Source organism: Pogona vitticeps, chromosome 6, assembly GCF_051106095.1.
Source record: "Pogona vitticeps strain Pit_001003342236 chromosome 6, PviZW2.1, whole genome shotgun sequence".
Taxonomy (NCBI): Eukaryota; Metazoa; Chordata; class Lepidosauria; order Squamata; family Agamidae; genus Pogona; species Pogona vitticeps.
In genome coordinates this window covers 114,850,697-114,975,108 of record NC_135788.1, presented here as the reverse complement: position 1 = coordinate 114,975,108, position 124,412 = coordinate 114,850,697, and the positions used below count along the sequence as shown (strand labels likewise).

The 124,412-nt window shown below is 43.8% G+C and overlaps 6 protein-coding genes across 14 annotated transcripts in view; 2 read left to right on the top strand and 4 right to left on the bottom strand.

Annotated features, from left to right (window-relative positions):
- Positions 1-17,607: 17,607 nt before the first annotated feature.
- On the bottom strand, positions 17,608-26,280 carry SDR39U1 (short chain dehydrogenase/reductase family 39U member 1). Of its 2 annotated transcripts, none has more exons than XM_020815495.3 (6): positions 26,141-26,280; positions 23,098-23,204; positions 20,892-20,974; positions 19,781-19,902; positions 19,067-19,210; positions 17,608-18,128 (listed from the first exon to the last, which is right to left on the bottom strand). In XM_020815495.3, exons 1-6 carry the CDS (start codon positions 26,223-26,225, stop codon positions 17,713-17,715), a joined length of 957 nt encoding a protein of 318 aa, XP_020671154.3. In that variant the 5' UTR covers positions 26,226-26,280; the 3' UTR covers positions 17,608-17,712. The 2 variants fall into 2 exon arrangements, with proteins under 2 accessions (XP_020671154.3, XP_072833058.2); XM_072976957.2 differs by lacking the exon at positions 26,141-26,280 and adding an exon at positions 23,743-24,694.
- A 591-nt stretch (positions 26,281-26,871) lies between these two features.
- EMC4 (ER membrane protein complex subunit 4) lies at positions 26,872-30,240 on the top strand. Of its 3 annotated transcripts, none has more exons than XM_020815493.3 (6): positions 26,872-27,010; positions 27,878-27,969; positions 28,105-28,219; positions 28,389-28,542; positions 29,424-29,584; positions 29,948-30,240. In XM_020815493.3, the coding sequence occupies exons 2-6, from the start codon at positions 27,884-27,886 to the stop codon at positions 29,981-29,983; spliced, it is 552 nt and encodes a 183-aa protein (XP_020671152.1). In that variant the 5' UTR covers positions 26,872-27,010; positions 27,878-27,883; the 3' UTR covers positions 29,984-30,240. The 3 variants fall into 3 exon arrangements, with proteins under 3 accessions (XP_020671152.1, XP_020671151.1, XP_072833059.1); XM_020815492.3 differs by having other exon boundaries at positions 26,924-27,062; XM_072976958.2 differs by lacking the exon at positions 27,878-27,969 and having other exon boundaries at positions 26,946-27,062.
- A 1,441-nt stretch (positions 30,241-31,681) lies between these two features.
- Positions 31,682-82,230, bottom strand: SLC12A6 (solute carrier family 12 member 6). 6 transcript variants are annotated; one of them, XM_072976954.2, is made up of 26 exons: positions 82,096-82,230; positions 80,068-81,152; positions 50,745-50,789; positions 46,993-47,087; positions 45,942-46,073; positions 44,857-45,003; positions 44,182-44,236; positions 43,567-43,697; positions 43,157-43,398; positions 42,634-42,851; positions 41,238-41,396; positions 40,813-40,911; positions 40,587-40,644; positions 39,925-40,099; positions 39,689-39,807; positions 39,477-39,575; positions 39,067-39,186; positions 38,329-38,433; positions 37,907-38,075; positions 35,840-36,035; positions 35,569-35,738; positions 35,340-35,471; positions 34,591-34,698; positions 34,307-34,491; positions 33,488-33,621; positions 31,682-33,376 (listed from the first exon to the last, which is right to left on the bottom strand). In XM_072976954.2, exons 2-26 carry the CDS (start codon positions 80,312-80,314, stop codon positions 33,285-33,287), a joined length of 3,432 nt encoding a protein of 1,143 aa, XP_072833055.2. In that variant the 5' UTR covers positions 80,315-81,152; positions 82,096-82,230; the 3' UTR covers positions 31,682-33,284. The 6 variants fall into 6 exon arrangements, with proteins under 6 accessions (XP_072833055.2, XP_072833053.2, XP_072833057.2 ...); XM_072976952.2 differs by having other exon boundaries at positions 34,307-34,698; XM_072976956.2 differs by lacking the exon at positions 50,745-50,789.
- Positions 82,231-85,476: 3,246 nt separating this feature from the next.
- Positions 85,477-88,721, bottom strand: NOP10 (NOP10 ribonucleoprotein). Its single transcript, XM_072976951.2, has 2 exons — positions 88,501-88,721; positions 85,477-85,912 (listed from the first exon to the last, which is right to left on the bottom strand). Exons 1-2 carry the CDS (start codon positions 88,552-88,554, stop codon positions 85,772-85,774), a joined length of 195 nt encoding a protein of 64 aa, XP_072833052.1. The 5' UTR covers positions 88,555-88,721; the 3' UTR covers positions 85,477-85,771.
- Positions 88,722-92,667: 3,946 nt separating this feature from the next.
- NUTM1 (NUT midline carcinoma family member 1) lies at positions 92,668-104,501 on the top strand. Its single transcript, XM_020815503.3, has 6 exons — positions 92,668-93,158; positions 95,106-95,234; positions 96,166-96,305; positions 98,545-98,840; positions 100,453-100,569; positions 100,987-104,501. The coding sequence occupies exons 1-6, from the start codon at positions 92,668-92,670 to the stop codon at positions 103,261-103,263; spliced, it is 3,450 nt and encodes a 1,149-aa protein (XP_020671162.3). The 3' UTR covers positions 103,264-104,501.
- LPCAT4 (lysophosphatidylcholine acyltransferase 4) overlaps positions 104,414-124,412 on the bottom strand; it is a 37,624-nt gene continuing 17,625 nt past the window's right edge. Inside the window, exons 2-14 of the mRNA XM_072976950.2 lie at positions 120,138-120,280; positions 118,701-118,921; positions 117,284-117,396; positions 116,741-116,801; positions 114,675-114,733; positions 114,126-114,160; positions 113,252-113,306; positions 112,349-112,431; positions 110,675-110,800; positions 109,884-110,025; positions 107,780-107,878; positions 105,966-106,125; positions 104,414-105,032 (exon numbers count right to left, since the gene is read on the bottom strand). Of these exons, the coding sequence (XP_072833051.2) occupies positions 104,872-105,032; positions 105,966-106,125; positions 107,780-107,878; positions 109,884-110,025; positions 110,675-110,800; positions 112,349-112,431; positions 113,252-113,306; positions 114,126-114,160; positions 114,675-114,733; positions 116,741-116,801; positions 117,284-117,396; positions 118,701-118,921; positions 120,138-120,280 (1,458 nt within the window). The 3' untranslated portion in view covers positions 104,414-104,871. The remainder of the gene's footprint in view (positions 105,033-105,965; positions 106,126-107,779; positions 107,879-109,883; positions 110,026-110,674; positions 110,801-112,348; positions 112,432-113,251; positions 113,307-114,125; positions 114,161-114,674; positions 114,734-116,740; positions 116,802-117,283; positions 117,397-118,700; positions 118,922-120,137; positions 120,281-124,412) is intronic.

Here is a 124,412-nt window from a genome sequence, read left to right as displayed (position 1 = left end):
ATCACGAAGGCTTTTGTGTTTTGGGTGACTACAGCTCCAGTATCCCACAACTCCAGAGGTCATGCTTTCTGAGGAATTCTGGAATTTGTACCCCAAAATTATGAATCAGTTTTGGGGTTGTGGGTTTTATTTGCCTTTGCCAGTGTAATGTACATATTTAATTTTTAATAACCAACCAAAAGACATTCCATGGTATTTTCAGAGACCCATCATGCCCAGAAGTGGTGATGACAATGATTCTTCATTGTTGTCAAAAAGTTTTGGGGAGAAGGACATTGGAATTTATGAAATACAAAACTTAAACCCAGTTTCATCCTTCTACTAGTCCTCAGTACGCTGGAATTGTAACAGGGTTATCATAAACACCACCAAAATAAAACCTCAATGAATTTTATTTATATAAATAAATTTACCTTGCCAAATTGTTGGCAAAAATAAATGTGTTTGGTGCATAAAGGTTAAGGAAGGACAAACATTTATTTTTGCCAACTATTTTTCAAGGTTGGCAACCAGGTTGTGCAAAATGCCTCTGCACATGTGCAGATTGCTTTAGGTGTGTATGCTGTCCCAGATTTTTTTTTTTAAAAAAAGTATTATTCAGTTGCTTTCTTGAACTGCAATGCTTGGTTATTCTCTCTTTTTAATAAGGTTGCTTTCAGACAGGACTTCCAGCATGTCATGGTGTTGCATCATTCACAGAATTTTTCAGAGGGCATAAATGACATCCTGTCCCTTTGGTTTCCTGTTTTTTTCTCTTCCCCCCCCCCCCCCCTGGTCGTCTTTTTCACTCTCGCTCACAGTCCATTAAAGAGGAAATGGTAGAACCCTCAGTCTAGAAATTACCTTGCGTTTCAGAAAGGAAAGGCTTTTGAGATATAAATGGGGTGTGATGGGCCAACAAGTTCCTCTTTTCATGGACAAAAGACCTTCCCCTTTGCAAAAGCACTTTGGTGGGTGTTTTAAATACTCATAATGGCTGGATAGCTTAGCGGGTTAGGAATCAGGAGGTTGGGGGTTCAATTCCCCCGCTGTGCCACTTGGGAGAACAGCCAGCCTGGGTGGCCTTGGGCAAGCTGCCCATTAGTCCCAGGTTAGTTAGGCATCCTTCAGTCTCGAGAGACTATGGTAACATGCTCTGTATGGACGGCTTAAAACAGCATCTCGTGTGGCTGAGGAGGCCAATTCGAGAGTTACAATCCCTTCCACACTGAAGACAAATGCAATCTGTCCCCTGTCCAGCTCCCTGATTTTGCTGCTTTCGGGACTGCTTCTTTGCCTCAGCCTGCTGGACAAGGGTCTCTTCAAATTGGGAGAGGCCGTGATGCACCGCCTGCCTCCAGGCTGAATGCTCAGAGGTCAAGGTTTCTCATCTGTTGAGGTCCATTCCTAAGGCCTTCAGATCCCACTTGCAGATGTCCTTCTATCGCAGCTGTGGTCTCCCTCTGGGGAAATTTCCCCGCACTAATTCTCCATAAAGGAGATCTTTTGGAATCCGACCACCAGCCAGTCTCACGACATGCCCAAGCTAACGTAGATGTCGCTCTTTCAGTAATGTATACATGCTAAAAATTCCAGCTCGTTCTAGGACTACTCTATTTGGAACTTTGTCCCGCCAGGTGATCCCAAAAATGCGCCTGAGACAACGCATATGCAACGGGTTCAGCTTCCTCTCCTGCCGTGCACAAAGGGTCCAGGACTCACTGCAGTACAGGAGTGTGCTCAGGACACAGGCTCTATAGACCTGGATCTTGGTATATGTCGTCAGCTTCTTATGTAAATTATGTTATGTGATGTGGTATGTTATATGTTTAATTTTTAAGTGTGTGTTGTAAGCCGCCTAGAGTGGTCACAACTGACTAGATAGGCGGGGTATAAATGAAATCAATAAATAAATATAAATAAATTATTGAGCCATACTGTCGTTGTGAGTCCAGAGAACATGGTAGCTGCTTTGCCAATGCATTTATCCAGCTTGACATCTAGAGAGAGTGTGTGTCAGAGATCATTGAGCCAAGGTACACAAATTCATGAACAACCTCCAATTCTTGTGTGTAGATGGTAATAGAGGGAAGCGAGTCCACGCCCTGGCCCATGACTTGTGTTTTCTTCAGGCTGATTGTTAGACCAAAGTCATTGCAGGCCTTGCTAAAACGATTCATGAGACCCAGAGCATCCCCAGAAAAAGAGAATGATGAACCACTTTTGAGTACTCTCTACCTTGAAAATCCTGGAAGGGGTCACTGTAAGTCCAAATTGACTTGATGGCCTGCAATTATTATTATTAAGAGTCACCGCTCCTCGTGGCATGTGCATTTCCCCCTTCCTGATGTCTGTTTCGAAACAACTTACAGCCAAAGAGTCTACACACCATCCAATGAGCTATGTTTATATTTTAAAAATCCCTTTTGGTTTACAGGTACATAAAGGACTTGCTACAGATTTGGAATAAGTCCATAGAGATGTCGGAGCCTGGCACGCAGAGAGGATTTTAAGTAGGTTTTTAAGAAAACACAAGCTAAGACCGGACATGCCACCGAACATGCGTGGAAGCAATGCAAAAAAAATTAAATTGGAAGAGCTATATAGCATAGTACGGTAGTTTAGTTAGCATGTCGGAGTGTGACTTCCAAATTGCAGTTTTCTCTGAGCCAGGAAATCCACCCAGTGATATTGAACCAGTCACTACCTTTTTCAGCCTGACCTACCTCAGAGGGTTCTTGAGGGGATAAAATAGGAAGTATGATAGCCGCTCATACCACCTTAAGCTCAGTGAAGGAAAGTTGGGTTATAAATGTAACCCATAAAATTAATAATAACTGTATATAAGGTAAGGCACTGCAGCTCGAGAAATTTGTAAAGAGTAGGGGCAGCTCTCCCTTTTTTTACTGTTTTCTCCAGGTTTCTTCCTGTTTTGGACCCGTGTAAAAACGCCCACGCCTCTCTTGCACATGTGCCTTTGCCCTAAAGACTTGGAGCAACCCAGGGAAATTCCAGATTTCGAAAGCCACCAGTCAGAGGTTGGGCTCCGGCTGCTAAGGGTGTGTGTTTTCCTTGTGAAACTGGGCTGTCGCCTTTTTTTTATAATGCTAGATTTCAAAAAAAGGGGGGGGACTGGTCTCTCTGTTCACCTCATCCTGTCTTTTTTGGGCATGCTGTCGCTGAGTCCCCCTTTTAAAAAATAAATAAAATTAAGGCATGCCATCAGCTGCAGAGTTTCTCCTGCTGGTAGAAAAATGTGCTCCATGTTTTTGTTTTTAATTATCCGACTCCAATCAACTTCTTACCTCGTGATAGGCTTAAGATTTTCCCTTCCCTTATTCTGCCAGGTACATATTCCAGAATACCTAAGCTGGTATTCATATTTGTAGTAGATTTTAAAGCCAAGGACTTGCTTTCAGGGAAGGGGCAAATATGATACTGTATGTACATGAAGCAAGGGCTTTGCCACCAAAAATGTGTGAGAACTGCTTTCAGCTACCAGGGCACTTAGTCCGGAAAGCAGAGCCAGCCCTACTGTTAGGCAAGCTGTTCTCTTAGGCAATAGATGCTGAATGACATGGAGGGGGTCGCAGGGGCCCTAAAGGTAGCCCTTCCCCATGGCTGAACCTCGGTGTCAGAGGATGGAGGATGTGAACCAGGCCATCTTCTTTGGACAAACTGGAGCAACGTCAGAGGAGGATCAGATGACTGGAAACGATGAGGAAAAGACTGAAGAAACTGGGGATGTTTAGCCTCGAGAAAAGAAGACTGAGGGGAGATAGGATAGCATTCTTCAAATACTTGAAAGGTAGTCATACAGAGGAGGGGCAGGATCTGTTCTTAATCATCCCAGAGGGCAGGACACGTAAGAAATAGGCTCAAGTTACAGGAAACCAGATTTCAGTTGAATATCAGGGAAAATGACCTGTTAGAGCAGTACAACAACGGAATCAATGACATCAGGAGGGGGTGAGCGCTCTGATGCTGGAGGCATTCAAGAGAAAGTTAGAAATCTGTTGGTCGCATATATTTTTATTTGGGTTCCTGCCTTGAGCAGGAGGTTGGACTGGATGGCCTTAGAGGCCCCTTCTGTTTCCAGTATCTGTGATTTCATGGACCCACTAAGTGTCCACAGGTCTGGAAGATGCCATCCACCACTACACAGTAGTGTACACTTTAGATATCACGGCTACATCTGAGGAGATCCTAGGGATTTCTATGTTTGTGAGACACCTAGAGTTTTCTATGGCTGTTCCAATGAGTGCACTAGAGCTGTCTAGCCATGAATTCCAATTTCCTTCACAAACTACAGCTCCCAGAATTCCATAGGATGGGGCCATGGCAGGTCAGATAATACATTCATCTCAATACCTGAGCCTCAATGGAATGCTATCTGCTATCATCCCTAATTCTGTTCCTTGTTTCTCAGTGTATTGATCCTTTACACCAGTGGTTCTTAACCTTTGTTACTCAGATGCTTTTGAACTGCAACTCCCAGAAACCCCAGTCAGCACAGCAGGTGGTGAAGGCTTTTGGGAGTTGCAGTCCAAAACTCCTGAGTAACCCAAAGTTAAGAACCAGTGCTTTACACCCCTTCGTCACCTTCGTCTTGGATCTCTGAGCACTCAGGAAGCTCACTCTGTGGCTTAAAAGTGAGTAAAGGCATGAGTCATATTGTCTAAGGCAGCGGTTCCCAACCCTCGGTCCCCAGGTGTTCTTGGACTAAAACTCCCAGAAACCCAAGTCAGCACAACTGATGGTGAAGGCTTCTGGGATTTGCAGTCCACCTGGGTTGCCCAAGGTTGGGGGCTAACTGGTTTAAGCCAACCTTTCGGTCCCTCCCATTACTCACCGGAGGCACCAGGCTGTACTTACCCATATTTTTCTGTGTATAAGATGCCCCCATGTATAAGGCACCCCGCCACTATTCCAAAATTAAGAAAAATAAGTGGGGCTTAGCAAGGGTAGGGGGAAAGGGATCAAAGCGCTGCAGGATTGCTTTGATCCCTGCTTGTTCTCTCCTCAGCTTACTTCCATGTATAAGACAACCCTCAATTTTTAGTCTAAAGATTTTAGACAAAAGTATAGTCTTATACACGGAAAAATACGGTATCAACTAGCACTAAAGACAGGAAGGGAAACACCAAGGAGGTATAGATGTAGTTCCTATACAACAGCATAACCAGCACACACACACACAAACGGAAGCATTGTGGCACCTTTCAGGCACATTTATTTCAGTGTGAATTCTTGTGGACGACGTTACAGTTCCCCTTCTTCTGATGCAGTATAAATGCAGTATAAATGCATTTTATATATTTTTAAACTTGTTTTAACTGATGTAAGCCGCCCCGAGTAGACGTTGTCTAGAGGGGCGGGGTAAAAATCGAATAAATAAATAAATAAATAAATTGAGCACAAGAAGAAGACTACAATCTTTGCAAGCAAATAAAGTCCTTGCCCAGCTGAGTAAAGGGCACTGAGATAATTTGAGATTCTGTGCTTAATAATCTTTCACGGGGTGTCAGGTTTCTAGACAGCCCAGACTATTTTTCTTTTTCAATTGTGAAGGACGTAGCAAGGATTTCTCTTTATGCCTCCCTACAGCACGCATTAGATCAGGCAAATAACGAAAACCCGATTCTTAAAAAGAGAAGGAACAAAAAAGGAGTATTTCAATGTGCCCATTTGTGTGGCAAACTCCCTCAGAGCATATAATCCTTCTCACTGCAGGAACAAAACGGGACTTACTTCTGCTGCTCTGATGAGAAATGTGTCAGCTTTTAAGTCAAATGTTGGAACAACCCCATTGAATCCTTGGGATTTACTTAAATGCTCACCCACCATTTAGGAATTGATTTGAGGAGGTCTACTCTACTTGGGACACACACCACTTTGTTGTAGGGGGGGGGAAATATAGATGTTTGAAATCAGAATAATAAAATGAATATCTGTAGCCAGGGCACCCCTCTGTAGCAGCCGCCCACACAACTGGAAAATGATGTTTAAAAGAAGGGGGAAGTAAAAGCGTGGTGAGCAAGATTTGCCCCACTGTCCATGACAAGATAATTGTTCCTGTCCTGGCCATTTCAGAACCATCTGCTTTCCTTTGGACGGTCATTTTGGGGTGGGGGCTTCAGCTTAAATCCAGTCATAACTGCACCTTTCTCAGTGAGCCAGGACTTAGAACTATGACCTTTGTAGGTCTTTTTGGACTACATGTCCCAGAACACTCCAATACGAGGAACAGTCATGGGCAAAGAGATTTTGGAAACTGGAGGGGGGGCGAACCCTCTTCTGAGTTTTGTACTGGACATGCTTGGTCCCCAACGGTCTGTTTTTAAAGTCTCCCACTCAGTAACTTTTAAAAAATATATTTATTCATTCATTTATTCAGGCAGGCGGGAACTACACTGGCCAAAAAAACCCCCAACAAAACCCAACCCGAACTAAATGAAAGACACTCATCTCAGAGGAAAACAGAGAGAACGAGAATACGGAACAATTGATTGAAATGGCTCATTTCAGGAATTCATTGTAATGCAGTGAGGTGTCATAACCGCATTTAGAATTCCAATTTCACATTTCCTTTGCATTAGAAAACTACACATTAGTATTCATTATTTCCACATTGAAAGTTTACTCCCCTCCAATTATGCAGACAATTGTAGTTGAGCAGATGCGCTGCTATGGGAAGTTATCAATTACATTTCACGCATGAAATACTATCCTTAGCTGGCAGAGAAGGAAGGTGGATCGATGGAGCGAGGGAGGGATTGATGGACGAACAGCAAAAAAAGAGAGAGAGATGAATGGATGAATGAAAGGAGGGAAGGGAAGGGAATAAAACAAAGCAAATATCATTTGTTTGTGATATTCCTAAGCAGAGTGAAGGATTATTAAGTGCATTAACTATTTGTAACAGCTGGATACCCAATGTGGTATAGTGCAGGGTCCCCAACCCTTGGTTTACGGACCATTCGTAGTTCGTGGCCTTGCCAGGACTGGGCTGCGGAGACAAATCTCCTCTCCCCCATGCGCAGACACATGCACATCCCTCCCATGCATGCACGGCGCCTCCCATGCATGCACGGCCCCTCCCACGTACGCATAGCCCCTCCTACGGCCCCTCCATGCACGCATAGATGCCACCCTGCATGCATGCTAAACCAGTCCATGGAGGCCAAAAAGGTTGGGGACCACCGGTGTAGTGGATAGAGTGATGGACTAGGACTCGGGAGGCCCGGGTTCAAATTCCTGCTCCACTGTGGAAACCTTTTGAGGGTGTGTAAAACCACCCCTTAAAGACCTCATTTGCCTGGAAAACCCCATTAGGGTTGCTGTAAGTCGATTTTGACTTGACAACACCTAACAACAACATTCACAACAGCAGTTCTAGGTGATGGCCCTGCCATCCTCAAGGTTTTGCTGTCCTAAATTAACATCGTGGCAAGAAAGCAAACTTTTGCCTGAGTTGAGGTCTAAAGAAGCTCACACTTCGTGCATCAGATCAAGTAGACGCCTAGATGACTAAAGTGTCAAGCCACAATCACACTGTTCGTCTTAAGATGTTGCAAGACCCTTCTGATTCTCACTTTTCTGAGCTGTTAATAGGTGATTATGGCTACCTCTCTTTCCCATATGGGAAAGACACTTTGCCCACGCATAGAGGCTTTCTCTGCGTCTTATCATGATACACTCACTTATTCCAGGGTCGAAACGTTGTCCTGGAAACAGGTGAAGGAAAGGACACTTTTTAAATTATCCACAAACTACCACCGAATCTTCTGCTGGAGGTTCTTTTTTGGTCACCCCCCAACTGCCTGCCCTCCATTTTCAACCCCAGCATCCTTACCGTGGAGGTCTGGTGACTCCTCAGAAGGTCTGCTCGCCCGTGTGACCAATTGAACCAGAGGTGGGGCGATCCACTGTCTCTTCTTTCTTCCCTTCCTGTGGGAAATTCCCGTCTTCATTCATGGTTCACCCTCCCAACTTCGCTCCAACCTGCATCCAACAGCTCTGGTGCCATCTAGTGACCATCTTTGTGAAAGAGCCTCCTGTCATGTCCACCACCTACAACTGGTCTGGTGTGGTTCTGGGGTTAAGGTAAGTCAGGGTGTTTTCCAAAGCACCATTTGGCATTTGTGGACACTGGAGTGGAAGGAAGGCAGGCAGTGGGCCTAAATGCTAGCCAGTGTGCTGGTGCGTCCAGAGGGTGACAGAAGACCCACCGAGTTAAGAACTACGTCATTCTGGCTCTGAAGAACAAGCCGAAGAATTGCATACAAGGCGTTTCAGATTGCAGCAACGCCTCTGGCTTTTCCCTCCTGAAGTCAACTCGTTTGTCTAGCTTTCCTGTCAAACAATTAATATCACCATCACCCCAAGTTTGACAATGCTTTAAAACTTGGGGGGGGCTGGAATCATGGGGCAGAACCAGACCAAAGATTCCCTTCACACTAATTCTAGGGCTGAGAAGGACTTCCACGGGGTGTATGTCAAGGATTCCGACCATGAACTGCAGATTCTCCCTCCCTTGGTTTAAAGAGTCAGAGAATAGCCAAGGGTCTGGTCATAGATATTTTTTATCACTGTGTGGGGTCAAGACTCTTTCTGTTTTCTAGCTCAGGTATCACAATTCAACAAACTATGGAAATAGTGTGATTTATAAAGCTCTTCCTAATTAGAAGTCTGCTCATCTTGGAGACCTCCTTTGCCTGTATATCAAGTCCTTTCAACCTGAGCAAGGTAGGAAACTGTCTTATACAGAGCCCATCTAGTTCAATATTTCCAGCCATAGACCCCAGGGTTTCACGCTGGATTCTACCCTACCTACGCCTACTTGGAATTCCCTGGAGATCTCTTGTGGTCTCCCATCCGACTTCTAACCAGCCTAAATCCTGTTTAGCAGCCAAGATCAGACAAGGTTGGATGTACTGAGGATGTATTGTGGTTCATGCTTCATGTATCCCATCAGGACTATGCCTGTGGACATCATCTATGCCAAGAAAAAGGGTCTTCCATACCACAGCCCTCAAGACTGCAAGAAGACCTCTTGGATGGAATGGTGGATGACCTCCTCTCAGCTTGATCCAGAATAAGCTTGGCCTTTGCAAAACCTCTCTAGATATATTCTTGAGAACGCTCTTCCATCTTGTTGTGAATTCTACCCAAACTCTGAAAGCTCGTGCATGACTAGGGACAGACCGAGGTGGTGGCTGTTACGTGGTATCAAGATATTTCCAACTTATGACAACCCAATGAATGAAGGACCTCCCAAATCTCCTATCATCAGTAGCCCTGCAAACCCAGGCCATGGCTTCATTTATTATTTGGCTTTCTTCTTTTCCTGTTGCCTTCAACTTTTCCTAGCATTATCATATGTTTAAAAGCATCTTGCCTTTTTATGTTGTGCCCAAAGTCACATAGCTTCAGTTGAGTCATTTTTGCTTCTAGGGGGAGTTCAAGCTTGATTTGATCTAGAACCCACTTTTTTTTGTCTTTCAGGCCTCCCAGGATATTTGCAAAAGTTAGATATAGGTATATGAACGTGGAGCTGAAGTTGGGAGTTCGAATTCTCCAGTGTGCCTCCTTGACAGGGGCTAGACTTGATTATCTATAGGGTCCCTACGAGCACTGCAGTTCCAAGATTCTGATGCTTATGCTTACATTCACGCCTATGCTAACACATATGCTTATCTTATGGCATTGTCTCCTAGAGATTCTAGTTACCCTCAAAATCTGTGGTTGAAGGACATCTCCCAAAACAGCTCCATAAATACTGAACAGGATACTGGCCTAAGCTTAAAGTTTAACAGATTTATACCAATGAACTTTTGTGGGTTACAATTCACATCTCCAGGCACGTCAGGAAGCATCTGAAGGTTGTCGTTGACGGAAGCTCACACTGAAATGAATCTGTGGCTGGAATCCTAAGTGGTGCTCATGTCAGGTCTGCGCAACTCACAGCCACTAAGTGCAGAGAAATGCTAAGGTGTTGAGATGCACCTCACTTGTCCAATCAGTTCATGATCAAGGGATGCAATAAGATGGATGCCGGAACCTTGTCAATTAGCTGCAGTGATCCAGAAAAAGTTACACAAATCGACTGGAAACATCAATACAAATTTGGAATGTTAGTTCTTAAGATACCACAAGCTTGGGTTATTTATTTAATTATTTTGCACATGCTGAAGCAGACTCACGCAGCAACCTGTTGGAAAACTGGCTAGCCTAAGCTATCGTCTTCGCCCTCCTTTAACCATATCTTGGATTTGTGCACTGATGCAGGTCTTCCAGGACCATGGACAGATCACGGGATTCGAGCGGATGGTTTTGGTAGCATCCCAAAGGCAAATGGCAACCATATCCTTCTTCTTCCTCCCACTCAGCCCTCCAGATGTGGTGTACTACAGAACCCATCATCTACTGCCAGCATTTCTATTTCAGAATCGGCTCATTTCCATCTAGGTGGGAAACATCCAGAGGGCCATGAACCACACCTGAATGGCTCTCCTCATCTTAAAACAGCTGGGGCTCCCAATTATGCTTGTGGCTCATAGCCTCCATCTTGCTCATACCTTCTGTAAATTGATTGGTTCATGTTTCTCAGTTGAATGAACATAAGAGAGCATGAGACAGAAAATGTTCGCATGCGGAAGGAAACTGGCAGATTTTCTCATCCAGAGAAAGGGCTTTCTTTCTTTCTTTCTTTCTTTCTTATCTATCTATCTATCTATCTATCTATCTATCTATCTATCTATCTATCTATCTATCTATCTATCTATCTATCTATCTATCTATCTATCTATCTATCTATCTATCTATCTATCTATCTATCTATCTATCTATCTATCTATCTATCTATTTCCTCTCTTTGAATTGTGGTTTAAAATCCCTATTAATTCAGCCATGTTTGTGGTGTTGAATTACGGTTGCCATATTTCTCTCTTGCTCTTTCCCATCTCTTCCTCCTGAATTTCTTTCCAGTTTTCTTTTTCTTTAGATATTCGAGGTTTATGTTCTTCTGGATCTTCCTGTTTATGCCTTGTAATTGGGGAGGGGTAGCTGCGGTTGGTTCTTAAATATTGTTGTTGTTGTTTAGTTGTTAAGTTGTATCCGACTCTTCGTGACCCCATGGACCAGAGCGCGCCAGGCCCTCGTGTCTTCCACTGCCTCCCAGAGTTGGGTCAAACTCGTGTTGGTTGCTTCAATGACACTGCCCAACCATCTCGTCCTCTGTCGTCCCCTTCTCCTCTTGCCCTCACGCTTTCCCAACATCAGGGTCTCTTCCAGGAAGTTGTTAGCCACCCAGAATAGCGCCTCGGCACCAGATGGGTGGGATATGAACGTAATCAATAAAGAAATAAAGAAATTTGCCCATTGCAGATAATCAATGATTTCCTTACATTCATTTATGGGAAGATTGACCAAATATCACAAATTGATCAATATGTTCAATGAGGAGGTGGTGGTAGGGAACCCTGGAGATTAATTCTGGTATGAGAGAAAGCAAAAATTAATTTGCCTCTTTTTCTGTCTCCGCTGAGAAATATTTAAATACAACAGATCTTTCCCACAAAAAATGTAACTCAATTTGCTTTTTTTTTTTTTTTGAGTCAGCCGGATTCTGGAGAATAGCAACTGTCCAAATGGATGAAAAATGAGTGCTGAAGCCCAAAATTCTTTTTAAAAATAATAATAATCTGTTACCTGTGGGGCTTTAATGGTGCTAGTGAGGTTTTCCATACCACAAAGGGGAAAGCAAACTCAACACTTTGTGAAAAGCATCGCCCATGCTGAAATCCATGTTGTTTTTCAACCTTGTTTCTGCCCTTGATGGATGTGTCACATCAGAACTTTTGGTATCACTGTAAGGCTGTGTGTACTGTATGAAACCGCACCACGCAAAAGAGAAATGGGCTAATTGCTGACGCTCTCAGAATTACAGCCCATTTATCATGCATTTTAACCTACAACTCTCATTTTTTTTTAACAACCAAAACATCTGGTGGGCATGTGGAATGCAACTGTTTCCTGCCTATTCTCTAGCAAAAGCCAAGATTTTTTTTTCCACCTGATCAACTCTGACACCTATTCCCTTTCCTTTTTTTCTAATTGTCATCTTTATTTACTTTTAACACCGACCTCTCTCTGCTATGGACCTTCACACACTCCTCCATCTGCACACAAGAGACTGTTTTAACATCACGGAGTCAGGGAAATCCATGGCCATTAAAAACACACACACAAAAACGGTTCCTGGGAACATAGAAGCATGTTCACAGATCTCTTTGACTATTAAAGCCAAATAAACAATAGTAAACTCTACTGTAAGCCATCAAGTCAACCATTTCCACAGCTATAAATGACTGAGTTGTTGGGTCAAGAAGAGATAACTATTTACAGTACCTCAAAAGTGTAGAGCAACTGTAGGTCACCGACTCAATGGGTACTCTTCCAGTTGCACAGTCCTAAGATGATGATTATGACGATGATTTCGGCAAGGGCGAGTATGGAGATGGGGTAATTTTTTGATTCCCATTATCTTTTGGGGTTACCCATGCTGGGGAACGAAAGAGAGAGAAATTCTCTCCAGTGTTTGACCAATCAATATTTCTCAGTGTTCAATAGATGTGGATGACCATTCCTGAAGAATTCTGAATCGTTTAAGCGACAAAAGGGAATCCAGGAGGGAACTGGGTGACACTCTGCCCACGCTGGTGTAGGCAGTTACATGTTTAAAGCATTTAGTTACAGCTATAGTTCTGATCTCCCTCCCAGATGGAGATAGTTACTCTACAAATACTCTTTTTAAGTTACTATAAAAGTTACTATATTTATAGCACTGGCCTGGCCTGGGTTTGGGGATGCAGCCTGTGAGTGGTCCGTGGATCTCAGACGTTTTGCTTACTCCTGAGTTAGAGGAAATATGCTTATATGTAGGGATGTTGTGAGAAAATAAGATTCCAAAATATGTATTTAAGGAGTGTTTGAGGATATGATGGCCACACTCTTTCTTTGCTAAGCCTGTTTTAGATTTTCTTTTCGTTCTTTGCTAAGGCTGCTTGTTTCAGATTTTTTCATTCTTTGCTAAGCCTGCTTGTTTTAGATTTTAGATTTTCTTCTGCTGAGGCAGGTAATATGTGTTTGGGGCAGGAAGGTTTTCACCCTTTACGTTTCTGCCCCCTGGGTCAAAGCCCGGATTGTCTTAATTATTGCTCTGGCCATTGTACCCCTCACTGGGCATCTTACCTCACAAGAATATGTTTCAGAGAACATTTCTCGAAATGCTTAATTTCCAAATTTTGTTGGGTCCCCTGCTCCGTTCTCCCTCCTGATCTGCTAGATTTCTATGGAAAGTACAGGTCATCTTTGCAGTCGCTTAAACCCACTACTTGCGCGGGAATTTTGAAAAAGGAGGCCAAGGATGGTGTGAGATCACGCCGGAAGCCCACAGGTTGCTCATCCTTGACCCAGCGTGACCACACGGCAGTTCTGCAATTCACAATGTGTGACACATGCAATAAAAAACCCATTTATTGATACCGAACACACATTAAGGCCTTACATCTCCTGTTGAAATCCCGTAAATTTCACACCTCTGCTGTCACCACGTCCTCGTAACTGCTAAATAAATATACTTTTAATGCTTGATGGAAGCTGATGAAGGAAATCCCGCAGCAATTTTTAAGAACTGAAGCAAAGTAATTGATGTACATCCGGTGATGTTCAAAGTGTGTTGATCATGCTTCGCAACCAATCAAGGGAGAGGACATCCTATATATGAGAGCCAGATAACTCCTTCTCCTGGGTGAGCTTTCTTCCTCTCTCTGTTCCTCCACACCACACTCGGCTTTCTTAAAACCACATATTTCTGAACCATGAAGAAGGTCAACGCCGTTGGGCTTCTCTCCCTCTGCTTCACGGCAGCCATCTTTGCCACAGGAGGGGGATCTCCCGTGAGGCTTTGTGGGAGAGAATATGTGAGAGCTGTCATCTCCATTTGTGGTGAAGTCCATGTCAGAAGGCAAGTTCTGATGGACTACCCTCCAGATCGTGAAGGTAAGCAGCTTCCCATAGATGCAATGGCTTTATTTATCCCTTCGCGATTTCACAACTGCTCTTCAAATTCTACCTGTCTATAACATTTCTTGTCTGCATCTATATAATAACAAAGTAATAATGAAGTACTAAACTATTAATTGACTTTAACCCCCCACCTACTAGCTTGCATGGAGTGGGTTCAGGGGTCCATTTTAACACCCTTCTCCCCAAAATTTTGAAGCATCAAATGGTTAGCTGTGGGTTCAGGGTTGTTTTTAGGGTCAAATTTGCATCCTGTGTCTTTTCTAAGCCCAGTGAGAATTCCAGCCTCATCCAGATCCCACCCAAAGGGACCAACCCAACGAAAAACCAAGTACATAATTTCTGCAGCCTGGCATCTGGTGCTCTAAAACACCTCATAGGACTTTAGTTAGAGACGGAGGTTTAATACATTGCACTGTCTGGAACGGAAAAGACACCCAGGGGGCGCAGGAATCAATAGATCTGTGCGGACAATTTTTGTCTGTGTAAAAAACCCAACACCCTTGTACATGACCGGTAGCTGAAACATACGAGACTTGTCTTTACAACTCAAAATGTGGCAATGTCACGAGAAGCTTGCCTTGTTAATTGGGTACAAATTATGTAACGAAACATGCTCCTGGGGGGACTCAAATATTCCATCCTCACCAGCCAAATACTCTTTCTGAATACTCCATTCCATCAAAAGTCCTTTCTGGTTAGCAAAACCTTCTTTCGGAATGCTGCATTCCATTACCCTTTTTCCTAATTTAGCTGACTGAATAGCTCAGTGGTTTACGTATCTGGCTGCAGAGTGAGAGGTTGGGAGTTCGATTCCCCACTGGGCCTCCTGACAATAGAGTCCCAAGGCGCCCCTAGAAAGGAATGGCAAACCACTTCTGAGTATTCTCTACCCAGAAAGGATCACCATGAGTCCAGACTGATTATAATTCTCCTAATTTACTGGTTCTCCCTTGCCCCAGGTTAGTTAGCATTCTACTCAACATGATCAAGCTTTTCCATGCGTTCCAGTGCTGTTTTCTGATATAACCTTTTTCTTGCTCACCTCAGGGTTTTTGCCTGAACACATTCCTCTTGTGTGTGAGTGGTGCCTTTTGGGCTACCTAAGGAGGACTCATACTCAAGGGAATGATGATTTATTACTTGACTACTCTACAGGTGGCGATCTGGTCCTCCAGATGTTACTAGACTACTGCTCCCCTGAGCCTTAGCAAACATAGCCAAGGGACAGAGGAACTGCATTTTAACAATATCCAGAGATGCACACTTTCCTCGTCTTCGTTAGACACATGTACTCCTAGTTAATACCTTTATTTAGCAGCTTGGATCTCATAGTGAATTGACTAAGACTGCATTTCAGGGTGATGGTGACAGGCCTAATGTGAAATGGGACAGGTGCAAGGGGACTTTTAAAAAGACCTCTTGAAATCATGGGATGCGACATTAGACCATGACAGAGTTAAGTCCCATAGATTTCAATGGGTCCCTTCTACAGCGGTCTCCAACACAGTAAATATCAAGAGCTAAGAGCATTGGGCAAATTCATGGAGATTAAGTCTCTCAAAAGCTACCATTTGCTAGACTTCCATACTACTTCATGATCAGATGCCCCATGTCTTTGGATACCGAGAGGACTTGAACGGGAGGCTGTCTGGTCTTCAGATCCTGCACGTTGGCTTCCCAAAAGCATCCAGATGGCCATTCCACTCTGGAGGGGTTGAAAGGAGCCTTTAAGGCCGTTCAAGAGAAAATTGGGCCACCGTCTGTCTGATCTGCTTTGATCTGGATTCTTGCCTTGAGCCCCTTCTAGACCCCCTCTAACTCTTATTATTCTACGATTCGAAGCCAGGAAGCTAGACTAGGTGGTCCTTTTGTGTGGTCTTAACGAATGCATGTATGTGTTTATTTACACTTATCCCACTCAACTAGCAGCTAGGCTACTACTCAGGGTGTCTATCAGAGTTATAAAAAATAATGATAAAAACAGTAAAGCAACAGTGAAAAAAGGGGTTCCAGGCAAAGCTACAGGAACCATAAAGAAAAAGGAACATTAATGGCAGGCTGGCGGCAGAAGGGATACTTAAAATTACATGATTCAGGGCAAACAACTGAAAAGCTTGGGAGAATCAGGTCTTCGGTTGCTTCCTAAAATCCAGGAGGGATGGGGGTCAGTCGTACCTTTGGTGGGAGGGAGTTCCAAAGTGAAGTGGCCACCACAGAAAAGGCCCAGTTTCAAGTGACCGATTTCCCTTGGGGGGGTGGCCACTTGGCACCTCCCAACATGAGAGAAGTAACTGGGCCAGGTAGATGTTTTAGGATGATGTACCTTATCCTCCTCTTCCTCTTCTTTTAAATGAAGCAGATCCAGAATACCACCTGGGTTTCCAAGAACTGGAAGAGGCCCGGAATTTTGAAGTTATTCCTGCTCCAGAGAAAGCCGAGCAAGCCTTACGAGGCACACAGCGACGATCCACAGATAGAAGACGTGATGTGTCGTCCCTGCCCACCACATGTTGCAGTATTGGTTGCAGAACAGCCGACATCCGTTCGCTATGCTAGTTAATATTAGCGTCAGATTTCTCTGTAGCCATTGGTGCGAAAACGGAAACACTCTTGTGTCTTCTGGAGCAAGTTTTCTGAACTATGCATGCTCTAACAGGTTGCTTGCCAAGTTAAGTCAATAAAAGCTTGAGCTGATTTAACAGGGCCATTTTAATCCTCCAAGGTTAGCGGAAGATCCAAAGTTATGTCAGAAGCTAAAGAGCTTACTCATCTGTTTGTTTTCCTGAAGGGATTTTGGGTTTGGTGCATCACCTGCCGCAGGTGGTAGAATTGAATCATAGAATCACTGAGCTGGGTGGGGCCTCTAAGGCCATCAAGTCCAACCCCCTGCTCAGCGCAGGAATACAAATCAAAGCAGATCTGAATGATGGTTCTCCAATTTTCTCTTGTCTGCCTCCAGCAGTGGTGGTGGAAGAGGCTAGTTAAAGATGGCCTTCCAACTCTGAGCAACAGATTAGAAGTATAAAGTTACTCTGCGAAAAGTTGTTCCAGTGGATGAGGCGCAGCCCTTACTTGACAAGCAGAAAGCTACGGGTTCAATGCTGGGCATTCATTCATTCATTCATTCATTCATTCATTCATTCATTCATTCATTCATTCAATTCATTCATTCATTCATCTTTTATACTGCCCATCTGGCTACCAAAGCCACTCTGGGTGGTCCACAGTGCGATAAAACAAGATAAAACCAAAAATCAAACATAATGATCCATATACAAAGACAACATCAAAATCACTAAAAACGAAAAAGGCAAAATGGCAAGACAGATTATAAAAGTGCTGAAAAGCCTCTGTGGTATGATGGTGTGATAGCTTGGAAAACCTGTCTGAAGACGCAGGTTTTCAAGGATCGCTTTTTAAAAAAATTATATCTACCGTTCCACACACACACAGGCCACCCACCACAAAAACTTCAACTATTTTTTTAAAATCTGAAAAACACCCCTTATGCCTAAAAACTCAATTTCAACGTTAAACTTAAGGGGATATGAGACACCTTTTATTGTAGGTGTCATTGTTAAGAACAGCTGGGATGGAGCAGTGGGTTGCGAGTTCAAATTCAGATTTTTTTCCTCCCTCAGCTCAGGCTAAAATATCGCGGAGAGCAGAGGGAAGATCAGGAAACACAAAGCGGTAATTAGTTTCCAAAGTCCGTTTGGGTTCCACACGCTGCCCTTCGAGCAACATGACGCTCCTCTCGGGGCCAAAGATGGCAGAGACAACAAAGCCCGGCAGGGGCAATACAGCAGGTCGCCGGAGGGCCGACCCCATCGCCTGGGCAAAATCCCCGCTCGTGGTGGTCACGGCCGATGGGGAAACGCCATTCAAGATGCCGGTGACGTCATCCCTCTCCAAGGCGTGTGCCACGATGCCAGCTAAATCTCCCACGTGGATCCAGGGGAAAGGCTGTCGGCCGGAAGCGATGGGGCCCCCCAGGCCGAGGCGAAAGGGCCAAAGCATCTGGGCAATGGCACCGCCATCTCTGCCCAGCACAACACCTGGGGACACAAAAAAGAAAGATTAGGAGGATGAGCGACACTATTGACACTGCCAGCACCAGCACCATTACTATTAGAGAACTAATATGGCTTAGTGAATAATGTGCCAGTCTATGACTTCGGAGATCTGGGTTAAAATCCTGGCTCAGACGCAAAAAAAAACAGCTGGGATGTTGGCACTGGTAAACAGGTTCTCAAACATCTCACGTACCTTAAAGATCTTGTTCCAGTTGGCATTAAGTGAGGTTGGATAATAACAACCACTCTGTGTACAGATTCTCTCTCACACACAAAAACTTACTATGGTATTCGTAAGATGGATTTGTTTCGTGGGTAAGAACCCACTTCTTCAGACACATGGGATGAAAAATGTATAAAGTGTTTCTGAGTAGTCAAAATATTTCCAGTGTGAACTCTGCAACACCCTTGTAAGGTAGGTCTCTGCTATTAACACTTTATCGCCACATGCAAGGAGTGGCAAGGGGAACGAGAAAGTTTATCACCAGAAACCGGATATTGTGGCAGATCAAAATTCGAACCAGGGATTTTCATGTTTCTAGGTTAGCCATTATGTTACACTAAGACAGACACTTGAGGACCATCATAGCTGCTTTAAAACAAGGTGCAGCCCTCCTGATACACCTTGTTGCTCCTGGAACTCTCCAAGACCTTTCTTTAAAACAAGGTGCAGCCCCGTCTGACACATCTTGTCACTCCTGGAACTCTCCAAAACCATCCTTAGTCATTATGTTACACTAGGACAGACACTTGAGGACCATCATAGCTGCTTTAAAACAATGTGCAGCCATCCTGATACACCTCGTTGCTCCTGGAACTCTCCATGTCACTCCTTTAAAACAAGGTGCAGACCCTCCCATCCCATCAGTGCTCAAAACCAATGCCTTGTTACACTGAAAAGGTTTGACTTTACACCTTACCAGATCTCACAACCACCTGTCGTGTGCGGTCCCCAGGGATTTTAGCGGCTGCCTCCCAACGGGTTACCAGGCGAGAGAAGAAATCAAAATCGCCACCGGGGCTGTCTTCTGTGTATCTGGTGGTGTGGCTGGGCTTGTAATAACCTGGGCAGAATATTGCACAGAGATTCATTCAATGGGGCCTTCCAACTGGACTCACTAGCCCATTCGTCTTAGACAAATTTCACCTTCTTAAAAAGCAGGTCTTAGAATCCATATTCTGGCAAGAAACACCGATACAGGCTCTCTGATCACCGTATTTTTTCCATGTATAAGACACCCCCATGTATAAGACACCCCCCTCCACTTTTCTAACCTAAAATTAAGAAATATAAATGGGGCTTAGCAAGTGGAGGGGAAAGCAGGGATCAAAGGCCTGCAGGATCGCTTTGATCCCTGCTTTCCCCTCCACTTATTTTTGTTCTTTCCTCAGCTTACTTCCATGTATAAGATGACCCTCAATTTTTAGTCTAAAGATTTTAGAGAAAAGTATAGTCTTATACACGGAAAAATAGGCTAACTTTGTGCAATCTATGAGGTTTTCCTGTGATCTGCTTCTGCTTCCACCTGCTTCTTTGACTTCACAGGCTACAAACCCTGCAGGCTCTCAAAGGTTCTGGGCCACCAAACTATTTAACTCCCAGTAAAATATTGAGGAAACACTCAGGTAAATACCTACGCCGGTGACTAGCACCCAGGCCCGGGGAGGATGCTCGGCTTCAGCAATGGCTTTTGCCAACGTCTTTGTAGTCTCGACTCGGCTGGCGACCACTTCCTGTCGAAAGGATTCATTCCACCTATGGAAGCAAAGGTAAATCACCAGGACATCACTCCACACTTTGTCCATCTCGTCGCATTGGTTATTTACATAGGCTTACGAGCAGCCTCCTAAATGTCTCCCAAGGAAGAATCCAAGGAAAGAAAGTTACTGCCGCCACTGGCGGTTTGCTTGCATGCTTCCTACGCTTCTTGCCTTTTTTGAACACAACACACGCCCCTCTTTTTGGAAGTCACTGGCTTAATCTCTTCATGAATTCTAGGAGGACATGAGACAACGCATTACCTCCACCTGCTCAGTGCACTTCGTGAAACAAGGACTCAGGAAAAATGCAAGCCTTGAAGCTGGAACACAGCTTAGAAATAATGCATTAAATTAATATACAGTGGTGCCTCGCAAGACGGGCTCTCCGTTTAAAGACGAATCCGCATTACGACGAGGTTTTTGCGATCGCAAAAGCAATCGCAAAATGTTTTGAATGGGGGAATTTCGCTGCGCGATGATCGGTTCCCTGTTTCGGGAACTGATTTTCGCTTCCCGACGATAAAAACAGCTGATCGTCGGGGTTTCAAAATGGCCACTGGGTGCTCAAAATGGCTCCCCGCTGTGTTTAGGAGCCATTTTTCGCTGCACAGGCACCTGAAAATGGCTGCCCCATGGAGGATCTTTGCTGGACGGTGAGTTCTTTGCCTATTGGAACACATTAACCAGGTTTTAATGCGTTTCAGTGGCTTTTTTATTTTCGCTTTACGACGTTTTCGTTCTACAGCGATTTCGCAGGAACGTAATGTGAGGCACCACTGTATATATTAATTGCCATTCCTTTCTTTTGGAGGCGCTTTGGAACTGTGCAGCTTGCTCAAGGCTACATGGGCTGGTTTTTCTCCCAAAATAAAAAATGGGGAATCAAACTCTCGACAATCAGGGCTGGAGAGGGTGCAGAACCTGTTAGCAAACTCCCATCAGATGATTCCCCAAGTGCCACTGCCCAGAAGCGGTGGAACTTACCTCTGGAAAGGGTTAAGGACATTTTCTCCGGAAAGGTTGACTGCACCTTCGCAGGGAGGGAGCCCCGTGCGGGAAAGCTCATCCTAGTGAAAAGGGACAGAGATGAAATCTGCCCAGCTCTGAAGGTTCATATATTCTCCTCCCTCAAAAAGTAAGTGTCCTAGCCCCAATCCACCATTTTCACCGATTTGCAACTCTGTGCTCATACACCTTCAATAAAAGCCGCCTAGAGTGGTCTTAATTGACCAGATAGGCGAGATATAAATAGAATGAATGAATGAATGAATGAATGAATAAATAAATAAATAAATAAATAAATGGATTTATTTCCTGCTTTTATTAGACATCAAATCAAGCCTGAGCTATCCCTGGAGGCAAAAATGTAGAAAGTGAGCCTGTTCTTCTTTGGGTGCATCAGGAGGTGGCAGGATTCTCTGGAAAAGACAACAATGCTGAGAAAGGTTGAAGGCAGTAGGAAAAGAGGAAGCTCAGATATGAGAACGATTGACTCCCTAAAGGAACCACAAGTTTGCGTTTGCAAGAGCTGATCAAGAATGTTGGGGACAGGACATTTTGGAGAGTACTCATTTGTAGGGTTGCCTTAAATCAGAGGTGACTTGACAGCATGTAACCACCACCACCACCAAAAGAACATTATTATATCTTCCTGCAAAGAATGCTTGGCAAGTTAAATTTATCTCAGCATTTACTTCTGTCCTACTATCGTAGGACCATTGAGAGTGTCCTAACCTATGGCATTCTGGCATGGTTTGGGAGTAGCTCTGTAGCGGACAAAAAAGCTCTACAGAGAACCATTAAAATTGCCCAGAATATCATCGGGCTCCAGCTACCAACCCTGGATGACATCTTCACATCCCGCTGTCTAAGGAAATCAAATAGCATCCTGAGAGACTCTTCCCATCCTGCTTATAACTTTTTTGAACTGTTACCATCTGGCAGAAGATATAGAACAATTAAGACTCGGACCACATGTTTTCTCAATAGTTTTTATCCCAGAGCTATAATTGCAATTAATAATGAGCTTAAAGACCACCAGTAGTGAATAATTAGTGGGACTGTGTTACTTGGCCTGCGGTGTAGATGTTTGTATTTTTAGTGGGGGATTTTTTAGTGGGTGGGGAGTTTTTGGGGAATTTTATGTGTGTGCATGTGTCTGGTCTCTGGGTGTCTGTGAATTTCGTTGTATGTGTATATACTTACAATGACAATAAATTATTATTATTATTATTATTATTATTATTATTATTATTATTATTATTATTATTATTATTATTATTATTATTATTATTATTATTATTATTATTATTATTATTATTATTATTAAAAGAGCTAAGATGACATACATGGTTCTTGTCTACATTTCTGCTCTCACAACAACCCAGTGGTAGGTTGTGCTGAGAGGTAAAAACTGGCCCTATATCCCTTGGTGAGCTTCACAAGTGAGTAAAAAATTTGAACTCGGCTCTCCTGAGTCCTCATTCAGCATCATCACTACTCTATTGTGCTGGCTCTCACGTTTACTGGCCCTGCCTGTTGAGCTTCCATGGCAAAATCAGTAGCTTTTCATGGAAGCCTTCATCTCACAATCTTCTTCTGTGCCTCTCACAGGTACTCTTACCACAAGGAAAACATTACAAACTTGATTGTGGTGACCCTCATTTGTATAACCTTAAAGCTATTCATCATATTTTGCTGTTGTTTAGTCATTTAGTCCTGTCCGACTCTTCATGACCCCACGGACCAGAGCACGCCAGGTCCTCCTGTCTTCCACTGCCTCCCAGAGTTTGGTCAAATTCATGTTGGTCGCTTCAGTGACACTGTCCAACCATGTCATCCTCTGTTGTCCCCTTCTCCTCTTGCCTTCACACTTTCCCAACATCAGGGGCTTTTCCAGGGAGTCTTCTCTTCTCATGAGATGGCCAAAGTATTGGAGCCTCAGCTTTAGGATCTGTCCTTCCAGTGAGCACTCAGGGTTGATTTCCTTCAGAACAGATAGATTTGTTCTCCTTGCAGTCCAGGGGACTCTCAAGAGTCTCCTCCAGCATCACAATTCAAAAGCATCAATTCTTTGGCGGTCAGCCGCCTTTATGGTCCAGCTCTTACTTCCATACATCACTACTGGAAGTGAGAGCTGGATCATATACTCCAATCAATTCAAAGTTCAAGGTAATCCTTCATTACATACCCAAGTGATCTTGTTTTTTCCAGGCCGGCGGGAGATAACAGTGACTTCATGCCCTCGGCTCTGCAGCAGTTGGGTTAAGGCTCGGCCAACAAACCCTGTCCCACCGCCTAGTTTAAGCCAGAATTGGAATAGAGAAAATGATTTAACACGATTTTTCTTTTTTCCCCCCAAGTAGGAAGAAGGCAAAAGAATGATGGAATCAACAAAGAAATGAATATTGTGACATTGGAAATTATAGTCAACACCCCTCCTGCAATAAATCAACAGATAGTTTATCATTTAGTGGTAATTTAACAAGGAAGTCAACACACAGGTCATGGGTCCAAATGCAGTTCCAAAACACCTAACCCTCTCCACCCCCCCCCAATTAAGATAAATAAATTAAAACATTTTGCTAAAATGGTTTCCTTGTGCTCTTTAGCAGCCATAGGGACATTTTTGCCACGTTTTTCCTTTGCATATCTGAGCTCTCCCAAACAACCTCAAAATTTAAATTTTTAAAAAAGTTTCCTGGCGATGCCAGAATTCTCAAGTATTAAAAAAGAAAGGGAACAGGGAAGAAAAAGAGATTGTAAAAAACCCTGTCTCCCCATCTTTCTCTATCTATAGTATTAAAGTTTGGACTAAAAGTCCTGGATCGATTACCTGGGAAATTCTGCAATTTAAGAAACAGCATTTTTCCTCTGGTGAGAACAGTGGGGGGTAGTCTTCTTAGGGCCAAAATTTTGTGATTTTCTGATTAGTAATAGCTCCTTCTGACCACTGAGTTAACCTGTGATCTTCATCTCAGCTATGTAGGGCGGGTGTCTATTTTCACAGCAATTAGTTTAGAGTTAGGCATCCTTTAGTCTTGAAAGACTATGGTAATAGTCACAAAAATTTCACAGCAATAACTTGTTTTAAACCATGTCAGGAATTTGTCTCCTTAAAGAAGTCATTCCACAAGGTGAAAGGAGCCAAACTCTAGTTCTCAGAATCCACCACCTTTGCAACCTAGACTGGGTGAGATCTAGTAGGTGTGTGAGTGGGCAACTTCTGTCCCTAGATTTCCAATGACTTGCTTATTTGAGCTTAAAACTCTTTAGCTGCAGGTCAAACCACAGAAGCCTTTGGGCTGCAAGGTCAGAAGACCAAGCAGTCGTAAGATTGAATCCACATGACGGAGTGAGCTCCCATCGCTTGTCCCAGCTCCTTGCCAACAGTTTGAAAGCATGTAAAAATGCGAATAAATAGGTACCACCACGGTGGGAAGGTTACAGCATTCCGTGTCTAGTCGCGCTGGCCACGTGACAACAGAAAGTGTCTTTGGACAAACGCTGGCTCTATGGCTTGTAGACGGGGATGAACACCACGTCCTACAGTCAGACACGACTGGACTAAATGTCAAGGGGAACCTTTACCTTTACCTAGCTTGGCCTTGAATGGATGATTGAGATCCATTAGCCTTACAAAAGACCTGTTTCTAGGGAGAAGAAAGTGGCACAAAAGGTTTGCTGATATGGAGTCACACAAGAGTCTGTGTTTTTTTTTTTTTACTCTTCTTGAAAGTGGATCCAAAGCTCGGTAGGACCGTCGTGTCAACCACCTCTATTCTCATGGTTAGCGACATGGGGCCTTCTGCTGCAAAACTAATTTCTAGTGACTCCTTCAAAGACTAACCATTTTTATCAGGCACGACATTTTGTGGACTGCAGCCTACATCTTCGGATGCATTTTAAGAATTATAGTACTGTAGGGAATGATAATCGGTTGGGCAAAGGAGGGACGTACTTCTAACCCGTAACAAGAGGCCTCTGATTTGCAAAAGACTTGTTCTGCAACGACTCCTTCCATAGTAAAGCATATGAAATTGCAGGTCGCTGCTACTTCTGGAAATGATATAGCTGGTCTTTTCTCCAAAAGCCTCAATGCTGCTTTTATATATTGTACTTTTCCCCTTTCACCAGCTCAGTGACCCAGTGAGATAGATCAGGCTAAGAATGCCTGCCCCAAATTCACCCATCCAGTTTTTTTTAATTTCCTTTATTTTTAGATAGTCATATATACTACACAAAAGTGATTTCTTATTCCTTTCCCTTTCATTTCCTACAGCAGAAGTGAAGCCTCTGGTTTCTCTTCAACCTTTTGCCTTTGATCCCATTCTGTTTGAAGGCTCGGGTGGGACCTGCAATGCAGATTTCAAAATCTCCCACCCAACTTTCCACCCCACTGCCCGGGGGGTGGTGGTTGTGGGCTGGGCTTGCCCACAGGCCACGTGCCTGTCTGAGAATGACCCTCCCTTGCATCTGGAAGGACACAAACGAGGGGAGGGGAATCCCAGAACCCCCTTTTTTCCCCATCAGTTAACCACTTCTCACCCAAACATAAGTGGTGTACTGATTTTTTTTTTCTGAACACGTGGTTTAGGTCTCTGGCTATGGAGCCAGAGGTTGGGAGTTCAAGTCCCCACTACGTCTCCTTGACAGGGGATGGCCTCGATAATCCATAGGGTCCCCTTCAGCTCTGCGGTTCAATCATCATCATAATCTAACTGCAGAAGCTGGTGGAGAGAGAGAGGATTTCTGCAGCCTCTGCTTCTCAAGGAGTGGAAAATTAGGCTGGAGCTGACAAAGCAAGCATGCCTTTTATGCACCTGCAACCCCCCGCGCCCAGGGTTAGAGGGTGTGGCTTACAGCTCTGCCTCAGGCAGCACAATGTGTTGGGTCGGCCCTGATCCTGCGTGACTCCTACATGGGGGAAGAAGGGTGGCAGGCTCCCTGCTGACTCGTGGCTGGTGCTCAGCCATCGACTGAGAGTCTAACCCCCGCAAAGTTAAAACCTCGTTCACACAGACGCGTGTTTCCCGCGACTCATCCATCACAGATCAAGCCTAAATTTGCAAATTCCAGGTCGCAGATTCCTTTACAGATAAACGCACCCCGATTCTCATTGCAAAACCACCATCACGAAACCCTTCGGGTTCAAGGGCACCTTCTTCCCCCCCCCCCGTTGCTTCACCGACCCCCTCCCTTCCTTAAGCAAACTCCTCTCTAACGCCACTCACCTACTAACACTCGCATGGCTAAGCAAGCTGAACGCGCGTGCGCAGGAAAGGGAGCAAGGTTTCCCCTCCTCCCTGTTAAAACCATGGAGAGGAAGAGATGGCGCTAGAGTGACTCTCCCGAAGCTTTGACTTCCTGTAAAGGCGCCATATTGGATTGTCTTAGCCAAACAACGGGGGCCGCTCTAGCCTTTGAATTACTATGGTGGCGGAGGAATGAGACATAGAGGTGTGTGTGAAATACTAGTCAATATACCCTCTTTCCCCGAAAATTAAGACAGAGTCTTATATTAATTTTTGCTCCCAAAATGTATTAGGGCTTATTTTCAGGTTAGGTCTTATTTTAGGGGAAACAGGGTATATACTGTATAATGTACATATTTATCTGTATATTATTCATATATATTTACATTATATAAATATAATAGATATACACATATTTGTGATCTTAATGCATATTTCCAAACAAACATATTTTAAATATATATTAATGTATATTATATAAATATCTAATGTTAATCTGTATTTATAATACATAGATCATTCTATTTTAAATGGAAATATATGTTAAAATCATAAATCCGTCTATGCCTGTTTATTATCTAGTGAAATCGTAAATATGTGTACATTTATATGTGTTTTGTATTTATTAATGGGCACGTATAATGTAAATACTGTAAAGCTATAGGGGCAAGGACCTTCGGATAAATAGCCTTCACTTCTAAGGTTAAGCAGGAAAGAAAACTCTGCTTCTTGCCGCTATGGTGTCTATGGATACATGACGTCACCGGAAAGAGGAAGTGGGGCTTAAGGCCAAGCCGGAAGTGGCTGTAGCAGGGTGGATGGAAAGAGGCTGGAGGCGGAATTAGAGAGGTGAGCAGAAGCAGAAGGTGGTGGAGGAAGCAGAAGCAGATTCTTTTTGGAGGTATGCCATGGACTCAAATAAGCATCTGCAAAATATATTGAATTATATTTGATAGGGCAGTTCCAAAATGGTTTTAAACTGTTCAGGGGTCTTTTATTTTTATCCCTTCAGGTGTGTATAAGGTTTTTTTTTTTTACCGGGGGAGTAGCTTTGCCCCTTCATCTCTCGAGCCACATTTATGCTTACTATTTATTTTATTCATTTTGTCGCTACCCTGATTTCTTCCCCAAAGAGGGACCGAAAAACATCTGAATAGGATTTATTAGCAGCATATATTATATCCTACTAATAAGATATAATTTATCAAGCCACCCTTCGCTGTGTAAAGTGTGGCACCTTTTTTTCCCTTTTATTTATTTATAATTTTTTGCTCTCAATGTGGGCACAATATTGTTCAGCAATACTGGGTGGGCCATTTCCTGGCATTTTGAATTTTGGATACAAAAGCACGGTGTCTCACATTCATAGACTGGAGGATGTTTGCAGAATTGAAGAACTATTAAAAGATTGAGAGTTTCTTCTCTCTGGGTTGGAGATAAGCAGTTAGTGGATACTGCTGAAACTCGGAGCGAGTAGCAACGCTGAACGTGGAGATGCTAGGTGATCCGAGTAACGCTGTTGGGAGTATTGATATTTTTATCAGTTTCTTTAGGTTATGTGAAGACACTGATTTATGAGAGGTAGAGACAATGATGCATTAAAGAAACTTTTGATTTCCAGGGAATCGGGGGAAATATTTGGAGATGAGCTCATATCTTTTGTACCTATTCGATATTCCCACAAAGGGTCTGTATTTAGCTTTTTTTTTTTTACAGGAAGAGATGAGCACCCCAGGGGGACTGGTGACCAATCGAGGGCGGCGTTTCAAATGGGCCATTGAATTGAGTGGGCCAGGCAGTGGAAGTCGGTACGTGCCTAGGGGGAGACCTTTATATAGGCAACTTCTGGAAGCAATGGTTTTGATCCTTGATTTGTGAGAAGGATGAGAGAGCTGCTTTCCAGATGTAGGCATTTGATGCTGTTGTTTCTCTTCTCTTGCCAGAGGCCGAAGTGACCGCAGCAGTGGTCAGGGTGACACTCTGTATCCCATAGGCTACTCAGACAAGCAGGTGCCAGACACCAGTGTCCAGGAAACGGATCGCATCTTGGTGGAAAAGGTAGTATAGTGCAGGGCTGGGAGGTGAGGCGAGGCTTGTTGGATTCCTTAAGTATGCTCTCTTGGCAACCAAAATGTACAACCTTGGTATGAGTTGTGAGAACATTGTGGTGGCCACAAATAGCTTCGTAAATCTAAAATTTGCCTCTTCGACTCTGTCTTTAACCTAGCGCTGCTGGGATATCGCCCTAGGTCCCTTGAAGCAAATCCCTATGAACTTGTTCATCATGTATATGGCAGGCAACACAATATCCATCTTCCCCACTATGATGGTCTGCATGATGGCCTGGAGACCTATTCAAGCACTGATGTCCATTTCTGCCAGTAAGTAGACCGTAATCCACTTCCACAGCAATCACCTTATTCTTGTGTGCTTTTTCTTAACCCTATCTTGTCTGCTTTCTGCTTCATGGGCTTAGACTTGCCCAAGGTCCCACCTGGGAAAGATTGTGTGTACTTTAGAAACCTGATGTTTCACTTCAAATGAAATCTAGAGTGTACGCGGTGTTGCTCAGACAGAGGTGCTGGTATCATTGTTCCAAATTGTAGGTGCTTAAGGGAAGGGTCCTTGGATATAATTGTTAGATACAAGAGCAAGATAGCATACTATACAGTTCCTAAACGGCCCAGCCCGAGAACAGTCATGTGAATGAAACGTGTATAACAAATGAACTAGAATATGTTATAGGAATGGACAGGGAAGAGCAATTTCTTGTGTTGAGTGAGTCTAAACCTCAGAAGTCCTGCTGGGCAGTGTTCCTGATGATGCTGCCAACTTGAGGTGATGATTGGGGAGATTACACTTGGGCATCCAGAACCAGAATCTCTGACTGCAGAGATGTGGTGAGATATAATGGAATGCCAAATCCATGTATGCCTCCCCTGATCAGACTTGGAGAACAGTGTGTCTTATACTTAGACCTGGCATTCATGAAAAATCAGATTTAACTAAAATCAGATTCTCCTTCTAATATTGATGGATCATGTATTAACTTATCTCAGTAACAGGGCTGCTCTTCTTGTGGAAGAAATTCATAGCACTCATGCCATACTGCTGCTTCTTCACCTGTGGAAAGCATGCTGTTGTACGTAGCCCAAAAAAGGCATCATCCCAAGGAGATATAAACAGCCCTTTGCCTCTAGGTGTCAGAGAGGATGTATCTCTGTTGTCTCTTCTGTCTCTTGACTTCTTGTTGATCCCACAGCCTTCAAGCTACTTGAGAGTTCAAGCCAAAAATTCCTTCAGGGTCTGGTGTATTTAATCGGCAACCTCTTAGGATTGGCATTGGCTGTTTACAAGTGCCAGTCAATGGGACTGCTGCCGACTCATGCTTCTGACTGGCTGGCTTTTATTGAACCGCCGGAGGTGAGTATGAAGAGTTCTGGGGTCTTAAAATTTTCAAGAGAGGTGTTGACTTTATTGGTGAATGGAGGCAAGATTACTCAAGAGGCAAGTCATAATGATCTAGGTCGTCAGTTCTGTATGAAGGCTAAGAATAAGGAAGGTGACACAAGACTTGCTTCCCGAGATCAAAGCTGAATTCCCTTCTGGACTTTAAAAAAATCAGTCCTAGAAGTTAAAATATTTTACAGGAGTATAATAACAAAGATATGTGTATTATTTTTTCCTGTTAATCTGTGATTGAGAACCTCCTACTAAAATAGTTTCATTATTAAGATCCTTGCTCACATTTGCTGATGGTACTTTCTGTCTTCTTTTCATGCCCAGCGCATGGAGTTCACTGGCGGGGGCCTCATATTATGATTCAACCCTCCTACCAGCAGCTGATCACTGCTTGAGAGGATTGGACTGCCGAATACTGATCTTTGTTCATGCCTCATGACTTCTTCACAAAGCTGCCAATTTGGAAAAGGATATTTTTGCGTGTGTGGAATAACAGATGGAAATGCAGACCCCCACAGAGGAGAAAAAGACTGATGTGCAGTGCAGGATGGAGCGAAAAAGCTCATCCTGCCAAGTTTTTCATCTTCCCCCCTTTAAATAAAAGTAGTAACAAATAAGTTTGTTTTCATAGATTTCCTGACACAAGGAGGTCAGCAGGCTGGTAAACCAGCTTTCATTTTCCTTTTTATATAACGTATATTTCATAATCCCTGGAGATACCAAGTTTTGCTCACAGGAGGTCCAGAGGATATCTAGTTACTTTTGAAAAACACACACATGAAGAGGTAGCAAGTGATCAGAAATCTGTGCTGGAGAACCACAGGTGGTAAGAACTGTCAGTAGTCAGTGCTGAGGTAAAAGAATAGATATTCTGACCAGATGTGAGGTAACACACAGTACTCCACCTATGCACTAAAATGGTTAGCCCCTTAAATTCCAGATACTGATTTCTGGAAGCGGCATGAATCATTTTAAGAGAAGTGCACCATTCTGTTCTTTTCCCGAGAAGTCTATAAATCTCTATAGGACTCCTCGGGGGAGTCAGGCATCTTTATCAGGTTCTGACTAACCGTCATAATAAAAAGCAGATTGCTGCTGTAATTCCCACTATGCGGGCAGAGCCATACAAGGGGATACTGACCATTCTCTTATCCTCCCACCTTCCCTTAACAACCAGATACCGCAATGTTTTTCGTTGGGTTGTAAAGAGTAAGCACTATGCAAAATGAAATACCAGTCTACATTTTCTTATTCACCTACAACATATCTTTGGTGTATGTTGGATCAGACCACTGAATTCAGTTTCTATTGGCAAATGTAGGAATGAAGACGTTTGAGGGGTTGTCAGTCTGTAACTTCCATCAGCCTGAGAGACTAGTGTTTGCAGCAAAGGAACATGAGAGTTGCCTTCCAGCTCAGGTTGCCCACTCCTGCCCTTTAAGTATGGAGCAGACTCTACTATGATTGAATTCTACATGATCAAAGAATGTGCTGAGACGACGACCTCTTGTTGTTTAGTCGTTAAGTCTTGTCCGACTCTTCATGACCCCATGGACCAGAGCACGCCAGGCCTTCCTGTCTTCCACTGCCTCCCAGAGTTGAGTCAAATTCATGTTGGTAGCTTCAATGAGACTGTCCAACCATCTCGTCCTTTGTCGTCCCCTTCTCCTCTTGCCCTCACATTTTCCCAACATCAGGGTCTTTTCCAGGGAGTCTTCTCATGAGATGGCCAAAGTACTGGAGCCTCAGCTTCAGGATCTGTCCTTCCAGTGAGCACTCAGGGTTGATTTCCTTCAGAATGGATAGGTTTGTTCTCTTTGCAGTCCAGGGGACTCTCGAGAGTCCTCCAGCACCACAATTCAAAAGCATCAATTCTTTGGCGGTCAGCCTTCTTTATGATCCAGCTCTCACTTCCACACATCGCTACTGGAAAAAACATAGCTTTGACTACGCGGACCTTTGTCGGCAAGGCGATGTGTCTGCTTTTTAAGATGCTGTCTAGGTTTGTCATCGTGTTCCTGAAACCATTGAGACTGCAGAACAGCTGAGACGCAAAACTATGTATAAAAAGTTTATTCTTTACATAATTCAGGAAGCCAAAAAAAAAATCACACCCCAAAACTTTCTATGTAAACAAGGCTACATCCCCAATAAATTAAAGACCCCCCTCAAATAAGAGATGTACAGTGGTGTGTGAAATTCCCTTTAGAAAGAAAGCTGGAGGAGAGGTTGGAGATGCATCTGCTTAAGGCTACCCCAAAGGAGTGGTCCCTGTATACGGTTCTTGAGCAAGGGATGTGAGGAGGAGATTTAGACATCCATCATTGAAACTGAATAGGACAAAACAGACACAGCACCTTTCCCCCCGTTTGTTTCTGTAGGGGTGGTAAGGACTCATTCCCAGCACTCATGAAAACAGCAGTTGTGGGTCTTCACCACTGAGAAAACTGTTCTAAAAAGAGGGTGAGCTTAAATGTTTTGGCATAGAAAGGGTTATAGTTTCTCTCATATTCAAGGGAAGGGGGTGTACGTACTCAGGAGCATGCAGACTTAACAAATGTCAGGAGATATTGCTGTTTCCACTCCTTTTGACATTTATCCTGTGCAACAGGAATGGGACCAGCAGCAGCCTGCTTCTGGCCAAAGAGTTCCTTTTTCTATTTGGGGAAGGGGATACCGTGTGACTCATGTGCAGTGAAGCAAAATCCCGTGCACCCCCCAACTGGGAAAGGAACTCCTTAATCAGCAATTGGCTGCTGCTGACATTCTCATTATGCAGACAGAATCACAACAGGATACTGGCTGTTCTCTTGTCCACCTTCCCTTGACAACCAGATACTGCAACCTATTCTGTTTTAATACTTGCATAAGACTGGAGAAATAAGTCTCTGGGCTTCCTTACCCAGGCAGGAGTGTGAGGGCCACAGGGAAAAGGGCTGGCTGGGAGGACAGTCACATAAATCCCTCCATCGGTACTGCCGCCTCCGTTAGGGGACAACCATTCTCTACCAACTTGCCTTGGCAAAAAGTGAATTTAGAGTTCGGAACCCCTCCAAGAAGCTATGGATGAAGAACTATAGAAGCACCTCCATCTTTCCAGATGCTCTCTCCCTCTGATTTCAAGGAGAAAGCTGAAAGGCCTTGGCACTAACCAGAAGAGAATGGCACCACAGACGGTAAAGCTCCAGTCCCCTTTTCTTATTTCCCTCAACAGACAAGGACATGCAACTGTCCTTCCAGCTGATGGTCCTGTCGCTCTCTTGTAATGGCTCCTGGAGAATGTTAGCAGCAACTAGAAGGCAGAAGCAGTGGGGGTGTCCCTGCTCTTGTGCTCCTTTTTACCCCCACCAGAATCGGTACTTGTCTCGAGGGCTTTTACGCTTGTGGAGGGAGAGACTGCATCACCTCCCGACCCACCTGTCTAAAAAGCTCATGTTGGTTCTTCTGGAAGGAGAGAAGAAAATGTTAACTCTCTGTCCTCAACAAGGAGAAAACTGCCCTGACTTCAGGCCCATGAGGCCACAGGGGGAAAAGGAAGCGAAGGAGGCGTGTCACCAAGAACTGCTCTTCTTGGGAGTTCAAGTGGCAGGTGGTCACAGGCAGGAAGCAGATGCCAATTGGACAGAAGCTAGTCCGTCAGAAGAAGGACCTTCCAGTGCCTCTAGGAGTAGATGGTGATGACCTCGCTGCCACCACCCCGCACAAGCAGCACACGCTCAAGCCCCTCGGTGAGCACCTCCAGGAATTCCATATCTGGAGGTGGGGGACAGTCAAGGAAGTAACCGTATGCAAGTGTCCAGACACCCCCTCCAATCCCTCTGATCACCTCCGCCCCCCGGAAGAGGTTTCTGCAGGAAAGGATACAATTCTCATCTCCCTCAGGATTTCGTGGCGGACCTGGCATATTAAGCAACACCAACTTGGCTTCATGGGACTTGTTGACAATGACCTCATTGAGTTTGACAGCTGTGTGCATGCGTCGCACATTGGACTGGTCCCTGGGGAGGAGAAGAGGTGGGTTATCACCAAGACCCAATGCATATATGAATGACGTTTTATAAAAGTAATTGCTCTGTGGATGAGACCAGAAGATGGCTGTGAACCCCTGGTTAGGTTCAGAGCCCCAACTAAGAACATCTGTTGAGCCAACCACTAAACTGGCACTTCATGCCCATCTCTAGATGAAACATCTGGGGAAATGGGGGAGATCACTAAAGGCACGTATGTTTTAGAGAAGAGAAAAGAGCACTTCCTGCAGAACAGAGAATAATGTGGCAGCTACAACAACGTGAGATGCGACATGGCAGCCCACAACAGCTATGGGCCAGTGGGAAGAGAGACGGGGGTTTTGCACTGATGGGGGAAAATTACAGGAAACCCTAATGAAACATGTCATTTGGAGGCACAATTGGAAAAATGGCCAAACTGTAAAGCATAATTTTTTCCCTTGCAATTCTTATGTTTGCTGGAGGGGAAAATTCTTGTTCTACCGTATAAAACCAGGTGTCACAGATATTCTTGCCACAGAATGTAAGTCAGGCTGGAAAACAGGACTTAGGACAGTCCCTCTCATGTAATTACCTGTAGTTTCTGAAAGTCGCAGAATGTAAAGCAGAGGTGTAAGTAAGTGGAAAGAAAAGGCCTGTGAAATTTGAAGGGTTCTGGGAATTGTTGGGTACTTACGGCCGCATATTGAGCAGATCCTGGAAACCTTCGAGTGACTTGGATTTCTGCCCACGGGATGCCACGTATTTATCCTTGGTCCATGTCATGTGCACCTTCTCCTGGTAGGTTTCAGTCTCTTCATCATCGTCTGAGCCGATACTTGTCAACCGCAGCATAGAGTTTCTGTCCTTCACAAGCTGAGCCTGCAAGAAAGGTATTCCATGCAGGTCCGTGAAGGAGAAATCAGAAAGTGCTGGTTTTTCAACCCCTTCCATCCCACCAGGTGTCTCAACCTCGTTCACCTCTCGGTCCCGTTCCGTCTTAGAAAGACGCATCTGCCGCAACATCTGGCAACGCTGCTCCATCATCAGTGTACGCTCATAGGTATAGGCAGAGATGTCACTGTCATGCTGCCGGGGCAAGAAAAAGGGGACTGGTGAGAGTGGTATCTTTTTCACAGCAGGGATATCGGCCTTTCCACCTCTAGCCATGCCCATGTTTCTCTCTCGTTTCACAAACAACAGGAAACGACATCTATAAACAGGGTTGGGAAAATGGAGTACAGTAGTTTATAAAGCTCAATCTAGGGGGTTCCTTAGAAGGCAGGCAACATCATCATCATAGAATTGCAGAGCTGGAAGGGCCCCTATGTGCCCAGCCCTTGTCAAAGAGGTACAGTAGGGACCAAACTCCCAACCTCTGGCACTGCAGCCAGATGCCCAAACCACTGAGCTCTCCAGCAGTTCATACATATACAAAGAAGCAAGAGGCTAATTCTTATGGCTGGACAAGAGGAAACCAGCTCACAAGTTGTGTGTTACCTGCTGGTGAATGCTGAAGAAACAAGGGGTCTTCAAGAGCTGTGGGTGGGACCTGGCATTCAACATGTTGAAAAGTCCTTGACTTGTTTTATAATCATCAAGGATGCTACCTATCACTGTCTGATCACCCATCTAAGCTGGGCCAGGGGAAAAACAATAAACCAACCCCTATATTCCCAGCTTCTCCCTGTTTCTTCACCCTCCCCCTACCACTGTTTTCTGTGTCTCACCATCTCCACTACTTCCACCTCTGCCTCAATACGGAGGTGATAGAGGAAGGTTGCCAGGTCCTTCTTCATCTGAATGCTGTTGTCCTCCAGCTGGGCAACTGTGAAGATGCGGATTTTGCATTTACGCCACACCTTGGAAGTGGGAAGAGGAACAGTCAGCAACCCCCCCTCCAGCCTGCTTATATCTTCCCCACTGATTCACCTCCCCAGCAATGCCTCCAGCCAGCACCTTGTGCTGCTTGAGAAGGAAAGGCAGCAGCATCAGCATCCCGCCGTCATGAACAATCCACCAGACATCAATGTTCCCCTCGGTGAAGGGCTCCGCATTGCTGGGGAAGAAGGCCACATTCTTGGCCACGAGGAGGGCCAGGTGAGCAGCTGTGGTCACTCGGACGGTGCCTAGAAGGCAGAGGCCAAAGGTCATGCAAAGTGGTTCACCTTGCTGTGCCGAACCTTCCCCTCCATCTCTTCCCAGCAAAACACCCTGGAAAATAACATACCGATGAAGGTCTTCCAAGAACGGGAGTCCTCGCTCTGGCGCCAGGCACTAGGCCAACCCATCACCACCGTGTTGTGCTTCATGCCCCCCAGCCCACAGGACTGAATGAGGTGGGAGGTGCCCTCTCGGACCTTGGCAGCCACCACGATCTGGCAGAAGCCTTTGACTCGCTCTGCTTCCATCAAGTGTCTGATTGTCTGGGGGAAAAAGCATACAGAAGGGCCACTAGAAGGCGCTGGTGGACACAGAGCGTCTCAGCACCGCAGCCAGAGAAAATTCTGGCAAGGTGGAGAGTCCTTATAACTTTGGCCAGTGGACCTGAACATATTGTGGGGATAAAGCATCATTAGGGAAGCAACCTTTAAAAAAAAACCTTCTTAGCAATTACGGTGTAAGCCCCAATAAGAGGACTGAGGTTCAGCTCCAGAAAATGTGAGACATTTGAATACCTTCATTTAAAGAACGGCAGCTAGCCTTTTAGCTCCAAACCAGGGTGGATAAAAATCAATTTGATTTAAATCACGATTTAAATGACGATTTTAGATTTTTTAAAACCCATTTTTTATTTTAATCATCAAAAAAATCTGGTTTTTTAAAAAAATTTAAACTGTGATTTAAATTACTTTAAATCAAATCTGCCCTACTCCAAACCCTTCGTACTTGAAAAAGAGACTGTGACACAGGCTGAATCTGGCAGGTTGGTTAATCTTAAGGTAAATTTCACATATTCTCCCAAACAGGTTTAGATATGGCCAGACCATATTCACAGATAGGACAGAAGAACATGTCTTAAGCCTTGTTTAGTAAACATTTACTGACTGATTCATCTCTCATGTTAACTCTTAACAATGCATTTTAGTAAGAGAAAGTGAGTGAGTTGGTTGTTGGAGGTTTTCCGGGCTGTTTGGCTGTCTTCTGGAACATGGCCAAACAGCCCGAAACACCTACAACAACCATCACATCCCGGCTGAGAAAGCCTTTGAGAATACTAGTAAGTGAGTGTCTGTCTGTATGGACAGTTAGATGTTCTACCCCAGAATATCACCAGCCAGCACTAAGCCTGGTCATATATATATCTTAGCTGCAGAGCTATTTTGCATGCAAGAAGTTCAACCCCAAATATCTCCAACTTAAAGGATTTTAGGTAGCCAAGAAAGAACCTAATTCTTATATACTGAGGACAGCTTTTCTCAGTTAAACCTGGGCTACATGCTCTGGCATAAGGAAGGCTCTCACATTCCTGGCACCTAACAGGTTAATGGAAAGCTTTATTTTATGCCTCAATACCCAAATATGATTTTTGTGCATTTGAGAACAGAAAGCATAGAACTGTAGCACTAAAATGGATCCCAAAGTCACAAAGTCCAATCTCTGGCCAAAGGAGGAAACTCACACTACTTAAAAGCACCCCTGCAAAGTGGCCATCTAACTTCTGTTTGCACCCTTCCAGTGAAGGACGTTCTTCATCACACTGCTCTTATAGTACAGTCTTCCTAATATTTCTCTGAAATCTTCTTTCTCACTCTTTGAACCCAGTACAGTCAACCCTCGACTTACGAATGGCCCTACATACGGACTTTTCGATTTACAAAAAGCTCCGTTGGCAAAAATTGGCATCGACTTGCGAACGGAGCTTGACTACAAACGAGGTCGAGGTTCCGTTCGCAAGTCAATGCCATTTTTTTGCCAACGGAGCTGTTCGTAAATGGCTCCCTGCAAAAAGGCAGGGAGAAAGGGCTAGAAATTTGAATTTCCAGCCCTTTCCCCCTGCTTTTTTGCCTTTTGAAATGCTGGAACGGATTAATTCCGTTCCCATGCATTTCAATGGGAAATGGTACTTCGACTTACTTTTCGACGTATGAACATTGATCCAATATGGATTAAGTTCGTAAGTCGAGGTACCACTGTACTTCTTAGGGCACTGCCCTCTGGAACTCCAGGAAACAATGTGGCTCCCTCTTCCATGTGACAACTCTTCAAATATTTGAAGGGGGCTAAGAAGAAGATCCCTTCTTACTACACCAAGGATGCCTAGTTAGCTGTAAAGAGGTGTAAACATGGGGTTCACCTGCTCGGCAGCCAGTGCCTCACTGTAGCACTCCAAGAAATTGCCCACCATGACAGAGCCCACGATGGTGAGGCCCTTGCCGGCTTTCAGCTGGGAGGCGAAGGTGAGCAGACGTGGATGCTTCACGTGCAGGTCCTCGTCCAGCTTCAGAAGCACCAGCAGCTGCGGCCTGGGAGAAAAGGATATCCAAGATACACATACAGGGAGTGAAGTAGCAGGTGGTTTAAGGCAATCGTACGTCATTCACATACACTTATGGAGCATATTCATGTACACGCATGGAGCATTTTATAGCACAACACACACACATGAAATGAGAGATACACAATATGGGCATCACGTGTATGCACACAGTCCGTCTCATGCACGCACAGCCCCAGCGAGGCAGTGAAGTCAAGAAGCAGCAAAAGATGCTTCCTTACCTCCAGTTCTTGGTGTGGGGTGGCCCTTCCTCAAGGCGCAGCAGGGCGAAGCGGGCTGCGCTCAGGGACAGGCCACGGATGCCATCCCCCCACTCCTTTTCAGCCCTGGGGGAGAGGGAAAGGGAGAGAGAGAGACAGAGAGAGAGGCACTGTTCAGCCACAGAAGGTGCTTGGCAGGACCAGTCCTCAAAATGTTCCCCACCTTCCAGAATTCAGGCAGGGGCGATTGCACCAAGACAATGATGAAAAATCCAGATGGCTATGTAATAACACAGGATCAGTTTTTTATATACAGATGGAGATGAAAAACAAACATTACGCTTCCTGCTCTCTTCTTTTTCTTCTTCAGAGAGATGGAGCCAAAGAATTTGAGCTTAAAACCTCTGTCTCCAACCACCACTGCAGTTTTCAGGAGGAAAATGTTTCTCTTTTGGGATGACAGAGGGTAGAAACCCTGACCTTTTTATGTTCTGTAACTGAAGACAGCAGTTCCAGGATTTGTGACTCTACCTAGACTTCCATACAGGGTCTAAAACTGATCCTCAAAAGCCCAGAGCAAACCCTTGCGCAACCATCTCCATCAGAATAGGAAAAGGTTGAATGGGACACGAGGACTCCAGAGGGCAGGTGAATGAATGTAGCTGCAAGGGATGTTCCTTGCTATTTCTTCACTGAGGGACAGGAGACTGCCTTAAAGGGGTTTGGCCCCCAGAGCCCCAGGAAGTGAGAGTCACTCACCCATGGTACTCAATGTATTTGTAGATCATTCCAGCTATCACCATGGCAACAATGGCATAATACCAGGAGGAGATGAACATGAGCGCCACGCAGATACTCATGCCCATGAAAGAGAGTGCCCTGTGAGGAGAGAAGGAGAAGACGCAGAGCCATTAGCTACAAATGAACTTGTTATTGAGATGGGAGACAAGAGCTTCCGGGTGCTGCTTTCCATTCCAGAGAAGCATGGAATCCTGCTCAAACGTCTTGAGTCTTGAGTTTCCTCCTGACACTCCCAACTGGAGCCCCTCTTTTGCTCTGCTAGATACGGAACGTGCAGGCACCAATTCCCTCCCTTTCTCCCCCCTGTCTTTACAACAGCCAACGGTGAACTTCTGTCTCGCAGGCCCCAGGTCTGGTGTCACTCTTACCAGTGGTAGTACCGGAAGCGTGGCCTCCAGTTCGGAGTACGCAGTAGGGTTTGTAAGGCGCAGGCCAGGTTGACAAAGAGGTAACACATCAGGAAGAACCTAAGAGAGAGAGCAAGAAGTGGGTTCATCTTCTGTGGCTGCAGGGGGGCCGTGCCCTAAGTCTATGCCTTCTAGAAATCCCAGCCCAAGAGAAGAAGAGCCGGGACACTTACATAGAGAGGATGGGGGCTACCATGTCCAAAGAGGCAATGAGGATCCCTAGTTCTGTAATGCCAGCTGTCAAGAGCAAGGCCCAGGTGGGCTCACCGTTGGCTTTGCCATGACCGAACACCTGGGGTGTATAAAGAAGAAAGAGAACAGGCACATCAACCTCAGAAGTCCACTACTGGAAAGGAAAATATGCTTTCACCGAGTTGCCAAGACACTAAGCTGGAGTTGTCACTCTTACCCGCAGGAAGGGTATAATGTTGTCTTTAGCGATAGCTTGGAGCAGCCGAGGGGCCCCGGTGAGGCTCTGCAGCCCGGCTCCGCAGGTTGAGAAGAAGGAACCGATGACAATGACCCAAGGAGAGGGCCAAGACAGCGTCCCCACCACGAGGTTCCCCCGCACGGTGTCGCCAAACCTATCCAATGGGAGGAAAGAATGGAAAGGTTACATTGCCTGCCTGAGCGCCAATGGTGAGAAGTTGGAAGGATCCAACAGAAACAAAACCTTTCATTTGGCAAAAGTCTAAATAAAGGGGGTGATCCAGACTGTAGGTTGCTTTTAATTCCCAGTGATTTCAGTTGGAATAACTGCAATTCATCTATGGTGTAATCCTATACATGTCTATTTGGAAGCAATTCCAGTTGGGTTACTCCAGGATAAATGGGGTCAGGACTCTAGTCTGGATCAAGTCTGGAACATGAGAGAGAGCGACCTAATGACAGGTATCAACTTTTTTTAAAAAGGATGCTTCAGAAATGTATACGAGGGAGTTCAAATTCTGTTCCCAGAGGAACTCAAGTTTTTAGCTAACACATCTAAAAGGTGGATCCGGAATATAATTATACAGCTGGTTTATATTTGAGGACTCTGGAACCAATGGAAGCCAGTTAATGGTCACTTACTTGTCTCTGAGTACAACACCTTCTACGCAAGCTCCAAAAAGCACCACATTGCTAAGATCTGGAGCATCAAAGAGTCAAGGAGTCCTACGTTACACAGTACGGTGAGAGGCAGTGGATGGTACAAGAAACTGGCCAAGCTTCTGTCACACTCACGGGTAGCCTCCACCCTTCTTCCTGCCCTTGCTTACTGACTATGTCACCTTGACTCATTTACCAAGAAGGATACACACAAATGAAGTGGTGAGAATGGCCAAGATGGTACCAATGGGAATAGATTTCTGGGCATCCTTCAGGTCTCCAGAACGATTTGATCCAGCCATAATTCCTGTGAAGAGAAAAGGCACAGAACCAGTACAGAGAAGGATCCACACGCAGGAGACACCATTTTACCTCAAAATAGGCCACTGAAGGGAAACAGCAATAAACCTACACCCACCAAGCCCCAGTCTCATCTATAGCTTTTTTTGACCATCCAGGATTAAGCCCCATTCCAGGCAAAAAGACTGTAATTGGCTGAAAGCTGGAAAGATCCACAGAAGATCCACAGAAGAGGTGGCTTTTAGGACTGGCCTCCCAAAGTCAGTATCAACTATCTCTGCTTCAGCTCTGGAGAGGGACCTGAATCATGCTCAGTAGCAACACGGGACTTACCAGTGACGGAGGGAAAAAAGATGCCAACAAGGAGGGTAAAAGAAGTGGTAATATCAGTCAGCACATACTGCTGATTTATGGCTCCTCCTGCATCAACTGAATGCAAAGACGGCTTCTCAATGATCTCGCCTTTCACCAGATAGTTGCTCCAAAGATTCTCTGAAAATTATTAAGAATATGTTTGAAATTCTTATCAATGTGGTGCTTTTCTTCCCTTTCCTATTGTCTCTTCTATCTTGTTCTATGTTTTTGTTATGTAAAAATTGTTTTATATATATATATATATATATATATATATATAGAGAGAGAGAGAGAGAGAGAGAGAGAGAGAGAGAGAGAGGGAGAGAGAGAGAGAGAGAGAGAGAGAGAGAGAGAGAGAGAGAGAGCATTATTTTATGTTGTTATCCACCTAGAGTGGTCCTCAGATAGGTGGGATATAAATAAAATAAAATAAAATAAATAAATAAATAAATAAATTTAACTTTCCTCCCAAGATCATAGAATCATGGAGCTGGAAGGGGCCAATAAGGCCATTCAGTCCAACCCCTGCTCAGTGTAGAAACCCAAATCAAAGCACATCTGACAGATGATTGTCCAATTTTCTCTCGAATGCCTCTAGAGTTGGAATGTTCCCCACCTCCGAAGGTGATTGGTTCCAATGTCGCATTGCTCTAACAACTAAGACACCTTTCCTGATATTCAGGAATACATGCTCTTTCCAATGAAAAAAGATCTTCATTGGAAAATCTGGCTTCCTGTGTTCCTGTTCCTCGTAGCTTGAGCCCATTATTATGTGTCTGGGGCTCTGGGGTGATTGAGAACAGATCCTGCCCTTCCTCTGTATGATTACCTTTCAAGTATTTGAAAACTGTTATCATATCACCCCCAGCCTTCTTTTCTCGAGGCTAAACATGCCCAGTTCTTTCAGTCTTTACTCAAAGAAGCTTGGTTTCCAGTCCCCTGATCATCCCTTTTTGGCCTCAGGGCAACAAGATCTTAGAACACTGCACCAACCTCATTCCATCAACCCTATCCTCATATTATATCCTTTGAGGAAGGTTAGTTTTATGAGACTCCGGTCGGTCCGACTATGCGTAGCTGACCTTCCAGACTGATAGATTGCAAACTTGCTTATTGAAGGAGTATGTTCTAGCCCACAGGGCTGCACGAGGCCTGAGATCATGCACGCTAGCCCTCCCCCAGCAAGGGAAAAGAAATCTATAAGAGGATTGCTGAGACAGGGATGAAGAGAAAGCTCCCTCGGACAATCCTGACACACATTGCTCTTTCCCTGGCTCAGAGAAGCAAACAGTAGCATACTGTATTCCTCCTTGGCCGACCAATATGCAAGAACAAGGACTCTGTCCACAGGGATGGGAAAAAAAGGCTTTCCTACCAGCAATAATGCCACTCGCCAGCCCTGGGATACCCTGGATAACAGTGACGTTGTTCTGTTGAAAATAGTCATCGCAAGAGCCGTTGGGGTGCTTGTTGCTGCTGCTGCAGAAGTGGTGCCAGAGGCGGGTGTGGACAGTGATGTTGTTACGCTCCTCAGTCTTGGCACACCGGTCAATGTGGTGCTGGGAAAGGGAGCGGTTCCCCAGCATGCACACGCTGAGCGAAGGAGAGACACAAAGAGGTGAGCAAAACTGGCGGCAAAGGTGCCAGCCCCCCAGAAACCTGTCACCCGGCTGGACAGCTCCAGCTCCCCATTACCCACAAACCGTTCAGATTGTCCAAAGGGTAGGCAGGTGGGGTTGTTCTCTTGCAACAGGGTCAGCAGGAATCCCTAGCCTTTTCATAGCACAGAGAAGCCCAAGCACCGGGGCCTTTCCGCACGTCCTCTGGGGAGCACAAGGACTCTGTGCCCGATTTTAGAAAGAAGCTGATTAGCTGTCTCCGAGCACTGAGTAACCTACGGGAAATTGGGAGGTGCAAAGGACGACTTGATGGCACCCGCGTAGATGGCCAGGATGGAGACGATGACACAGGCGAGGAAGAGGGAGGCAAATTTGTTCACGTAACGCACACCCACAAACACCACCAGCACCATCAGCACCAGGAAGGCAGAGCCATACACCCGCATGTTGTTCAGCATGGCTGCTGGCTCCTTCAGGGGATCCTCGCTACGGAAGATGGCTGCCTCGGGGGCAATGTACAGCTGAGAGAGGAGAAAAAAGAAGACACCCATCACTTTAGGAGGGGCAGCAACTGCAGGAGGCATCAAGGCAATCTCATGCTTCTCAGAGGACTGCGGGATGCTTACTCTGCTTTCGCAAAGTCTTGCTGGACAACATTTCATGGATATTCTGAGGTGTGTAATACTTACCAGGAAGATTTCAATGGCTCCTAAAATATACATTGCAGCAGCAAAGGTGGTGCCCAGGTAAAAGCAGAGTCCCACAGCTCCTCCAAACTCAGGGCCCAGAGCTCGTGATATCATGAAGTATGAACCCCCAGCTACAGAGAGAAGACAAAGACACAGACTGGCAATGGAGACAGTGGCTGAGTCAGGGTGGGGACTTTAATCTTATCATTTTTACTTCCAACACACCCAGAAGAATCTGTTTGTTTCTAGAACTGATTATCTATCTTTCATCAAGGTGGTTTACAATAACACACTCAACTTTAACTAAACAAACCAGTAGAAAAGGACAAAAGGCACCGAGTTAAAGATTATTTGAAAGGATTTCAAATGCCACCCTTGAGTCATTTGTTTTGAGAACAGGATGGATTGGGCCTGACATCTGGAAGATGACAGCAATGTTAGGAAGTGAGCATGCAGAGGGAAACAGTGGCCTATGTTTGGGCATCAGGAGATCTTTCCCTGGTAGGCATTTGCCTAATATCAGAGAGGGACACACTCAACAGGGCTCCTGGAAACAATCACATTTGGTGGGCAGTGCGTATGGCAGAAGATGGCTCTTTAAAATCAGGTACTCACCAGGCACAACTCCGTTGGTGGCAATGGCACTCATGGAGATGGCTGTTAGCATCGTCTGAAGAGGAGAAGAGGAAGTGACAGCAGGGCATTTAGACGGCAAACATACAAGCACAGAATCTGGACTGCTTTTCTCACTAAGTGGAAACATCAGCCTTAATATTGTACCAAACTTATTGCTGTATAACAGTTCTTGGATTACTTTCCGCAGTTTCTCCTAAAAGGGAGTCAAGTTGCCAATGCATTCTCATTAGGTGTCCTAATTGATATTACAAAAGCAATTAAGATCAGCTGCCACGATGGAAGTGCTCCTTTCCGTGATTAGATTGAGCAAAAGGGAAAGGCAATATTTGGGGAAAAAATTAAGTAATAGTAATTAATAATACACGAACAATTTAGTCTAAGAAAATGCAGCAATGTTAAGGAATGAGCCATCATTGATTTCATGGCACAACATGATATCCTCAAGAAGGATGCCTTATGGTCTAATGTTAGCACTTCAGCTATAGCCTGTTATTTAATTTATTTAAATCATCACCACTGTCATCATGATTATTGTTAGTTCTTTCCTTCCTAGTCCCCTGAATTGGGGGCTCCTCCCTTGCCATACTTCTTCTGCAGGGCATCAAAGACCACAATGCAAGGACATGCTACAGGTGACAAGAGAAAGGAACTCACACAGCAGCAGCAGATGAATACGATGGCAAAGGCTTGCAATATCCCAGCTGTACCCACCACCCAGGTGAGTCTCAAGAACAGAATCACTCCAAAGATGTTCTGCAGGCAGGGCAGGTAGACCCCCATGAATGTGCCCATCTGTGGAGTCTAGGAGAGAGAAAGAGAACCATTTCAAAACCAACTTTGCCCATTTTACTGTGTTGATTTTGCTTTTCATCCTACAGCCTTACCTACCGTATTTTTCCCTGTATAAGACTATACTTTTGCCTAAAATCTTTAGACTAAAAATTGGGGGTCATCTTATAAATGGAAGTAAGCTGAGGAGAGAACAAAAACAAGTGGAGGGGAAAGCAGAGATCAAAGTGATCCTGCAGCGCTTTGATCCCTTTCCCCCTACATTTGCTAAGCCCCACTTATTTTTCTTAATTTTGGATTAGAAACGTGGGGGTGTCTTATACACGGAAAGATACAATACTTTTTCCGAAACACAAACTTGCAACTTCCCTGCTCTCTGGACCTTCAGATCTCCTCCCTTGGAACCCCTCCTGTTTTATTTCTAGGGACACCAATGCCAAACAAACTGAGCTCAGAACTGTAATCAGTGTTATTAAATATGTGCATTAAATTATGTCCATTTAGAATACACTAAATCTAGATGATATTCAGAAACCTACAACCCTGACCTGAGATTTGGGGGGAGAGTGGGAATCCGAGGTGCCAAGGCAATTATAGGTCCCTGAATGTCATCCTGCAGCCCAGGAATCTGAACATGTTGCATAGTTCTGAGGAGACAGACACCAAGGATTCCAGTCTGTCTTCATTCTCCAACCCCCTGGCTATTCATATTGTGTTCACTGACTGGCCAAAATCCAGGCCAAGTGAAAAGACATTTTAACATTTCGAGAAGAAGCCCAGCACGTGATTCACTATAAGAAGGGAATCCTATAACTGTAGGATAGCTGAAGGAAAGCACCAACTCCTCTGAGGCCTGATCTCCAACTTTTCTGCTCCCTCGGTTTAAGGCTTTTACTACCTCAAACTGCCCACATTCTTCATGGCCGATAAGCAGCCATTCTGCTCCACACCTTTGTGGGCTTCTTCTTGCCTGGAGGGACATTCTCAGCCTCCTCATGTTCGCGTGCTCCCTGCATCAGGTTGGTGTAATTGGCCATGCGGTTGAGCAGGGAGGACACCTTGGGTCGGGTGTCCATCTCCTCCTGCAGAGTGGGGAAAAAAAGGACAGCAGCAGAGGTGAACGCAGCTCGCTGTGAACAACTTCATGAACAGAAATTCTGCCGGATTCATTTAGGCTGCAGTAACATGTCAAAGGTAAGGCGGGTTCGAATAAGAAGGAAGAAACACAGTAGGTCAAATAAGGTGTGAGTGCAGTAAAAAAAAGTTACAAGGCTCTCACTGTCACAACCTGCATGAATGCCATTAAAAATGAGAGAAATTTGCAACCAGAAGTGCTTCTTTGGCTTCAATCTAATTATAAGGAGGAAATGATAGTTTCAACTCAGTGATTTGGAAACCTGGTTACAGAGGGAGAGGTTGGGAGCTCCATTCCCCCCCCCCCCCCGGTGCCTTCCAGGAGAAAAAGCCAGCCTGTGTGGCACTGAACAAGTTGCAGTTTCACAGCACCCCTGGAAGAAGGGAACAGTAAAACACACCTGAGTATCCCATACCTAGAAAACCCTGAAAAGGGTCAGCCTAAGTTGGAACCAACTTGATCACTCATCATCGTTGTCGTCATTAAAGATGCAGGGCACTGAAATCTATTAATTTTTTTTAGCAAAAAAAAAATCCTGCTGAATTTTTATTCCTCTTCCCTTCTAAAAAAAATCACTGAAATGTGCTTTTACACTATCAGGTCTGCCTTTGTAGTGGTGACAGTTATTCTCCGAGAGGAAAAGGGGAAAAAAATTCATATGATACATAGGTTAATGTATCACATCTATTTCATGCCCCTGCACTTTTTTTGTGCATTTAGCTTTAGACAGAAGAAATGAGAAAGCAATCACACTAGAATATTATGATGGCATAAGGACAGGTGGCAACCTACACAGCCAGGGTTAGAGAAGGAGGGAGAATGGGAGGCAGAGAGAGCAATTCCAGACAACAGGAAGATGACCTTACCTCAAAGAGTGCCAAATTTTTGTCAAAGAATTCATCGCCATCTTCGTAGTTAATGTTGTTGAGATAGGCATGAGGATCTTTCTTGTGCCCAGGATCTACAACAAGAGAGAGAGGCTGCTCAGGGGAAGAAGAGTCGACCACATCTAGCAAGAAGAATCCACTGGCCACTACTAGAGATGGGGGTATTCATATACCAATATCCTCGCACAGGCGGCATTAACGACAGTCCAGCCCCATGGGGCCAGACAGTCCACTCACCAATCCACCATGGACGGCGGGATTCTACAAATGGCTCCTCAGTGCACAATCCGCTCGCCACTCTTCGACCTTGCAGTAAGGCTTGTCCTCCTGCCAGGAGTCGCAAGTGGATTGTGCACTGCCGAGCCATTTGTAGCATCGTGCCGTCTGTGGCGGATCGGTGAGTGGACCGTCCGGTCCCATGGGGCTGGACTCTCGTTAGCGCCACCTGTGCAGGGATATTTGTATACGAATACCTCCATCTCTAGTCACTACCCCTGTATCTGCACCTTTGGAGTTGTGAACATCTGTTTGTATTTTTAAAATCTAGAATTTAAGAAGGATAATCAAGCTTGGTTGCTTTTTATTTGGTCACAGTTCTTTCTCAATTTGGTTTTAATCTAACATTTTCAGTAATCACAAAGGTTAGAAACTAGACATACTAACCCTAAGGATAAGATTTGTAAAAGAAAAACACCCCAACATTCTTTATTGAATTTTTTACGGAAAGCAACAAGTCGGTTGAGCTTGACAAAATCATAAATAATCCCTTCTTGCACTCCAAATTACTAATTCCCCCTTTAACCCCATCACATCCCATTCAGAGATCCGTAAAGAGAACCTCAGATATCTGGCACCCAGTTTTCAAACCAAAAACATCTTTCTGTCTGTTTGTCTTTCTTAAGTTTTTATACTGCCTCATGAGTGCAAAGCACTATTCCGGGCAGTTAACAATCAATGGATGCAACAACAAAACAATATAAGGGATGATTCTGTGTGAATTAACATTGTCTCCCATCTTTACTCATACCCAGAAGATGCAGATGCACAAAGAGATTCTGGGTAGGGCTGGGTGTTCTTTTAAATGCAGGTAACTTAGAAAAAGGCTTGGCCCCAACCAAACAAAGACAGCATTTTCTCCGTGCCCTACCCAAAAACCTTGAGGCATCAAATCTGGCCACATGCCTGGGCTGGATTAACACCCCACCCTGTTCCCCCTCAACATCGAGATCAGGCTTGTCCAACCTGCGGCCCGAGGGCCACATGCGGCCCAGGTCGGCTCATAATGCGACCCAGTGCAATTTTTTATTTTTAAAGAAATTCCAAAGTTTTAAGTTACATTGCCGGCACTTGCGGCTAGAATGCAGCTAGGGCACGTCACAATGGTAGGGGGGGAGAGAGGGAAGGAAGGAAGGAAGGAGCGGGAGGGGAGGGGGGCTGCGTGACTGCATTGTGCCGTCCCCGTCAATAGGTGGACTCCCTCCCGGCCCCATAAAGCCACCAGAGTCGAAGCTGGCAGCCTCTGCTGTCTGAGATCGCAGCTGCCAGTAAGCGCGCTTGGAGCGGGGCTGCGGAGGATGGCTAGGGCTGCCCCCCCCATGTGGCCCAAACCAAATTTATGTCCAGCCCAAACCAAATTTTCATCTTCTAATGTGGCCCAGGGAAAGTGAAAGTTTGGACACCCCTGATCTAGATGCTAGAACAAAAGGGATGATGTCACTTGAGAGACGCGGCTCCCCATGCATGAGAAAGACAGTACTGTATGTATGTATAGGCCAGTTGTGTATAGCAAACAGACAAATGAAAGTTATTTTAGAATGCCAGGGAGATACAAAACCCTATGTTCAACCATCCTAAATTCTGCTACCAGAAGACAGTATATTGTACAAATCAGGTGAGGCTTCTCTGGATTCCTAATCTCCCTGGTATACAGAAAGCAAAGAATTTGACTATGTCTAGAGAACACTCTCACTGCAACATATTCAAGATAACCATCTTGCTACAACTTGCACAATCAGTTATCCTAGGCTGACATAGAGGAAAGTCCTTATCTCTGGAAAGATCATGGGCTCTCCTTCAACTCACTCAGGTGGTTTGGTTCACTTTCCCAAATGGGTGAAATCCAAGGACTGTCACTGTGGAATGGTGAGAAGAATTATCACTGAATTCAAATGCTACCAAAAGCCAACATGAGCACAGTCCTTCCAGGAAGGTGTGCCTATCCAAAAGCAGACTTTTAAACAGCCTGCAAGTTTTCCTAGAAAGCAAAACTTGTGCTCTGCACTATGTATGGCTTATAAAATAAAGGCCTGCCAAATATTCTTCCCTACTCACTGCCTTTGGGGGGGGCAACATCCTCTCCATGCTGGTCTTACTTTATATACAGAATGATTATGACCTTTAAATTTTTTCCATCCTTTTATATACAGTCGTGCCCCGCTTAACGATTACCCCGTATAACGGCGAATCCGCTTCACGACAATGTTTTTGCGATCGCAAAATAATGTTTTAATGGGTTTTTTTGCTTTGCGATGATCGGTTCCCTGCTTAGGGAACTGATTCTTCGCATTACGACAATCAAAACAGCTGATCGTCGGGTTTTCAAAATGGCTGCCGGCTGTTCAAAATGGCTCCCCGCTGTTTTTAGGAGGCATTTTTTGCAAGATAGTCGCCCGAAATGGCCGCCGTATGGAGGCTCTTCGCTGGACGAGCAGGTATTCAGCCCATTGGAACACATTGAACGGTTTTCAATGCATTTCAATGGGCTTTTTTATTTCACTTTACAATGTTTTCGCTCTACAGTGATTTCGCTAGAACGAGTTAACATCGTCAAACGAGGCACCACTGTATATAAAAAAGCTTTTTTGGTACTGTACTATGGTTGTTGTAGATTTTTCAGGCTGTTTGGCTGTGTTTTGGAGGTTTTTCTTCCTAACGTTTTGCCAGTCTCTGTGGCCGGCATCTTCAAAGGACAGGAGCTAGAACTCTGTCTGTGTTCTGGTGCGACACAGAGTTCTAACTCCTGTCCTCTGAAGATGCCGGCCACAGAGACTGGCAAAACGTTAGGAAGAAAAACCACCAGAACACAGCCAAACAGCCTGAAAAACTTACAACAACCATCGGATCCCAGCCGTGAAAGCCTTCGAAAATACTTACTGTATCTGCTATGTTCAGTACAGTACTAGCCTAGGGTCAGATATGTCCTAGGAAGCCACACTACTTTTTGAAGTGGTCAATATGCTTTTTCTTAAAGAATGTGGGGACAAAGCAACAACCTGCAGCCACTAAAATGGGAGCATCTCCTGTCAATTTCTGAACTTCTCACTGATGCTGTCTCAATTTCCACCCCCATAATATTCCCCCCAAAGCTGTAGCAAACACAGAGGAGTAAAGAGTAAAGGGATACAATGAAAAAATTATGCCTTTGACAGGGGATGTTGCACACAATTTCCTGTATTAGGAAATCACACAGAAACAATATTATTATTTTTCCCCTGCCTAATGATGTACTGTAGCTCCAGGTAATGGGCTGCTTGAGCGTCTTTACTGGTCTTCTGCCAGTCCCACCCTAGGGCAGACCCATCAGATCAGCTGCTGAAAAGTATGTCAACAAGTGGCTCTATTTTGGCAGGGACAAGCAACTGGATTTAGGTCAGACAGCGCTTCAACAACCGAGAACACAGATATACACACACTTCCAAAAACACACACACGAACCCTTTGCAATACTGTACCTAAGAGCTGATACTGTTCCCCTGTGATGGAAGTTTGACTCACATCTGAAAAACGAAACAGATGGGAAAGAAAATGAACTGCAAAATAAAGGAAGAATGGGGGAATAAAGTGATCTCCCTCCTACCTCCCCGTGATTAAAAAAAAAGTTACGTTCCTCCCCATCAATTGCTACTGACAAGGGAAAAAGACTGCAGAGGTTTCAAAACCAAAATGGGCTGTGATTAAAGGGGGGGGGAGAGTAAAAATATTCAAAGATCTTTCAAACATCATTCTTTCTTTCCTTCCCAAATATAGTTGAAAATACTGCATAATTCAAAGGGATACTGTGTTTTTTTTGGGGGGGGGTGTCAGATGGTTCAGGCTGTAAAGCAGTGATTCCCAAACTTGGGTCCCCAGATGTTCTGGACTAAAACTCCCAGAAGCCTTTACCACTAGCACTGTTGCCTAGGATTTGTGAGATTTGCAGTCCCAGAACATCTGGGGACCCGAGGTTGGGAACCACTGCTATAAAGCAGAAGCTCAGGGTATGCAAACCTTTTAGCATTTGTGTGGGGTGGGGGAAACCAGTAAGGTCAGCAGCATCTCGCCTCCTCCCTAACCCTTTAGGGATGCTGATTCATCTTTTCTTTGTGAACCAGGTTTTTTTTTTCATGAGGACTTGTGTTCATTTTCTCCAGATCAAACTGACTACCCATTCTAAGACAAAAGGCGCCTTGGTGTGCCAGTTTATAAGTAAGCATGTGGGTGGGGAGGTAGAACTGGAGATTTGAAGTCCTTCCAAATTGTATAAATTAAGAGTGGGAAGAAAAACATTAAGATTTCTTATTTCTATTTGGATATAAAGCAAGCTTTGGCTATATAGGAAGAGAAGCACAGAACACCTAGGCTTCATTAATATGTGGTACACCACTCCCACAGTCCCTGACCATTGGCTCATCCTGCTTGGAGAGGATCAGGACTGTAATCCAATATGGACTGAAGGTTTATAAGAAATGAGTACAGTACAGGGTTGAAATTTCATTTCTGAAAGAAGGAAGAATTGGCAAATCAGTATAAGAGAGGGCACTTCCATCTATGTGCTCAGAGTACTTTACAGATGGCAGCATAAATAACAGACAAATCCAGAGTGGATAAAAATAAATATTTTAAAATTTAAATCATAAAAAAAAATATTTTTATTTGAATCATCAAAGACATTCAATTTTTTAAAATGTAAATTGTGATTTAAATTAATTTGACTTAAATCAAATCCACTCTGGACAAATCTATAGACGATTCCTAAAGAAGAATCAGTTCTGGAATTTACTCCCTAAGACAGTCATTCAGTCTCATTCACGGCTAGGTTTCAAGGATATGGCGTAGAGTATTTCTTTCAAAAAGTCTTCTGGGAATCTAAGCGTGCTCCTAATACAGTGGGGTCTCGACGTACAAACTTAATCCGTATTGGAAGGCAGTTTGTAAGTCGAAAAGTTCGTAGGTCGAATCTGCATTTCCCATAGGAATGCATTGAAAACCATTTAATCCGTATCTGCTCGTTTCCGTCCATAGAAACTAATGGGAAGCTGCTATTCCGCTTTCTGCCACTAGAGGGGGATATGTTTTTTTGTTTTTTTCTTAGGTCAAGAAAAGTTCAGGAAAGGAGGGGGGAGGCAGGGAACAGTTTTAAAAGCACTTTTGAAATCTTTTTTTTTCAACGAAGCCAATTTTAAAGCATGTTTTAAAGCATGTTGTGTTAATTGACCCAGGCTTTGCAAGCCAGAATGCCTCTCTCACTTTTCCCCCCCTTTTCGGTTCGTCCCATGTGTTTTTTTCGGTTTGTAACTCGAATCTAAGTGTGCAAGTCGAGTCAATATTTTTCTTTCAGAGTGGTTTGTAAGTCGAAATGTTTGTAACTAGAGCCGTTTGTAAGTCGAGGGTTGACTGTAAGTGTATTTCATCACTGCTGACACCTTGATTTCATTACAGAGATGGTTTGACTTTTACTATTTTGAGATTTTTATTTGCCCACTGTTAACAAAATTAAATTTATACTTGATTCTTACAATGGTTTTGTGTGTTGGTGGAGCTAGTATAGTCTAAAAGAAGAGGTGCAGATATTAACATCTATCTATCTATTGAGGAGGAGAGAGAGGAATTTTGTTTTCTTCAAAAGGCAAAAATACAGTCATGTGCCCGTTCCACATCGTTGGAGCCTAGAAATTCAGAAGTCTGCTGATGATATAACCCCTGTTCCTGGGGCAGCCACAGGTAGTGAGAAGAGTGGGGGTGCTGACTGAAGCCCATTGGTCTATCTGGAGCCCAGCAAGATGAATCAAATACATCACAGCCTACGATGTCTGCAAGTGAAAATATGGGAAATACCAGAACAGACAACGGATTTTCAAGAGAACTATGGAAGTGAAGGCCTGTTGGTGATGGATCAAGCACAAATAAAACATTTCCATTCACCAACCCATGAATGTCAACCCTGTTAGCTATCTTTGGCAAAATTTGGCTTCCAGCAATGGAAATATTTTTTTTTGTCTGTTGAGTCTGCACTCGGTGACCAAGACAAAGAGAATTGTCCCTTTTCATTGTTGGCAAAAGAGCATTCAAACGGCCAGGGATAAACAGAGATTATGTGGATGCTGAAAGGATTTAAGCATTTCCGACTAGGAGGTTTGTGTTTGTCCACTATCTCGGTGTGACTTGGACTTCATTTTTTTCTCCCCTACCATATCAGCAGAAGGATGATTAGCAAATTCTTCTTTATGGCAGCATTTCTGGGGGCCACAGAAAAGGTTTGGGCTATGATCTGTCATGTTGCCGGTATAAAAATGTGTCATTAAATCTAGGAGATCTGCAGGCTTCTTGTTACAATTCAGGATTCTATTCCAGGATTCAGAGTGAAAGGCCTGAAGCAGTTACACTTAGCAGTTTTCTGCTGTCAGCTCTCCAAACGGTCTCATCGCCAAACAGCACGGACTACACAGATGTGCCCTTGAATAAATCTGAAACACTTGTTTTTCCATGCAAATGTTTCACGGTGCGCTGCCAAGCAAGATGCCCTCAGAACATGTTTATGCACAGAATTACAGCATTAATCTGTAACGGCAACAGGATTGCTAGATTCAGGGGCTAAGAGTTTTTCAAGGTACATCCAAGGTAAGGGAGTGAACTGAAAATCACCTACACTTGTTCGTGTTCCCAAATTATTGCTCTTTCCCTAGAAAGTATGTGCAGAAGGTATTTTTGATTGTCATTTTCACCTACACAGCAGGTAGTGTGCATCTCTTAGCTATTTTTTTCTCTGATCCTTCCATAGTAGGATCAGAGAAGGGGCAGGATCTTTTCTCAATCATCCCCGGATGCTGAACACATAATATTGGGCTCAAGCTACAGGAAATCAGATTTAGGCTGAATATCAGAGAAAACATCTTAACAGTTGGAGCAGAATGAAAATGGAATCAATGACCTCGGGAAGTGGTGAACGCTCCAACACTCGAGGCATTTAAGGGAAAATTGGAGAACCATCTGTCAGATCTGCTTTGATTTGGGTTCTTGCTTTGGACTCGATGGCTTTACAGGCCCTTCCAACTCAATCAGTCTATGATCTGATGTGACCTTCTGCAGAAAAGTAGAATCAGACACACACAAAATGGCAGGGATACAGTAGCAGGATGCCAAAGTCTAGGCCTTGGATATCAATGTTGCTAGGTCACAGTTAGCTCTGAAATTAAATTATCCAGGCTGCTCTGTAATACGAAGTCTTTGCCTACCCCTCACTACCCAACCCATATCCATAAAATGCATGTAATTCCAGCTCTCTCTCAAATGCAGCATCTGTTCTTGGCAAAAGCAAGATGTATCCTTTAATTCTTAGAGCTATTGACAAAACTTGAATATTATTTTCGTGGGCACAGCAAATATCCGGTAATGCAGCTGGCAGCTCTGTAGCACTGCTGCTCTCAGCGTCCCAGTGGATTCTTCATTTCCTACATGAAACGGTGGACAATGTGAGTATGCTTAATGGCAAAGAGGAAATTCAGCAGTGCTACTACACAAGGAAAACTGTCTTTAGCATAGATTACTTTCTTGTTAAGGTGGCCATTAGGAAAAGGAAGAGAATTGAAGCGCACAAGGTTTTCTCGTATCTTATTTTCTTCTCTTACCTATAATAAAGAAATCCTTAGCTTACAAATCCATTTGCTCTAGCCAACCAGACCTGTTCTTTATAACCTAGGAAGAAGTCCACATGCCAGTGACACTTCTAGGTTTCCATCCTCCATAGTCTAGAGCAGAACACAGGCGTCTTGCTTTATGCTGAGCTCAAATTCTTATTCTCAGATGAAAATAAAGCAACGGATAAATCAATTATCTCCTAGCTGCCATTTCCTGTTTCTGGAATGGGAATAATAGTGTATTACATTGTTTGGTCATTGAAAGGGGAAAAATGAAGTAAAATGTTTTGTCATGACAAAACTGAGGCTTTCATACTTTGGACACATCATGAGAAGACAAGACTTGCTGGAAAAAATATAACTTATTGTATTTGAAATATGCTGTCGGAGGAGAGCTCTGTGAACACCCTAAAACATCATAAAGATGAACAAGGGGGTCCTAAATCAAATCATGTCTGAACACTCTCTAAAGCAAAATTGAGAAAACTGTGGCTGTAGTACTTTGGCATATCATGGGAAGGCAAGATTTGCTGGAAAAAACAATAATGCTAGGAAAAGTTGAAGGCAGCAGGAAAAGAGGAAGACCAAATATGAGATGGACTGCCTGCCTAAAGGAACCTACAGTCTTGAAATAGTAAGACCTGAGCAGGGCACCAAGACATTCTGGAGGTCACTCATTTACACAACTGCCATAAATAGGAGGCAATTTGAAGAGAACACAAATTATTTCTATAATTTAGTTGTTAGTATCTAAATAACCAAAAAAAAGGCAAGTTGTCTTTACATCACCACTCCATCCTTTTATTGTAACATGCTTTTCTCTCATCATCCTGAATAGTATGTAAGGTGGCTGAAGCCATGGCCAACAACAGGAGACTTTCCCGAGGAAAATACTGTATAAAGTGATTTCAATCATGAAAACAGCAGTAACAAAGAACAAAGTCCTGAGGAAAAAAAACATTAGTTTAACAAATCCAAGGTCTTGGTGGAACTAATATCAGGGTAACGATTCACCGTGCAGATAGCAAAGCCTGGGTGAGAATAGGATGGCTGAGATAACAACAAAGAATAGATATAACCCCAGATACAGCTATTCTTAACTGGAGCCCAGAGATTTATAGTTCCACTCCACATGAAAACAGTACTTTGCAGCTGATATAACCATAGATATCAAGCAGCTGCTTTGAAGGAGCAAGAAACAGTGAGGATGCAAAATACATTGAAGTATCCTAAAAGAAGCTATGACTAGTCAACACTCCGGAACAGCAGATTGTCACTCTGCAATATTCTTGGTATGGTTCATAACAAATTTCAAAAGAGCAAATATTGGTGAGCAGATAGGCATTATAGTGTAGAGAAGAATATAAGAAATGTACGGTGTCTGCTGTCAAATATTACATCACTCTAGGAGAACAAAGTGTTTCACAGATATTATATTTAACAAATACCCCAGACTGTCAGAAAGACGAACAAGCGGGTCTTAGATCAAATCAAGTCTGAACGATCGCTGGAGGCAAAAATGCTGAAACTGAGGCTCTCCTACTTTGGATATATCAGGAGAAGGCAAGATTGTCTGGAAAAGACAATAATGCTGCTTAAGGTGGGAGGCAGCAGGAAAAGAGGAAGACCAAATATGAGAGGGACTGACTCCCTAAAGGAAGCCACAGGCTTGAGTTTGCAAGAGCTGAGAAGGCTGCTGAGGACAGGCTTTTTGGAGATCACTCATTCATGGGGTTGCTGTAAGTCAATTCTTCCCTAGCTTTGGGCACCTTTCCTCTTCCAGGGTGGCCTGTCACAACAGCAAGGGTCCAATTCCCTTCCAAGACCAGGAAGCTTAGCTCAAGAGACCTGCCTCTGCCCCAGAGCTCTTAACTAGTTGATTAAATAGATGTTTCAATTCAGCAGTCAGGCCCCTACAAAAGGTTAAGCCAAAGAATTCGGGTAAAGAGACTGCCAATGGGTTATTCTAGGGCAGGTAGAAGGGATGGGAATGAAAGTGAAGGAAACGTTGGGAGTGCCAATGCACACAGGGACCATGGCGAGACACAATCTGGTATTATAACAGTCAGAAACAAAATAAAACAAACAAACAGCCCTCAATAAACAAAAAAGAGGAGGCGGAAGGTTGCTTCCTGTGACTCAAGTAATTGAGATTTCTTCACCAGTGAAACCATCCAGAGTGGAGGGAAGAGCAGGGGAAAAGGAAAGGTGTTATCATTTCAGGAAAGAAAAATCTTACCTGACACCACAGTCTCATTGGGTTTCCAGATCTGCCCTGTACTGGCTCTTTTCTGCTCGCCTTCCTCCACTTCTCCATTTTCATCATCTTCTACCTTGGTCACTGTGAACTGAGGCATGTTCCTGGCAAAACTTTCTTCCAGGCCAGGAAACAAAGAACTGAAAGCGGTGGAGGATCAGGTGACAGGCAGCCCCAGGGAATGGGAGGGAGAGGGTGTGAGCGTGTGTAGAATGTAGGAGAGACACGCCTCCACTGGTTGTATGTGTGCCTGCTTGCATCCAAGTGCATGCATGCCAGCAAGTATATTTACCACACTGGCACTAAGAGGATTATCTCCTTGGAGCAAACTGCTGTCTTTAGCTCATCAAGACAAGAACAGAGCATGACAGCCTCAACAGGCGACCACCTTTAAGTAGGAGCAGCAGCGTAGCAGCCACGTAGAAACCATTCCACTATTAAGAGCTGTGACGCGCCCTGCTTGCAGGTAAAAGGGCTGTTAACAAACGTTCACCATCACCCTAAGGGCGCTTGGAAAGAAAAGTGCTATAAAAGTGGGAGAAGCTATAGAGACCATGTATTTGAGACCAGAAAGCAGCATATTAAAGAAGGCAAATTATGTACGTATAATTAAGATTTATATGTTCCAAGACTTCTATTCAGAGCACGTTACCATAGTCTCTTGAGACTGAAGGATGCCTACAAGAGTTATAATACTAAGAACTGGAATGATAAAGACACGGTCCTACTAGCAACACCAGTGAAGCAAGAAATGTGTTCTTAAAACAAGTTCAACAAAGGAAACCAAACCATTGTCAGAGACCAGTCCAATTTCTCCAAACCCATACATAATCTGACTCATGCACAGGACTACATGGTAACAATTGACTGCAGAGGGTCATCTACCTGCTAGGCAATTTTTGAAGCAGCACTAAGGAAACAATATGACAGTCAAAGCAAGACTTGGAATCTTATCCTGATTTATTTGCATTTTTTTGAAGAAAATAAAAACTATTTTCAGGTGGTATGGGAACCTAAACTGTCACAATAAGAAAAAGAGCATATTTGGTTACATAGAACCAAAGATGAAGAGAAAGCTGAGGCACAAAGGTTCTAGGTATAAGCTCCAGTTTTGATAAGAGTGGCAAGGAGTGGAATGAGAAATATTAATAAAAATAATAATATTAGAACTACAGAACTGGAAGGGTCCTTATGGATTATTGAGTCCACACCCTGTTGAGGAGGCACAGTAGAGGAATCAAACTCCCAACCTCTGACTGCAGCCAGAGACCTAAACTACTGAACTATCCAGCAGTTCAATATGAGTAAGATAATAGACAAGGTTACTGTGTCTGAAATAGGTTTTCTTTTTTATTTGTTAAGTGAACCCAATCTCTTTTCAAATACTTCCTCATGTCTTCAGCAAAATACTTTAGCTGAATCCACCCAACACTCACTTGTATCTGTATCTTTGCAACCTGTTATACATATATTTCTAATACTGAACTCAGTTCACTTGGGCAGAGATCACACTGCTTTTAATATATTTGCATTGCAATTAGCAGTACAAATGCCCATTCGGTAAAAAAACAAAAACAAAACAGCAGTACCCCAACTGGTCAACAGGAGTACAGGCAGTGGGCCACATCTAGAAAATTCCAGTTGTTTTTAATTCGCTTGCCAGCATTCGCACCCATGCTATTTATACCCTCACAATGCTGAGATTAAGACCAACGCGATAATCAACTTAAAAGGCAGCTAAACTAAGAACTTAAGGCCAACCCTGCAAACACCACCCAGCCCAAGCACTGCACGTGTTGGGTCCATGACACTGAAACTATCTGCAATCACGCATGTTTCCCAAATGGATCTAGACAGGCACACGCCCAACTAAAGCAGAGGCAAAGTCTGGAGTAAAGCCAGCTGGGGGGAGGCAAAGCACAACCTTCATTGTAATCTATGCCTCCTGTCTGTACTTGTGCAGCCACTGATCAATGACATCGGGCAGAGAGAACTACCAACGCCAGATGAGCTCCAAAATCCTTAAACTGCCTAATACTGCTGGTTCTTCTAAGTTTGGAGATTTTTGTTGAACAAGTAGCATTTTAAACTTGATCATAATGAAACAGTAAAGAATAAATATCTTGTTTGATGTTAACCTATAAATCAGAACGTCGTTTTCACTGCCTCCAGTGACTTAAATATACACCTTAATATTATTACTTCACAAGTGTCCCTTAGTGATAACTATCCAAAATTCACAGAATATACTAAAGGACAATAAAAGATGTGGAGAAAAAGGTCAAACAGGAAAGAATGTGTGATTACTTCAGTTATACTTAATTAGGCCTTCAAACAGGCCCCATTTCCATGCTGATCACAGGAACTACAGGGTCATACCAAAGGCTTCACAGAAAAGAAGGCAGATGGCACACAGATGTTCTGACGGGCTGTTCCGATCATTATTTATTTATTTATTTAAAATATTCTTACCCCATCTTTCTCCTTGAAAAAACCCAAGGCAGCTATAGTTATGTAAGTCCCACTGATTTAATGGGTCTACTATAGTTACGTAAATCCCACTGATTTAGTGGTAGACTAACAATTGGATTTAGACCAATATGTTCTGAGAACAGGCATGAATTTCATTTTGAGATTGCTGGAATCTTTTAGTCTTGGTTCAGTTTTGAACCTTTATCGGATACCAGAGGTTATATTATAGTAGGAAAAGAGCCAGGAATACTAAATTACATAACAAAGCATACTATATTGAGTCAAGGCTTGATAATGATCAATTTCAGAATCAGTTTCAGTTGCCAAAGTTGGCTCAAAGCCTAAAAGCTCTGTTACCCTGCATTTACCCAAGCCCAGTCCAGAGTGCCTGCAAAGCACACAGAGAACTCTTCTGTTACTACCAGATTATATCAGCACCACATATCTTGGGCATGTCGAGAGTGGCATCTCTTCTTATAAAAGTAAACAACAGTCAAAGACCAACATAGTAACCTCAAAAAAGCTAGAGGAAAATTTTAGCTTCCAAGAGCCCAAAGGGTTCAGAGGTCAAACACTGAGCTTACTAGGGAGTGCTGGTTTACAAACTGTACTTAACGTTATTACTACTGTACTCAATGTTATTACTACTCAGGAATCATGAGGCTTTCATAGCCTGTTGGTATTTTCTTTGGTCGTTCTTTTAGAAATCACTTTATATGCCCTTCTACTGTAATCTGACTAAATTCTCATGGGCTATTTCAGTCACCACTGTTCCAGTTTTCCCCAACTGATCTTTGCCCCAGCTCTATAAGCACTGGTCTGAGCTAATGCCCTGGAGGGAAAGGAAAGGAGACCGAGGTCAACACGCCACATGCTGAGTGAATAGAGAATATAGACCTCAGTAAATATTGTCAACACGTAGGTTTCAGTCAAATGAACCCCATAACTTCATGTTATTGACTTGAATTGAAAGAGTCCAGCTGGATATTTAAAACTTGCATCCAAAAAAAAAGTGCTGATATGCTTTTCTAAGTGCTTATTTTTTGTTTTGTAAATATTTTCTTCAATTGCAGCATTTCTTAAAACAAAAGGCCTATCACAAAAATATATCTTTGCTGCAGCGTGAATGTTGGCATGGAAGTTTCTCTCTGACTCATTGCCTTTTGTACAGTACTTATCTGCACAATCAGACTGTAAATCTTTAAGAAGAGACCCTGGGGTGTTTTCAGTCATACTAGAATGTGCGGAACACAAAAATTCCACTTAGCTTTTACTCATCTCATCTTATTCTTAATATTATGACCAGAGCCCTAGCAGTGTGCTTGCATATGGTTTGTGTAACTTGCAGTTGCTAATTGCAGCTAAGGCTGTATGAGCCTGGCCAGGCATTAAGATCATCGGGGAGGCCTTTCTCTCAGGCCCACTACCTTCACAGGTGTGCTTGGTGAAGACACAGGGGAGGGCCTTCTCTGTCGCTGCTCCCAGACTTTGAAAAACTCCCTCCCACAGGAAGTGCTACTCCTGTCCTCTGAAGATGCCGGCCACACAGACTGGCGAAACGTTAGGAAGAACACCTTCAGAACAAGGCCAAAGAGCCCAGAAAACCCATAACAACCAATATTTTCTTTAATGACTGGTGGTCTGAAAGAGGTTTTAAATGGACGGTTGTGTTATTTTAAATGTGTTTTAATACTGATCTTAGCTACCATTTAAATATAGTACTCTTTTTAAATATTTGTATACTTATTGTTTTAGCTTTTAAATACTGTTTTAGTGATGTAAGCCACCTTGGGTCCTTTTGGGGAGAAAGGCAGCAAACAAACAAACAAACAAATGATGAAGAGCAAAAATGCATGCTTTATCACAACATCTATTTATCTGACTCATTTCCAGGACAGGATTTCAGCTTTAAAGGGGAAGTCAAACAGATGTTGAACAACATACTGTAGTACTGTCATCTGTTCTGCTGTCAATGACACAGCAACACAAGTGCTGCAGATGATAATATTGCAAGCACTCGTTCCATTTTTTAACTTTTTTGCTGAGTTATACTATTTTTTTTAAAAAATGTATGAAATAATTTATATTGCACTGCATTTAAATAACCTGTCTCTGTTCTGTTTTTATTCCTATATGTAAAATAAGGCAGAAAGTAGAGCAAGATGTTCATTTTTACTAAAATAGTTCTTTGCATCTGTGATCATTTTTAAATCTGGACATCTGACAGTATACCACTAATCACCTACTGAAAATTAAGGGTCACTAAGACCAACTAAACTATCTCCTAGGCAAATGTATAATTAGGATTGTGGTTTAATCAACCCATCATATTTATCAGTAAATCAATGTTACATTTCAATAATGTATATAGTTCATTTCCATCTTGCCTTACATAACCTTCCTAATTCTTTTCTTCATCTGCATGAAGACCTAACCGAGCAGCAATTTCAAGGTCTCAACATTCTGTGGGAAGTTTGAGGTACTACAGATACTGACCAGATACTGATTAGGGATAAACATCCTAAATGGCAGTACCAGCTATTGTATTTCAGAGTCCAACACATCTGAAACTTGAAAATATTCAGAATTCATTGAATAATTCCAGATTCAGACAGTTCCAGATACATCCAAATCTGAATTTGATATTTCTGAGTGTGTATATGAGGAAGACAAGAACACAGGCAAGACAAAAACAAATTCACGCTTCTGAACATTTTGACATGGGGGGGGGGGTAGAAGCACATGCTGCTGGGGATGAGTAACTAGCCCCAGGAGGAGGAGGGCAGAAGGAAGTGTGTTGTCACTTACGAGTGGGCAAATCTGCAGAGATGGGGGAGGGAAGCACGCAGTACCCGTGGAATGTGTGGGTGCAGCACCGAACTGGGCCAAAGTGCGATTTATGACCATTTCTAGTGCTAATTAATATATAATATATTCAAGGGATAACATGCTTACAGACAGCTGTGAATCCTGTCTTACAGACAGCTGTCTTACAGACAGCTGTGAATCCTGTTTACAAGTATCCATGCACCAGTTACCTTCAAGATGGACTACTCCAATCTATATTACATGCGGCAGCCCAAATGATGTTGGGACAATGAGGTCAGAATGAGTAACATGGATCTTACAGCAAATGCATTGGCTGAGAGTCTTGTTTTGGGCCAATTTCAAGGGGCTAATGTTAAATTTAAAGTCCTAAATGGCATGGCACTATGCTGTCAAAAGACTGACTATATGATCCTATCTTAGCATTCAGATGTTCCTGGGAGGCCCTATTCATACACACACTGGAAATGTCTCTCAGGTTGTCTGGCACAAGACACAGCTTTCTTGATGGCCTTCCCAAAACCTTCCTAACACAAATTCTAGATTGGCCTATTTATCCTTGTCTTCTGTTTATGACCTCAAATGTGATTTAAACACCTGTTTCTTCAATGTTATATTCTTCTATAATGTACTGTACTTTATTTGCCTGGTTTTGTGTGCATAATTGTAAATTAGAACCACTTTCAAATATTCTGAATGAGAATCTGATTTTACCAAAGTGTCTATGATCTCATTTAATATTTTATACACCCAGTATATAATAACATGGCCCTGACAAGTGGCCTAGATATAGTTCAGTAAATGCTCTGTAAGCCCTTTGTATAGGTGGATATTCTTCCTCCTTGTACAGTTAATTTAAATCTGTATCTTCCTGTTTATGAATGACTACCCTGTTTCCCCCAAAATAAGACAGGTTCTTATATTAATTTTTGCTCCAAAAATACATTAGGGCTTATTTTTAGGGCATGTTTTATTTTTGTCATGTATAACCATCTACATTTATTCAAATGCAGTAATGTCATCTTCTGGTTGCTGCACAATGGTGGAGAGCGGAGTTTCACCTAACTAGGGCTTATTTTCAGGTTAGGTCTTATTTTAGGGGAAACAGGGTAGAAGAAGTACCCAACTTCACGAGTAAAATATAATCTTTTCAGGGTTTTCCAGGAAGAGGATAGACAGAAGTGATTTACCAGTTCCTTCTTCTGGGGGTGCCCTTGGACTATGCAACTTGCCCAAACCCACAAAGGCTGGCACTTCTCCAGAGGACACAGAGGAGAATCAAACTCCCAACCTCTCGTTCCGTAGCCAGATACCTTAACCATTATAAAATGTCCCTTTATCCCTATCCTAGGGTTCCTTCTCTTCTTGATGATGAATATTTGCTCTCAAATTGCATCAGACTTAAGATGACGCTAACAGGGTTTTCAAGATATGTGAAATAAGGAGAAAGTTTACTAGTGCTGGCCTCCATGGCCAAGTGAAGATTTAACTTCATAACAATCGAGCGCTAGTCCCTCATTCTACCTACTACACCACACTGGCTCTCATCTTAGGGTTTTTATTTCCCACAAGTCCAAGTGGGAAATAAGGCTTCTCCCTCCCTTACCAGATAGCAGGCCTTCTCTCTTTTCAGTTTTTTGAAGACTTTGTCACTCACAGAGGAAAACACAACTGCTGCCTAGAGGCACTCTGGGTTAATGAACATTTCAAGCTCTTCTCATTAGGCAATTAGGGAAGCCTGCCATCCAGTGACTGAACCTGTTACTGCAGGGCAGATTTTAATTAGACATATTTTAATTAGTTAGAAATAATTTATTTTAACAGTGCAAAGAAATAGAGGAAAAGAATAGAAAGGGAAAAAAACAGAGATCTGTTCAAGAAAATTGGAGATATTAAAGGAACATTTTGTGCAAAGATGGACAAAAATGACAGGGACCTCACAGAAGCAGAAGACATCAAGAAGAGGTGGCAAGAATACACAGAGGAATTATACCAGAAAGATCTGGATGTCCCGGACAACCCAGATATTGAGGTTGCTCACCTTGAGCCAGACATCCTGGAGAGTGAAGTCAAGTGGGCCTTAGAAAGCATGGCTAACAACAAGGGCAGTGGAGATGTTGACATTCCAGTTGAACTATTTAAAATCTTAAAAGATGACACTGTTAAGGTGCTACATTCAATATGCCAGCAAGTTTTGAAAACTCAGCAGTGGCCAGAGGTTTGGAAAAAAATCAGTCTACATCCGAATCCCAAAGAAGGACAGGGCCAAAGAATGCTCCAACTACCGTACAATAGCACTCATTTCACACACTAGCAAGGTTATGCTCAAAATCCTCCAAGGTAGGCTTCAGCAGTATGTGGACCGAGAACTCCCAGAAGCACAAGATGGATTTCGAAGGGGCAGAGCAACTACAGACCAAATTGCTAATATGTGCTGAATTATGAAGAAAGCCAGAGAGTTCCAGAAAAACGTCTACTCCTGCTTCATTGCCTACGCAAAAGGCTTTGACTGTGTGGACCACAACAAACTATGGCAAGTTCTTAAAGAAATGGGAGTGCCTGACAACCTTATCTGTGTCCTGAGAAATCTGTATGTGGGACAGGAAGCAACAGAACTGGATATGGAACAACTGATTGGTTCAAAATTGGGAAAGGAGGACGACAAGGCTGTATATTGTCTCCATGCTTATTTAACTTATATGCAGAATACCTCATTAGAAAGGCTGGACTGGAGGAATCTCAAGCCAGAATTAAGATTGCCAGAAGAAATATCAACAACCTCTGATGGCAGAAAGTGAGGCGGAATTAAAGAACCTCTTAATGAGGCTGAAAGAGGAGAGTGCAAAAAACGGTCTGAAGCTCAACATTAAAAAAAATGGAGATCATGGCCACTGGATCCATCACCTCCTGGCAAATAGAAGAAGATATGGAGGCAGTGACAGATTTTACTTTCTTGGGCTCCATGATCACTTCAGATGGTGACAGCAGCCATGAAATTAAAAGACACTTGCTTCTTGGGAGGAAAGCAAGGACAAACCTAGATAGCATCTTAAAAAGCAGAGACATCACCTTGCCAACAAAGGTCTGCATAGTCAAAGCTATGGTTTTTCCAGTAGCGATGTATGGAAGTGAGAGCTGGATCATAAAGAAGGCTGACCGCCGAAGAATTGATGCTTTTGAATTGTGGTGCTGGAGGAGGCTCTTGAGAGTCCCCTGGACTGCAAAGAGAACAAACCTATCCATTCTGAAGGAAATCAACCCTGAGTGCTCACTGGAAGGACAGATCCTGAAGCTGAGTCTCCAATACTTTGACCATCTCATGAGAAGAGAAGATTCCCTGGAAAAGACCTTGATGTTGGGAAAGTGTGAAGGCAAGAGGAGAAGGGGAGAGACAGAGGACGAGATGTTTAGACAGTGTCATTGAAGTGACCAACATGAATTTGACCCAACTCTGGAAGGCAGTGGAAGACAGGAGGGCCTGGTGTGCTCTGGTCCATGGGGTCACGAAGAGTCGGACACGACTTAACAACTAAACAACAAACAACAACAATTTATTTTAAAGCAGTATAACTTGGTGGTATGTACTCCTACAGTCTTTTTAGTATACACGTCAAGTTTCAGGTGTCTAGGTTTCACATTACTTGAGCTGTGGAAGAGACAGACCAAAACAGTGGCCCACATTCTTTTATTAAATACTATCACTGTTCTGTGTATGAAGAAACAGCTCTTTGTCTTGCCTACTTAGTTCAGTTCCAAATCTTTAGAGAAAGCACTGGAGAACTACAAAGACCGATTGTCAACAGATGAACTTTTTGTTCTTTTTAACCCCCCCAAAATTCATAACAGATAGCAACAGATTTTCCAGCATTTCTGATCACCTTCCTGGATTAAGTGGAAAGATAGCCATTAAATTATATGGGGCGAGTTTGGATTTTATTACCCAAATACCCAGCCCGCTTAAATGCATCTAAATCTCAAAGCCCCCAAACTAACTGTCAGAGCCAGCGCAGAACATCACTTACTAGAAAAGAAATCCACTTATTAATGGCCTCTCTTACCCTAATAGCATCAGAAGCAGCACTGCACATATATCATGACAGATGTATCAGATATAAAGCTAATTAAAATACACATCAGAACAGATGTGTCAGAAGTAAAGCTATTTAAAATTTTCAATACTGCCTATGGCGAGCCAAAGGTATTCTGCGGAACACAACCATTTTCAGGGCCAAGAAACCATAAATGCAATGAAAACAGAATTAAAGGAAATCCATCACTGAACTGACTTTAGGTAAAGGTAAAGGCCCCCCCTTGACAAACGTCTGTGTCCGACTCTAGGGCGCAGTGCTCATCCCCGTTTCCAAGCTGTAGAACCAGTGTTTGTCCAAAGACAGTTTCCGTGGTCATGTGGCCAGCAAGACTAGACACGCAACACTTTACCTTCCCACCGTGGTGGTACCTATTTATCTACTTGCATTTGCATGCTTTCAAACTGCTAGGTTGGCAGGAGCTAGGACAAGCAACGGGACCTCACTCCACCACATGGATTCACTCTTATGACGGCTGGTCTTCTGACCTTGCAGCACAGAGGCTTCTGTGCTTTAACCTGCAGCGCCACCACGTCCCTGACTTTAGCCTGCCATTTAAATCACTTTATACATTTTAAGGCAAACTTGGAAAAAGTCCTTGTTCCTTGCACTGCACAAGTGAGACACAAAAACACTAGGAAGTGGATTTTGACCATGGATCCTTTTTAAAGCATGACATTTTATCAAAGCCACTACAGGAAGAAAAAAAGCAGGCAGGATTTGAAGCAGAACTGGGGCCCCTTCAGACAGTAGTAGGCCTACATTTGAGGGGGCCCTGAAGCATGAACTGTTATGGGGGCCCCTTCACAACCAGCAGCGAGGTCTGGGTAACCACTGTTGTCTTCTTCACTGGAGTTGTTCCATGACAGACCACCACAATTTTTTTTTAAAAAAATGTGGACTAAGGTTGGGCCTCTCTAGGCTTAGGAGGCACTGAAGCTTAAGCTTCATTAATTTAACAGTGATCTGCCCTTGCCTCCAGCTACTTCTGGATTCCAAATCCCAGCACAGCCAATTAATTACAGGGGCTGCAACAACATCTAAAGGGCCTGAGACTCCCTAAACTGGCTTTAAAGCATTCTTCTTCCTCCCTTTAGTGACTGCACTAAAATATCCTGCTAAATCATGGTTTTCACAGAATGTGCATAAACTGTCTCTAGCACCCTCTCTTTGGAGAAAAATTAGCAACAGGAGGCGCTCAGAAGCCTTCACTACCACTTTCATAGTTGATCACAGTTTGCTGTGTTATTCTGTTCCGCCTGCACTTGATTTCAACAAGTCAGTGTTATATCCATGTTCTGAAGTTGTTTTGCTTGTAATTAATCATATTTAGTGTCAATGATGCTTTGTCACACTGCAGATGTCATGACAAACCACACTTAATCAAAAAGAGAAGCAACTTCTTCTGAATGCCTCCTCCCAGCCACAGCTTAAGGTCTTTGTGGCTCCGTCCTGTTCACACACACTGTATGACACTACAGTAGTGTGACATACGAAGATGACCACTGTCTTTATTTGCCTGAGATTTACACCAGGCTCTGGAAAAAAATGTAGTGGGTGGTAAGGATAAGAAGGGAAACTGTTGGGAAGGTAATTACATCAAGTTGAAAAGAAATTTTATATGCGGGAGGGGAAGGAAATAGTAATACTTATAGGGTGTTGAATTTAGTCCTGTTATTCTTTTGGGAGTAGCAGGAAATCAAAAGAAGACTGAGAGTCAGAAGGGGAGTGATGAAGGAAAGAAAAGATCATCAAGTGTAACGATGTGTCACTGGAGACAAAAACCAATATCATCCAAACTATCATATTTCCGATAAAGGATACTCTGACACTCATCCAGCAGATCTTTCCAGAAGACATCAAGACCCTTTTCCAACATTGCCTAACAACCAGCTGTTTTCAGTGGGATAACAAGTTCTATGAACAGACAGATGCAGTGGCCATGGGGAGCAAACTTCTACACAGAACATTTCGAAAAACAGGCCCTGGCTCCAGCACCCTTCGCACCCACAGTCTGGTTCTGATATGTGGATGACATCTTCGCAATTTGGAACCATGGTGAAGAAAAACTCGAAGAATTTCTAAACCATCTCAACAGCATCCACCCAAATATACAATTCACCATGGAAAAAGAAACATAGGGCCAACTCCCTTTCTTAGATGTCATGGTCATACACAAAACTGACCTCCTATTGGGACACAAGGTCTACAGAAAACCCACCCACACAGACTGGTTCTTACATAAAAACCCCAACCACCACCCACGACAAAAAAGAGGCATAATCAAAACACTGGTAGACCATGTAAATCAGAACTGTGAAGCTCAATTGCTCAGCACCAAACTCAATCATCTGAATTGGGCCCTACAGGCAAATGGCTACTCCAAGAATGAAATCAAAAGAGCCATAAAACCAAGAAAAGAACACCAAACTGAAGAGAGAAAAACAGCCATCCACAAATAAAGTATTTCTGCCATGCATCAAAGGGTCACAGACCGCATGGGGAAACCTCTGAAAAAACACAACCTACAAACAGTATTCAAGCCCACCACAAAAATACAACAAATGTTACGGTCAGCAAAGGACAAAAGGGACCTCCTCACCACTGTGAGAGTATACTGGATACCTTGCAGTTGCGGCCATGTATATATTGGAACCACAAAATGCAGCATCCACACCAGAACCAAAGAACACGAGAGACACTACAGACTAAAACAACGGGAAAAATCAGCAGCAGCTGAACATGCCCTAAAACAAGCTGGACATGAAATTCTATTTCAAATTACAGAACTACTGGACAACACCAGCAAACATTATGTTAGACTGCACAGGGAAGCCACTGAAATCCACAAACACCAGCAGAGCTTCAAGAAAAAAGAAGAAAGTTTAAAACTCAACAAAGCCTGACTCCCAGCACTGAAAAATACAGCATGCAAAAGATCAACGAACTACCCAGCCACAAGGACTGGTGATCACTGCACACAAAAGACCAGCTAACAACACCCAACAATCAGTGACAAATAATCACTCCCCCTTATCACAACAAAAAACATGCTGATCACCATAATCACCCAATCTCCTGAAAAGGACAAAAGCTGATCCCACAGCTATAAATACTCAACTGTCCAAGTAAACTGCACCAGAGTACAGACAGAGTTTTGACTCCTGTCCTCTGAAGATGCCAGCGACAGAGACTGGCAAAACGTTAGGAAGAAAAACCTTAAGAACACGGCCAAACAACCTGGAAAACCCACAACAGCCATATCATATTTCCAATCGCCATCTATGAGTGTGAAAGATGGACAGTAAATAAAGGTGACAGGGGTGGGGTGGATTATTTATTTGAAAGGTGCAGAAAGAATGCTTTGTGGATACCCTGGACTGACAGAAAGATGAACAAGTGGGTTCTAGAGGAAATCATGCCTGAACCATCTCTGGAGGAAAAAATGTTGAACTGAGGCTGTCCTACTTCGGGCTCATTATGAAAAGACAGGATTCTCTAGAAAAGACAATACGGCTCAGAAAGCAGCAAAAAGAATAGAAAATCAAATATGAGGAACTATGTTGCTACCTTAATACAATTAACTAACATCATCATGTTCATATTTAACAACAGACAACTATATATTTAAGTAGTAGTGGGAAAATATTCTCAAGGTCAATAATTCCTAATCCTGGCCAGCATAGCTAGCAATGAAGGCTTCTAAGAGTTTTAGACAAAGCCCATCCAGGGCGCCAAGGTTGGGAACCAATGCTCAAGGTCACTGATGCTGAATGGGTTAATCCACAAAGTATTCTGAATACTTCAATTTCTGTGAGAAATAGGAAGAAGAGATTTTCCACTCACCTCATTCATAAGAGGTAGTGCTAAGGAGCCCTAGGAACACTCAAAGCTATATCTCATGCTAGGAACCTGGGTGTAAGAATACAGCTGAAAAACAAAAGAGAAGCTTTCCCTTTTCTAGGGTTCTACTAAGGATATGAAATAAGCTAGGCTAGAAAAGCAAAAGAACTCTTTGTTACAGGATCAAAACTAGGGACAGAAAAACAAAAATGAGGGAGGGAAGCAAGATTATTATCTGGTGTAAACAACAAGGGAACAGAGGAAGCACAGCAGACCAGACAGCTATTGTCTGAGAATAATCAGGTCACAGACAAAAGTGCATTGAACATGTTAACATGGCAATTAAGCTGAATCTCTAGAATGTCTGTGTTCATATTTAAGAAAATAGGTTATTAATATTCCTAACCAATCCTGTCTCCCATGCAGGCACATTACTGAAAAACACCCCCCTTCATTCTTCCCAATATTTCTACTTTTAAAAAAAGACCAAAACAAAAAACCCATGTTTCCTCTCCAGAAGTCAACAACAATGTGACTTCTCAAAACACAAACCTTATGTAGATAAAATAAATAATGTATATACTGTATAGGAGTAAAGTGACAGTGAATAGTGCAGAATAACAGAAACATCTCTATGGCACCTACCTAGAAATATCAGTTATCATCATCACAGAACTACAGAGCTGGAAGAGACCCTATGGATCACAGAGTTCAGCCCCTGTCAAGGAAGCGCAGTGGGGAGTCAAACTCCCAACCTCTGGCTCTACAGCCAGAGACCTAAACCACTGAGCTATCCAATAATTCATATCTAACATTTAATAGTGTGTGCACCTTTGGTCATGTTTGTAGGCATAAAAATTAGGAGTTAAAGTAAATAAAACAAGTTCTAGATTCAGATTGGCTGGGTGGAAATAATGTCTTTAAGTTCTGAAAATGAAGACTTGTTTTTCTTCCTGTGGTGAAACCATGCTTGTGCATGTATGTAATACAGTCAAGGAAAGGCTGTATATGTAAGGAAATTGTTGAAGTGTCAAGATATATATATGAATCAAAATATATGGAAATAGACGGGGGAAGGCTATACAGTATCCTTTACAAAGAAATCAGCTTCCATTCACACTCACATTCATGTCTGAGATCACCCAACTGCTATCATTACACAGATGAATTTTATTCGTATTACAAGGACAAAACAGCACAGAGGAGTTTCCCGCTGGAATAAAGCAGCCAGCATCTCCCAGGAGATAAACTAGGCAAGGCAGCTGGGACATAGACTCCCCCAGGCACTGGCTGGCTGGCTATACGAATCTATCTCCCCCGATATCTACGCATGCAGAGATGGAGTGAGCAAGGAGGGAGAGAGGGTGGCAGGCTTCATTATACAACATGAGAGGGATGCCAACAACAGCTACCAGAGAAACATGATGAAAATCTCAGGCAGCTGTGCTGGCCTCTGAAGAAAAATCCTAAAGGCTTAACAGAGAAACACAGGCCTTGTGGAGCAGCCTAGGCTTACAGTGTAGGTCTGCATATGGCAACATATTCCAAAAGGAAGAGAGGTGGGAGGGCAGTGTAAATGTCTCATGTAAACCAATGCCTAGGAATACAAGTGCGTGGGGAGAAAATAGCAATTAGGAAGAAATTTCTTCAGATATAAAATGCCAGCAGAGAAAATAGCAAATGTTCTGTCTTAAAGTGGAAATGTGAGATTCTAAGATGCTGATGAGCTGAGAGGAAGAACAAGAGCACATCAAAGCTCTTCTGTTGGGCAATAATTGAGCAAGCTAGTAAAAAAGGAAAAAATATCTGCCATGTTTCACAATTAGTGGCACTTGAAAACTGTTTGAAGGTCAAACATTTACTTGGGAGAACAATTCAGTAATGGGGAAATTGCAGGCTGGTATCATTAGAAGGCCTGGTCACACTAATTCACACACAAGTAACTTTTTTGGTTAGGCTACTCCAGTGCATGTTATGTGGGGCTACTGTTGCAGCTAGCTCAGAGACAGTTCAGAGTAGGGTAGCTTGAAGAAACTGTGCCCTGCTATGGGCAGGAATATCTCTGAGTTTCTGGATCGGCTACAGGACAGTTCAAGAAACTGCCAACTGCCCTTGAATGAATTTGTGTAGTCCTAAAAATAAGGTTTGCCCTGGCATTTTGAAATTTAAAAAGCTGATTTTTTAAAAGATATACAGTATTTAAAAAAAATTCTTGGCACCAGTTGCAAGTTGAGGAAAAACAAAGCTAACAGTATAATAGCAAAAGAAGTAGCAACAAAGCAGAGAAAGTAGACAGCTGACACTTGAATGAAAGCAAAACGGCCTCTGGGGAAAGTTCTTAGCGACCTCATTGCACTCTATATCTTTCATATGAGCACTTGTTTCATATTCAGAAATGGCAAATGGGAGGCGCTACATCACATGCTAGGCTGCCTGCTTTCTAGAATTCTCTTCCTTTTTACTTTTATGTAGTGCTACATTGAACCTTCCTTACATTTCGAACTGAGCCAAGTCTATGAAAGAGGAATGGATGAATGACTCCCTTGTGGGAGCTTCGACTGGATAGGTCAAAGTAGTGTTAGGAACTTTCTCCCCCCACCTTCCACTCTCTGTTATTTATTTATTTTAATGCCTGCTACTGGTCTTTATTTACAAAACCATTTTTTTCTTGCTGTGGATACTTGTATACCAGTGGTGCCTCGCATAATGATTTTAATTGGTTCAAAAAAAAAAACGTTATGTGAAACATCGTTATGTGAAACACCATTTCCCATAGGAATGCATTGGAAACCGGTTAATCCGTTCCAATAGGTACGGATTGCCGTCCTTAAGCGAAAAAACCCATAGGAAACATCGTTAAACGATACAATGTTTCCTCCATTGGAATGTATTGAAGCTGACTCAATGCATTTCAATGACTTTGCGAAGTCAATTTTTGCAAATTTAAGTGTGTCATAAAAGCGTCAAAAATGGTTTTAAATGCTTGGATTAGCTTCTGCACCCTCTAAAACGGATGCAAAAGTTAATTTGGCTTTGATCTGACTTTTCGTTAATTTATGGTGAATTTTTTCCCCAACTTTTGACAGCTGTCAAAATCTGACAGCTCCATTGGTTCCTATGGGGGAAGAAAAAATTCACAAAAAATTAATGAAGACTCAGCAACTGTTCTAAATGCTTGGATTTGTTAGAGGACCCCCTAAGATTTTGACAGCTCCATTGGTTCCTATGGGCCGAAAAAAAAATTCACCATAAATTACCGAAAAGTCAGATCAACGCCAAATCAGGTTTGCACACATCACTAGTTGCATACCCTTACCCATGATGTGACTGGTGAAAGTACTTCATTGATGTTAGAGTACTGGACCAGATGGATTTAAAAATTGTTTTATTAGAAAAGATATACTGTATCCTTGAACTATAGTCAAAAAGAAATACACAGAAAGAAAAAAATAGGGTAGCTTTTATTACTACAATATATTTATTCAAGAACATTTTATAGCATTTTTCATATTTAGAAAAAAAACAAAGTTTTTTGTTTGGCTTGGTTTTGCAATAAATAGTTATGGAAAAGTAAGATACTTCATTACAGTTACCCGAAGTATCCAATAAAATTAGCAGTAAAAAAAATGTCTGGTCAGATAAATGAATCTTCAGTTGGTGGCAGAAACACTGTAGGTAGGGAGTTCATCAGATCTCAAATAGCAGTTCATTTTACATGGTTGGTGTGATATCAGAGAAGGCAGATGCTCTGCACTAGTTTGTGATATGGTAGGCAGAACCTCCTGCTCAGAGTGTAAGGACCAGAGTGATCTACAGGGAGAAAGCACTATTCCAAGGATTCTTGAGGAAGAAACAGCATTGGATGACTCAATGATAAGTAATAGCTGCTCTTTAGAAAAAACATGTACAATCTATGACCTGTCACATTGAATACAACTCTCCAGTTATACACTGTAACTTACCGGAATGAATAATCCTCTTTTTTGTATTGTAAGAATTATGCAAATAAGGGAGGGGTATCAAAAATATAATGATTGTGTGTCATCAAGTCAATTCTGATTCATAGCAATCTTTTCTAGGGTTTTCTAAGAAGCATATACCCAAGTGATTTATCAGTCCCTTCTTCCAGGGGGAGCCCTCAGATTGAGTGGCTTGCCCATGGCCATTCCCATGGCTATTTCCAGCAGGCACAGTGGAGAATCAAACTCCTAATCTTTGGCTCCACAGCCAGATACCTAAACCACTAAGTTATCCAGCCTGCTAATAATTGTATGCCATCAAATAATGTCTCACTTATGGTGATACCTTCTAGAGTTTTCTAGGTACAGAATACTCAGGAGTGGTTTACTATTCTCGACCTAGAGCATCTTGGGACAGTGCAGCTGTCCCAAGACAACATAGGCTGGCTCTTCTGGGGTTCCCACTGGGTAATTCAACTCTCAACCTGTGGTTCCACAGCCAGAAACTTAACTCACTGAGCTATCCAGCTGGCTGTCAAATATTGTTTCCTACAAAATGGGGCAGCAGGCTACATCTGACTTGGCATTTAACAAGTTGTACAGGTCCAGTTTACAACAGGGTAGGTAAAAATCAATGATTTTTAAAAGCCAAATTGATTTAAATCACAATTTAATTTTTTTAAAAATAAATTTTTTAAAATTTAAATCATCAAAAATTCTGATCCATCCTGGCTCACACTAATGGCCTAAAACTCCATCAACCATGGGAAAGGACCCATATGTGCATTTGAGAAACAAGAGATGCAAGAGACAAATTAAGTTTCTAGAAAATCAAAGGACAGTTGAAATGCAAAACTCTTTGCTATTTTGATCTCATGATTCTAAGTCTAGCAAGACATTTGATATCAATGACTCACATTTCAAGACCAGTTACACTTCTTTGGTTCTGGTAAAGCCCTGAAAAGCCTGAAAACAAGCAAGCTAGAGAAGGAGGAACGTACTATACAAATGCCATGGGGTAACCTGACAGGGTATGGGAAGCGGAAAGGACCACTGCTTTAGAGAAAAGAAATGAAAATAGGAACAGAAAAAGATACTGTATTCTGGGATACTGAAAAAGAAGCAGATTGTGCTGAATATGAAACAGTTATACTGTAGAATCAGAATAACGGAGGAAGCCCTTCCTGATATTCAGCCAAAATCTGGCCTCCTGTAATTTCTTTGTTTATTTTTGTATACAGTTTCACACAGTTACAAAGACTCTTTTGTCTGAAAACAATGTAGAGACTTGGAGCACCGTTTCTAATCAAGGGCATGAGTGGGATACATCTTGAGACTTCCAGTAAAACCACTGCAAGGAAGATGTGTGGGCAACGATACTGATTTCCTTTCTGCCTCTATCATCAGAGGCACTAATTAGGAGAAACTACAAGTACTGTAAACCACATGACAAACCAGAATGCTTCTGATTCTGGAAGTCACAGGATCAACAACAATCTTGTACTTCTTAAGGCTGACTTGTTTTTTCAAATTCTTGCTGAAAAATAATCACTAAACTGCATTTTTGGATGCTTCCAGATTGATTCCTCTTTGCCTCTTGGTTAGCGCACCAGCCTAGCTTATTCTGCTATATCCTTCAATCACATACCCTTGAAATGTCATATGTTTTATAGGCTGGAGTCCTACTGGTGTTCTCATAAGATTTGTGCAATTCACTGTTGCTCCTTGCAGCTAGCTGACAGGATGCTGGGCAGCATTTCAGTCATGCAATCTGGCACATAACCGAGATATGCTCCAGCACCTCATTAATTAGCTGCAATCAGTAACATAAAATTTGCAACAAGTAACACAAACAGCAACAGATTTGGGCTAGGGTGTAATATAGTAAAGAAAGGATATGAATGCACCTTGAGATGACTACTTTGTCTAATTGCTTTTCACAATGCGAGACTGATTTATTAGTTGTTGTGGGTTTTTTGGGCTCTTTCAGATCTTTCAGATCCCGGCTGTGAAAGATTTCAAGAATACATTGATTTATTAGTGTCTGCTTGCTGTTAGAGGAAAATGAGCAACAACAGTACAATATAAGACAATAAAGCGGCAATTTATAAAACATCATGAAGGATACATGAAAGAAAAATACAGTATATAACTTTCTCTAGCGTGAACTCTTGTAAGAAATCTTAAAAACAAATGATCCCACTTCCATGTTTCAGTGCACTCACCCCCTTGATCGCACCCTCCACTCACATAAGAGAAACTCAAAGCACAGTTCATTCATGCACAAATATTAGATGCAACATTCTTTAGGACAGAAGAGAAGGGGTCAGAATAGAAGTTCTCTGAAGGAGTAACTTTTTCTACTCTTTGAAGTACAAATACGTTTTTGTTAGAATTGAATATATACAATGTCAAAAAGAAGCTATGAAAAGCAGTTCTTATTTAATTATAGAGTGGGATACAATCAGTCAGTTGTTTCCAAGCGCAGACCACAAATGTTCTGGGACTATAACTCCCAGAAACCCTGTGGTCAGCTCTTCTGGGTGTTGGAGCTCAAGAACACTTTGGGCCTCAAGTTTTGGAACCCAATAATCTAAATGACTGGAAGACATTTTAAACATTCAGAATATACAGGCAGCCATCTTGGCCACACAACATACTCCAAAATCTTCATTAGGATAATATTTTCAGTAAGCCATTAAAAAAAACCCACAGAATTGTGTGCAAACTTTCCAGATATCTCTTTACACAACATGGTATTGCAAAAGGTAAGGGGAAGGGAAAAGATGAAAGAGACAAAAGCATGAACAAATGTAATATGCCTTTACATCTCTTTGCATCTCCAGCTGGTTGGACGGAGGCACAAAAAACCCCATAAAGACTTACAGATCAAGTCTTATTAGTGCTTTTCTGATTGTTCCTCTTTCCCCATCACACTTTCCTTTTTGAACACCTAGCCTGAAAAACATATCTGGGGATCTCAAGACTGTACTAAATTTTATGCTTTTTTCTGGCTGGCTTAATAAAAGTATGATACTAATATGGCATTTGGATTTAAACTATTCAAACTCTAGGATATAGCATGATTTATTACGTGTGTTATGTACCATCACATTGGAACCGAATGATAGCAACCCTAATAGGGCTTTCAAGGTAGGTGAGATATTTATGAAGTAGTTTTACTGATTCCACTCCCCCAGTAAGTTTCTGTGGGGATTTGAACCCTGTTTTCCAGGATCCTAGTCCATCACTCTAACCACTACATCACACTGGGAATTCTATGGCATGATACCACTTTGATACTGCATTGAAATACATGGTATGGGAAAACATACATAGGAGTACCCACACCCTATAATGACAAAAACCCAGCACTATAACACCAGTTGCATGCTTACAAAAAAGATCACAGAGAAACATTACTTGCATATCAAGACTAAGTTAGCTTACCTCATACATAGAACAGAATCATAGAAATATAGAGATATAAAGAACTCCAAGGGTCATAAAGTCCAAACTTCTACCAAAGTAGGAAATCCACAGCTAAATCATTATGGACAGACTTCTGTTTAAAAACCTGCCATGAAGAGTCCACTTCCTTCTGAGGCAGTCTGTTCTATTACTGAACTTATTAGGAGTATATTTAAATACATGTATACTACATTAACGACTAAACAACAACAACAATACTTCATTTAACTAATCTGTGGCACATTATCAGACATGGATGGGTGGAAAAGAATTGATTCTCAATGTACAAATGCTTCCCAGCACCACTGCACACTGCTGATAACTTACTACGCATAGTCAAACAGATTTTTTAAAAAAACAAGCCCACACAAGTGTTATTTCTTCTTTTATACAGGCCTTTTTGGATAACTCCTTTGTCCCATGGTAACTCAACTCACTATTTAGAATAATGCTTCTCTTTAATCTTGAACATATTTGAGGAATTTGGGCCCTTTCACAACCAATATAATTCAAGGAAGATGGATTTCAGGACCTGCACATTTGTGCATAAGTGAATGACCTTTCTATGCAGTATTTTTAGTGTGCTTCAAAAAACAAAGATCCAAAGTGTATGCAAAATAACTATCCCAAGACGATTAATAGGCCACAGCCTGACTGAATCTACAAAGACAGTTAAGGGTTCAATGTTGCCATTCATAAGCCCCACAATGGAAGATGTGACTTTGAGTCAGTGCTGATTGAGCAAAGCCTAGTCTGACCTCAGACATTGTTTAACACTCCTTAAATGCATTAGACAAGAGAATAAACAAGAGTCAGGGAACTGAATTTCTCCCAAGTCATTTCCCATGAGGCTTGCTCAGCATTTTCTTGCGTGAGAGGAAAAATTTAAAAACTAGACTAATCAGCAATGCCAGAAACCCTCAAACAGACACCATTGCACTTAGAAAACACAGTTACTTTTGTTCTAGAAACTAAAAAGCGGAGAGCTATTCCCAGCAAGAGGAATCAAGATGTTCTAAAACTAAATACACTTTTCCCTTCAACAACCCTGGGGTTAGGGGCACTGGATCTCTATGTATGTAGTTCAAAATCCATATATAATTCTAATGCTCCCAAAAATGTAACTAGAAAACATAAACAGTTGATTAACATGTGCAGACGTCCCCCCAACCCACCTCAGCCTGCCAGCACGGCCCAGGACCCTCCCCTGATGCCATGTGGAGCCACCATGACAGGAGTGAGGGAAGGCTGTGGAATGCAATCAAACTAGGGACCACTGCATGGTCACCCACAAGGGGCTTGAATAAGCCCAAGAGCCACCTTTCTCAGGTCATTGGAGACAAATAGCAGCACCGTATTTATTGAATATTCATTCATTCATTTAAAAACCATGTATAATCAAGACCATTCTGCTCAGATCTGTGAAATTCAAGGGAAAAGTGCATTTTCTCTCCAATGGCTTGAAACATATTAGTCAAACTCTTGACATAAAAAAAGACAGGGCTGAACGGGTAAGGATATTTCAGAATGCTACGCTGGGAAAATGCAGCGATGTCTGAAAATGCCTTCTAACAGAAAGTCAATAATAAGCAACATATACCTGGACCAAGAGAGAGCCATTCAAAATCCCCTGCCGTTTCAACACAACCTTACATTTCTCAAGCCATAACAAACACTTCATAGGTCCAGTACAGTCAAGAACTGAACTGTCCTTCCCAAAATTTCCAACCTATACATAATTTTAATACTATGCACCTCCAACATATCCGTTAAGACCCACTGCATTTTCAAAACCATACGTCCTAGAGCACCTAAAAGATATATGAAGCATTATTCACAGATACATATAAGCACACACTCATGTGTGTGTCTGTACACATACATATACACAGAGATAGCCACTGTGTCTAGATGTCGGTAATATCAGAAATGATTTCCTAATTATCCATTGTTAGTAAACTAACTGCCACTGCCAGTACTTTCCTCATTTAAGTTGTCTTGGCTCTCACTCTTCCAAATCAACTCTCATGTGTATTACAGACGTCCCCGAGATCCTGTATGATATTGTACACATCTGATTATATGGATTACACCTGAAGGAAATTCATCCTATAATAAATGTGTTCGACTTTAGGGTGCCACAGGATCTTTGGTTATTTTTAGCCATTTGCAAGTCTCTAGCACCAAACTGGCATTCTCCATTGTCCACAGTATGACTTCTACTCACTATAGCAAAGGCAACCTACCTTCAGCCACATCTGCACGAGGGTTACTTGTCTTGTCAGTAGCCGGCTCGGCTGCATCAGTAGCCAGTGAAGATGTTACTCTAGAAAAGTCACTGGCCCCTTCGCTGCGGCTTGTTTCCGGGACACTTTCTCTGGAACTGAAGCGGACACGGGAACTGGAGTGCGAGCTGAGATCTGGGCTGGTGTCAGACAAGCCTGGGATATCATCAATTTTAGTGGGAGTAACCATAAACCGGACAGAAGCCATCTTGGCAGCAAGAATGGAAGGAGGAAAAATATTACTTCTTTGATAACTTTTAACCAAGAGCTAGCTGCAGCACTAAGTAGTAAGAGGAACAAGACCACTCAAAAGGGCACAGACACCAGCAGCATTACCTAATACTCCCATGACTAGCATTGACTGATGAATTACACAACCCAATCTGGACATGAATGATTATCAAGTGTATTTTCCAAAAGCACAGCCAAAATCGGAACAAGCGTAACATCCCATAATTTTGTATGCTAGTATTTCGCAGATGATTAGTCTGAAGATTCCCATTTATCAGGCAAATATGATCCAACTTCTTGTTCTCAGAAACAGCTGACAGATCTGGACAAAAGTTCACCTGTATGTTTTGGGCTGTTCACTGGCTCCACAGCAAACTGCTGGCATTAACATGCACCTATCAGTGGCCTCCTTACTGTTCTTGGTCAAAATTGCTGCAGTTCAAGCAACTATTGTTTTTATTATTACTATTTTGGCACAGCAGAATGCATAGAGGTAGTTCCTTTCCACCAAGAAAGTCTTAAGTGTAAAGATCTGCAAGGCGCACAAAAAAAAAGGCTGAAGAATCCCAGAAGAAAGTAAGGTTATAATCCACTTGTCTTCCAGGGAGAATCGGAGGAACAGTTATATTCTATGTTGCAAATATCCCTTTTGGTTCTGGGGCAGAAACAATCCAGAGGCTTCTTATCTCTGAACACAAGGAGAAACGTCACAGTGTTCAGTCCAACATGCTTAAAAACAGATTCCTTGAGATACTGTCACCGTAGTGTAAGGATCCACAATTACTCCACAGATTCTTGGTGGTTTTTCCAAGCTCCTGGTGAGAGAAGATAAAACCATTGGATGGGGGCCTAGTGTAACGGAACAACAACCCGCTTTTGACAGCATGATAGAACATACTTCCCCACACAAAGCCCTGAAGGAACATAAATATTTATCACTCTTGCACCTTCCTCAAAACAGAAGCTGCAAAGTCCAGTCGTGTCAACAAAGGGCTCAATCCCACAAAGTTCTCTTTTTTGGGGGCACCTATCTGCTTTCCCCCTAAGGGCAATAAAACAGGTTTTAAATTATTCGAGCACAAGAGTTCCCCGAAAGCCAAGTTCACAAACAGCCTATAAAACCCAAAACAAAGGTCCTTCCCAAAGCATCAGGGAAACTGGCCAGAGGATGGTGAGCAAAAGTCAGAAAAGTGGGGAGCAAACGGAGAGGTTTTAAAGAAAATGTCTCTAAATGCAAGGGAGGCGAGGGCAGGAGCCTGAGCAAAGCCAAGGGGACAGGTAAGATCCTTGCACGAAGGGTGTGTGGGGTCATCCCAAAAAAGGGTGGAGGATTCAGAAGAAGAAGAAGGGGGGGCAGGCCAGGGACCCTCCTGTCTCTTTTGGTGCTTAAGATGCAGGCGAGCCCTCTGTGGGGAGACGCCACTGTTCTTCCACAACAGGGAAATGAGAGAAGGCCACCGGTGTTACAGAGGCATCCCACCTTGCCCCAAGTACCCATTAAGAAAAAGAGGGGGAGGAAAGGAGGGGGGGAGAGAGAGGAGAGAGGCTGCCACTGCGCGTGCGCAAAGGCGGCAGCGCTGCCTCTTCTCATGCTCCCGGGCGCTCTTCTTCGTCGTCTTCTTCTTCTTCTTACCCTCCCCTCCCCCCCCGCCCGCCCATCCCTGAAGGGCGGCCCACTCCCCCCCCCACACACACACACCACCTCCGCCATCCCCCACCCCCGCGAGGTAGTCCAGAGGCAGCCGTTCGTGGGTCTACCTGAGGCAGGCAGGCGCGCGCGCGCCGCGACGGTTCGGCTCCCGGCGTTCCGAAGCGGGTCCCGCTCGCGCTCGCTCCTGCGCGTGCGTGGCCAGGCAAGCGGTCGGCCGGCTAACGGGTCGCGCCGACCGCCTCTGTGATTGGCGGCGGGGGGGGGGGTTGATGCTGCCTCCACACCACCAACCGCAGCCTCGCTAAAGCCGGCCGGCGCGCGCGCTGCTTTTTTAGCCGCTACCTCAGATGGCGCCCGATTATTGGCGGGGTGGGGGGGGGGCGGGTTTCAGTAGCCGCCCTGGCTTCTGCACATGCGCAGGTGCGGCGATGGTGGCTGGGGCTTTACTTCTCGCCCCCTCAGAGAACCGCTTGACGGGGATGGCGGGAGGCCGGATTTAATAATAATAATAATGAGTCACTGCTCTGTCGTGGTCGGAGTGTTGGGCTCCATTACTCAGGAGTCCTGAGTTCAACTCTCCCCCCCACTCGGATATGAAATTCGCTGGGTGACCTCAGTTTCTGTCAGCCTGACCTACCTCACAGGGTTGTGGGAGGATAAAAGTAGGGAGAAAAGCAGCGAGTTACCTTCCCATGGGTCCATGAAATGGTACTGTAATAAATAAAACTTAAAAAGACACATTTTCTGTCCCGTTTTCCTGAGGGTAACTTCCCCCTCTTTGAAGTCAAATGAGACTTACGAGTACACATCCATAGTCTGCACTGGAAAGCCCTACCTTCCATGTCTTGCCCTAAGCAATGGATTCAAGGATGATTTTGCCCAAAAACACACATTTTAAGAGATTACGGAGGTAAAGAATTCAGTTCTACTCACTGTGGGTCATATCAATAGATATAAAACACTGTAATACAATTTAAAACGAGATCCACACTAATAGCAACCATTTAAAATGTGAATCAGTACAGTATGTTTACCATACCACGTCCTCTCAGAGGGTCTACTTTTTTTCTAGTTATTGACCTGAAATTATTAGTAGCTACTTAGGGTGCTGTGAAGACAAGTTTTATTTGGCAGAAGAGTTTTTAAGAGAAGTTATTTGGTGGGAAGATTATAGGAACACTTAAGGAGAGGAAATGTGGAGGTCATTAAAATTCCTCAAAAAAAATCATTAGTCCTAAGAAGAAAATGCCTTTCAACAAACACTGAATGTCAAAGAAACCGTATCTTGGACAAAAACAAACTGAACAGTGTTTCCGTGACTCTAGATCGTACTTCTTGTATTACCAATTACCATCATCTTTCACTTTTGGCTACAGGTTGGAAGGAGCTGTAGTCCCACAATCCAGATCCTTGCAATGTAACATATTGGCCTTGGTTGACCAAAGAAGAAACATGAGATGGTATATTTCCAAGTTTTCAAACTCATCTATGCATCTTTTAAGAAAAAAACATGGGTTGGTGGCTCCTACATCACATAGCAAGCCAATAAACCCATTATTTTTGTGCATTATTTCCTTCTTGGCATGCCACTCTTAAGCACTTGTATTTATACTTGGGGATACAGATTTCCCCATTCACATACCCTCCCTAGCACTAAAGGACAAAGTCCTCCGGCATCTTTTAAGAACGTTTATTTACCATAAACTTTTGTGTGTTGCAGCCCATTTCCTCAGATGCCTGGGATTGAAGAAGTTACACTAAGTAGATGCTGATTTAGGAATTGTTAACTTGTGCTGTGCATCACAAGATCATGTAAAAGCAGCCTTTCAGTTTATTATTTTGTTATTGACCTTCCCTGCTTCTGCTGTGGTTTCAGTGGCCGGATGTGAGAAAGAAAGACGCATTTTAAAGAGCTGGCCCTGGCTCAGAGCAGTCGTAAACTCCTGACTTTGAGGCCAGAAATGAAGCAGAGGGAAGTGAAACAGTAGCAAAACAAAGACTTCATATTGAACAAGCTTAATGTCGCTGCTCGGAATCACGTCTATGCCTGGTAACCAGGAATACATGTTTGCTGGTACATGTGACAAACTCCATTTCCCTCTGCAGCTTTGGCCCTGGTGGCAGTCTCCATATATCCCTGAATAAAGTCATACTGGAAGTTATGGTGCACACAAAGAGAAAATATATATATGAAAATATACCATTCTAAGACATAATCTGATGTAGAATTACAATTATACAAACAAGTCTAAGATATATAGCAAAGAAGGAAGGAGGGCAAATCAAAATTTTAATATAAAAGATACGTTCATTCTTCCAAGATACAACAAGGTACCATTTCCTGAAAGATATTTAAATCTTTCAAATTACCCAATCAGTGTGGCCTGCAGGATGAAAAGGTATGAGTTGAAGCTTCCCACATCAAAGGCTGATTATACAGGTCTTCTTGACTGCATAGTCTAGCTGTGGAATTTCATGTCTGGTAAACCTCAGCTTATGCTAAGATCTTTTTAATGCATAAAAATCTTTGGACGTACGCTCCAATTGTGAGCAAGGAGGGGGGCTGCTACTGAACGCTAGTACAGAGGGAGAAGGGCACAGCCAGACTGGCAATTATTCCGTGTGGCTGTCTTGCCAAATGAGTCAAAGTCTGATTTTACGGTTAAAGGCAAACAGAAAAATTAAGACCTGCAGAGCTGGAAGCGGCCCTATGGTTCATCGAGTCCAGCTCCTGTAAAGGAGCCGCAGTGGGGAATCGAACTCCCCATCTGAGCTATTTGGCTTACAGCTTGATAAAATTAAATTTACCAAGGCTATGAAAGGTTACAAGACAGCTGCTGAGCTACAGCTGGCCTGCCAAATCACAAGATCTGCAGGCTTTGTACCAAAAAGATAAGCCACTGAATAAAATGGGTAATATTTATTCCCAGTGATTTTTCGATATCATTCTGTGCCTGCCAACAGTATGTCTATTTGATCTCTCTTCGGTCCACTCACTGTTTTTCACTGCACATTAATGTAACTTGAATATGTTACATACTGCTTTCCCCACAGAAATGCAGAATACTTTTCTTCAAAAGATACCAAAATCAATTGAGGATAGCAAAAGGAAGGTGTCAGAAAACCATGACCACCTTGTTCAGAGTTTGTAAGCGTCGTTGCTTTCTTCCCCTCCACAAGAATCTTTCACCCCTTGTCCCACATTTCATTTTGAGTAAGTCTTAGCACAGAATATTTCATTTTCATCATGCAATGCTAACCTTTTCAAATTAGATGTGAGCTTATCTGAGGCAACCCCTTCTGCTTTTGACAAAATGCCCTATATAAACCCAAAAAAGGTGTGTGAAATATATTTATAAATATATTTATAATTTAAGGTGTCTCCAAATTCTGCCCCCCAATCACAGACTAGCACCGTTACACCCAGTCATCATGTATTTTGCTAAAACGTGGCTTCCACAACTATAAACATGGGTTTGTCGAAGAAATAACAACGAAGGATTTCATTTTATTTCCAGAAATACACAGGCCAGATAAGGGTAGGTGAAAGAATTCAAGCTCTCTTGAAGAACATCCATGCTTCCTCGTTCCAGGAAGGAAATTAGGCAGGGTTTCCAAATAACAGCAACACTCAAAAAAAATTCTCTCTGGATAAAACAAAATGCAAAAAGTGCAGATCTGCTGTCGTTGTTTCTCCTGTTTCAGCTTCTTTCAGGTTGCTTCAGAAGTTTCTCTCTTCCTGACAGGCTGCCGTGGTCTCACCTGGCACCAGATGTTGGGATTTTATACCACAGGCCGAGGCTGCTGGGTCAGCAGGACACCGAAGCGTTTCTTGATGGTGATCCTGTGTCGAGAATATTTGTCATCCGGGGAGAAGCGTGCAGGATGGGCTGAGCAAGTGGGTTGTCCAGAGGGATCTGCCTTCTGAAAACCGGAGAGGTAGAGAGATCTGTGAGCAAATGCAATACTAACTAGTCCACTTAAAAATGCATATTCAATTTCAAACCCTTCACAATCCCCCACTATTCTATATGTCACCCTCCATTCTACGAAAATGTACACAGAAGAAATAAAGAACTATCATAGTAGACAAGTATAAATGACTTATTATACAGTTATTTTATTCTGACAATGGAACTAACTACTTGAATAAATTATAGAATTTTTGAAGTAATATGGGTGACTAAATTACTGAGCCACCAAATTAACGTATCTTCAGTTATACACACACACATATATGTTTCCCCGAAAATAAAACAGGGTCTTATATTAATTTTTGCCCCAAGAAGCCCATTAGGGCTTATTTTCAGGGGATTTTTATTTTACAGTCATGTCATCTTCTTCTGGTTGCTGCACAATGCTGCACAAGGGTAGAGGGTGGGGTTTCACTTCACTAGGTCTTATTTTCAGGTTAGGTCTTATTTTCGGGGCAGCACAGTGCAACCTGAATTGTTCATAGATCTAACAGCACAGTGTTGTGGGACGGGGGAAAATGAACATGACTATATGATACAACCCATAAATTAATCAAGCATGGTGATTTCTGTATTCACTCTTACAGAATTTGAAGAATATTACAGTAATCTTAATTACTGTACTCTCTTATAAGGGTATGAAACGCCATATCTGACTAAATAAAGTATAATCATGTTGTGGCATTTTTATTGATGGGCTCTCGGAACTGACAATTCAGCCTTCTGAACTGTTCTACCATAGAGCTAAATTGATGCTCAAGTTTAGCTGGGAAGGGAAAACAAGGTAACAAGACCATCCAACCACCAAAAGCCTTCTCCTTGGGTTTTTCAGCTAGGCTCATTCCATTGATTTAACAGCAGGAGTGAGTAACAGGATTGGACAGTGTGAACCCACAGCACACTATCTGCAGACATTCACAGCTTCTCAGGCCCAGCTAAAGCTGCACAAAATATTACAATGGCTTCTTTCTCATACTGAGTTTAGATATGTACAACACAGTTGGGAGACCGTGCATGCATAGAGTTGCCGTAAGTCCCAAATGACTTGATGGCGCATAATGGAGGATTTTATTCTGAATTTTGCTTGTATTTTTTTTATCATTTTAAATATTATTCTCATTACAAGTTTTAATATACCTGTTTAAAGCTTTTTAAAATGCATACATTTATTATTTGGTGTTTTTAAACTCCATTTCTTTTAATATTGTAAGCAGCCTTGGATCCTTTGGGAGAAAGGCGGCATATGAATATTTTAAATAAATAACAACAACACACACACACACAACACATTCACAACCAAAACTCTTCAAACAAAAGGTGGAAAAGCAACTTAACAACAGGTTTAAAAAAAACACACAACCTGGGTCCTGGCTTATCTTTAACAATGGGGGAGGGCAGGGGAAGGTAAACTATTATAGAACCATTCGACATTAAATATTTCCTTTCAGTTTCTTTACCATCTCTAAGTCAGCCAAAGGAAATAAAAGCTTCCAGTCTCTTCTTGGCGACCAAACAGAAGGAGAAAAAGGAATAGGAACGCATGCAAACCTTGAAGCTTATGCACCGAACACTAAACCACCCTAGAAACAGCAGGCTGGGCAAGGTGCTAGTCCTCCAGATGTTATGGACTTACGCAGTCTATGGAAACTGCAGTTCAACAGCAAGAGAAGGAAATGATGGATATATTTCATAATGGTCACACTATTACAAAAGTGCCACTCACTGAGAGCCACTTAGGTCAACACCACAATACTTTTTAACAAATACTTCTTCTATTGGGAACCGCAACGCTTGGAAAATAAACACACAAGCGGACCTTTAGCTGTCTAATTGCAATTTGAGCCATGCCTGATTTATTCCCCCCTTTCCCTCTCTGCGTCCGCACCTTTATAAAGGAAATACAGTAGAACCCCCTGAATCCTTGCCATCAGTATCCACTGATTCATTTATCCGTTGCCTGAAAATACTAAATAAAAAAGGTGTATTCACCAGATCTGGCCGCTAGAAGGAGCTAGAGACCATGCAATGTATAGCGTTCGAGAGTTCCGCGTTTTCAGCATCCGCGAGGATCCTCCGTGGATATCGCAGTTTTCCTGTATTACATTTGTTCTTCTTTAAGGAAAACATTGAAGACCACTAACACTCTACTTCCTAATTTGGAGAAACTATTTTCCTCCTCTTTTTCCAGGGTGAGCTGACCATACTGCTTGTGCACGACTGAACCTTTTCTTTCCCCTCCCCCTGAAATCTCCATTCCATACGCAAGCAATCAAAACATAACCTGTTTAAGGCAGAAGCCAGCAGGATCCCAGCATTAAATCTCTAGGATGCACATCCGTTCACGTGCAAAGACCCCAAAAGTAACTATTACGAAAATATGTGGGAGGAAGACAAACGGGTGCATACATGGGCGCATCAGGAGGGTAACGACTAACAAAATTACGAGCCGGCTAAGAATACAGCATCTAGGCTTGCTGGTGGAGGAGATCAAGCATTCAGACGTTACGCGCCAGGGCCATCGAGGTCAATAATTCCTACCTTGAGGGTGTAGACCCTGTTCCCTTGTTCGTCGAGGAAATACTGCAGGAACATTGCGGCTGATGATGCGAGAGGTTTTAAAAGCAATTCGTGTAGCGCTAAAAGCCAGTTCAACGTGCACGCAAGACCGCACACGTGCAAACCAAGCCCACCTCTCCCTGCGCGATGGCGTCCCTTAGTCTTCGAACGCCGGGGACGCAGAGCATCATGGGGGCTGTAGTCTTTCGGTTCAAGGCTTACGCAGTTACGCTGGGCGCCCTGTCATCTGGAGAGTTGTAGTCCATTTGCCCCGCTGGCTTCTGGGATTTGTAGTTTCGGCTCTTGCAAGCCTATCGTTGCAAGAAACCCGGCGGGTTTTACTGGTTGAAATCTTAAAGGCATTGCTGGCAGTACAGAGTTTTCTCCTTTTAAAATCTGCCCCGTCCTCTTGATGTAAGCAACGTTTATCTAAGGTCTCTACTTGGTTTTGATCATAAGGCTATTTTTAAAAAATCAGAATATTTTTTCCCCTTGATGTTTCATTCAAAAACACAACCTAACTATGGGGGTTCAAAATAGCCAGATCTTCGTTTTGGAACATGTGCCCATCAGCGTTTGCTCCTTTTTTGTTCCACAGCTCTGCCCGTCCCAAGTCTTTGTGCTGGGAAAATCCAATTCCAGTTGCATTGGTTTTTCCACTGGAATTGTGGTCCTGTAGTTTTTTCTCAGGATGGAGGAAGGAGATATATTGTGGTCCTGTAGTTTTTTCTCAGGATGGAGGAAGGAGATATATATATATATATATCACCGTAGACACTGGAATTTACTCATAGCAAAGTGTTTGGAAACAAACAAACAAACAAACAAAAGAAGAAAAATAGAAAATATCCTGCTGATTTAAAGTATTCCACCAATAGCAACAAAAAGAAAAAAACACTCAACACCTCTCCACCCAGTTTTGACACACGGGCCTTATTCTGATGTTAATCTGAATAAGATCCTTGGAATCAAAAATGTACATAAATTGTTTAGGCATCCTTCAGTCTCGAGAGACTATGGTAACGTGCTCTGTATGGAGGACTTCGAACAGCATCTAGTGTGGTTGAGGAGGCCAATTAGAGAGTGACAATCCCTTCCACACTGAAGACAAATCCAATCTGTCCCCTGTCCAGCTCCCTGATTTGGCTGCTTTTGGGACTTCCTTTTTGCCTCGGCCTGCTGGACAAGGGTCTCTTCAAATTGGGAGAGGCCATGATGCACCGCCTGCCTCCAGAATGAACGCTCAGACGTCAAGGTTTCCCATCTGTTGAGGTCTATTCCTAAGGCCTTCAGATCCCACTTGCAGATCTTGTATCGCAGCTGTGGTCTCCCTCTGGGGCGATTTCCTTGCACTAATTCTCCATAAAGGAGATCTTTCTGAATCTGAGCATCTGCCATTCTCATGTCATGCCTGAGCCAACGTAGACGTCGCTGTTTTAGTAATGTATACATCTACATAAACACTGGCTTACTAAATTACTTTTAATGAGTTTCCTCTGACCTGGATTAATAAATGGATTTAGGCCTAAATCTGCACCTTGTAAGAAACAGGACTATTAATGCAGCCCAATATTGTTTAAAACATTTTCCTTTCTCATTATTTATTGTCACTATTTAAAAAATATATTATTCTTTGTTAGCACGGATTCTAGCAGTGATTTCTAGAGTTGAGGAGGCCTGGAGCACATAGGTCATGCTGACTGAAGGATTTTGGGAGTTGTAGTCCAAAAAAGTGAATTTTCTAATCTCTGGAGTTCTTACTGGGCAGCAGTGCTTCAAGAAGTACCAGTTGCTTAGATTCGGTTACCATTATTGTAAGAGTTGTGTGGAAATAAAATGGCAGCTAGGCCTTGCAAGTGTGATTCCAGATTTATTGTGCCAAACAGGACCACGTCAGGTACTGGGTGTACTGTCCATATGGAGTTACTATTCCTGATTTGCAGGATGGCTAACCATAACATAAAAGGCTGAGGGGAAAGTTAAAACCTAGCGGCCTAAAACAACCTAGCAGTAAAAATAAACATAACAAAAATGAGAATGAAAACTGTGATTTTTTTAAAAATGAAGATACAATATTTAAAATGACTGTGCACCTTAATTCTAAACTGAAGTTCATTTTCTGCAAGAAGAAATCATAGGATCTCAGTCCAGGTTACCAAACTGTTTAAAAAAATTAAAACATAAGATATTTAAAGCAATTTAAAATCAAATAACACAAAATTAAAACACCCAAACATGAAAAACACGTCACTAAAATGTGCACGGGCCACGATCTTCAACCCCCAAAAGGCTCAAATAAATAGGTACGTCTTGACGGTGATAAAATGGCACCAGTGTTGGCGCCCATCAAACCCCTGATGTAGTGGCCAATATTAGTGTTCCTTTCGTGATAGAACTATAACTGCTTTTGAATACTTTTCTAGTTGGGTGGTCACAACTTAGAGGTATTTGGCAGCCTCTTATTTTCCAGTGTTCCTCACGGCAAGTCAGGACAGGGAAACAGTTCAAAACTAAAATCCAAAAGTCCGTGCAAGTTCTTGACAAGATGGATTTTGCCAGGAAAGTTACTCTTCGGTGTAAAGTCCAAAACGTTCCGGGCAAAAATCCATTTTGCCAGGTGCGTCTGTCTTAGATGTAAGTCAAGAAAAGATGCAGGCTGCATGAAGACGGTTGCTTTAAAGTTACGGCTGAGGCAGCTGTGGGTTGGATATTAGTTTTTTCGAACAAAGAAACACAGGCCATGTTGCACGTGCACGCACCTTCCCATTTGGCCTTCCTTTGAAACAGACACATCTCTGCTTGTTGAATTTTATAGCGTACATGTAAGCGTATCCCTCAAGTTGGATAGCAGTAGGTCTTCATCAACGTGCCCAAGGTTGGAGCAGGCACCGTGGGTCTGGCAGCACTTCCCAAGCCCACACTGCAGTCGCCATCTGAGGTTTGACTAGATTTGGGACTTCTGTTGTCGATTGTATCGTGCGTGCCAGCGCAGGTTAGGGCTCTTATTTCTGTGAGCTAAATGCGTTGATGGTAGCTGATCGGTAAAATAAATCAATAATAAAAACCGCCCCAGTTAGCTCTCCTGCCTTTACAGCAATAGTGTGGAATGGGGGCACCCTTGGGTGAAGTTTTTTGCCATTTGGAGAGGGGGATGATCGCCGGTTCTTGTCTGCAGGTCAACCTGTTACCAAAGGTCCCAGAGCCGGGCCTTCAGAAAAGATGGAAAATCTACTTGATGATATGCTGACCTCTAGTGGAACAACCCAGCATCTTAAAAAGCAGAGACATCAAAGGTCCGCATCATCAAAGCTATGGTTTTTCCAGTAACGATGTATGGAAGTGAGAGCTGGACCATAAAGAAGGCTGACTGCCGAAGAATTGATGCTTTTGAATTGTGGTGCTGGAGGAGACTCTCGAGAGTCCCCTGGACTGCAAGGAGAACAAACCTATCAATTCTGAAGGAAATCAACCCTGAGTGCTCACTGGAAGGACAGATCCTGAAGCTAAGGCTCCAATACTTTGGCCATCTCATGGGAAGAGGAGACTCCCTGGAAAAGATCCTGATGTGGGGAAAGTGTGAGAGCAAGAGGAGAAGAGGACGACAGAGGACGAGATGGCTGGACAGGATCATCGAAGTGACCAACATGAATCTGACCCAACTCCAGGAGGCCGTGGAAGACAGGAGGGCCTGGCGTGCTCTGGTCTATGGGGTCACGAAGAGTCGGACAGGACTTAATGACCAAACAGCAACAACAAAAATGGAACAACCACTTCTGCTGGCAAGAGGAAGCTGTGACTTCTTACCAGTCATTGAAATGTCCAGATGTTCACCGAATGGCATGACAAGAGAAACAGAGGGGATATGGAAAAAGCAGGCCAGCAGAAGGAACTTCAACCTCCGATCCTTGCCGGAACTCTCAAGGTGTCCGAGTTCTGGAATTGTTGCTATGAACCCTCAAACCTAGAGCTCAGTCAACAATGTGAGATCTTCATGGAAACCGAACGGCCCAGTCGTGTATTTCTCAGAAGTCCCTGTTTCTGACCCACAGCCATGAAGACTCTCAGAACAGGACTTCACAGAGAGATGGGAGAGGACACCTGCTCCTTTGAATGCCTCCCTTGACTTCAGATTCTTCCTCCCACAGAGCCATGACCTCCACGGCCCATAACCCAGGCCCCACCCTTCCTCCCTGTCCCCCCAGTGCCCCCTCGCTGCTCTTGCCCGCCTTCCCTGGCGCCGCTCTCTTGGTAACGTCCCCCGATGCTCCGGGAAGCAAGCTGATCATCAAGCTTAAAAGGGAAGGACCCATCGCGGGGAATTCGGAGGAGATGCCCCGCACGCAGACGTTCTTCTTGACGGGGATGCCGTTGAGTTGGGGTGCTCAGTGCCGAGACGGGCCGGTGGGTCCAGGTGTTCGTACTCTGCTGCTGGCGAAAGCTGGCGAAGAGATGGGCGCCAGGAAGCCCAGAGGGCCGGAGGTGGCCCCGTCCATCCGAGCGCCCCCTCCCGGGGATACGTCCTTTGCCTGTACCTCCAAGGGGGTTTACGAGAATTACCGGCGTTGGCAACGCTACAAGGCCTTGGCTAGGCGTCATTTCCCAGCCAGCCCGGATGCTGAAGCTCTCGCCTGTTTCTTCATGTGAGGGTCTTGGTGGCAAGGGCCCTGGGCTGGGAGGAGAAAGGGGGGGGCTTTGAGCTGAGATAATGAGGACCTGCAGGCTAAAAAACAGAATTAGAGGGCATTCGTTTATCGTGATGGTTTGGAGCGGTCTGAGAGCTGGGTTGTTGCTGAGTTTTAAATACAGTAGGACACCAGTATCCATAGGGGGTTGGTTTCAAGAGCCCCCCCCATCGATGCAGAAAAACGCAGATTAGAGTGAAGTCTATTTTCATAGTAAGTGTGGTAATTAGTACGGTGCCTGGCTCCCTCTAATGGCCAGTTCTGACAATGCCATCATAAAATTATATATTTCTAGGATTTTTAAAAATATATTTTTTAATATTTTCAGACTGTGGATAAGTGAATCCTTGTGGATACAAGGCTTAGTCCTCTCTCTCTCTCTCTCTCTCTCTCTCTCTCTCTGTCTCTACCTACCTACCTACCTACCTACCTACTGTACCTACCTACCTACCTACCATGTTTCCCCGAAAATAAGACCTACCCTGAAAATAAGCCCTAGCTTGATTTTTCAGGATGATCGTAATATAAGACCTACCCCCCAAATAAGCCCCAATTAAGTGAAACCCCAACCTCTACCCTTGTGCAGCAACCAGAAGATGACATGACAGTATTTGCATAAATGTAGATTGTTGTACGTGAAAAAAAATCCCCTGAAAATAAGCCCTAATGCATTTTTTTGGAGCAAAAATTAATATAAGACCCTGTCTTATTTTCGAGGAAAAACGATATCTATATTGCTCAAGGCCTGCCTCCAGCCAGTTTGATTGGGCTTAATCATGTCTGTCTGTCAGTCTGTCTGTGTAGCTTGGAATGCACCTTTTAAAAGGAACTAGTTATAATTACAACGTCAGACCTGCAGAGTAGTTACTATAGTTATTATTATTACTCTTTTAAAACTATAGTTGTTGTTTTTTTCAGAGTAACATTTAACTTTCCAAAATAGCTATTTCTGGTTACTTTTACACATATGATTAAGCCCAATCAAACTGGCTGGAGGCAGGCCTTGGGCAAACGTAAATGTATCCAGTAGCAAAATCCATCTCCACAAAAATGGACTGGGAATACTATAAATCTCTTTATTTTTGTTTGTGAAGTCTGGCATCCCTGATAAAACCTGACCATTAATCATTATAGTTAGCCAGCCTAAGATCTCAGAGTGATTCCCATTTCACATCCTGGGGAAGGGATCTCCATTAATACACACCCATGTCTAAAGGCCAGTTTTATATCCAATCTGCAGAATTGAGAGGCATGGATTTTCCTAGGCTGGACAGCTTCATACTGCCAGCACATAGGCATGTCTAATTGCCCCAGAATAGAAAACAGAACAAAATGCCATTTAAAAAGAAAACCAGCCAGCCAGCCCCTAGTCTTCCCTGCACGTTGAAAAATAACACGTCAAGATATTTGGGAGCGTTTGGGTCCCTGCTGTGCTAGACCCCGCGGGATGGTCAGGGTGTCTTCATTTTGAACCTTTTCGGTTCTGATATAGCAAATCTCTGAGCTCCAGTTTCTTTAATTCAAAGTCTTATGTCTTTTGCACCACTCTCTGGTTGATGGATTTTGGAGTCCAAGTGATTTTTTAAAAAGGAAGTCTCGTAAGCATGATATAAGCCTACCCTTGTTCTGATCTGCAGCCTAAAAGTTGACTGTTTGATTCTGCTTCTTGAATAAAATGTAAAGTAAGAGGAATAGAGCCAAAAATGTTATTTTTAAAAAATTAAATTTCCCAATGCATTTATCTGAAATCTTTGCCAAGAGCTGCCCCTTTAAGATTCATTTTTTTCCCTTAGTAAAGTAAGAATCATGAATAACGTGAAAACAGTTAAAGATTCCTAGTTCTGAGATGCAGCTCAGAATTTGGACTCTCTCTGATGGTGTGATCTCCTGCTCCTGCCCTTACAGCCCTGTGCTCCGCTCGTTGGCCCGCCTTCGCCCCGACATGACCCTGGAGGATGGGGTTCCCCGCGCCGTCCAAGAGTGGGATCACAGCACCAACTTTGAGCGCATGATCTTCTATGAGATGGCGGAAAAGTGAGAAGGGACCCTTTGTGCCGTTTGTCTTCGAGCTTGGAATGTACCTTTCAAAAAGGAACTAGTTATAATTACAACGCCAGACCTGCAAACTACAGTAGTTTGTTTGTTTGTTTGTTTGTTTGTTTGTTTGTTTGTTTATTCTATTTATATCCCGCCTATCTAGCCAATTAGACCACTCTAGGCAGCTATTACAGTTACTCTGGTTACTCATTTAAAATTATAGTTGTTATTTTTTTTTTTAAGAGTAACACTTAACTTTCCAAAAGACCTGTTTCTGGTTACTTTAAAAAATATATTAATGCTACAGTTCTGGCTTACAATTCTCTTCGGTGTGATTTGAACACATACAAGAGAACACAATACAGCCACATGGATCGGCACTTCAATCATGCCGTTCTCCATTTAGTGAGTCGTGGCCCCTTAATTGTAACCATAACTAAAAAGCTGCACTGAGAAAGGAGTTTTGTTATCTCTGCTTAAGTTCCCATTGTCATGTAACTGAGTTATACCTTCATTATTCGTTACTGGGAAAGGGCATGATTTCAAGTATTCAGTTATTTAGAACTAGTTATTTCCAAGCTCTGGTTATGCCTGTGATGTAGAGAAGGAGGACTGACCCATATCAAGGCTGAAACTAAATGAGACAGCAAATGACTAAAAGCAGAGATCCCATAAGAAGGAAAAATTATCTCTTTCTCTTCATATGAGCTTGCCTTATTTGCATGGGGCAAGTCAGCCTGCTTTTGTTTTGCAGTCTGCTCGCCGGAGGCAAACATAGGCTTCATTCACAAGTCTGATAGCCTAGGCGTGAAACTTTGAAGGAACTGTGTGTCTGGAGGGAAAGCATCAGGACAGTCGGAAATGCATACTTCCCAGAATTTGTGATTTGACATTGAGCTCCTTGCCCCTCCACCCTTGTCCTTCTTAGATTCATGGAGTTTGAAGCAGAAGAAGAGCAGCAAATCCAGAAGATGACGCTGTTGGCCAGCTGTTCTAAGTTCCAAGCGCCGCCCTCCAAACCCGCCAAGCCGCCTGTTTCTCCTGCCTCTGAGTCTGGGCAACAGCAAGGTTGTGTCTAATTCTAGTTATTAATTTGTTACCGTTAACACTTCGGGTCTCAATAACTCACTCTGAGCAGAAAGCATAAAAACTTTTCATTACTTCCAGTTGTGAACAGACCGACAGCAAACTAACAAACAGGCTGATTTCTGGCAGACTAAAGAGAGGGAGAAGAACGCTTAGCCAGAGAGGCGGGCTTCTCTCTCTGAATGCAGAGGTGAGAGGGAAAGATTGACAGTCACCCCAGAAAAAGCCCTACAGTTACAGAAATTACAGGCAGCAGGCAAAGTTGTAAAAACTCCAACAGGTCTCGCTCGCTGTTACACATCACACAGCAAACCTTTTGGGTCCGGCCAATACAAGAAATAGGGAGAGCGCTGGAAACTGTTTTTGAAGTTATTTTTATGTAGCATTACAGAGCCCCAAAAGTAACTCTTTACTGTTTCAGTCCTCATTTTAATTCATTGGTGCCTTAGGCGTCTCGTTTCTTTCTTTTTTTTATTGCTTTCAAAAAGAAATTTGGGAAGAAATGATAAGCTTGTAAATGTCAGCTCAAAACGCTTCCTAAGATGACTTCTAAAAGAATAACTAAAAAACATTACTTGTTACCTTTGTTACCCCTGTTATGTTAATTCTGAAGTGTAACTTCATTATATCCCTATGACCAGAAGAGACCTCTTTAGGGGAGTCCTCTGGAAGGGCCACATTAAAAAAGCTATAACCCTCGTGGGAGAAGAACCAGCCTGGGTGGCCTTGGGCAAGCTGCACATTACTCCCAGGGCACTTCCAGAAGAAGGGGCTGGGAAACTACTTCTGGGTCTGACTTAACAGCAGATGATGATTATGATCACTCTTGCCCTCCAGTGTGTTTCCAAGTCTGTGCATCCTTGCAATTAACATACTTATAAGGATACTGTATATTTATTTACATACATTACTTTAATGCCTTATTATAAGGGACGTGGTGGCGCTGCGGGTTAAACCGCAGAAGCCTCTGTGCTGCAAGGTCAGAAGACCAGCTGTCGTAAGATCGAATCCACGCAACGGAGGGAGCCCCCGTCGCTTGTCCCAGCTCCTGCCAACCTAGCCGTTCGAAAGCATGTAAATGGGAGTCGATAAATAGGGACCACCACAGTGGGAAGGTTACGGCGTTCTGTGTCTAGTCGCGCTGGCCACGTGACCACGGAAACTGTTTTCAGACAAACGCTAGCTCTACGGCTTGGAAACAGGGATGAGCCTTTCACCCTAGAGTCGGACACGACTGGGCTAAACGTCAAGGGGAACCTTTACCTTTACTAATGCCATATTGCTTGCCGGTTCCTTTTTTTTTTGTCCACATCTCTATTCCAGTATTCAGGTGAGAGTAATAAAAGGCAGGAGAGGCTTCATTTCAGTTTGTATATACTTTCCCACCTCTTTTAGTCTATTTCTAGGGCCTGTTTATTGTTGCAAATTTCTCCACTTACTTGTGGAATGGTATAGAACCCCTGAGATCCCCAGATGGGTTTTCCTGAAAAGTTCTACTTGCATGATAAAAATAATTTTAAACAATTCTCAACAGAATTCTTCAGGAAACCTTCAAAATGGACCTAGGGCTATGCAACATGGTCTAGTACCTACTGTACCAAGGTCAGTCTGTCAGTTGTAGGAGAGGGCCAGATGGACGTGCCGAGGGGAGCCAAAAATGCCAGAAAGCCTAGGGGGGCAGCCATGGGTTAATAGGGGGCCCTATAACTGCCACCATGTCCCATGTTCGGACGTGGTGGCGCTGTGGGTTAAACCGCAGAAGCCTCTGTGCTGTAAGGTCTGTAGATCTTCAGCTGTAAGATCGAATCCACATGACGGAGTGAGCGCCCGTTGCTTGTCCCAGCTCCCTCCAACCTAGCGGCTTGAAAGCATGCAAATGCGAGTAGATAAATAGGGACCACCTCGGTGGGAAGGTAACAGCGTTCTGTGTCTAAGTCGCACTGGCCATGTGACCATGGAAGATTGTCTTCGGACAAACGCTGGCTCTATGGCTTGGAAACGGGGATGAGCACCGCCCCCTAGAGTCGGACACGACTGGACAAAAATTGTCAAGGGGAACCTTTATCTTTTTATAACTGTTCATACTTCAAGGCCCTAAAAATGTAGGTCCGCCATTCGATCAGCTGCGTGTCAAATGCATCAAGACAACTCATTCGGGGTCGGCAAGGGGGTGGGTTGGTTGTGTTGGGATTGACTCCATGACTTCTTGTCTTCCCTCAAGTTTACATCCCCAAGAAATCGGCCTGCAAGAGCCACCAGCCCCGCCGCCGCCAGCGCCGTCCAGCCAGCACTCCCACCCCGGGAGCCCCCCGGGAGATCCCGGCCGAGGCGGTGCACCAATATGCGGAGATCATGGATGGCCTGGAGACCTCTTGGGAAGAAGAGGAGGAGGAGGAGGAGAAAAAAGAGCAAAGGCTCTCCCAAGGCTCCCAAGGGCTGGAGGATGGGATGTTGCCGGACCCCTCCCTTCAGCAGTATATTGACTTGTTGTGTGACGATGAAGAATTTGTCTGTAAGGTAACAAGGGGGACCCAGAAGGGGCTAAAGGAGCGTTGGCAAGGACCGGCCAGAAATTGCATAGCAGGCTTCCCACTTAGCCGGGATGGGGAAGATGCACCTTGTGCAAAATGGCAGCTGTGCTGTTTACATCCGGTCGGATCTCACAATCGGCAGAAGGCTGCATAACATACAAAATGAGCCTTTTAAGAGCAGCTTCCTTAAAATATATATATACAGTGGTCCCTCGCTAGACAGTTACCCTGCATGACAGTTTTTTCGCTAGACATTGACGATAGCGATTTGCAAAACAGTGATTCCTATGGGGGAATTTCGCTGGACAATGTTTGGTCCCTGCTTTGCAAACCGATTTTCGCTAGACGGCGATTTCGACAGCTCCCTCCGCGCTCGCAAAACAGGTGTTTTCGGGACCTAAGCCACGTGAGACAACAATTTAAACAGCTGATCGGCGGTTCGCAAAGCGGCTTTCCTATGGCCGATCTTTGCTAGACAACGACGATTCTTCCCCATTGGAATGCATTAAACAGGTTTCAATGCATTCCAATAGGGAAATGCTTTTCGCTAGACAATGATTTCGCTAAACAGCGATTTCAGTGGAACGGATTATCATCGTCTAGCGAGGCACCACTGTATATTAAAGTGAGCATACATACCGTGTTTCTCCGAAAATAAGACAGGGTCTTATATTAATTTTTGCTCCCAAAAATACATTAGGGCTTATTTTCAGGGGATGTTTTATTTTACAGTCCTGTCATATTCTGATTGCTGCACAAGGGTGGAGGGGGCAGGGTTTCACTTCACTGGGGCTTATTTTTGGGGTAGGGCTTATACTCCGACCATTCTGAAAAATCATACTAGGGCTTATTAATCACATATATATAATATTATATATTAATATTACATATACACACACATATACATATGATTAAGCCCAATCAAACCAGCTGGAGGCAGGCCTTGAGCAATATAGATATTGTGTTTCCCTGAAAATAAGACAGGGTCTTATATTAATTTTTGCTCCAAAAAAAAGTATTAGGCCTTATTTTCAGGGGATTTTTTTTTCATGTACAACAATCTATACTTATGCAAACACAGTCCTGTCATTTTCTTCTGGTTGCTGCACAAGGGTGGAGGGCGGGGTTTCACTTCACTGGGGCTTATTTTTGGGTGGGAAATAAGCCCCAGGGAAAATTATATTGTGAGCATCATGAAAAATCATACTAGATTAGGTCTTATTTTCGTTGAAACAGGGTATGTATGCTCACTTTAATATATATAATTAGATTTTTTTTTAATATATGGGTGAACTGAACCAAAATGTAGCGATTCTGATAGGAATCCAAAAAAGGTGTAAGTAACCATGGATTGAGGATTTGTTACTTAATACTGGCCTGGTTTGTGATGGCCCATATATCTTGCGCTCACCAGGAAAAGAAGCAAAGTAGCCATGCTCAAGTCAGATCAAACTGTAGGTCAAATCTCCATCTGATCACACCCTACGTTACTATACACACAACAGCAAATTCAGAATAGGATATGGGTCACGTTGCTCCTTCTCAATCAGGTTGAGTACCACATGCCTCAACGCTTCCTCTTCCCCTCTCTTTGACAGGTTGAAGCCATCATCCATCCACAATTCATGGCTCACTTACTGTCCCCAGAGAAAAGCCAAGATCCCCTGGATCTGGTAGATGAACTAGTGGAGGAGTTACACCTGACACCCAGCCAGGTAAAAAAAAAACAGTAACAAAGATCTGAGATGTTGGAATCAGTGGGTGTGGCGGTACGTACAGTAGTTGTCTCGGTTTAAGCATCTGGTCCACAAGAACCAGAAACTCGCCATTGTGGCTCCTGCCCTCAGCAAACTATAGCAAATCTTGTACATATTAAGCAGAGGCAGAAGAAGGCGAGAACATACCAAGAAAAGGCTACCCTCTTTGTCTACTGTTTGGAAGCCACTGTTTTACTTGGCAAGACCTTTCTGAGGACTCGGTCTAACTCCAGTGTTCACCTAACATTGCTCACTACTCAGATGGACGTGTTGAACTAAAATAACCAACAAGCAGCTTATGGCAAAACTTTCCCTGTATTCCACTCTGCACTCTGGAGGTCATGCTTATAGATTGCTTTTCTCTCTCTGTTTCAGCTGACAGAGAAGAGACTCCTGGCACTGACTGAAGAAGAAAAGAATCCCTCGGTCTACCCCACCTCCCATTCTGGGTCCACACCCTCACAGTCTGAGGAGGAAGATGAGGTCGGTGTCAATGGCAAAGGAGAAGGCCCTTCATGCCAGACCACAAAGAGGCCTTCCGTCAACAAGGGTTTTAGAACAGGTCAGGCAGAATTGCCTCCATCAGCCGGCAGCTCCCCACAAGCACCTCTTTTGCACCCCCAATGCGCAGACAGAAGTTTTCCATCAAAGGATGTCAGAACGTCATCAGGACCCTCTCCTCACCAATGTAATAGCAGTAACACCAAGGACGCAAATCGATTCCCTTTCTTGAAGAACACAGTGGAGGAAGAAACCCAGAATTCGCAAGCTGGAGGTCACGCCGTTGAAGCCTCTGCTCGTATCCAACACATCAAGATGAAGGCCATTCCTAACGTAACAGGGACCAACCATTTTACTAGGAACTTAACATCGCAAGGAGGAAGTGAGGAAAGACAAGGCATTCCAAGGCCATCTACCATGGAACATTCTAAGCAAAATGGTAGCCAAGGAAGAAAAGCAAAGGGTCAAGAGGTGATCCCTAAGGCCATAGAGCACAGAAGTCGTGCTACTACAGGACGGCTCTTTAATAGAACTCAGTTAGTTAGGAATAACCCACCATCAGTCTACAAAAAAGGCAGGAAACAAGATGGTACCCAGCAAGGGGAGGTCAAAGGTTTGAAGAAGACTCAGGCTATCCGGAAAAATGCTTTGAAGGGAATAGATGAGCGACCAGATGTAAACAAAATATTAATGGTGGGCCAGATAGCGGGACAAAGTGCTCGAAAGTTAACTTTGAATGGATGTAGAGAACTAAATGTTGACCATTGTTCATCCAACGTTGAACAGATCAAAGGTCAGCCTCAAATTCAAGACAATAGGGGATCTGAGGACAACTCAAATAAAGCAGAGCTTGGCTGTCAGAATAGGGAGATGACATCTCATTGGGACAGCCCTATAAAACAAGATAGCCAGCAACTTATTCCGTTTGATTGTGAAAAAAAAGATGGCTGCCGCAGAGAGGTAGGCCATGATCAACACCAGTTCCAGTCTGTCCAAAAAGTCACAAAATGTAAGTTCACTGTACCTGCAACTGAGATTGAAAATGTCAACCCATGTGGCCAAAAGGTGGCAAGGCAAGGCAGCCCAAAACCGGCCACTTCTAGGTCAGGAAATGAACCGAACGACCAAATAGCGAAAGTCGAATCTCATAATCAGTTACACGCTGAGCGGAAACAAACCAAGGCCGTAACCGTGAAGAATAACCGTCCTGCGAAAACCACAAAGGTATCTGCAGATAAACAACCGTTACCAAAACAGTTGACCTTGGTTAGACAAGATGGCCAACCCTCAGCTGATCCACCTCGATTGGGAACTGATCCGGCGTGCGTTGAACCCAGCAGGGAAAGTGAGCAACTGTTGACTTCATCTGATCCGAGTGGGATAGGAGTGCTTAAATGTAAGCTATCTGGCAGAGAGTTGGAGCCACTACAAATTTCCACCGTCTCAGTGCTGGAGTCCCCGTCTTCAAGTATCCAGACAGACCTTAAGACATCCCAGAATTCTCAGCCGCTGCTAATTGATCAGTGCCCAGTCACTCCTTGCATGGAAGACCTCCCGGATGACAAGCAGGCTCTAAATCCCACTCTGATTTCTTCAAGCTTTGTCCTTGTGGTGGAAGCCAATGGAGGCAGCTGTGGTCCAAGTAGAGACCATACCCCTGGACCTACCAGTCCCAATGTAGTGCCAGCATCCGCACCGCTCATTCCCCAAAGAGCCAGCAGCAGCCATGACAATGAGGAACCCAACCAGGAGGAATCTGAGTCTAGCAACTCTTGCCAATTCCACAGCTCACACCTCGAGATAAAGATCCCGAGTAAGGTGGAAGACGGAAGTGTGCTCCAGAAGGTCAATAAAGAAGAGGAGGAGGAGGATGCAGAGCTGTCCAGCTTCTCCTCCTTGCTTGCCTCTAAGCTCAGCCTCTCACCCTACAATAATCATGGACTTCCCCCAATGGATCGAGGGGGCACCCAGCCCTCCTTGCCCACAGAAACATGGCAACAAGGGGCTTCTGCCAGGAGAGAGATGACCCACGATGCCACTTCTTTTCCAAACAAACACCTGGAGCCCAAGCCATCTGCCCAACATTGTTGCCACAAGAGACGGAGTACTAGCTCAGGTCCTAGGAGGAGTAAGCGTCTTCGCAACCAGTAACGGGTGCCCCCTTTTCAACGGAAATAATCAGCAACCCTGGAAAAGTATTTTCAAGTTCCAATTCTGGCACGTTTTTCTTCCATTACCCAATTATTCCAAAGCTCACCATGGAGGCCCACCGCACAAATACTATAGATGAAAAGAAAGCCGACCTTGTCTGAGTTCACCCTGTTGGGTTTACTGTCGCGACAAACCTTGTGTGGAATGGGATAGATTCATGCCTTTCTTGGCAAATCAAAGGCACATCAAATCACATGTTTGAATTCACGGCTTGCAGAATTCACGACTTCCACACGTGAGTTTTAAATACTAGCTACAACTAGATCTGGCCATCTAAATAACAAACTCAGCCAGTCCTGTGCCGGTTGGTTTGGAAAGGGCACCCGAAATAAGAAACGGGTTTTAAGGAACTCAGGGAGGAAATGTACAACTTTTTATAAGTTAATTAGAAAAGACCAGTTACAAGTCTAAGTGATGAGCACAATTCTTTCTGAGACTATGTAGTTTTCTTCCTTTTTAAGTAAAAAATAAAATAAAATAAAAGGACATAAACAAATTGGTGCTGTTATTCCATTTAAGCTCCTAATAGCCGGCAGCGGAGATGGAAGGACCTCAGCTTTATAGGATCTACTTTATCCCGGAGGAAGCTTGTGATCCACCTCACAATCCACCCGCTGTACCTTAGACCTTTGTGGTCCACCAAACGGCTCCCGAGACACACTCTTTTTGGGGGGTCCTTTTGCTGTTGTGGTTGTATGTTCTTTTAGGCTGCAAAGGTGACTCTCTGAGAGTAGAAGTAAGTGGATGGGAGTACAGGATGACATTTTCTGTTCCCCGTTTTGCACACCCCTAACGCACAAATTGCAAAGGTTGCTTGTTTTTCTTTCGGACGACAACTCTGAGAAACTCCTCCAGCTAGGCAGGCAGCGTCCCAGTCTCTCCTTCTATGGCTGAGTTGAATCCAAACTTCCTGCACAAAAATCTAGGTGCAAAATTTATCTGAAACAAAGCCTTGGGATGTTTGAGGGTGCGGTTTCCATCTGACAGCCTCGGCAGCTTCCACCCACCTTTTCTACCCCTTCCCCTTTGCTGGACCAAACAAAACAAGCCACCAGGAACGGCCTCCGTTTCAAAACTTCATACATACAGCTTTTTCATTATAGAGATATAGATATTTATTTTATATATAAAATAGCACTTCTTGTATATATTTTACAAAACAGAAAAGGAAATAAAAAGCCACCGTAGCTTACCCCCCCCTTCCGTCCTTCGACAAAAAAACCAAACAACACAAAATAAATGAGATCAGGAAACCATAACAAAAATTAAAAAAAAAACTTAAAATAAACGGAGAAGCCCCAATCCCCACCCTCCAAAAAAGACTTGCGGCTGTGATTTCCCCGGTTAGAGTTGCCCTGAGATGGGGGTGTCTCTGCTCCCCTCTGCCAAGCCACAGCGGCAGCAAGGGGATGTGAGCAAGCGAGCAGGAGTTGGGGAGGGGGCTTGCGTGTCCTAGGGTGTCGCATGGCTGTGTATTTGTTTCTGTGGGTTCTCTTTTTTTGTTGTTCTTGTTCACTGTATACATATGGCTAAAGAGAGTCCAGAGTTTCAGTCTGCTTTGCTCTTGAGAGGGGCGGCGGCAGGGGCACCGTTAGCACAGGCGGGCGGGAGGCCGGACTTAGGCAAGGAACAGGTGGCCGGAGGGCGCAGGTACGTGCTGAAAAGGCGGGCGTAGTCAGGGTGGCGGAGAGAGAAATCTTGGAAGTCCTCTGAGTAAAAGACAAGAGAGGAAGAGGGGAAAGAAGGAAGGTTAGTGTAGCAAAACTGCATAGGGAGCCCCCAAAAGAAGCCCCCAAACCATCACAGGACAGGCTGCTTCTACTGACACTTTCTACTACAACTCCCATTACCTTCAAGCGATCATAACCAGTCCTAAGGGGAATTTGGAATGATAATTCAAAAGGCACCAGGCCACCCTATAGGACAGCACTTTTCAGATATTTGAAAAGTAGGAGGGGCAGGATCTGTTCTTGATCATCCCAGAGTGCAAGGTGCATAATGATGGTCTCAAGCTAGAGGAGGCCAGATTTCGGCGGAATACCAGGAAAAACGTCTTAACAGTTTCAGCAGTATGACCATGGACCCCATGACCACAGGAGATACTGAGGCATTCAAGAGAAATTTAGACAACCGCCTGGGCTGATCTCCTTTGATTTGAATTCCTGCCTTGAGCATGGGGGTGGACTTGATGGCCTTATAGGCCCCTTCCGACTCAATTGTTCTATGATCCCGTCTTCCTGCCTTTCTAACCACTCATGCCCAGCCCAGCCCACTTCCAAACCCCACCTCCAGAATGTCCTGATTTCGACGTAGGGCGCACACTCCAATTAGTTCTATGCATCTGCATCTCTTTTCCATTCCTTCTGAGAATCCGACTGGTTTTCAGCAAAATCCAAGTTTCCGTCCCAACTCAAAAAAAGGCTAACTACATTAATGGGACTTATATAAGGCTTACTTAGTAATGTCTCATTAATTCAATTCATAGTCTTGGTGGGACAAACCATTGGGTTTAGCTTGACGTTTCTGAATATCTTTGGCTCATCCCACCTTCCTCCTCAAATCCTCATTGTCCATGACCTACGCCCAACAACACCAGCAGCCCTTCCTTACTCATTCTGTGCCCCCTTTGCAGGCGCTCTTACCCAAAGTCAGCCCATCCTGGCTGTGGGTCCCAGTACAGAGTTGGCTGTAGAGTTCAGCCCCATCGGCGGCTGGCGTGCCCAACAGGAGACGCAAAATGGCGCAGAACCCGTCCTGCTGCAGCCGGTGGTCTCCTCTCCCAGCATGCGTCTCTGAGAACAGCTGGAGGTATGGCGAGGAAGAGACGCATAAGAAACAGAGGTATGAACCCAAAGCTGAATATAAGCTTGCATAATTTGTCTCTGCCCCTAGGAACGATTCAGGCTCTTGCTCCCTATGATCCATGGCCTACCGCTGGCACATGTAACTGACTATCCCCTATTCTTCTTACCCGGTTTCAACAACCCATCGGCTTCTAAGGTCACAAGCCAGCGTATTAACCGCTTGTTAATAGAAGGCTGCTAAGGGGTCCTGTTTCCGACTTAAATTTCTTCTGCCGCTGACCTTGGTGCCACATTACTTTCTCGTTGGCTGTTCATTTATTTAAATGATTCATTTCTCCATCTTTCTGCCCGCCACCGCCACCGAAGCAATTTGCGATAGATTAAAACGATGACAAATATTTGGGGAAAAAAATGTAACTTAAAAGCAACAGGTTCCCAAAGCACTCTTTTAAGACCAGATGCAAAACCTTTTTCTGAAAGCCAGCTTGAAAAAAATAAATCCTAGAGGTCAAAGGTCTTTTGGAACCATACAGATTTAGTTACCCATCTTTCTCCTGAATACAGGATGAATGCAAAATCTTGGAAAAGGAGGGTGAAGGACCCCCCCAAAAAAGTTTGTTTGTCTCATTTATAGTCCACCTTTCCCCCAATAAAGGGACTCAAGACAGCTCACAATGTTAAAAAAATATTAAAACACAGTGATACATGAAAACAATCTATAATAGCAATTAAAATACATTAAACGATTAAACACCATTAAAACTTTAAAAACAAACAAGTTAAAAACAGCATCCAGGGATTCAGGATTGTTAAAACCCTGGGGGGGGGGTCATCATCATTCATCCTTCCTTCATGATGAACACAGAAATTCATCGATGTAGTTATGGAAGGGGTAGCCAAATTAATCTGAGCAAGCATTATAGGTGAAAACAAACGTTAAAAAAATTAAAAAACGACAGAAATGTGGTGACACTTTAAATACTAACTTTTATATCTTTTAATGTGAGCTTTCGTGGGCAAGTCCATCAGAAATCATGTCTCTTATGCCTGATGAAGTGGACTTGTCCACGACAGCTCGCATTAAAACAATAGAAAAGTTAGGGTGTCAGGTGCCACTGAGTTTTTGTGTCTTTTCTTTTCACAGAGATCCATATTTGTCTGGGAGTACCTCCCTCTCCTTCGGTAAGAAAGCACCGCCGACCCCTTGCAGCTTTCACCCTGTAGTGCTTGATCCCAAACTGGGGCCAGAAAGACTCAATCTTGGCGGAGGGTCGAATGACTGGCAGGGGACGGCACCATTTAGAATGGAAAAGAGGTCGGTTGCTTAACCCTTCCCTGGCTGCTGATATTCCTTGGCAGATGCTATCCGTAGGTAGCTCCCTGGGTTGCACACACCTTGGTTCCTTGCTATGCGTTTGCCACTACAAGAAAAAACTCCTGCTAGTATGGGAAAGGCTAAGTGGAGGTGGCATGGGAACGCGATCCAGGTAAACCTACCTCTTGCCTACTCCCTACTCCCCTGCAAACCACACCTTCTGTTTTTGCTATTTTGATGTTTTAGAGGGAGACACAAGTTTCAAGACCGGGCTGATGGTTTATCTCCAGCTTCCTTGTCTATCAACCCCACACACACACCTTGAGTAGTTAGTTACCTCAAAGGCATGACGGGTCAATTCCCAAGGACGATGTTCCCCCTCTAGTGCTTCCAGTGCCAAGATCACTTCCCGGGTGTCCATGTTGCCATCATCATCCTGGAAACAAATGCATCAAGAGCGATTAAATCCAGCTGTCCTCTGACACTCACCTAGATATTCTCTCAGATTATATTTCACTTAAGTAGTTTCACAGTTATGTTCCCCACCCCAAGCTGCTGCTTTGGTGAAGTTTTTGAGAAATCTATGTACAGTAGGAAACCCCTCCCGCCATCCGCAGGATCAGTATCCACTGATTTACTTATCCACTGGCTGATAATACTAAATTAAAAAAAAAAACAGAAATACCTGTTTATATGTATTTCCTTTGTGTATTTACCAAACCTGGCCACAAAGGGGAGCCAGAGGCCATGCAATCTATGTACATTCGTGCCCCGCTTAATGATTACCCCGCATTATGACAAATCCACTTCACGGCAATGTTTTTGCGATCGCAATTGTGATCGCAAAACAATGTTTTAAATCGGTTTTTTTCACTTTGTGAAGATCGGTTCCCTGCTTCGGGAACCAAGTCTTTGCATTATGATGATCAAAACAGATGATCGTCGGGTTTTCAAAATGGCCACCGGGTGCTCAAAATGGCTCCCCGCTGTGCTTAGGGACAGATTCCTCGCTATACAGGCACTGAAAATGGCCACCATATGGAAGATCTTTGCTGGACGTTGAGTTTTTAGCCCATTGGAACGCATTAACCGGGTTTTAATGCATTTCAATGAGTTTTTTATTTTCGCTTTGTGACGTTTTTGCTCTACAGCGATTTTGCTGGAACGAATTAACGTCATTAAGTGAGGCACCACTGTACTGTATAGTGTTCAATACTTCCACGTTTTTCAGCATCCACCAGGTATGTGTGCTTGGAACCCCAACAGATACTGCAGTCCTATAACTGCTTCTCAAACTATCCCAATGGTTCAGTGAGCATGTACCAGGTGTGATGGCATCTCCTGCATCAAATCTGTGAAGACAATGGTTGTGTTGTCTATCCCGGTTCCATGGATAATGCTAACCAATTAGAAAGCAATTCTAATTATTTTCCTTCAACTTTTTTGTAATTCCTCTTTGGGCAATACTTCCTATACTGAATACATGGATAAATCGTAGACAGTCGGGGAACACTATGATGATGAATATGTAGTATTTGCACAGCTCTTTCGAAGCAAACCTCTTACCCCTACAATTGAGAGCAATATGCTGTACAAAAGTACGTGCTGCTTCTATCATCACACTTAAAGCACTCTCCAGGCAGCTTATAAATTAATCATGTAGGCTACACACTGCTCCAGCCCCCCCCCCCCCAAAGCAAGCTAGGGAAAGTGGTGCCTTGCTAGACAGTTACCCTGCATGACAGGGTTTTTTTTGCTAGATATTGACTTTTTGCAATTGCTATAGCGATTCGTAAAACAGTGATTCCTATGGGGGAATTTCACTGGACAGTGTTTGGTCCCTGCTTCGCAAACCGATTTTCGCTAGACAACAATTTTGAAAGCTCCCTCCGTGCTCACAAAACGGGTGTTTTCGGGACCTAAGCTTCACAAGACAGCGATTTAAACAGCTGATCGGCTGTTCGCAAAGCGGCTTTCCTATGGCCGATCTTCGCTAGACAACGATTCTTCCCCATTGGAATGCATTAAACAGGTTTCAATGCATTCCAATAGGAAAATGCTTTTCGCTAGACAATGATTTCACTAAACAGTGATTTCAGTGGAATGGATTATCATCATCTAGCAAGGCACCACTGTAGTCATTTTACCAACCTCAGAAAGATGGATGGCTGAGTCAACCTGAAGCCGGCTACCTGAATTGATTAGGATCAAACCCAGGTCGTGAACAAAGTCTCAACTGCTGTCCTGCAGTTTAATCACGGCGCCCCACAATTCCCTCTAGATCTCTGTCATCAGCAGTTTTAGCCAACTGGATATAACTAACCCTCAAAAGCAATTTCAAATAATATATTTTTTTAAAGGACTCCTCTCGGTTCAGTTGAGCGCCATTCGCTCTCCTCATTTTAGAAGCCCCTCCTGCCGGTTTTGCCTGCCGGTTTTACCTGCTGAAAATAAGCACGGAGCCCTTCGGCAGCCTCCGGGCAGGCCAGTCCCAGCCACCGAGCCACTTCCGTGGGCCCAAGCTTCCCTGATCCACCAGCGGGCAGGGGGTCCAGCTGCCATCTGGCTCCTCCTGTGAGGCATCTGAAGAAAGAGATACGTAATTGTAATGGCAAAAAAGGAGAAATACTCTTCAGGGGAATTCTCTCACATGCCATTTTGTGGTCAACGCCAGTCCCTATGTGTGGCTTTGTTATGTCTTTCTGTGGTGAATGAAAACACACACACACAAAGACACTAGAGATGACTCTGGTCCCTCTACAGATTGATCCGTTGCCCCCCTTTTTTTGCAAATATAAGGTACGTGGTGGGGGTACCGCTGTATTTTAGACCTGACTGACACCCTTGAATGTTTCTGAAGGTCCAATTCTGACACTGGAGGTCCAGGAAACGGCCTCGGTGCCATCAACTTTGACCAGTGATAACACCTCGATACCGCCTTTAGGTTTTAGTGTCGGTCTGGTGTTTGGCACCAGTTTCCACAATTTGGAAAAAAAAATTCTCCTCCCACTTCCCGAAATATCACTCCCAGAATGCCCCAGCCAATGGCTGTTTTCCCCAGGGAATTGTGGGAGTTTCTCCTCCCCCTGTTTTTTTTAAACAATGCCTGCATCTAAGTAGCAGCACCAGGAAGTGTGTCCTGTTTCTACAGGGGGGTTGCAAGGACCCCAGATAAGAAGGCATCCTCCATCCACTCCGGCAGGGCTCTCTTGACATCCGGTCAGTTTCTCACCTGGCCTTTCGGAGCAGTTTGCCCAATTCCCAGATGCGCGGCTCCAGGGCCACCCTCAGGCGTCCCACGACGGTGACCGGCAGGTTGCCCAGAAACTCACAATCAGTGGCCGGAATCCCCAGGGCCCTGGACGAAGGAGGAAAAGGGAAGAAAGGAGGAGAAAGCAGCCTCAACGACAAACCAAGGACAGCTGGGAGCAGAGGAGAGACTTCCATTCCTGTCGCCTCACAGATTTTATTCCCTCTCTGTCCCTAGTCCTTTGGTCAAGGACTCACGCTAACCGTTGAGGCGCAGCCAGTCTCAACCGTCGGTCACTCTGGCTTTCTTGGGACTGCAACTCCCAGGAACCCCGGCTTGCCCAGCAAATGCGGGACTGCAAAGGAGTTGCAGTCCCAAGAACACCAGGGTTGGCCCGAGGTTGAGAGCGGCTAGAAGCCCAAGTCTCTGGTACAGCTTCCATCCTAAACCAGGAACAAAGAACGCTGTTGACTTTATATCAAGTGTAGCTCAAAAGGATGAGAGCTTTTAAACTCTGCCTTGCTCTCTTCTGCCCGTGCAGAAAGGAATGGAGAAATGGCCATTCTGGGCCACGAGTTTGCAGCCGGCTGCCATGAAGCTTCCCTATGGGCCTGTTCTGGTATAAATACAGTGGTGCCTTGCTTGATGATGTTAATTCGTTCCAGCAAAATCGCTGTAGAGCGAAAACGTCATCAAACAAAATAAAAAAAACCCTTTGAAATGCATTGAAAACTGTTCAATGTGTTCCAATGGGCTGAATACCTGCTCGTTCAGCGAAGATCCTCCATACGGCGGCCATTTTCTGGTTTCTGTTAAGTGAAAAATCAGTCCTAAAAACAGCGGGGGGGCATTTTCTTCAGCCGGCAGCCATTTTGAAACCTGACAATCAGCTGTTTGCTGATCGTTGTAAAGCGAAAATCGGTTCCCGAAGCAGGGAACCGATCATCATGAAACAAACAAACAAAAAACCCATTTAAACCATAATTTTGCGATAACAAAAGCAATCGCAAAAACTTCAATGTTAAGCGGATTCGTCGTAGAGCGGGGTAATCGTCCAGCGGGGCACAACTGTATTAGGGAACTGGCCCCTTTCTTTGGGCCAGAAGATAAGACTGAGGCTTCTTTTTCCTGTCCCTGTTTCTCCAATTCTCTCTAGCTTCAGCAAGACTTGATCAAAGTTATAGGTTGTTTCTGACCCCTGTCAATCAGGTGTTCTATCTCTCTCTCTCTAGGGAAAGCAAAACTATTCACATTCTAGGCAAAAGAGAAACAGATTTTTATTTTTTTTTGGATCCCGCTGTTTTGGGGGCAAGGGGGCTAAAGCTCTTGATTCGGGGCTGGGTCCAGGCCTCTATGGGGCCCAAGGAGGGACCTCCTCAGTGATGCGGCCTGTTCTTCAGTGACACTTGACCTCTTCCACTGAGCCAAAGCTGGACTTCTGCCCAGAAGGAGAACCGAACAGCAACGGCTTGGTCATTGGATACGAGCCTGCCTATATAACCAAACTCCTCACCTCTCACACGACATTTCCCACAACCTGCCTTTGGTCCATATTGCCTTCAGTCTACCCCCCCCTCCCTAAACCTTTCACAACCTCCCAGCCAGCTGAAAGGCTTCACCCTTGATCTAAAAATTCCCTCCCTTTCCTAAACTCACTTGGCCATCACTTTCTGGACGTTGTTAGCATAGAGGGCAGGGTTCACGGCCTCTTCGGCGCTCGGCTGATACACCGGGAGGAACTGGAAGCAGAAGGAAAATGAAAATTAAGAGCGGGACGAGGCAGAAAGGGAGTTCTCGCCAGCATGAGGCACCGTGTGGGGTGCAAATCAAGAGGCTCAGATGATGCTACAAAACCCAAGGATGGACCAAGGTGTTTTGCTGCCTGGAGCAACGGGCAAGAGGATTAGCTCTTTGAGCTAATTTAGAAGGTATCGGAGAGACTGTGTGGTCCACCCAGCAAGATCTCCTGTGATATGGAGATTCAACAGTTCCTCAAGGGCAGTGGTCCCCAACCTTGGGCCTCCAGATGTTCTTGGACTACAACTCCCAGAAGCATACACCACCACCTCTTCTGACCAGGATTTCTGGGAGTTGAAGTCCAAGAACATCTTGAGGCCCAAGGTTGGGAAGCACTGCTCAAGGGGAATGGTTATGTGGTTGCTGCTGTTGCTTCACTCCAACAACCGCAACCTGAAGTCACTGCCTCCCTGTGCCTAATGCTCAGGCCGGCCCTTACAGATCTCCAGACAAAGTAGGGCAGGAAGCAAGCAGGAGGCTTCAAACAGGAACATGAGATTTGTGGATCACGAATCAGAATCCTGAAATCGGAATCTGCCCGGGTGGCCTAGGGCAAGCGGCACAATTCCAGGGCACCCCCCAGAAGAAGGGAATGCATAAACCCCCTTCTGAGTATTCTCTGCCTGGAAAACCCTGAAAAAAGATCGTCGTAAGTCCAAATTGAGACTCGATGGCACGATTATTGTGAATTTAGGCAGGATGCTCAGGTGGGGGCGCTGTGGCACCAGAAAAGAGAAAAGGAAAGGAAATGGTATTGTTTACCTCTACTTCCACAGTAGTGCAGGGCTGAGACGCTGTTAACCAGATGACTTTTAACCTGATGGGGCGAAAAGAGAAAAAAAGAGGATGGCATTAGCAAGGGATGGGAACTCCACTGGACTTAAGTTGTACTGGTGACTCGACTCAGACTTGACTCGTTTTTTTCCAATGACTCGAACTCGTGACTCTGAAACCACCCTCTCTTTTTGTCTGGGGGGGGGGGACTTGTTTTTAATAGGGATTTGGACTTGGGGCTTGGCACTTGTTACCCAAGACTCGGAGTCGAACTCAGAGGACTTGGAGCCAAAGATTGGCCCACATCCCTGGCTATAAAGCCCAAGTCTCTCACCAGCCTGCAGAATACAGTGGTGCCTTGCTAGACAGTTACTCCGCATGACAGTTTTTTCGCTAGACATTGACTTTTTGCGATCACTATAGCGATTCGTAAAACAGTGATTCCTATGGGAGAATTTTGCTGGATAATGTTTGGTCCCTGCTTTGCAAACCGATTTTCGCTAGACTACGATTTTGACAGCTCGCTCCGCGCTCCCAAAACAGGTGTTTTTGGGACCTAAGCTTCGCAAGACAGCGATTTAAACAGTTGATCGGTGGTTCGCAAAGCGGCTTTCCTATGGCCGATCTTCGCTAGACAATGACGATTCTTCCCCATTGGAAGGCATTAAACAGGTTTCAATGCATTCCAATGGGGAAATGCTTTTTGCTAGACGATGATTTCGCTAAACAGCTATTTCAGTGGAATAGATTATCATTGTCTAGCGAGGCACCACTGTAATCACACTCATGCCCAAACAACAAGGCACCCAACCCAGGGTTGTCGATTTCCCACCCCAACCTCCATGGTCAGGAAGTAACTCACACGCCGGGTCCTCTCCACGCCCAGGTCGTTGAATCCTGAAAGGCAAAGAGACATTTTTGCAACATTGACAGTGTTATTCTGGTTCCCAGTGTGGGTGCAGGGGTATGCGTGGAGTTGAAGGATGCTGCTTCTCTGTCCTCAGCCCTCAGAGATGAGAAAAGTTACATGCTTGGATTAAAGCTCTCAGAAATCCCCACAGCCCACATGATGGACAATGACCACGTGCGTTGAAGGATTTCGGAAGTGGATCTTCAAACAAAGAACATTCCCCATCTCTGCCTTATGCTTGACTAGGGGTGGCATTTTCAGATTTTATGGACTACAGAGACCATAATTCTCCATTCTGGGAGGTCTACAATCTTCCAGACACCTTGAGTGTGAGGCACTTGGGAGAAAGAACCTACATTGGAAGGTAGGAGACCTAGCTAGGCCAAGTTCTACTCAAGTCTCTCGCTCAGAAAGAAAGGTCCCAACGAGCACTAAAGCAGAGCTTGCCTTAGTCAGTTTGCCGAGCACCACTGCGTTACAGCTCCTTTCTTGTAGACTTACCAGAGAGTTAGGATACCGAATCAGAACTGGCTGGACGGGGACACCCGATATGAAGGCACCTAGGAATACAGAATATAGACCTCAAGATTTGCTTCAGCATCGTATGACTACTGAATATTAAAGGTAAAGGATCCCCTTGACATTTAGTCCAGTCGTGTCCGACTCTAGGGCACAGTGCTCATCCCCATCTGCAAGCTGTAAAGCCAGCGTTTGCCCGTGGACAATTCCCGTGGTCGTGTGGCCAGCACGACTAGACATGGAACGCCGTTACCTTCCCACCAAGCTGGTACCTATTTATCTACTCGCATTTTTTACATGGTTTCGAATGGCTAGGTTGGCAGGAACTAGGACAAGGGATGGGAGCTCACTCCATCGCTTGGATTCAATCTTACGACGGCTGGTCTTCTGACCTTGCAGCACAGAGGCTTCTGCGGTTTAACCCACAGCGCCACCACGTCCCCGCTGAATATTAGGCATGACATTTTCGGAAATTGTGAACTGCCATTCTCAGACATCTGCAAGAATTCCACCAGCCAGACTTCGGAGGTTTTAGAAGCCCTGACCGTTGTTTCGGAGTTCTCACAGCTAACGAATGAGCCATTTTCATCTTGTAAAGAAGATGGGGTAATGGTTTGGCCAGAGTTAAGCTCTGTGGGAGGTGTAAGGGGTTATTCCACCTCATAGTTTCTACCCATTAGTCTCTACACAGGAAGCCTCTCAAAAAAAGTACCTCTTCAATCATTCCTCATAGCTCCCACAGAGCTTAGCCTCAACCAAACCACTTCCCTTGTCTTCTCCACAGGATGAAAATGGCTGTCGGGGCATGAGTGTATTAGCTTAAGGACTTGAAAATGCCTGTCAGGATTTTGATTGCCTGATTAAAGAGTTCAGGAGGAGTGGTCCACAAATTCCCATGTCTACTGAATCCAGTTTATAGACAAGAGTTTCAGGGATAAACCTATTATAGACTGAATTTTAACTGTTATTTCTTTGAAAACATAACTATGGCAGAAGTTGGGTTGGACCAAGACGGGGTGGCTGGCTAAGTAGCCTTTGTGTGTATCACACAGGGAAAACCTCCTTTTCAGAGCAGGCTGTGCGTTGTGTTAATTGGCTATCCTTATATGTCAATTACAAACAGCAGCCAATTGCTCCCCCCCCGCTGCTTTTTTTTTTCAGAACAAGATAGTTTTTCAGAACTATCTGGCAGTTCTGCCTTTTGCAGACCCCAACTTCGGCATCAACGGGCCTGTTTTTGAAGTGTTTAAAAAACATGTTTTAAAAAAACATCCTTAAAAACCAGCTCAACAACAAGCTGCATAAAAGAGTCTAAGCCCTTTGAGAAACAGAACAAAAGGTTAAAATAAAACTTCAAAAATCAAATCACAGAACCCAGCAGAATCAGAGAAGAAAGCGTCTGTGATCTTTTCTTCGCTTCAGAACGGGAAAGATTTTTTGAACTACAATTCCCACAATGAGGTGTTTTGCACCCATGATCCCTTTCTGTGCTGACTTGGACTTCACTAATTCCCGTTAAAACAAGGTGTGCCGTGGAGGTAACATACATTGTTTGTGAGCCGTGTGTGTGCTATTCAAGCTACAGCTTTCTCGGCTGCACCCTCAAAACCACAACTCCCAGTGCAGCCTCCACCCACTCTAAGATAAATACTTTGCAAAATCCAACAGCGAAACACTTTTGAACTATAGTAAGAAGCCAGTGTTACACCCAAAGAAGTGGATACTTCTGATCCACGAAAGCTTGCTTAAAGTATAATGCCTTTTCAGTGGTCTATCAAGGTGTCACCTGCTCCTACATTCATATTGTGTAATGACCACGCACCTCACAATTATTTCAATCTGTCTGAAACGTGAATCGTGCTTTCTGGAGAGCTATTCAACCTATCTGAGGGAACAATAAAACGTTTTATTGGGAAGGGGTATCCTGTGGGAGCCACGAAACGGCCTGCATCTGGCTCACGGCTCCTGTTTTTGTTCACCCCTCATTTAAGAGTAACCCCCCTCCATCCCTAACCCCCCCCCCCAAAAAAAAACTTCTGTTCTCCTACCTGGTTTGAATTTCAATAAGGCTTTTTTATTTGAGCAAGTTCCCTCTGGGAAAAAAAGCACCTGGAAAGAAGAGAGGGGAGACAAAAGGAAAAGAGTGAAGAACATTAATAATAATAATAATAATAATAATAATAATAATAATAATAATAATAATAATAATAATAATAATAATAATAATAATAACAACAACAACAACAACAACAACAACAACAACAATAATAATAACAATAATAACAATAACAACAATAACAACAACAACAATAATAACAACAACGATGATGACAACGACAACGGCAATAACAATAACAATAACAATAATAACAATAACAAAACAACAACAACAATCATCATAATCATCATCATCATCATCATCTTAGAACTGCAGAGCTGCAAGGGACCTTAAGCATCATCAGGTCAAGCCCCTGTGAAGAAGGCACAGTGGGGAATCGAACTCCCAACCTAGCCAGAGACCTCAACCACTGAGCAATGCCAACCATCAACTAGAGCCGATGTGATGTTTCAGGAGCTCCCGGAGGCTTTACCTGTGGCCATTTCCCCTGGGACGTTGCTCGTTTCTTCACTTCTTCCACCACCTTCTTGCGAGAGGCTGGGTCATGGCGGGAGACCAAGATGGCTTGGTTGAACCTCAGCAGGGCTACAGGTGAGAGGAAAAGAGAGGAGGTGAGGGAGAAAAGAGAACCAGGAAAGGGACCATTTGAGAGGACCACCATCCAGAGCTTCTTCTTTTTTTTTGGAGTCATCTCTAGGCCTTAGCAAGTATTCCCTTAAATCTGGAATTCGGCTTGCTTTGCACATTTGAAAACTATCCCTCTGAATCATGGAAATCAGAAGATAATTGAGTTGGAAGGGGCCTATGAGGCCATTGAGGTTAGGCAGAGCTTGGACAAGCTACCTTTGTGTAGTACAAAAAAACCCACCAGATGGTAGGGAGACTACGTAGCCATGCTTGAATGGACCATTCACAACACTGTAGTTTCCCCAAAGGAACTTTTCCAACCTTTGCCTCCTTTGCTAAAGCTCAGGGGCAGTGCCGTTTTTGGCAACAGCTTGCTTGGAAAAGTTACTTCTGGGAGTACATAATTCCCAGAATCCTCCAGCTAGTGAGATTTGAGGATTGGTAAGTCAAAAATATCTTTTTCCAGCTCTAGTCTTTCATCATCATCATCATCATCACCACCACCACCACCACCACCACCACCACCACCATCATCATCATCATCATAATGACTCCTGTCTAGAAGGGCGGGATAAAAATCCAATAATAAATAAATAAAAAATAAGGGAAAGCCTGCTAGAAAAGACATTTATATCTAAATGGGGAATTGGGGGCCTTTATAAAATAGATAGGACACCGGAGTCCACCTGGTGAAGATACACTGTCAGAATTGTGTAGACTCACAAGCTGAGACAGAATTACTCCGTTGACTGATCGGTTTTGAACTGAGATACCCTGCTGATCAATGGTGCAATTCTGTCTCCTACGAACAACTTTGATCAATTTACATTATTATTCCTTCTGCAAGTCCCAATAGAGAGGGAAAACAATATGGAGAATTCTGGCACTCCTTCCCATCGGTGCCATTGGGAATCCTGTCCCATGCTCACCCCAGATTTCATGGCTGTATATTGCCTGTACGGTGCTAATCTAGCTTCAAAACCATGAGGACTAGAAACTTGTTTTGTTTGCAAACAAAACCGAGAGAGTACCGAATGCCCCATTTGGTACCCAATGCAAAATTACACACCTGTGTAATTTGACCCTATATCTTTGACATATCTTATGTCAAAGATATAGGGTGTGGCACACGGCAAAAGCAAGATGAATATATATCTCCATGAGGCGAAGAGAAAAACATTTTCCTAGCCAGAAATGGCTGCTGGCAGGGGTACCCTATGCTTCCCCCCACCCCAAGCTGGAACTACGTTGGATTCTCTCACCTCCAATGACGGGCACATGGAGGTTCTCAGTTCGAGACACCACCTTGGGAAGGTCACAGGGCAGCAAGATAATAGGGTCAAAGAAAGTTGAGTGAGGAGCTGCCACCAGGATCGGGGCCTCGAGCCGGGATGCCCTCTGTCCTCGTACCCGTATGTGCATGAAGCCGAGCAGGAAGAACATCAAGCGACTCAGCAGGTAGACCGAACTGTGCGAAACTGTGCTGAAAAGGTGGGGGGAGGGGAGGGATGCACAGAGGGGAAGAAGGGGCGGAAAGAAAGCCGTATTAGGCCAAATGGATAGAGGAAGCTGAAAAGCAGAGCGGTAGAGTGGCTAGAGCGTTTGGGGCTGGTCCTTGCTTTCATATGGGGGGTGGGAATGCAAAAATGTCATGAAATCTCGGGAGTTGGCTTTTGAAGAAACGGATGAAAGACTGCAGTCAAAGGGAGAGTTTACCCCGAGAATAGCACTGTTATCAATATTGGGTGAAGAACAAGGGAACTGGGCAGTAAAATAATTGATAACAAACTTAGCAGTTGCAGCAAGATTAATTATAACCCAAAACTGGAAATTAAAGCATGAATTTTAATTACCACATTTTTCCATGTGTAAGACTATACTTTTGCCTAAAATATTTAGACTAAAAATTGAGGGTCGTCTTATACACGGACGTAAGCGGAGGAAAGAACAAAAATAAGTGGAGGGGAAAGCAGGGATCAAAGTGATCCTGCAGGGATTTGATCCTTGCTTTCCCTTCCACTTGCTAAGCCCCACTTAGATGTCTTAATTTTGGGTTAGAAAAGTGAGGGGGCGCGTCTTATACATGGGGGCAACTTATACACGGGAAAAATACGGTAAATGAATGGCATCAAGCAGTATGGAATATTGCTATTCATGATAAACGAACGTGTGCAATTCAGTTTCAAAAGGGTTTGACCAACAAAAATACCTTTAGAGATGCTTGGGGAGCTTTTATCGGTTATGTATTAATTAAAGGGAAGGGTCCCATGCCATCGAAATGATCAGTACAGTCTTGGAAGGAGAATGGGTGATGAAACAAATGCGGCATGTTTCCAAAGGGCCCCAGTGGACGGATGGGCACATGTGTATGCATACATTAAGTCTTTCTATTTACTAAATTTCTAATTTTTGTGTATTTTAGAGTCAATTTTTTTTTTAAAAAAGAGTTTTTTTAGGCTGGGATTTTGGAGACCCGGGTTATAATCCTCACCCATCTGTAAAATTCATTGTGTGATCTTGAGCCACCCACATTGTCTCCAATTGTGACCAACTTCACGGAGTCACTGAAAGGATACTGTGGGAGAGAGAAGAGCGTGAACACCATCTTGTTCTCAGTGGAGGGAAGGCAGGATAATCAGTGGAACCTTCTCAACCAATCAGAGGAAACCTCATCCACCAAGACGACGTCCTCTACTTACTTCCTCCATCCCGTGAACGGCTCGTGCAGCGTCTCTTCCGGCAGTCCCACCACTTGGAGGAGAGCAAAGGGCCAAATGAGGAAAAGGACCACGAAGGCCAGAGCTACACGGATTGGGGCCAGAAGTACGCCCAGCACATAGAACTGCAAACAAACAAAAACGAGTTGTAGGGTGTGTCCTAAGATTCAACTTGGTATTCTTGTGGTTATTATTTTAAAGAAAGCCTACAAGAGAATATAAACTTGGAACGGTGGTGGTGAGGTACCACAAGGTCAGAAATACAGTGGTGCGTCAAGCGAAAAAAGAAACCACAACCTATTGGAATGCATTGAAAACCGGTTAATGCGTTCCAATGGGGGAAATGCCTCATTGTCCAGCGAAGATCCTCCATAGGGGAAGCTATTTTCAACCACTGTCTTGTGAAAATGGTCCGGAAAACAGCGGGGAGCCATTTTGCAAACTGCCGATCAGCTGTTCTTAATTGTCGTCTTGCGAACAATCAGTTCGCAAAACAGGGACCTGCCTCGTGGTGCAGTGGTTAAAACGCTGTACTGCAGCTAAAACTGTGCTCACGACCCGGGGTTCAAATCCCAGGTAGCCGGCTCAAGGTTGACTCAGCCTTCCATCCTTCCGAGGTCGGTAAAATGAGTACCCAGCTTGCCGGGGGGGCAATGTGTAGCCTGTATAATTAAATTGTAAACCGCCCGGAGAGTGCTTGTAGCGCTGTGGGGCGGTATATAAATCCAATAAATAAATAAATAAATAAATAAATAAATAAATAAATAAATAAATAAATAAATAAATAAATAAATAAATAAATAAATAAATAAAGTGGAAAAACCATAGGAACCATCGTTTTGCGATCACTATAGCGACTGCAAAAAATTCATCGTCAAGCAGGCTCATTGTCAAGTGGGGCACCACTGTATCAACATCAGTCCAGCATCATAGGGCTGTGGCAAGCAGATTGAGCCTGCCTATTAAAAGTGGTGATGTTCAAATTAACTAACATAAACAATAATGAATAATAATGTGCTATCAAGTCAGTTTGGGACTTAGGGTGACCCTTTTCAGGGTTCTCCGGGTAGAGAATTCTCAGAAATGTTTCCCCTTCCCCTTCTTCTACGGGCATCTTGGGCCTGTGCAGCTGGCCCAAGGCCACCCAGGTTGGCTCTACTTCCAGGAGGCCATAGTGGGGAATCGAACTCCCAACCTAAACCGCTGAACCATCCAGCCAAGCTTCATAATGTAAAAGCACAAAATAAAAGTGGGATCTAGAGCATACTGACCTCCCAGCCAAGGGGAGGGAGGCAGTGGAAATGGGGAGAGGATTCTGTGGTGCCCACAGCTGTGTTTGGTGGCATCCCAGGGGTATCACGATGGGAACCCTGCCCTAGGATCTTCAATGAGAAAAAGGTCTTCTCCTGACCTCAGCCATGACAACATAACATCCACCATAGGACCTTTGTAGATGCAGCTGTTCTGTCTTAAAGACGTCTACGTTGGCTCGGGCATGTTGTGAGAATGGCTGATGATTGGATTCCAAAAGATCTCCTGTATGGAGAATTAGTGCAGGGAAATCGCCCCAAAGGGAGACCACAGCTGCGATACAAGGAGATCTGCAAGCAGGATCTGAAGGCCTTGGGAATGGACCTGAACAGATGGGAAGCCTTGACCTCTGAGCGTTCAGCCTGGAGGCAGGCAGTCCATCATAGCCTCTCCCAATTTGAAGAGACCCTTGTCCAGCAGGCCAAGGCAAAGAGGCAGTCCCGAAACCAGCAAAATCAGGGAACTGGACAGGGGACAGACTGTGTTTGTCTTCAGTTTGGAAGGGATGGTCACTCTCAAATTGGCCTTTTTCTCAGCCACACCAGACGCTGTTCAAAGTCCTCCATACAGAGCACCTTACCATAGTCTCTCGAGACCAAAGGATGCCCCATCTTAATCTCCTCTGTTTTAAAGAAGTGAGACTCTTTGGTAAAAAGGTCAAGGTAGAATAATAATAACCTTCGAACTGGGAAACTGGAAGGGACCCTATGGATCATGGACTTCAGCCCCTCTTAAGGAGGCACAGCGGGGAACTGAACTCCCAACTTCTGGCTCCACAGCCAGAGACCTTAAGCCACTGAGTTGTCCAGCTCTTCTCCAGGACAAACTACTTGCAAAAAAATAACGACGGGCAAACCATTTATTGGCCCATTAAAATATCAGAACCGGGTGAGCTTTCAAGCCATGCGGACATGATGTTGCAGAAGTTGGAATGGGGGAAAAGAAACAGAAAAGTCCCAAAGCCGAACCTGGACATTGGTTGAGGCTTCGGTATCTGGAATGTAAAATCTCAAGATAGATCCTGCCTTATTTCGGAAAAAACACTCCATTGCATTAATTTCCTACAGTGCTTCGGAGCCATGCAGCATGAAGTGGCCTCAGAGCACCGCAGGAAATATCAAATACTGGTTTCTCAGATGCAAAGCATGCCAGCAAATAAGCCCACAGCCGGGGGCTTATGGGGCAAGGATTAATGGCCAAGAGCCCATAACCCCCCCCAGGTTGCTTAAGTCCCAAGAACGCAGCTCCCCCGCCCAGCATTGGCTGTGGGCTCTTTGTTAACACCACCGTCTACGTTTAACTTTGCAAGCCTTCTCTATGCAGAACGCCAAAGGAAATGGTTTCTAATAATATCTCATTCTGTCTGACAGGCATCCAGGCTGCACCGCTGGCGTCAAGTCAGGCCAAGCACCAACACCAGCCCTCGGTTTGCCCGGATTACAGCTCAGGCATCTGCTAGATTATGACTGCCCTAGATGATTGCTGCCCAGATCCGTAAAAGAGACTTCCAATCCCCTTCACCACTTCTGCCCTTCGGGAACACCTGGGGAGACCTTTCCCCTCCTCTGCCACAGTTCGACCTCTGCTGCCGACCCAGGAGGCTTGGGATCAGCCCGACTTCGCCATCATCTATTTGCAAGAATCCTTTGTTTCATTCAAACTTGGGGGCAACACCCCCCCCATTTTTAATTTTGGAGACAGCCTCATGCCTCTCCCTTCCCTGTTCACCATCAATCAATCCCCCTTTTAACAACATCATCAATCAATCAATCAATCAATCAATCAATCAATCAATCAATCAATCAATCAATCAATCAATCAATCAATCAATCAATCAATCAATCCAATTTCTAATACAGAACAAAAAAGAATAATTATGTGCCATTACAGTGATTCCAATTGAGAGGGGTTTCTAGACTCAGATGTGCTTCACCATTAAAGAAAACCCCAACAGCTAGTAAACAATATGTTAAATTAATTTCATGGCATGAAATCTGGCAATTTACAGTAAAAAGTGTAGAACTAGGTAGGTAGGCAGGCAGGCAGGCAGGCAGGCAGGCAGGCAGGTAGGTAGGTAGGTAGATCGATAGACAGATAAACAGACAGACAGACAGACAGACAGACAGACAGACAGACAGACAGACAGACAGATAGACAGACAGACAGACAGACAGACAGACAGATAGATAGATAGATAGATAGATAGATAGATAGATAGATAGATAGATAGATAGATAGATAGATAGATAGATAGATAGATAGATAGATAGATAGATAGATAGATAGATAGATCTCAGTCTTCAACCTCCTTTGGAATGTCTTCAAACACACCTGGAAGATGTCTGTTCTGTTCTCCTCTGTTTCATTGATGCATAGTCTGTACCCAACTCTTTGAACAGTGCACCAGAGTAAGCCAATTAAATATGTGGGGATTTGGTGAGTCAGCTCCTCTATACGTTCCACTTGTTGCAATTCGAGTATATAATTATCTGAACTACCCACGAGAACTGGGTTGCACAGCCCGAAGAAGATGACTTCACATCAAAAGCTAGCTGTCTGTTGTTTGCTTGGTTTTTTTTTTTTTTTAGTAGTCTAATAAAGGTATCACCTGTTTCTGCATTTGTATTGTTTTGGAGACCCCACAGCTCTTTTGTGATTTTTTCCCCTTGCTGCAGTGGGGTTACTCTAGTTATGACTTACCAAGGCATAACTAGAGGGCGGCTGATTCACGAAATCCTAACTGACTCAATGGGCCTACTCTAGTGCACAGGATTTCAACCGATGTGCACCTATCTATCTGCATATATATTCCCTATAACCCAGTGCATTGACTTCTGAGTAGATATACATTACTCTTACCCTGCAAACAGGCTGTGCGTTGAGCACGTACATTGATCTCAACTCTGATGCATTTCCAGAGTCTCTATTGGTCTGGTGGTGCTTCCC

Excerpts from the sequence above, each read along its gene's own strand:
- SDR39U1 (XM_020815495.3), bottom strand. The coding sequence starts at position 26,225 with ATGGTTTTAACAGGGAGGAGGGGAAACCTTGCTCCCTTTCCTGCGCAC. Across the intron at positions 20,975-23,097 it reads GAAAAAACAAGATCACTTGG|GATGAGCTTTCCCGCACGGG; the intron begins GTATGTAATGAA and ends CCTTTTCACTAG. Across the intron at positions 19,903-20,891 it reads GTCCTTAACCCTTTCCAGAG|GTGGAATGAATCCTTTCGAC; the intron begins GTAAGTTCCACC and ends TTGCTTCCATAG.
- EMC4 (XM_020815493.3), top strand. The coding sequence starts at position 27,884 with ATGAGCACCCCAGGGGGACTGGTGACCAATCGAGGGCGGCGTTTCAAA. Across the intron at positions 28,543-29,423 it reads ACTGATGTCCATTTCTGCCA|CCTTCAAGCTACTTGAGAGT; the intron begins GTAAGTAGACCG and ends TTGATCCCACAG. Across the intron at positions 29,585-29,947 it reads CTTTTATTGAACCGCCGGAG|CGCATGGAGTTCACTGGCGG; the intron begins GTGAGTATGAAG and ends TTTCATGCCCAG.
- SLC12A6 (XM_072976952.2), bottom strand. The coding sequence starts at position 80,314 with ATGGCTTCTGTCCGGTTTATGGTTACTCCCACTAAAATTGATGATATC. Across the intron at positions 41,397-42,633 it reads GGCGAGTGGCATTATTGCTG|AGAATCTTTGGAGCAACTAT; the intron begins GTAGGAAAGCCT and ends AATAATTTTCAG. Across the intron at positions 38,434-39,066 it reads AAATACATTGAGTACCATGG|GGCTGAAAAGGAGTGGGGGG; the intron begins GTGAGTGACTCT and ends CCTCTCCCCCAG.
- NOP10 (XM_072976951.2), bottom strand. The coding sequence starts at position 88,554 with ATGTTCCTGCAGTATTTCCTCGACGAACAAGGGAACAGGGTCTACACC. Across the intron at positions 85,913-88,500 it reads ACAGGGTCTACACCCTCAAG|AAGGCAGATCCCTCTGGACA; the intron begins GTAGGAATTATT and ends TCCGGTTTTCAG.
- NUTM1 (XM_020815503.3), top strand. The coding sequence starts at position 92,668 with ATGACCTCCACGGCCCATAACCCAGGCCCCACCCTTCCTCCCTGTCCC. Across the intron at positions 93,159-95,105 it reads GCTCTCGCCTGTTTCTTCAT|CCCTGTGCTCCGCTCGTTGG; the intron begins GTGAGGGTCTTG and ends CTGCCCTTACAG. Across the intron at positions 98,841-100,452 it reads ATGAAGAATTTGTCTGTAAG|GTTGAAGCCATCATCCATCC; the intron begins GTAACAAGGGGG and ends TCTCTTTGACAG.